The sequence below is a fragment of the Populus nigra genome, chromosome 14 (assembly GCF_951802175.1).
Source record: "Populus nigra chromosome 14, ddPopNigr1.1, whole genome shotgun sequence".
NCBI classification, from domain to species: Eukaryota; Viridiplantae; Streptophyta; class Magnoliopsida; order Malpighiales; family Salicaceae; genus Populus; species Populus nigra.
Window position 1 is genome coordinate 12128148 of NC_084865.1, and position 128732 is coordinate 12256879.

At 31.9% G+C, this 128732-nt stretch overlaps 10 protein-coding genes and 2 long non-coding RNA genes across 17 annotated transcripts; 5 read left to right on the forward strand and 7 right to left on the reverse strand.

Annotated features, from left to right (window-relative positions):
* Positions 1–5535: 5535 nt before the first annotated feature.
* On the forward strand, positions 5536–13258 carry LOC133672301 (uncharacterized). Its single transcript, XR_009834830.1, has 2 exons — positions 5536–6205; positions 12941–13258. It is a non-coding gene; the product is annotated as an uncharacterized LOC133672301 (long non-coding RNA).
* Positions 13259–20545: 7287 nt separating this feature from the next.
* On the forward strand, positions 20546–24513 carry LOC133672430 (autophagy-related protein 101). Of its 4 annotated transcripts, none has more exons than XM_062092840.1 (8): positions 20546–20719; positions 20832–20868; positions 21241–21326; positions 21715–21810; positions 22222–22384; positions 22486–22645; positions 23235–23296; positions 24074–24513. In XM_062092840.1, the coding sequence occupies exons 1-7, from the start codon at positions 20687–20689 to the stop codon at positions 23275–23277; spliced, it is 618 nt and encodes a 205-aa protein (XP_061948824.1). In that variant the 5' UTR covers positions 20546–20686; the 3' UTR covers positions 23278–23296; positions 24074–24513. The 4 variants fall into 4 exon arrangements, with proteins under 4 accessions (XP_061948824.1, XP_061948826.1, XP_061948827.1 ...); XM_062092842.1 differs by having other exon boundaries at positions 24134–24513; XM_062092843.1 differs by lacking the exon at positions 23235–23296 and having other exon boundaries at positions 20547–20719.
* Positions 24514–25909: 1396 nt separating this feature from the next.
* Positions 25910–27365, reverse strand: LOC133672780 (salicylic acid-binding protein 2-like). The gene is made up of 3 exons (XM_062093309.1): positions 26839–27365; positions 26580–26717; positions 25910–26400 (listed from the first exon to the last, which is right to left on the reverse strand). Exons 1-3 carry the CDS (start codon positions 27238–27240, stop codon positions 26119–26121), a joined length of 822 nt encoding a protein of 273 aa, XP_061949293.1. The 5' UTR covers positions 27241–27365; the 3' UTR covers positions 25910–26118.
* A 20395-nt stretch (positions 27366–47760) lies between these two features.
* LOC133672560 (salicylic acid-binding protein 2-like) lies at positions 47761–48975 on the reverse strand. The gene is made up of 3 exons (XM_062093006.1): positions 48524–48975; positions 48141–48248; positions 47761–48039 (listed from the first exon to the last, which is right to left on the reverse strand). Exons 1-3 carry the CDS (start codon positions 48896–48898, stop codon positions 47761–47763), a joined length of 762 nt encoding a protein of 253 aa, XP_061948990.1. The 5' UTR covers positions 48899–48975.
* Positions 48976–55137: 6162 nt separating this feature from the next.
* Positions 55138–56535, forward strand: LOC133672530 (salicylic acid-binding protein 2-like). The gene is made up of 3 exons (XM_062092963.1): positions 55138–55555; positions 55831–55941; positions 56043–56535. Exons 1-3 carry the CDS (start codon positions 55181–55183, stop codon positions 56319–56321), a joined length of 765 nt encoding a protein of 254 aa, XP_061948947.1. The 5' UTR covers positions 55138–55180; the 3' UTR covers positions 56322–56535.
* Positions 56536–64910: 8375 nt separating this feature from the next.
* Positions 64911–67818, reverse strand: LOC133672600 (methyl jasmonate esterase 1-like). Its single transcript, XM_062093058.1, has 3 exons — positions 67161–67818; positions 65490–65621; positions 64911–65398 (listed from the first exon to the last, which is right to left on the reverse strand). The coding sequence occupies exons 1-3, from the start codon at positions 67752–67754 to the stop codon at positions 65123–65125; spliced, it is 1002 nt and encodes a 333-aa protein (XP_061949042.1). The 5' UTR covers positions 67755–67818; the 3' UTR covers positions 64911–65122.
* Positions 65738–67154, reverse strand: LOC133672601 (uncharacterized). The gene is made up of 2 exons (XR_009834868.1): positions 66179–67154; positions 65738–66007 (listed from the first exon to the last, which is right to left on the reverse strand). It is a non-coding gene; the product is annotated as an uncharacterized LOC133672601 (long non-coding RNA).
* A 1110-nt stretch (positions 67819–68928) lies between the features above and the next one.
* On the reverse strand, positions 68929–71248 carry LOC133673543 (methyl jasmonate esterase 1-like). Its single transcript, XM_062094409.1, has 3 exons — positions 70713–71248; positions 69597–69728; positions 68929–69453 (listed from the first exon to the last, which is right to left on the reverse strand). The coding sequence occupies exons 1-3, from the start codon at positions 71073–71075 to the stop codon at positions 69169–69171; spliced, it is 780 nt and encodes a 259-aa protein (XP_061950393.1). The 5' UTR covers positions 71076–71248; the 3' UTR covers positions 68929–69168.
* Positions 71249–84188: 12940 nt separating this feature from the next.
* Positions 84189–88750, reverse strand: LOC133673460 (nuclear pore complex protein NUP58). 3 transcript variants are annotated; one of them, XM_062094285.1, is made up of 6 exons: positions 88268–88750; positions 87522–87636; positions 86417–86905; positions 85395–85905; positions 85083–85123; positions 84189–84808 (listed from the first exon to the last, which is right to left on the reverse strand). In XM_062094285.1, exons 1-6 carry the CDS (start codon positions 88567–88569, stop codon positions 84770–84772), a joined length of 1497 nt encoding a protein of 498 aa, XP_061950269.1. In that variant the 5' UTR covers positions 88570–88750; the 3' UTR covers positions 84189–84769. The 3 variants fall into 3 exon arrangements, with proteins under 3 accessions (XP_061950269.1, XP_061950267.1, XP_061950268.1); XM_062094283.1 differs by having other exon boundaries at positions 85377–85905; positions 88268–88749; XM_062094284.1 differs by having other exon boundaries at positions 85377–85905; positions 86417–86893; positions 88268–88747.
* Positions 88751–97199: 8449 nt separating this feature from the next.
* LOC133672930 (phenylcoumaran benzylic ether reductase POP1-like) lies at positions 97200–97917 on the forward strand. Its single transcript, XM_062093505.1, has 2 exons — positions 97200–97440; positions 97610–97917. Exons 1-2 carry the CDS (start codon positions 97252–97254, stop codon positions 97754–97756), a joined length of 336 nt encoding a protein of 111 aa, XP_061949489.1. The 5' UTR covers positions 97200–97251; the 3' UTR covers positions 97757–97917.
* On the forward strand, positions 97916–104145 carry LOC133672561 (phenylcoumaran benzylic ether reductase Pyrc5-like; the record flags this gene model as incomplete). The annotated part of the gene is made up of 3 exons (XM_062093007.1): positions 97916–98252; positions 103625–103828; positions 104026–104145. Coding segments are annotated over 3 exons (657 nt in total), but the record flags the coding sequence as incomplete, so codon positions are not given.
* A 4996-nt stretch (positions 104146–109141) lies between these two features.
* LOC133672951 (dof zinc finger protein DOF3.4) lies at positions 109142–110514 on the reverse strand. The gene has a single exon (XM_062093524.1). The coding sequence runs from the start codon at positions 110102–110104 to the stop codon at positions 109358–109360; it is 747 nt and encodes a 248-aa protein (XP_061949508.1). The 5' UTR covers positions 110105–110514; the 3' UTR covers positions 109142–109357.
* Positions 110515–128732: the final 18218 nt, after the last annotated feature.

The following is a 128732-nucleotide window of genomic DNA, read 5'->3' on the forward strand; positions in this document are numbered from 1 at the left end:
AGCCTCCCTAACAAGCATTCTGTTAGTATCCCAGTCTTGGTTTAATTTTTTTGAAGACTCGCCACATCAAGTAAGCAAACTTACTCATTTTTGTAGTAACCCATTTTTTATGTTAATTATTTGGCTCTTTTGTGTAGTATATGCAGTTTGTTTGTGTGTTTACTTGTTTTATAGTTTTTTTCTAGAGAAATTTGTTATATGAATGTATGATTTGCACATGTTAGAGTTTGTTTGAAATTTTGAAAAATTATATTTGTTTGTCATGGATGAAATTGAGTTTGATTTTGTAGTTTAGGTGTGTTATAATGAAAGAAATACAGTTTTATTTAATGGATATGTTTCATATTTTGTCAATCTTATTGTTACATTGAAAATTTCAGTAAATTTAAAGAAATTTGAATTTTTAAAGACAATTGATAATGATTAAAAGGTACTATTAAAATAGATTAAATTAGTTTGAACTGAACCAATGATAGCTAATTAGTTGGGTACTAATAATTTATTTAGTTCATATTATTAATTAATAAATGTTGTCATCAATATTCTATATAGGTTTCATATGGGTAATAAATGATCGTTCTTGGATATATCGAGTTTCACCCAAAGGGTTGCGCAGAATGAATAATTATAACATGGTTGAAGGTTTTATTAATTATGCACTATCTAATCCAAAGAATATTTTTAGATGTGGTATTTAGTGTCCATGTAAAATGTGTAAAAATAAAAAGTTCATTGATCCAAATGTTGTTATGAAGCACCTTTTATAAAAAGAGTTTATGGAAAAATACTTGTGTTAGTTAGTAAACAAATAATCCTATATTCCTTACGACATCATGATAGAAATGATGATTGACTTAACTTCTAGTTCTAGTAACGTGCATGGAGTTGTAAATGATAATTGTGATATCCCACATCAGAAGCGAGGGTCTAGAGCCAGGGCTCTATGAGTAGTGCTGGCCGCTGACCTGTTGTACGCGCTTTGAGGCGTCAGGCTCAGAAGTGGGCTCGCGTCACCAAGAACAAGACTGTCAGGGCGGTAAGGCCCAAAATAAACAATATACAGCAGGTTGGGCCAGGCTATTACATATGGTATCAGAGCCGAGGATGGCTCATCTTAAGGTTAGGGGATTATGATATCCCATATCGAAAGCGAGCGTCTAGACCCAGGGCTTTATGAGTAGTGTTGGCCGCTGACCTGTTGTACGCGTTTTGGGGCGTCAGGCTTAGAAGTGGGCTCGTGTCACCAAGAACAAGACTATGAGGGCGATAAGGCCCAAAATAAATAATATACAACAGGTTGGGCCAGGCTATTACATATGGTATCAGAGCCGAGGATGACTCATCTTAAGGTGGGGGGATTGTGGTATCCCATATCGGAAGCGAGCGTCTAGAGCCAGGGCTTTATGAGTAGTGCTGGTCGCTGACCTATTGTACGTGTTTTGGGGTGTCAGGCTTAGAAGTTGGCTCGCATCACCAAAAACAAAACCGTGAGGGCGGTAAGACCCAAAGTGGACAATATACAATAGGTTGGGCTAGGCTATTACAATAATAGTAATCCTTATAAGAGTATGTTGATGGATGCAATGTGAATGAATCAGGATTATGCGGGTAAATGCTCAAGTATAGATAAAGAACAAAACGCATACGTAATTAGGTTTTTTAAACTTTTAAAAGATTTTGATGAACCATTATGAGATGACTGCATAAATCACAATAAATTATTGATCGTTGTATAAGTGTTCACCATCAAGTTAGATCATGGGCTAAATGAGGCTGATTATGACAGCATTATTGAATAGACGATGAAAATTTTACCTAAAGAGATAAGATGAAATAGGACTTCTATGCTAATAAATCCATAATGAAAACTCTTGGTTTAGAATGATGATGATGATGATGATAATAATAATAATAATAATAATAATAATAATAATAATAATAATAATAATAATAATAATAAGACTGGCATTTTGGAAAAAAAACAAGCTGGGATGAAGATCAAGCTGCAATTATGAATGAATTGGGAGCTTAATTGTACTCTGTTATACTCAAGATTGAAAAGACAATGCAGATTCAAAATGAGTATGGATTATTCTTCCAAAAAAAATATAAAGGGCCTGGTATTGGTTCCATTCTCTACTAAAATAAAGCCTTGTTATTCAAATGACTTTGAAGATTAGGATGCTCTTATTCAGGTTTATGAAAGAATGTCATATGCAATATCCATATTCAAGAAGCTACTTTTAACTTTGCATTTTATTAATGTTAATTCCAATGGAAGTACATGGTCTAGGATTATCAAGGTTTGTTATAAGGATAAGAAACTATAAAATATTATCAATAAAAAAGTTTGTGTTTTGGTTGGCAATGATAGAGATACTACTTTCGGGCATGATGTATGGTTGTGAGGTTCTTGTCTTGCAGTCTAGTTCCCTAGACTCTTTAGTCTTTATAAGAACTAGATCTCTTATGTAGCTAATATAGGTATATGGGATGGCTTTTCATGAATATAGAATTTCATAAGGAGAGGGGCTTGATCTAAAAGGAAAAGAGACTGGGTCATTTGAGGATCTATTCAATATACTATCTTTGTGTGATACTAGATTGTAAATTTGATGATAAACTAATTTAGAAACCTAATTCTAATAGGAATTATTCTGTCAAATCCATGTATGTTATGTTATAATCTTCGAGACAGTCTAATCTATAAAATTTTTCAATGGTATATGAATGGCCATTATTGGCAAAATCAATACCATAGGAGTTTTGGTCAAGAGGGTTATTCTTGAAGTAAGAGAAGCTAATTGTCTTATATGTGTTGGCTATTGATGAATTTGTTCATCACCTTCTTATCCATTGTCATAATTACTAGCTTTTTTGGGCTAAAATTATTAATTGGCAGGGTTTATCTTAGTGTTGCCTTGTAAATATGTCAGACTTATTTCATCAATGAAAACACCTTATTTATAGGAAATTCTAAATGAAGGTATGATTTATGTTTTTCTTTGTAATCTCATTGTGTCTTTGTCGTTAGAAATGAATTCTCTTCAATAATAAATGGTCTAATTATAATACCATCTTTCTTCTAATATTAACTAAAATGTATAAGTAGATCAAAGCCTTTTTTTGGATTTTTCTTATTGTGCACTTGGTTTATTAATTTCTCGTGATGTGTTAGTTTGATGGTCAAATATCAAATGTTCTAGACATCTCATTTTATGGAATCCACCTAAACCATATATACTAAAGTGGAACGTTAATGCCTTTTTTATCGGCAAACTTAGACCTGCTAATATTGGAGGGGTTCTTCGTGATCACAAAAGCCTTGTAACAGGTTATTTCTCTGCTCCTGTAGGAATTAAGGATTCAAATGAGGTTAAATTGCTTGTTATAATTAAAGCTCTTGAATTATCTTCTTCGCGGGATGATTTCTTTGTGAGAAAATTCATCTTTGAATCTAATTTTGTTTTCATGATAAATTGGATGAATAAGCAATCAATTAGACCATAGAGATTTCATTAACTTTTCATCCTTGCTTTTCATTCCTTTTTATAGTTGGGCTCTTTATTTTTTATTATGTTTTGTATGAGGCTAATCATATGGCTGACAATTTTGTAAAACAATGTGTGAATAGATAATGTGACTTTTATGGCTTGAATTTAATTGTTGCTATGGATGTATATATATTATCATATCGATGTGATGCCTCCAATTTAGTATGTAAAGTTTTAGTGCTTAATACTACTTCTCTTTTATGTATCAGTTTTGGTGTTTTTAGTTTGGATATTTCTATGGTTTCTTGATATCACAGTTCTAGTGATTTTGATATTTGTTGAACTTTTATTATGTGTTTTTATGCTTTTATATATATATGAATTAGAAATAACATTTTCAAACTCTATAAATTACAAATTTTTAAATCAAGTCAATGCTCGATTTACTTGTATTTTACTCAATTTGGTCAGATTTTATTTGTTTTTATAAAATTAGACTAGATCTTTTATGAATATAATCCTTAACATTAACTCACATCGATTAGATGATAAAGGCAGTGTTTGTTTAAGAGGTTACGTCTACGTTTTAAACAAAATACAGATGCAACCTGTTTGGTAATTAAAAAAACATCGGTTACTATTCATGGGTCCTACAGAATGCTACGTTTGAAACGCAAGAAATAGGAAGCAGCTAGGAGCTGCTTCTTGCGCGGCAAAACGCTGAACCATGCTCTACTGTTCACTGAACAGTGGAGAGAGAAGCTTTTGAATCCTATGATGGTTATGCTTCCGTGGTAAGTCCAAATTAGTTGATGTCATTGTTTTCTTATGATATTTTTATATTAAATAAGTATGATAATGACAACGTCTTATTACTATTTTAGAAAAAATTATGATAGCCTTGGAAAAGAGATATATTTCTCGTATAAAATTTATTTAAAAAATTAATTTATTTTGTGTATTATTTATAAAAAAACATTTTTTAATTTTTAATTCATTTCCAAGAAAATACTTAGAGAATAAATAAATAAATAATTTTTAAAAGAAAAAGGTATTAATAATTAATTAGTTTTATTATATATATAAAAATAATCGATTTTAGATTATATGTGTGGACCTAACACTTTGATTTATGTTTTGAAATTAGGTGGTAATTATGAATAGGTTTTTGTGATATTTAGAATTTTTTTTTTTAATTAATTATTTTTTATATTTTTTTATCATTTTAATGGAACAATAAAAAACTATCGAATGTAGTGGTGCGCGTCAACCACCACATTATATTTATGAATTTGTTGCAAGTCATGGAAACTGTAGTTCTTGTCGGATGGAATTTATATATGATAGAATTGCAAATAATTTAATGGAATAATAAAAAATACTTTATATAAAGTATTTTTTATTTCATGATGTAATAGTAGTAGTTAAATGTATAATATTTCAATTAAAAACTATTAATATTAATATATATGTATTTTAGTTATTTTATAACCTCAATTTAAAAAGCATTCTTAATCAAATATATTATACTACTTTTTGTTCAACCTCAATTTTAACCACAGTTTTAACCAAACATATATTTTTCTAAACTAACCTCAACTAAAAATACTTTTTATAAAATAGTTTTTTTCAAACTACAACTATAACAGCTAACACAATAGTAAACCCACTCAAAATAATTGATTTGAATAAAATAGTCAAAGTTCAACAATGCATTATGTTCAAAACATAACATTGGTACTGTAGCCACCACTATTATCAATGCACGTACTAACAACGCATGAGAGGTCAAAAATATTCATATGAACTTGCACAGTGCTGTCTGATGGAACAGAATAGATTAGTTATCTACTAGGGGAAAAAAATGGGCACACCTGGTCCGTTAACCTAACATCTAGTACAGCTTGATTATCAAATGTGGACCCAAAGCACTATCTATAACCTTATTGCTAGTCCCTCTCCATGTTGTAGACCATGATTGCTAAGCATATATGTCCCCATCGTTTAATCAAATTTCCAATTAGGAACTTGCATGGCACGCTCTAGTTTTTTGGTTGTTTGTTTATATTCTCTAGGAATCCTCGGATCTTGTTTTTAAGCCCTTCGGTGACGATGTTTTTGTATTTTTGCAAGCTTTCTTTGCATTGAAAAGGAGAGGCATATATATGTGCTAGCTATGATGAAGGTTTTTACAATTCATTTCTGAATTTTGAGCATTTAATAGGATATTTTTAACAATTTCATAAAACTTCTGTCGCAAAAGTGGCAGTTTTTTTTTTAAGTATGGTTACAAAATCTATTTGATTTTTTTCTTGTGTGAAATTACAGAAATGTAGCCCATTTATGTAGAATTAATAATGCCCAGGAAGCATTGTGAGGGAAACTATTCAAATGGATGGTGGCTCTCAATGCTACATTCTCTAGCTAAGGCCTAAGGCCTGAGGCCCCCCCATGAGCAATTACAACAGGATTGGTCATCAAAAATGGGAATTTCAATGTAGGGTTGAACCTGACAAAAGCTAAGATGGACAGGATCCTTCCTGCAGAACAGATCAAATCATGTCTCTAGACAAAGTTGGCATGTGGGTTGTTTCTTATTGGAGAAAGTGGAACTTACAAAAGCTTAACTAGTCTTGACGATGAACTTCTTGGCTCAGAGAATTTCTTACTGACAACGTATATGTCAAGGATCTTCCCATGCTCAAATCAAGGTCAGTACTTAATCCAAATTTGAAGCTACCAAGATTAGATTTGGTTCCTTATGGGAGTTTGTATTTTAATGCATGCTTCAGCATTTAGTATAATAATCAATGCAAATCTCTCTCTCTGTATGTGTATTTTATAAGATTGAAGCTAGCTCAGTTTCCATGTGGTTTCAATTTTTAAACTTTCACAAGAATGCCCATGATCGTATCTTTGTCAAGGCACACATGAAAAATTCGGGGATCATGCACCTAGCTAGGTACAATCTATTTTAAAAGCAGCCAAATGGAGATCGGATCTCCTTGAAAGCCGAAGAAACGAGAATAGGTTCTTCCTTTTTGCCAAATAACAAATTAGGGTATAGGGTCATCATCAACCAAGATAGCTATTATACAATGTCAAGTTCCGACGAGTTTACACACTTTGAAATAACAACCATGATCCAACCCAACATAAAAAGCTACCCTTGAGTCCATTAGACATCGAACTAATAGCTTGACATAACTACAAGTATTTCAACCTGTTTTTTAGTTAAAGAGATATTAAATTGAAATTTTTTTATGTGTTTTTTTATGGTTTTAAGATGCTAATAACAAAGATTAAAAAAAATCTTTTAAAAACTATCATTTTAATTAAAAAATATTTTTACAAAAACAACCTACACCATATTAACAAACTTTGAACTATTATACCCACATCCTTGACTTAGACATTAGCATATGAGTCGATGCAGGGCTAATTCTGGATCACTCAAAGTAGAAGAGGTTGCAACTTAATTTCTGGGTTAGAAAATTAGCAAAAAAGAGCCTCGTTTTACAGGTCTGTGATCCGTTTGCGGTGCATGTATGTCCAAGAAATTCATGTCATAGTAGGTAGCTACATCAAATCAAGAATCGTAAGAATCTGGATTGGGACCCATCTGAGCAAACAAATTTGAAGACCAACAATCCCTGCTTTAATGAATTATTACATTAATTGTCCTATTACAGGAAGATTCTGCGACCGAAGTGGGATTGGTGTTAACATGGGAGTGGTTGTTTATAATATATATATTATTCCCCTCATGGAACACCACTTTATTCTGCTCTCATCCATCAATATCATTTAAAAAAGGGCATTTGTCAATTGTCATCTTCTTTGCTTGAAAACCATGTAACGTTTAATGGAATTTGAGGTTCTCTCGCTTTAATTTAGACATTCCACTCTCCTTTTGTTACAGTAAGGAATTTGACTGTTAATAATTAATTAATGTTTTACTTTGGATGTTTCCTCTTATTGTCAACGACAAAGAGATTAGGACTCCCATATTGGATGATTGGTCCCCCGTTGGTGATACTCTAATTATACCACTAGCTAGCGAGCATTGCTTGCCAAGCCTTCATGATATCCTTTGAAATTGCCGAATGCTTTTTAAACAAGATTTCACAAGGAGGTAGCCATATATGAAAGTCATTAGCTGTAAATATTGCTTTTCACTGAGACATTTGACTGGAGTTTAGTTTTTTTTTCCTATAAAAAATAGATGTTTTCCTAATTAGATGTTTTTAATTTTCAATATCCATGAAATTAAGTTTTGGTTAGACTTGAACTAACCCTTTTATATATGGATCAAAATATTGTCTAATTGAGCCGTTCTGGTTCGACCAATGCTTACCCAATTTAACTGGAAAATGGATGTTTAGGAGATCACTTTTACCCAACCCACTTCAGCCAATTATTTACCATAGGTAATTATAATTAGATTAGGTGAGTGATTTATAAGTATATGGCATAACCCTGGCCATCAATGAAAATCTAATAATTAGAGGATGTAAGTAATATGATGTAATGAGCATAATTCGTTAAAATTCAACTCGAACCATCCCTTTTCCATTCATCTTCGTTGCAATGATGCAAACCAAGGCCGCCCATCATGGCATGTTCCATTTTGAGATGCATTCTGAATTTAATATTTCATAAATAATTTCAAAAAATATAGATATTCCTATTTGTATGACTAATTATATTGATACAAGCACGTACATGATTTCTTTTTTAATGGAATATAAGTGTCGATTAAATAGCCTAAAGACTTGATAATATTTCAAGGAATTGAATCACTTGTTTATTAGGGGGAAAGGCCAAGGAAGAAGGGATGCTGCTCTATCTTAGAATTATCAATTGCTATCTTTTAATTTTAATTTATTTATCTTTTCTTTTCTTTTTTCTTGAGAGAGAGATAGGTAGACTTGATAATAAAACTTTGTTGTGCACAAACATAGATCCAAACTAATTGCTCTGTCAGCTAAGCCCACCCGATAACAAAATCCATATGCCATATTTTTCAACTTAGTGTTTTGGGCTCATGAAATCTAAAACCCAGAGATTACATGAGCCCAAAACAAACACAACCATTCATTCTTAAAAACCAAAAAACAAAGATCTGTGTTATTATTGTTGCCTTTTTTTTTTTTTGTCATTTATCATCAATGTTTTTTTTTAATCCTGTGTTATTATTGAATGGTGGTGCAAGCAATTTTAATTCAATACTTGTTATTGTATTAAAATCCAACAGTATATTATAAAATTATATTGCTGGCTTTGAATTATAGGAAACTTAATTATTCTATCACATACGGAAAAACAATTAAAGCTAATTAAGGTTATTTTTTTAGATGTGAAAAAAAAAAACGAAGATGTTCTAGTTTGGTGCATAACATTAAAAAATACAACAAGAGATTTTAGTTTTAATAAATGAAATAAAAGAGAAATTCTTAGATTATTAAATTTAATATTTCAATTTTGTATCATGTCCATGTGGGTTGATCGTAATCATTATGTAGAATTAGCAATTTTAAAAATATATTTTTTAAAATTTTAATCAATAGAAAATATCTTGGTGTCATTGTTATTAATCAGTTTATTATAATTTGTTTTTGTAATTTTTTAAATTATTGTTTTGCAACTTATTTTTTAAAATATTTATTTGGATCTTTATTTAAATGTATATCAATGTTATTACCCACACATTAAACACATCTCATATCCAAATTTAGTGAAATTATTTAAGAAATATAAAGTTATTTTTATTTTATTTATTAAGGGTAGAATAATATTTTTATTTTTTGTTCAGTTTAGCTTATATATAATCTCTTTGTATTTAGGTTAAACTTATTCTTTTAGATTATTATGATCATGCAGTATCAATGAACCTCCTTCTCTCTTATTTTAGTAGTTCTTTTTATTTTTTAGGATTGTTTAACATGGTTCCATTGAGCACTGGTTTTTTTTTTTTGAGTGATCATATAACTTCGAGAAGATATTTGTTCAGTTTCTACAATCTAGTATTTCATTTTCCTTTATTTTATGTTATGTTTTTTTTTTATTATGGCTACTGAAAGAGATTATTTGTTCAATTTGTGAGTGTGAAGTTGGATTGAAAGAATTATTTCTAATGAAGTTATGTGATAAGAAATTTTTTTAAAGGTAAAAAGATATCGGGATATATTAGTGAAACTTCTATGATACATAGGAAAATTGATGACAGTTTCTTTTAGTTTTTATTACTAGATCATTGTTTATGCTACGCTGCGGGTCAGATTAAATTTCTTTTGAAAGTTAAAAAAATATCTTGGTATTGTTGATGTGTTTTTTAGCTAAAAAAAAAGTTATACCATATAGGGATTGACTTATTATGACTTAGTTGACTTGACAGGTTCAAAGATAATCCAAACAACCAATAAAAATATATTTTAACTTAAAAAAATCAAGACAACATCATTGTTTTTAAATATTGAAATAAGAACATATTAGATCAACTCGAACCAACTCAGGTTAACTTACCAAATCCACTTTTTAGGTCATGAGACCCTGATAAACCTATAGAAAGCAAAATAAAAAAAAATATTAAACTCAATTCTTAATCAACTCAATGATGAATGATGAAATTAAAAATAAATTTAGTTAAAAAAAATGAGTTGAGTCAACCCTGGTTAACTTATCAAACTTAGGTCATGAGCCTATGATAACCCTATAGAAAGAAAATAATAATAAAAAAGGTATGAAGCTTAATTATCAATCAACTCAATGTTGAATGATAAAATTAAAAAACAAAACGACACAAAAAACCACCCGAGTCGTGAGACTGGGATAACCTCATAGAATGCATACTAAAACAAATTGTGAGGTCTAATCCCTAGTCAATCCACTATTGAAGAATGAGATTAAAAAAAATTAAGTAAAAAAATTGAGTCAACCGCCTAACTCACAACCTTGGTAATAAGATCATGGTAACCATATAAAAAGAAAAAACTAATATGAAAACCTATTCTCAATCAGCCTAATGTTGAATGACTAAATTGAAAAGGAAAATAAAAAAAAATAAAAAAATAACACGAGTCAACCCGGGTTAACTTGCCAAACTTGGGTTAAGAGATCAGGATAATTTCATAGAAATTAAATCGAAGAAAATTATAAAGTTTGAATGTTAATTAATTTAATGTTGAAGGATGAAATTGAAAATAAAATCAATTAAAAAAAACCAAGTCAACCTCTCTATCATGTTGAAGGATGAAACTTATGACTTGGATCATGAGACTAAGATAACTCCCTAGAAAGTAAATTGAAACAAATTATGAAGTACAATACCCAGTAATAAGTGCGAAATATACATATGTTTTTATTTCTTTTACACTGTGCTTTTTAAGATATTTTGAGCTTATTTGAGCTTATTGAAAGTTCTTTTATGAGTTTGGCATGCCTAGGATACTTTGTGAATTAATTGCTAAAATATAAGAATTTCTGCATTTTATGTTTCGGACCTTACTTCTTGTGACAGGTTTTTCAACGAGTTATAATTTCAAAATGTGAACATGGGCTGAATCAAAGTTAAATTACATATATCAAGCTTTTCATGAAGGTATTATGGGTTGAAATCTGAGTTCTTTTGGACGTCTAATTGGACCTAGAAAATCAAGCTGAAATCTTTCTTGCAGCAGGATTCTATAGTTTCACACTATAGATTCAAACGAGCATATCTTAAGGCTCAGACATTGAAATTATACCATTCAAAAGCCCAAAATCATCTACACATCAAGGACTACAACTTCTATGAAGGATGTAAGGTCAGATAAAAACTTTTTAAAGGTAAACATCCAAATGTGATATGAAGGATGAGATTGGTCTCCTGATCTGATAAGGGAACAAACGATGTCGAGCATTCCACTACGGCTAAGAATCTGACATAGAAACTATGGGCCTTAGGACCCAAGAAAAGTGTAGATCAAGCCTTTAACATGACATGAATGAAAGAATACAATTGGGATGGTGGGATATTGCAACAAACCAAGTAAAAAACAAAGTTTAAGTTGCAATAGAGTTGGAATTATAGCAAAGTTGTGACATTAGCAGAGTCTATTTTTAACACAAATTCTGAGAGATTTAACCAACCTTAAGGACCAGATAAAGAAGGAAGGAGTTAAGTAGTATAAGGACTTCTAATTAGCCTAAGAATTCTGAAAAAATTCGGCAGCCAATGGATAGAATAAATAGAGTAGAACACAATTGAATAGAAGCTTTACAACATTATTTTCTTCTCTATTTTTGTCAATTTTCTAGCAACTGTGAACTAATATTTAATTTCAGTTCAAGAGGTATATACACAATTTACATTAGCAAGTTGTGATAAGTAACATTATTATTATAATTCTTTCATATTCAAGTATTTATTTTTCTTTATTCAGAATTATGCTATTGATTGTTATTTAAGCTTATTGAATTGTTTTGAGATGGCATGTATGCTTTCTAGTTTATTTTAATTAATAATTATTGTTAGTGACTAGAGTAAGAAGCAAAAGAATTAATTTGATTGTTGCACCTCTTATCTTGATTTATTAGAGAAGAATAAACTAAGTTAAATTGTCAAGCTTTTGAATATTTGCTTAAAATAAATGCACAGACTTTATTCCTAAGATTACTGCCTAGTGAATGAGAATTGCTTTCAATGTTAAATTCTCATGATGGTAAGAAATTGATAAGAGAGCTTTGTCTAATTCAGTTACTTGTAATCTCATCGATTTTCCTTAGCTTTAAAGGATATCAAATTTATTTGCTTGACATGAAAGAATATTTATTTTACTTCAATGTTCAACAAATTTATAGGAATGGATATGTGGACCCTTAAACTGAGTAAATGACATATCAATTTATTATTTTTAGAATTATAATTTCTTTAATTTTTCATTCAAATAACCTATTCTTTTTTATTTCATTATATTGTAGGAAGATTAAACAAAATTTCTCTTGGCTTCGACCTGATTTTCACGATCATACTATAATTTATTTTGTTTGTGATAATTAAGTCAGAATTATATTTTGGAGGTTCCAATGATCGATAAAATTTTAGCGTTGTTGTCAGGGAAGTTTTATCTAATTTTCCTTTAATAGTTAAATGATTTATGCCTAGATCTTCACGTACATGTGCATTAGTATTCGAATGTGATATTGATAGAATAACTAAGGCAAATAAAAAGACCACAAGACAAGAATAACCTGTCAAGCTCATCAAATCTAAGTGCAAATTCCAAAAAATAACTCAAACTAGAAGTGCCAAAAAAAAAACATGGCAAAACAAAGGACATTAAGTGAGTTATCAACTTCCAACGTGAACATGTAGCCTTTATGCATTGAATTTCCAAATATTAATGTAACTTTTGAGTTAAAATCTGGTTTGATTCATTTACTACCTGCTTTATGTGACCATACAGGTGAGGACCCCCACAAGCACTTGAAGGAATTCCATGTGGTTTGCTCAACCATGAAGCCGCAAGGAGTAATAGAGAAAGAAATTAAACTAAGGGCTTTCTTATTCTCTTTGGCAGACAAGGCGAATGATTGACTTTATTACCTTCAATCTGGATCTATTACCACATGGAATGATCTAAAAAGGAAATTTTTGGAAAAGTTCTTTCTAACTTCAAGGGCAGGTACCCTCAGAAAAGAAATCATTGGAATTCGCCAAAATAATGGTAAGACATTGTACGAATATTGGGGATTGTTAATCAATTATAAGTGAGCTGCCCTCATCATCAATTTTTTTTATCAGTTATTGCTGCAATATTTTTTTGAGGGATTGTTACCTATAGACCATAGCATGATTGACACGACAAGTGAATGAACACTTGTAGAAAAGACTCCAGAAGAAGCACGAGAATTAATCTAAAAAATGGCAGCAAATTCACAACAATTTGGAGTCTGTCTTGATTCATCTAGAAGATTTAATGAGGTAATATATTCTAATATTGAGAAAAAACTTTCAGAACTAACATCTCTCATTAGACAAGTTGCTTTGGAATAGGTTAGACATGCCAAAGTCTGCAGTATCTACTCTTTCCTGGACCATCCTACTAATAGATGTCCTCAATTACAAGATGATGACATGCCTCAAGTTAATGTCATGGGTGGATTTAATAGCCAATAAAGAAAAGATGATATATTTTCTAATCAGTACACCCCCGAGTGGAACCACCACCCGAATCTGAAGTACAGTCAGCCCTCAAAGCAACAGCCTTTTTAGCCTTATATCCATCACAAATCAACTTTTTATCCTCAATATTCATCAAATGTAGATATGTTTTTAGAGGATATTGTATAATCCTTGGCCACTAATACACAAACTTTGGAAAACCAAGTATCACAGGTGGCTTTTTTAGTGCATAAAATAGAGGTCAATAAAGGAAGGTTACCTTCTCAAGCAAAAATTAATCTCAAGAAAAACGCAAGTTCAATGGCTCTTAGAAGTGGCAAATAAGTGCAAACCAAGACAACAACAGCTGGCATCCAATAGAGAAAAGCAAAATCGACTGAATTGGATTTTCCAGCCAAAGGCAAGTAAAAATTTTATCTTACTAAGTTCTAATATTTTAATTCATCCTTCTTTTCCTGGATGATTTGCAAATAGAAAAAGAATGAGATAGAGAACAAAATCTTTAAAACTTTTCAGAAAGTAAAGGTGAACATTCCATTGTTGGATGCAATTAAACAAATTCCATGATATGCCAAATATCTCAAAGAGTAATTAACCACAAAAAAGTTGAATATTGATGAGAAAATAAGGGTTGGAGAGAACGTATCCGCGATAATTCAAAGAAAATTGACTCAAAAGTGTAAGGATCAAGGTATGTTTACTATACCTTATGCGATTGGAAATCGTAAGTTAGAAAAGGCTATGCTTGATTTAGGAGCATTAATTAATGTCATGCCACTGTCAATTTACAAGGATTTGAATTTACAACCTTTAAAAGAAACAAATGTAATAATTCAATTAGTGGATAAGTCTAATTCTTACTCTGAAGGCGTTGTTAAGGATGTTCTAATTAGAGTAAATGAACTGATTTTTTCCATTGATTTTTACATTATTGACATGGATGATGAGTTTGCTTCAAATCCAACTCATATATGTTAGGCAGATCATTTATGAAAACAGCAAGAACTAAGATCGATGTGCGTAAGGGTACTTTATCATTTGAGTTTGATGGAGAAATAATAACATTTAATATTTTTGATGTTATGAAATATCTAGAAGACTCTGAATCTGTTTTTCATGTTGTTGTAATTGACCCTATTGTGCAAAATGATTATGAGCATAATTTCTTAAAAGATGAGTTGAACTTCGTATTATGACATAGCAAGATAGGTAGGGATGCAAGGTTGGAGAAGAATAAGAGCTTGAAAGAATTAATTATGTCTTTGCATTCACTACTTAAAATGTCAAACAGGTTGGTTAACTCTCCTTTACAACTATCAAAATTTTATGAAAGGGTTTTACCTTATGTTGAATAGGCTCCAAAACTAGAATTAAAGTCTTTCCCAAACATTTAAAGTATATGTACTTAATAGAGGATGAAACCTTGTCAGTGATTATTACAAATGATCTAAAGGCACTCTTAGAAGGCAACCCAAACGTGGTTTTACACCACGAACAATAAAAAAAAATTTTGTTTTGTTCATTTTATTGCTTTTTATTTCAATTTAGTATTGTTTATTTGATATTTTCTCAACCATATTTTCTTTACCAGACTATATTCCTTTAGGTAAAAATATGGAGCACACCAAAGGACATACCCAATGTTAAAGATAGACAACATTGTGTAAAAAGAAAAATCAAGATAGTTTTTCCTTCTTTTTTAAAAATGTTTAACTGCAAACATTGAGGATGATGTTTATATTAGGTGTGGGGGGAATTAATGTGCTTTAAAATTTTAGCATTTTTGGATGAAATTTATTTTAGGTGTTTTTCAATGATTGGAATGTTAATGTCTTTAACAAATTTTTAGTTTAGCTAAAAAAAATTATAACATGATTGAATGATGACCTAGTTTCTTAAAATTGTTTAGTTAAACTATTCTCTTTAGGAATTAAGTAACTGGATTTGGTGGACACAGAATTGTGAGACTTTGAACCTTAAAACCGAAACATCCATATTGATATTTTTTTCCTTGCATGTGTGATTTTCTTCCATTGTTATGTTTTTCTAGAACTTACTTTGATTCTTTTCGAAACCACACGTATACATGCATGCATGAATAAGATTAAGGTCTTTTTTTTTGTTAAGTGTCATATATAGCCTAGTACCCCACCTTTGGATTAATCTTCCCTTGAAAACCTGTTTGAGCCAATCGACTATTTCTTTGAATTATAAACCTGTACTACAAATTTTAAACCAAAAATGTCTTACCCAAGCTATAGAGCTAATGAAACATCATTCATCATTATTTAAACATAGGAATACATAAAATACGTTTGGAGGTGTTTAGTGGAGGCAATAGAAAAAGTTGTTATGTTGAATTTTTGAAGTTTTATAAATTTATAGAGAAAAGAAAAAAAAGAAAAAAAAACAACTTGTTCTAACTTCAGTGAAGGGTTAAAGATTTAAAAGGCGAAAAATCATTTCTTAGTTTGAATGTTATCAATGGATGACCACAAATTTTAATTACACTGACAATAATTTATTACTTAAGATGCACATGGCATGAATTCATCAAGAGGAAAACTGCAGGGGTGAAAATAAAAAAGCTTTCAAAACGTTGGAATCTTCCATTTGACATATTATTATGGATAATTGATTGATAAGTTGTTTAGCATACTAACATTTCGAGTTCAAATATGAGTTGAAAGAAAGACTATCAAAAATAAAATTTTCATCAATAAATTAATATAAGTTGCATTTTTAACATTAGATAAGATAGATAAGGAGAGAGATTGAGGTTTTGGTTTCGGTTTGTCATTTAGTATTTTACTCGCAATTTTTTAAAACTCCAAACTATAGTTGTTAGACTAAATGTAAGAAATTGTATGGATAATGGTTTAGGTTATTGGATAAACTTGCGAGTTTTGGTTATTAGGTTAATTATTTGTATTAAAATAATATAATTTTTTATATTTGTTTTTTTAATGTTAATTTAATTGGGTTTTCTCTGATCAACCAAATCAGTGAAAACTTAACCAAATTAATTAAATTTTATCAAGTTAATATCTTGTCTTGTTTAATTAAAATTTAACTTGTATTAATTTTTAAATAATGAATTTTCTGAATCAATAATGGACCAGATTTAATAATTATCCTTCAAACTCAAATCCATAAAACTTATATTAAAAATACTTTTATAGGTTCTTTTGAATTTAGGGAACAACATGAAAAAGAGACGGTCATATAACTTTGATGGGAATGAAAATGGAAATTTGGTTTTGACACTAGATCATTTTCTAATGCTATCCTTGGATTAATTTTTTAAAAATGTTTGTCATAACCCAATGTTTTACCTTCTTATTTTAATTATTTTATTTATTGAAAAAATAATGAAAGAAATGATGAAAAACAAGTAAAAATAAAATAAATGAAGAATGAATTAAAATTTGGGTTAAGGGTAACATGATTGGAAGTTTTTGGGTTTAATTAAACTTTGGAATTAATTTAATTAATCAAATCAAGGGTTTAATTGGAGAATTGATAAGTTTTGAGACTTAATTGAGCTTGGAATTAATTTAATTAATCAAATCAAGGGTTTAATTGGAGAATTAATAAGTTTTGAGACTTAATTGAGTTTGGAATTAATTGAATTAATAAAATCAGGGACTTAATTGAAGAATTACCAAAGTTTGGGGATAACTGGGGTCAAAATTACGCTAGATTAGAGTCCAAGGACTGTTTTGTAAAAAACACTGAAATGCTGAGGTCCAATTAAATTTTATCCACGGGCTTATTTACAAATATTTCAAAACTTCAAGGACCAGATCATAAATAGCAGTTGATGGGAAAACAGAGCCGTTTCTTAGACAAAATTGTTCACTGTCTTCTTCCTCCGTTTCATCAGTTTCTAGCCAACGCTTAAGTTTCAGCATTGAAGGCGCTTAAAGGGTCGGTTACAGGGCATTTAGGAGGCCGGCCGTTACCACCGATTTTGGCCTTATAAAAGGAGAGGGAGTCGCAGCCAACAAGGAGGAGGAATTGGACTGAAAAGGGGACAAAAAAACCAGAGAAAAAGGGCAGAACCGAGGGAAGAAGAAAGGCCATGAACGGCAGGGGGAAGAAAAACTGGGGCAAAGCTGGGGAATTGGACTGAAAAGGGGACGAAAAACAAGTAAGAAAAACCTAGAAAAAAAATAGAAAAAAGCTAAGAAAACGCAAGCCACACACAGCAAAAAAAACCAGACCCAAATTTCGAAAGGAGAAGCCAGCACCGTCCTCTGTTCTTCATCACAAGGAATGAGGAACCAGGGGAAAAATTAAAAATAAGAGCAGAACCGGGAAGCTGAAAGCAGAAACAGAACAAATACAAAAAGGGCAAAGAGACAGAGAAGAGAAGAAAAGAAAAACGAAGGGGCAACCATTTCGTTCCTGCAGAAAAAGAACAACCCAAAAGACAGTGGAGCCACACCGGGAAACAAAAGAAAACAGCCACCACGCCATCGTCTTCGTCGCCGTCCTCCGCTGCACAGGTAAGTTTCCATTCTCTGCATTCAATAAAACTTTCAAATGCAGTGCGAAGGTAATTTAATTACCTTCACACTATTCATGCACGTGTGAATTTACTTCACGCGTGCTTCTTCTTCTTTTGCCCAGCCGGGCCACTGGCTTGGACCAGTGGCCGGGCCAGGCTGGCTGAGCTGGACCCAGCCCAAAAAAATAAAAATAAAAATAAAAAAATAAAAAAGTAAAAAAAATAAAAAAAATTTGTATGCATAAAAAAAATAATGTAAATTTATTGGTTTATTCACTGACGACAGAGTCAGGAATAAAAATATCAGTTTAAATTTATATTATTTTTATTCGTTATATTTTATTTTATTTAGCTAGAAAAATAAAAAAAATATGTGCATGCGTAAAAATAAATTTATTTTTATTTATTTATTCACTGGCGCTAGAGTAAGGAATAAAAATTATTGATCTAATTTTTTTCGTAGCTACGAATTTTTACCAACGCCAGAGTTGGAATTATTCAAGCTTCAATATTCACTGGCGTCAGAGTCAGGAATATTATAAACAAATCATCATAGCATAAGCGAATAAATGTTTAGCAATTTAAGATAAAAATCAGCAATGCAGTCTGCCTTAGGCAGAACGTTTAAGGGGTGATAATATCTTTCTTTTTACGAAACCAATCCCGAGCCATAGAATTTCTGTTGACCAGTTAAGGTTCCTAGTGACCATAATACTAGGTGGCGACTCCTTGAACAAGACTTTTTTTCCTAAAAGAACAAGATACTAGAAATCTGCTCTTTTTCCATAAATCATGAGATTATTTTTTAAGGCCGTCGCGATGTTGGGTGTGACAACGTTAAAAATATTTAAACGTTGCTAACGTGTTTTCAAGAAAAAAATTAAACTATTTAGAAATTGATTTAATGTGATCCGGTCAACTTGACAAGTTTAAAGATAACCTAAACAACTAGAAAACACATAGTTTAACTGGAAAAACTTCAAGACAACATATTTTTTTTAAAAAAAATATTAAGATGACAATATATTTAATCAATTTGGATCAACCTAAGTTAACATGTAAAATCCACAATTCAGATCATGAGACTGTGATAACCTCATAGAAAACAAATCAAAAAATATTATAAAACTCAATTCTCATTCAATTCAATATTAAAAGATGAAATTGAAAAACAAATAAATTAAAAAAAAATTAAAAATTAACTCAAGTTAATCCGAGTTAACCTGTCAAATCTAAGTCATGAGATTAGGATAACCCAATACAAAGCAAATGAAAATAAGTTATGAAACTCAATTCCTAATCAATCCATTGTTGAAAAATAAAATTGAAAGAAAAAACTAATTAAAAGGATAAAGAAAGATTTAAGTCAACCGAGGTTAATCTGTCAAGCTCTTAACTTGGGCCATGAGATTGAAATAATCTTATAAAAAACAAACCGAAACAAATTATGAAAATTAATTATCAAATAACTCAATGTTAAGGATGAAATTAAAAAAAAATTAATTACAAAAAGAACAAAAAAAACTGAGTCAACCGAGTTAGACCGTATAAGTCATAATTCAATTCATGAAATTAAGATAACCTATAAAAAAACAAATCAAATAAATTATAAAGTTTAATTCCCAAATTTTATGTTAGAAAATGAAATCGAAAAAAAGAGTAAATTTAAAATTAAAAAAAGCATAAAAAAAAGAAAAAAGAAAAAAGGTACTGTTTGAATGAACTGTTCTTTCGTTATGTTTGAAATTCGAATGTGAGTTAACGGATTAGACCAAGGAACAACTTATAGTTTTGGTGTTTTGGTGTGTGTGTTAGTGTGTAACGATGGTTAAAAAATTTAGTTTTTTTAGAAAAAAAAATTAAAAATAAAAACCTATATAAGAGGTTAAATAAGTAATTTCAAATTCATTCTCCAATCAAAATTATAAAACAGATATAACTCGAGTTATTAAATAAAAAAATTAATTTGAATTAATCTGAATTAATTTGTTTTTTTTAAATAAATCAATTAAAACAATGTTATTTTATATTTTTTAAAAAATAAATTATAAGTTAATTTGATCATGAATTAAATCAAATTTTTTCATTGTCACTCAAATTTTTTTCTTTAATTTAAACGGTCAAAATTTAGTGCCTATTTTTTTCTATAATTATAACTGTGTTTTGCCACAACTATAAATTCAATTAGTTAATATAATAAACGTAAGGTTTTGCATAGTTCTTAATTAAAATTTTATTTTGAATATCAGTAGAGAAAAACTTAAAATTTATAATTCTTTTTAATTTTTTTAAATAATAATTATAAAAATAGTTACAATACCAAACACACACTAGCTTAAATTAATAAAAATAGGTTTTTTAAGATAAGTAATCCAATCATTAGAAGAAGATCATCTCCTTCAATAAAAAGCTTAATCTCACCGACCCGTCATTTACTTCCCCAATCTATTTACTTGAAAAAAAAAACTTCTCAATATTTGAGGTTCCACTTTAGCAAAATCATCAGCGATCATCATGAATTGTGAAGTCTGCCAACTCAAAGAACTGGTAATCAAAAACCACTGTCTAATCTCTTTTATCAGTGAAATTTTTGTGTTTTTGTTTCTGGTTTTTCTTGATTTTGAAGTTTGAATTAAATTAAATTTGTTTTGTTTTTCAGGAAGTTGAGCACTTTGAGATACGAGAAGTTCTACGTTGTGAGTAAATTTTAGAAACTGGGTTTTGTGTTTTGATCGAGTTTGAGGTTTCTGAGGGGTTAAAGTTTTTTTTTTATATACATATATGTTATTAGTTAGTGTCATGTTTTGCGTGTACTTTGTTTTAAGAGTTTTGAGTGTTTCTTATGTTGCTTGGAGAATTTGATGTTCGTGGATGAAGATTAGTGAGTTATTACTTGTACGGTTATGGGATAAAATGAAATTTTATTATTATTAATTTTGTATCATGTTTTGAGTGCATTCGTTTTGGGCAATTGATGTTATCTTGTCTCATTCTGGCTTTGTAAAGTGATAATGGTTATATTCATTGTGTGTTTTGTGTTCAAATTGATGAGGTGAAATTGATTGCAGGCATCTTACACACGATTGTGTTTCATAGAGCTTTGGGTCTGGTCCGGCCTAAAGACATTGATTTGGAACTTTTTGACATTACATATGTAAGTGATTCTACATTCTTTCATGTTATTGCTACAATTTCTCTTGGATGAAAACAATCTAGAGCTTCATGATGACGTTTGTGAAAACTTGAAACTTCATGTAAGAACTAGTGATGGGAGAGTACATTACTTATGAACTGTTTGTTGATGTTGCACTTTCACTATTTAAAATAAAGTGTGGACTCACCATGGGAAAAAAATGCAAATGAAAAAAATGTTCTGGCTTTTAAACGAAGCAAAAATGAATGTGTGCAGATTTCTTTCCCTGCAGAATTGCTGGTTGACTGGAGATCAACACTTCAACTTCTGATGTCTCTCTTTGAACTGGATGTTGTTGTTTATATCGTGCTGATTGTTTTTTGTTCCATCTTTTTTTCTTATCACTTAGGTACAATGTGGTGATGTAGAACTTGAGAAAAAGATAGAGGAGAAGATTGATCAATTCATAAGTTGGGTAGAGAAACACCCGAATAAGAAAAGTCAGGTAGGCAGTATGCTGCATTCTTGAAGTTGATCCAACCAAACTGTTTAATGGTACAGGGATTTATCTTATAGTTTTCTAAGACATTCCTTTCATTTCAGTGGACCAGGTCATTGTCTTCTTCTTTTTCTCATGTCTCCTAGTGTTAGTTAATATTTGAAGTTGTATTTTGTGTTTGGCTCATGCATTTCATCCTCTTTGTCATCATTAGGTAACTTGCAAGTGTCAGGCCACCAAAATTCTAGTGCTTATGCATACTAATCTCTGGATGCTTAACATACTTCATGTGCATAGTTTACACATGATTTCTGTTTCTAATATTATTCCTATAGCTTGCTCTTTCATTCACAAATTAGCGATTTTCATCTCTTATACACTTTCTATAGTTTGCTGACTTCTGGATTGACCATGCAGATATGCTTATCTTTCTATGAAACGAAAAACAAACATCCATCATGGTTCAACAAAACTGAACGCCTGTTTTGGGAACATTGGTATGTCAACTTGCATGTAACACAACATACTAAAGCACACTCTGGAAAGTCTCATCATTCAAAACCAATGGTTGACCTAGGAGGTAACATCACACTTATGTATCAACCAGATGAATTATCAATGCTTAACCCTCTAATTGCTGAAGTCTTCCCCCCCTGACTTTACTATGTTTCATCATTATAGAAACTGTATCCGAGGACAGGGGTGTTCGGAGGGAAGCACTTGAAGCATCTCTTCATGAGGTTTTATTCCAAATAATAAAATTTGTGAATGAGAAAAAAGATCATGTTCCCCCCATAAATGAAGACATTATCTGTTTTCCCTGTGAAATCACCATCCCAAGGTCAGTCCTAATTCTCCCCGTACACGTGATACAAAACAATATTTTCATAAAAAAGTTACTTGTCATGTGTGTTTCTAAGCTGCAGCATGTTGTATGCTTCTCTTTCTAGAACAGTTTACCTTTTTGTTCTTTGATTTTTTTTTCCTTTTAATCTCTCATTTTTCTGTAGCAGCTTTGTTGTGGATGATTTTTTTCAGCATTTGTTAACATTATATCTGTATAGCTGCATTCTGGTTCATGAAAGTTCTTTTTATGAAGTAGTTTTACCACTTATTTGTTTCATGAGATCTTTCCTTTCTTCAAACAGAACTGACAAAGCGATAATCATATGAAAGGAAACATTTTAGCATTCACATTTCTTAGATGAAATGAGAAAACTGAATGTGGAAGCTGTAAGAGTGAACAATCACACTTCATGAAAAAGGCATTCATCTAAATTCATTATAATCTGCAGATAATTGCTGATGTCACTGAAATGACTTCCATGTAGCTTCATGCTTACATGCCCATTCCTTGTGGCTTTTATATGCTATTGTTTTTTGGGCTCGCTGGATTGTTTTATTACTTAGATCAATAGTTGCTTCCACAGAAGAAAACGGTTTGTTCGCAGTGGGAGCAAGCAACCGCTCTAGAATATACCTCTTAAAATTGGTAAAACTCATTATTTGCACCCTGTTTTTTTGTCAATTAATCATAAAAGCCTCTTTATTATCATTTCAATCAATTAAACCCTTGTATTTTTTATTTCAGCCCATTAAGTATTATTTGCGAAATAAAAAATGATACTACTTGATAAGGAGGGTGGGAGTGAGTGATGATGTTAATGGGAATGAAAGGAAAGTTGATGATTACTCAAGTAGTGAAAAAGACTACTCAATTAGCTGAGAGAAATTTTCAATTATGGCAAATTGTACTCAATTAACTGAAATTGAGTGGCAGAGGTGCATTTTCTTATGTAATGGAGAGAATTAATGAACGAAAATAACATCAAGTGTGCTAAAGTGATTTACAGGTCTTATTAGCCAATAATGTGAACTACCTTTATTCTTGTTGTCGGTACCAATGCTTGAACCTTGGTCGAGTGGTGGGTAATATAACACCAACCACAAGACCCAGGAGCATTGGCAGTGAACCTCATTATCAGCCCTTATTCATGTAGTGCACAAATGCAAGTTAAATTAACAGGTCCAGTTGATTGGAACCGCTTACACCTGTGATGCCAGCTAAAACCAGTCTCCTGGCTTGGCAATGTTGATTTTACCTGATAAAGAAATCAAAGAAGTCTGTTACTGGCATTTTAACTAACAAGCTGCACTTATATTTACTCTAGCTGTAGTTGGCATCTACTAGGATTCATTGAATGCCCTTTGAGGCCTTGCCCTTGTCTTGATAATAAGATATTGTTGTGTCATCATTTCTCTTTGTTAGGAAATTTCTCTGAGGCTCATGATTAGACTGCTGAGTTAACATTATACTGCCATTACTCAGTTCATCGGATTCTCCTTTTGGGATGGATGTGTTCAAGAGGATGCTACAGACCGGGCATCCAACCATGCTCAGTTGATTATAATAGTTGGCCACCTGAACCGCTTCGTCGACTACTTGGAGGTTAAAAAGATTCTATTATGTTCGTGATATCTTGAATTGTGTACATATCAGGTGGGCGGCGACCTTGTGCAGACTTATGGGGCAACCAGGGTTTGATTCTCCCTCGGTGCTTGTTTAGATGCATCATCTTTCGTAATATTTGCCTTTGTTTTATCTCTCCTTTGCCCCTTTACCATTTCTCTCTTTACTCGACTTAAAGTGCAATATATGTACTCTGTTGATTCTAGTGCAATAATACTATGCGTATTATGTTTCCAGTATGCGATTTTTTTTTGTTAGGGTTGCAATTTTGCAATGCTTGCATGATTCGGCAATTTGACTCCAAGCAACCTGTCCAATTTGGATGCCATGTGAACTTCATTCTCAAGTTGCTTAAAACCTCTTGAGAAAATGGTATATTTTATGTGGGATTCACGCAGAAATTACCCATAACCTTGAATACGAGGGAATAGCCATATTAATAGGCCTCACGCCCCTCATTTACCGTAAATGTCTGACAGTTAAATTGAAAATTCAATGACAAGAAACTTGTGCTCCCTGCAGGCCTCGAGTCTTTGAATTTATCACTTGATATTATTAATTATAAGTTTTCGCCTGGCTCTTTTCTATTTTGTAGTGTCAACAATTCAATTACTCAGATTTTCTTCTTGTCCGAGACCCAAAGGCATCATTGAACTTCACTGTTCATTTTGAACATTTTGGTACGTCCACCACTTGATTCAACTGGGAACACTTAAGAACAATTATCATTTTGATTTAGCTATAGAACAAGATTGGTGAAGCGTTGCAGGCTAGATAAATTTTTTTCTAACATAAAATAAAGAATATTTATATTTTTTTTTAAGAAAAAAAACTCATTGTCACTCTATTATAAATATTTAAATTAAAACAAAAGTTCAATTAAAAATTTCAATTGTAGTTTAATGATAAATAATAAAATTTTAAAAAAATTCTCAATTTAAAACCCTCATCAAATCAAACAAAAACAAAAAAGAAAAAGATTGAGCATCAAATATGAAAGAAGAAAAAAATGAAAGGGTAAAATTAAATAAAAAGAAAAATATCAAAAGAATGAGAATATAATTTGATATATAAAAAAATAAAAGGAGAATATAAAAAAACAAGAAAATTTGATAAATGAATTAAAACAAAACTAATAAATATAAAAAAATCAAGGACAAAATCAAAAGAAAAGGAACTTGAAGAGCTAATATGAGAAAGTGGAGGGTTAGGCATTACTTTCTATGAGGAAAAAGAAAAGGAAACAAAAAAGATTCAACAAGTTGATGATGAATCAAATGATATGACAAAATTAATTTTTTGACACATGTCTCATGAAGACAACGAAGTCGGTGACACGCTGATACATGCAATGCACGCATTAAAAACTTTGAAAGTTTTTTTAATTTTTTCAAAAACATCTTCCTACCCTCCAAACCCAAGTATTATTAAATAAAAAAAAAAACCTTTTCAATTCGGATTTAGCCTCTAATGTGAAGTTTTAAAAAATTTGAATCTAAGAGTAATATCATAATTACACTGAAATAAAAAATATAAAATGCCAAAAAACCCTAAACTATAGTTAAGTAATTATTTGTTTTGAAGAATAATAAAGTTATTTAACTATGCAATAGATTAATGGAAAGACAGCAACCCTTCAACAATTAAAAAATAATAAATAAAACATTTTACATTAAAAATACACACGCAGTAGCATATCTTGTCTCTTTATTCTAGTGACCACGTGAGCAATCAATGCCACTCATTATTGTTGGAAATAACCTAATTTCCTTCTCTCTTTTTCAGTCTCAGATGGATACATGTATCTGCAAACCACTAATACTATGGGTGCTGATAAGGACAGCTTAAGCATGTTTATTTGCTATCTCTGAGAGACAATGGAAGAGTTCTTGTGGCTTGCTAAACATAACCATATGGTCTGCACCTTCAATTTCCATAACTTCTTCAACAGCACTGTTTTCAATCATCCAGAGTTGAAACTCTTCTGGTATCGCTAAATCTTCATCGCAGATAACATACACTCGTTTGACTGACCCATAGCCCGTCGTGGAGAAACTGTTTGCCTTTGACAAATCATACAGAAACAGTGATCCTGGCCTTACCATAGTCTTTGCTTGCTCAAGATCCTTGAAAAATACAAAAGCAAGGCATGTTTAGAAATCATGTAAAACCTGCAGCGCGCTTGCTCTACCAGGTTTGACTTGATCAAAAGGAGTAAAGAAGAGCGAAGACTACTTTAACTGTCATGTTAGAAAGTCCACAACTAATGTAACTGTGAATTTGAAGATATTGACAGGAAAGGTACCTCAGGTGGACTTAGCTGATAGAGCTTGGAGGATAAGAAGTTGGGTCCAAAAGACATCGTTGTGAGATGACTTTGAGAGCTGCTGTATGGTAAAAATTGAGTGTCCAACCAGGAATCCGCCGGGGTCCTCTCGTTATACTTTATAGATTCAGGGGAAAAAATTAGAGAAGAATTCAACTTGAGAAGCAATTGATATTTTCAAATAGCACTTCAAAGAATTATTAATTTTTTTTTTTTTTGCCAATATTTCTAGCAGTACCTGATCCAAGACAAATGATGGCTTGTGTGTGGTATCTGGCATGAAAGCTGATAAGAAAACAGCAACAGCAATCTTCTCTGGGAACTTTTCCATAGCAAGAGCCAAACTCAAACCTCCTAGGCTGTGCCCTACTAGAATAACCTTCTCCTTCGGTTGTAATGAGGCCAGAAACTCTAACAAAGGCTCCGTATATTCATCAAGTGTTTCTACATCTTGGATTGCCTTCATGTTGGCGCCTGAAGCAGCAAGGTCAAGCAACGTGACCCTGTTACTTGCTGAATCAAGCAGCGTTTTGAACTTTTGCCAGCACCAAGCCCCATGGCAAGCTCCATGTACTAGAACAAAATGCTTCTGATTCTTGGTCTCTACCATTGTTGTTTTGATGCCGGTAAGCACCTGCATTCCAGTATATAGGGTGGATAGATGCACTCTGTATTACTTATTCATCTTGGACCCCGCCTCACGGAGGAAGAGAAAGTTCACAGTTGGCGGCCAAAGAATTTCCAAGGAGATATTTAGAAGAGCCAAACAGATCAAAATTTATCTTTTTAAATACTATAAATATAATTTTTTATGTATATTTTAATAATAAAATATTTCTAAAATATTCTATTTTATTTTAATATATTTAATATACAAAGTTCACGTCCTAAACATAATCCAGCTCAATATTAAAAATTAAAATTAATAAAAAAAATTTGAATAAATTTACTAAACTCATAACATAAATCATAATAATAGTATAATCTTATAAAATATAAACTGAAAAAATATAAATTTTAAAAAATAAAAAAAAAACCTACTAAAAATATCCTAATACACAGTATTTTAGCATTTTACTGTATATATAGGAATGATATTTTTGTAAGAGAAATAATAAAATAGTATTTTATTTAAAACTCTTTTTAAAGCACATAAAAAATAAACATTAAAAAATTAAAATAATATTTTTTATTTTATTTTTAAATTTTCATTTAGCATGTGTCTTTAGTATTGCGGTTGTTATTGTGGTTGTGGTTTTAAAAAAATTATTTTATAAAAAGTACTTTTAGTTTGGAAAAATATATGTTTGGTTAAAACTGTGGTTGAAATTGAAGTTGAACAAAAAATAATTTAATGTGTTTGGTTAAAAAAATGTTTTTCGAATTGAAGTTATAAAATAATGAAAAAATATTTTTAATTTAAATATTGTAGATTTAACTACTATTATTACATCATAAAATAAATAATATTGATATCAAATATTTTTTATTATTCCATTAAACTATATACAATGTCATCACATACAAAATCTATTCAACAATGACTATATTTTTCATGGTTTCTTAAGCACGCAATAAGAAAAACTGAATTTTGTGTTACGTCATCAAACAATATCCTTCTAATTTTTTGAATAAAACACAATTAAAATAAAAATAAAAACTAATTTTTTTTTAACTGAGTCGGACCCGACAAGAACATAATTGGAATTGCAATCAAATTCCACAAATGCTACATCATCATGCGATATCCTTCTAATTTATGTAGTGTTATTAAATAATATTAATTACTAGTTTTTCGAGTAAAACTCATTATTAAAAAAAAATTACAATTTCATTACGTACAAAATTCATTCGATAAGAACTATAATTTTCATGATTTTTTTGAGAATGCAATAAAATTAGGTAAAATATTATCAGGAATAAAATTGAGATTATAATACGAGTAAATTTAATTTACCTTAAACTACTTTTTTAACAAACAAAAAAAATATTATTCATGTTCACATAAATAGTACAAGTAAAATCAATTAATTACACTAGTTTTTCAAAAAAACCCTAAATTTTTCATGTGATCAATGCGAGTAAATTATTTACTCGCACTGATTTTTCAAAGTTAAAAACAAGACGAGCAGCTGTTTATCTGAAACTTGCGGTGCCATACAGATATGGATGAACCTTACCCACAGCCTCCTCGTTACCAAACAAGCAAGAACTATGCCCAATACGTAGGGCTGGTAGATTAGGGAGGTGGAAAATGGTCAGATGAGTGGTTGAAAATCAAAAGGACCACATCCACGTGGCATTCGATTGTTTGATGTTATTTTTTAAATATATTATTTTACCAATATTTTTAAAAATCCATGCTAATAAACAAAAATAATGGGAAAAGAAAGCTCCCTATAAATCTATGTATCTCTAGGCTCTTCAGTCCCTACAATTATACCATTCGGCATGAGAAAAATATTGTGTATTTACTATAAACTTAGATTTTAATTGTAATATCAACAACACTGTGGGAATGATATTATAGTGATATGGTAGCGTTGTTTTTACTGTTTTTTAATTAAAAAATATTATTTTATCTATTTTTTATATTAGATTTATTTTAGTAGCCAGATTTAAATCTCTTTTAACATGTGTTAGGTTTGGCTTGGTAACCAGATCCAATACTATTAGGTTTACCTTGCCGAACTTAAATATTTTAAATTTTATTTTTTTATTTTTTAAATTTTATTTATTTTTTGGTTTATACAATAAAAGAAATAAATTAATGGATTTTTTTATTTAAAATTTAGTTAGGTTAATTTTTTTTTTTATCGTTGGATTTGCTGTCGGGACACAATAGCATTATTTAACTATATGATCTCGATATTGCAGTCCAGTTTTTTTGTCGTTTCAATTCCAATGAAACAAAAAATCAATAACGTGCAAATCTACACTTCTCTTATTTATGGGTAGATGAAATTGAAGGAATTACTAACCAATCTAAGATATAAGATATGTTTGTTTCTTAAAATTTATTTTGAAAAAAGTTATTTTTTAAAATTTTTTATATTTATTTATTATTAGAAAAGTTGATCAACGAAAAATACTTTCTAATTAAAAAAAAATTTGACTTGGTTTCTAGAAAGTATTTTCCTAAAAAATTTAGGTGGAAAACATTTTCTAGAAGTTGTGAAAAATTTAGAAATATCATATTATTTGCTGATTATATCAAAATTGGTCCTCAAAATTTTGATTGCTATATATATATATATATATATATATATATATATATTATTTTGAATATTTATTTTTCATTTTCACCTCTTAAAATTTAATTTTATATTAACTTTGGTCTTCATTTTTATAATTGTTATTTGCTTTTCCCTTATTATTTTTTTATTGAAATTTTTTATGTATCAAATTTGATCCTCATTCTTTTGATTGTTACTTATTTTATTTGAAATAATTTATGAAATGTTAATTATTATTATTTTAATTTCTTCATCTTTCATTTTTTTTTATTTTTTAGATTTGATCTCTATTATTTTAATTATTATTTATTTTATTTGAGATAATTTATGAAATTATTTTTTTTTCAATTTCATTCCCATTCAAATTTTTAATTTGTAAGATTTGTTTCTCGTTATTTTAATAAACTTGAGAAAAATAAAACAATAATAAGTTATTTTCCAGCTCATTTTTTATGATATAACCAAACACTGGAAAGTGTTTTATAACTTATTTTTCATTACACTATCAAACATCAGAAAATAATTTATTTTCCTGAAATTTACTTTTCAGAAAAAAAAACCACCAGTAAATAAATAGAATTTAAATTGATTCTGGTAGGATGTGATATTTGGTGAGACAGAGACGGTGGTGTTGGCAATAAAATGGGCCATGACAGAGCTAATGAAGAGTCCAGAGGATCAAAAAGAGTCCAGCAAGAGCTAGCAGACGTGGTGGGTATAGAGCGGCGCGTGGAGGAAAGTGATTTTGACAAACTAACATTCTTGTATGATGTCTCAAAGATACATTTCCATAGACAATAGACGACTTGTAATGTATGTATTTTTTTTTCTTTCAAAAAAGAAATAAAGACAGACCCACGGGCCTCTCTTAAACCCACATGAGTTTTTGTAATAGGTATATGATTTTTTTTATAGGTTATTTGAATATTTTGGTTTTTTATTAAATTTGTTTTTTAATTTTATTATTTAATATGATTTTTTTAAAAAAATTTTGGTATTTTTTTTCTTTTTTTAATCTTATCTTATTTTTTCTTTCATCATTTAATATAAGGTTTTATTTAGTATTGAGGTGATAATAAATGGTATTTCATATTATTTTTTATCATACAATAAAAAGCTTTTTCGCCCCTTTTTTTTGTGTTTTTGTTTTTTATTTTAATTTATTTTAATTTTATTATTTAATATAGGTTTAATTTTATTTCCTTTATGTTTCTTGGTCTCCTTTTTATATCTTTTATATTTTTTTTAAATTTCATCCTTGAATATGATATTTTTATTTAATTTTTTCCTTTAATATTAAGTTGATGATAAATTAAAATTTATATTTTTTTTATAATTTAATTAAAAAAATTGCTCTTTTTTTTATCTTTTCAATTTTTTTAAAATTCTATCCTCTAGTATGATTTTTTTAATTACTTTGGGTTTTTAGAGTTATTTTTTGTTTTTTTTAATTTCATTATTTAATAGAATTTTTTTAAAATTCTTGAGAAATGTGATGTTCCAATGAATCCTCGAATCAAATATAGTTTTTGTTGACATCTTCGATGCTTTGGCATGGCAAGAGAATTGAGAATCTTCCGTACCAAAAAACTTGTTTTCAAGTTTTTCAAATTTATACTTAGTTGGAAAAACATATATTAAAAGTTTTTCATAGTTTTTCGTTTACAATTTTTTTACTGTTTTCTAAATAAATAAAAGACAGGAACAATAATTTTTATTTTATTTTATATATAAACAATTTTTAACAATGTAAAAGATTATGTTTTTTTATATTTTCATATTTAATTACTGTCATAAATTTTATTTTTATTATAAGTCTAATATAATTTGTTTTAGTTGACAATATATATTTTTTTATGATAACTTTCAATTTAAATCAAATAAAATTAATATTCTATAATTAGGTTATCATAAAAAAAATATTAAGATAACCAATAAATTATAGATTTGATTTTTTTATGAAAATAGTTGCAATCGTGATGCATTTCTTATTTTTTTCATTTTCAGTGAAAAAATTCATCTTTATTCTCAATAAATGAACATTCTTTTCAATTTTTAATTGAAAAAAAACTAAAAAAAAACTAGAAATGAAAAAAGAAAATAATTTTATGTTAGGGATGAAACTAAATATTTGAAATTGAAAAAAAATTGTCTAAGAAGCATAGTTTTAAACCCGGTCTAGTTTGGCAGGTTGACTTGGGAGCCGCCCGATCAGGAACTGGAACCGGGCCTGGTTGAAGAAAAAACAGGAAAAAAAAAAACTCAATATGACCCGACTAACACAATAAAATCCGGTCAAAAATTCAGTTACAACCCATTAATTTTTTTTTGTTTTTTTTGCTAAAACAATCACAGTCGTTATATATATATATAGACACCAGCCGCAAGAACTGGATCTTGTTTCAAACAAGAAATAGATTGTGCCGTCCAATTCAATTGGGGGGCGGCAATCATGAAGTGTTGCCCATCTCATTTTTAATAAACAATTAATAGCCAGCCCACAGTCATGAAGTGTTACCCATCTCATTTTTAATAAACAATTAATAGCCAGCCCACAGTCATGAAGTGCTGCCCAGCTCATTTTTAATAAAAAAAAATTAATAGCCAGCCCCCAATCATGGTGAGCTGGGGAGTCCTCATGAATATAAATATCCAATGAGCTGGGCAGCACTCATGAATATAAATATTGGGTGTCATTCATTTGGGGGGATAGAAAGGGTCGGAATCAAGATTGTTTATTCTGTTGTGGTACATTTCGGTTTTGGATGTTGTTTTGGGATTGTCATTTTTATATATATTTTAAAATATTAATTATGTAATTTAAATTTTAAATACAAGTAAAAAAATTAAAGTTGAACTAATATGATCTAATTAATTTAACGAATTAAAAAACAACTTGGATGAGTACTAAAAAAATTAAAAAAATTAAAAAAATAATATATTAAATCAATTCAAATTATAAAATCATAACAACATTAAATAAAGCAAATGAAAAACACCTACCACCCAATTGACCTTATGTAAGAAATATAACAATATGTAAGGAGATTCCTCATAAATATTTAACCCGATCCAACGATCGAATTAAAAGATATAATTAATACTATAAAAACTAAAAATTATTTTTTATTTAAAAAACAAAAAATTAAATTATTCCCGGATAGAATTGGAATGAAATTGACAACCTTTTTCAGGCTATGAACTAAAAAACTAGGGAGAGTGATTAAAAGAAAATAAAATCCCATTCTCTGTGTCGCACGTGTGCGACGTCGCGGCGAAAACATCCACCCTTAAAATTTTATCTTATGTGGCAAATATAGGGAGACAAAGAATTCTTGTCTTTTATTAGTGGAAAAATAAAATGGGAGTCGCCACCTAATATTTTGGTCACTAGGAACCCTAACTGGTCTTAGAGATTGGTTACGGGGACTGGTTGCGTAAAGGGATGGTATTAGCACCCCAAATACGCACTACCTAATGTAAGCTGCATTGTTTTATTGTCTGATAAAATCTAAAGTCTGGTTGTTTTTTCTAGTTATTGGTCCGTCTATGGTTTAAGAAAAGTCCTCCTCGGTAAGGAGATCCTTATCTTATCGAGTAATTCTGATGTCAATCAAAGAATTTAATATCCGGAATACGTCTTACGTATAAGGTCATAACGCCAGATATTAAAAGAAAACAAAATAATTTTTTTGGAATTTTTGAAATATTGGCCTAGTTCTCGTGACTTTAATAAACTGGTTATTAAACCAAAATGCATGCTAATACATATTTTTGAAATTTTCTTTGTTATATGAAAATACAATATGATTTTTTTTTTATTATTTTTGAGAGACTTGGTCGTATGCATGAAAACAAAATATTTTTTTTATTTTTTGTGTTTTGACGAAAACCAGGTATTTTAATACCGTATTTGTATCTTTACAGTATAAAAATACAAACCAATATTAATATATAAAAATACAAACCGATATTAATTAAAATGCAGTAAAAAAAATTGCAGAAAATCACAGAATTTTTGAATTTTTGTTTTTGGGCTGGGCCCAGCCCGCCCCATGTGGCTGGGCTGGACCCAGCCAGTGACCCCGCCGGCTTTAGGATGCACAACTGAGTGCTTACTGTTCAAGTGAATTATAATTCACTTGAACAGTAAAAATGCAAAAGGAAATCGCATGCACAGAGATGAAAAACGCATACCTGGAAGTAGAAACGAAAGGGGTGAAGGCGTGCTGGCTGGTCTCTTCTGTGCTTTCGTCTGTTTCAGTTCTTCTCCTCTGTTCCTTGTTTTCTTTTCTCTGTTTCTCTTGTTTTTTTGCCTGATGTTCTGCCCCTGTTCTTCTCTTCTTCAGTTCGTATTTCTTTTCTCTCTCAGTTTAATTACTCCTGGTCTCCCTCTGTTATATCCTATTTTCTCCCCTGTGTCTGTCTCCTGCTCGTCGTCTCTTCCCCTGTCTTTCCCCTCTCTCGCTGTTTTTTTTCTTTCCTCTGTCATTCCCCTCTGGTTTCTTTCCTTCTTCCTCCCGGCTACTCTCTGTTTTTTTTTAATCTTTTTTTCACGTTCTCTCCTCCTCTGTTCTGTCTCTTTCCTTACCTCTCCCTCTGTTTCCTGCCCCTTTCCTTACCTCTCCTTTCTGTTTTTCCCCCCTGTTTTCTCCTCCCTTTTCAGTCTTCTTCTCCCGCTTTTATAAGCCAGAGGCGGTCTTGTGCTGGTAAGTGGTAACGGTCGCCTTGTAATCTGGAAACAACGGGATAGCAGCCATAAAACGTGCCCCAAGATTGGAGCAATCTGGCGCTTTTGCTGCAAAACGTATCTCTGTTTCTTTACTGCTGAAAACGGCTTCTTAAGGGAGACAACGATTAGTGCTTTTAGTGAAACGGCGCCGTTTCAAAATTCAAATGAATATTTGTGAGTCGTACTTGTATGTTTTTATAATTTTGTAATCAAACCCCCGGATGAATTGTAATTGGATCCCTTGATCTTAGTGTTTTTCTGGTTTGGTCCTTGATTTTGGATTGTTTCAATTAAGTTCCTAATTGACCATCAAACTTCGATAATTATGCAATTAAGCCCCTAATTTGACCAAATCAACTCTTCAAAATTACAATTGGACTCCAGAATTTTAATTTCTTCCAATAAAAGCCTAAATTGACTTAAAAAATCAATTTTCTTGCAATCAAACCCTCCATAAATTCAATTAAACCTTGGATAAAATTTAATTGAGTCTATAAACATCTGATTTTGGACTTTTCTTTCTCAAATTAAATTTTCCTTGTCCCTAGGGCTCTCATCAGTAAAAAATATACTGTCAAAATTTCAATTCTTGTATTTTTGAATCTCCTCAATCAATTTCTATTCTTTTTCAGCATTCCAACATCCTTTTCTCACTCCTATTATTTTTCGATTTTTTTGAATATTTTTTGATATATTTTTTTGTATTTTCTTATTTGTATTTTTTTTATTTTTTATAGGGAATCCAAAAATAGATAACAACACTCTGTGCATAGCAAAGGGAGAAGTTATATATATATATATATATATATATATATATATATATATATATATATATATAAACACCAATATTTATGAATAATTCTATGTAAAAATACCCAAGAAATTTATAATTAAATGATCTCAAGATTTTTTTTAAAAAGAATTGAATAGTATTTCGATAGGTTATACCTTTCAAGTCCCATCTCGAACATTCCCGGAGAGGCGAGTCAGCCATGATGGTAATAATTATAATTAAAATAAGATTAATTTTTGGATTCTATGTATCGGGGAATCCTGAAAAAACAAAAAATAGTTGGTAGAACAAGTGGAATTTTTGTAAGATAAATAAACACCGAGGATACTCTCAGGATCCCACTAGGAGTGCCGAGATCCTGAGAGTTGGTCGATTATAAAAAAATATATAATATAAAAATCTTGAGATTTTATATTGTAGATAATAAAAATAAATAAAAATTGGTTATTGATTACCGGTAAGCGTTCTTGGGAACGAGTGGATAGGGGTAAATTATACCTTCCCCTAACATAAGGGAACTCTCAAATCCTAATTCATATCTTAGGTATTTATTAAAATCAATAAAAATTAATATGGTGGCCAATCACACCTAAAAAATATGCAATCGGTGGAGACTCCCTATCTTTCTCACTTTTTCCTTACCTATAGTGATTCTGCCCGCCCCGCATGTCCTTGTAGGTATTAACAACTATATATCAACTATCGAACAAAACACCAGTATGACATATTTTTAAGTAATTGTAGGTAGAAAAAAAATCCTTCAATCAAGGTGATACCTATTAGTTTCATACAGTTATTTATATGAAATCAGAGGTGAAAAGAATGGTTGAGAACAATCATACAACTTGAACTCGACTATTCACGAGCTACTGCATCTCTTTTTGCTAGTCATCAATCCACACCTGCATTTCTAGAAAAAGCTCTATCTGACTTGGTTTCCATCAAAGAACTGTAGCCTGCAGTAAAAAAATATTGTTAGTTAAATATATTTATAAAAAAACAATAAAAAATGGATGTAATTAAAAAAAGAATCTTTTCATCTGTTTCATATGCGAAATGAATAGAATGGACTCGCTAGTGTGCGTTGTAACAGAATTGTGAACACACCAGTTCCAGTTCTCTATACTGGAGTGTGATCGTCGCATGAAATGTTCGGGCATCATGTGTTGAACACATTCCACCCAATGGATACAACGATTTGAAATCCTTCCAAACTGACACCTCCTTCAAACCTGAAAGCTCTTTAATTTTCTTTAGCATATTTTTTGTCTTTCTTTGTGCTTCGTACTAAAAATTACACAACCTATATAGTACAAATGAATTATATGTTAGTAAATAAAAAATAAAATTGAATAAAAGGATGGAAATGTTTTATCTTCATTCCAATCTTACCTAGTTGCAGTGTGATTCTCCCAAACCCTCCATGAAATAACATTGCTAGCTCTATCCCATTCAAATTTTTCCTTGTAGTTAAAATTTATAAAAGAAAATTTTCATTAGTATTAATAAAATTATTGAATTAAAATAAAAAAATATTTAAGTTAATACTAACCTTAAACCTTCCAAATCATGCATCAATCATAGGTTTCAATTTAGAATGTTTGGAAACCTGACTCTATAAAAATAATAGAATTTCCATCAATGATTTCATCGTCGATAATATGGTTCTGACAGCCTCATTGTTTGTAAACCAAAAATTACATTCGTTAACTGAAATTCATTTTTCAAATATTATTAACATGTTGTTGTGGAGGGAAAAAACAAACTTACATTGAAATGTCATTTTTTCACTAGGCCTGATACTTCCTAGTAAATGGATCCCACTGTGAAGGGACCCCCATCTTGACATAGTGACATCACACTCGTCGAGCCCGCGTCGAGTGTGGATGCCTATGTCGGAGATTCCTATCTGGTCGGCACCTAACAAGTCATGGTCAACAAAAGCGCTACTAGAAGAACTAGCACCGATCATGTCTGTACGACGCGCTATTAACTTTTCCTAAGCATTTACACAAATTAAAAGATTAAGATACCGTAAAATATTCATATTTAAAAAACAATTGGCAACACCTTCCCTATATACAAGGTTACCCAAAATCTTTAAACCTGCAAATACACAACTATTTAAATTTGATTGCCATAAACCATTTGATTTTATTCAATTTGTTTCCTTGTAATTGAGTGAAGAGTTCACTCAAGTTGTACTCAACCTAGTTTTTAGATTATTGTTTTTGAAATTTTCTTTTATTAATACATATATTTATTATAGAGTAAACTTTAATTGAAACTTTCAATTTAATAAAAAAATTCCAAAATACATGCCAAATTTTGGCAATGCCTTTACCATTAGAAAATAAAAAATTAATATTTAATTTTTTTCATCGGTGTCTCCATCTATAAAGTATAATTGAAATTTTCAATTGAATAAAAATTCTTAGAAACCTACCAACTATTACAGTCGGGGATACTATATGTAATGAATAGTGCAATTTAGAGGTGAAAGGCTCCAATGCTCTCTGGAATATGCTGACAGACTTAATTCATTGGTGATACCCTCTATATTGAACACAATAAATAGTGCAATTGAGAGGGAAACGATTTCATTGCTCTTTGGAATATATCGACAGACTTAATCCGTCGGTGATACCTTCTATATTGAACATAATAAACAGTGTAATTGAGAGATGAAAAGCTCAAATGCTTTTTGCAATGTACTGATGACCTTAATATGTTAGAATATCTATTGATATTTTGCAGTCTATCAGTATTTCTATCGGTGTACAACAATTTCTATTTCCAAATTGTATTTGTATTCATTATCTATATATCCTGCAAATATTTAAAATCACAGCAGCACACATAACACAATAACATGAGGTTTGTGTAGAATATTAAAATCACATAAAATTAATGTTTCTTTGCCATTTAATAATAAATTAATGTCATTTTTGATAATTTTGTCATCTTTATCATAATCTTTTATATTGATTTCATCGCTATCATAATCTTCATTGACTTTTGTATGTCCGCTAGTTCTTAAAACATTATTTACTCCTCAACGTCAAAGTCAACCAAAGTATTCTTGGCGACGTGAAAATTTGAATTTTCTTCTAAGTCATTAGATGAAGCAACTCGATATAGATCAACTAACTTTTCAAGTTAAAAGACATCATCTCCCACAATGAATTCATCATTGCTATCCTAAACAATATGGACACAACTCCTGGGTTTGGTTTTCACTACAGATAACCAATTGACTCTTGGACAATCCTTTTTAAAAGGGGTGTATGTGTAATAAACTTGCTGGCTTTGCTTGGCAAAAACAAAAACATCATCGACGTTGCAAAGTCTAGCCTTTGTACTAATTTTGACCAAACCATGATGGGGATCTACTCTGATTCCTCTATCAATGGTATCATATCAATAACATTTGAATAAAAAGACTTTTATTCTGCTCACTATGATATTGCAATTCAATGACCTCTTCTAACTTCCTATAGTAGTCAGCTTCATACTTATTAGAAATCGATCCCTTAACACATACCTCATTGTTATATGTCTTTCTACTTTAACTATACTCTTTAGTATGAAACACATGTTTATTAATGAAATACCTGTTATAGCACTTTACCTTTCTCTCAGGACCTAAACTTAATAAATTTAAAGTAACACTAACATTACCTCTAAATTGATAAACTTGGTATATTAATTACATCTCCATCATAATTAATGAGAAATGTGTAATGAAATTAAGTATCCCAAGAGATAAGAATAATTAAACAGTCCTTGCATGTGTTCTAAACCATTTGAAAAATAATTCAATTTATCAGTTTCTGATAGTATAAGAGATAAATTGTTCGAAAGTAATAATATGTGGTGTAAATACTTATTGAATAAAAGATCCCAGTTCATCGCAGTAAATAACACATAATTATTTGCTTGTCTGAATTCTATTTCTGTCAAATATTTTCTCATCACAACATTTTTGGGTATGGGTCATCTAGGATGAGAGAATATTGACAAATTCTCACTCAAAAACAATTCCTTACCGTCGTCATGCCTTGGAACACAATTGATTTTTATCCTCCAATGAGGCTCAAAATAGGACAAGATAAATATTGAGATCTCTTTAATAATATAAGTCTCTCATATCAAAGTTTCAACATGCTCCTTTTTCTTTTTACTTTTCTCTTAAGGTTGAACAAGTACTTGCATGAAATTAAATGAATATTTTTTTTTAAAAAAAAGACTATAATTTTAATTATGATGGATATGGAATCCTTAACCTCTCGAATGGATACATCCATATATATTGGACTAGGCCTCCAACTTTTTTCTTAAGCAGTAGATGTATAGGTAGATGCTCCTTTGAGTTGAAGAATGATAGATGGAATATCATTTTAAATTTACAGATTGTCTAAACGATATTCATTTCAAGCCTCTCTATATGTTGTGTTTGCAACTTATTGGATCATATATCTCTAAAGAAGTAACTGATCTTCATGAGTGCATGCATCTCATACTCCTTTTAGCAATAAATCTTGGTAAGCTAGTGAAATGAGTGTTTGCATAAACATGTGGCAGTCATGACTCTTTATTCCATACAATCTGCAATCCTCCAAATTCACCAACCTTGATATGTTCGAAGCATGTCCATTAGGAAAACATAGACTCTTAAGCCATTGGTAGACAAGTAATTGTGCATTCTTGTCTAAGGCAAAGCTAGCTTTGGACTTTGCGACCCGTGACCCATCATAAATTAACTCTATATTTTTACGATGACAAAAAAAAGATATATCCATTTTAGCCTTGATGTTGTCCTTTGTCTTCCTGATGTAATCATATTATTCGATAGTTTCACCCACATCTACCTAATGTTTTGTCCATGTTTTATATATAAAATGTCTTGATATTCTTTGTTTTATGTTTTGAAGGTACTTTTGGATGAAAGATGCAAAAAGAAGTAAATTGAAGGTAATTGGCAGATTTGATGTTCAGTTGATGTTTTGTGCAGAGCGTGAGTTCTAGAGATCGAAATGAAGTGATTCTAGTGGCACTAAAAAGATAACATCCATACCTTTCTAGAAATGTAATGCAAGAAAAATAAAAAGAGAAAGATCATGGAAATCACATCCTGCAAAGTCAAATCTCGCATTCTGCCAGTGTTGACCTTTGTCCATTCAAAATTTAATATCTAGAGCTACAGAAGTCCAATTGATGCAAACTCAATTTTCTTGGATTTCTAATTCAAAGACGTATCCACACTCCAAATATTAGACAAAAAAAATGTCATATGAGGGAGATATGATTTTCCAAAGATGACAACTGAATTCTGCCAGCAAATAGGTTTTGTGAAGAAACGAGTCCAAATTACATTCCGAAGTATCTTAACCGACATCCAAGTTTTTATATCAGCAATTTAGCTCCTCTAAGTCAGAGCTTGAAGATTTCATGCAAGGCTATTTCTTTTTAGAGAAAATAGTTATTGAAGTACTTGAATGTAAACTGCCAACTTAAGGAAGGATTATTTTGTAAAATAGAGACTAGGGTTTCTTAGCATATAAAAAGAAAGAGAGAAGGGGCAGCAGCCAGCAGAAAAGAAGGAGAGCAGAAGGAGGCAGCAGCCAGCAAAGAATAAACGCAAATTCTCTCCTCTTCAAACCCAAAAGTCATGCTCTTTTTATTCTTTAGAAGTAGTTGTTCAATAGTTATGCAAGGCTAAGCTCTTTTCTTGGTTGCAAGGACATAACAAACTTTCAGATTTCAAGAACCGTGAGATTTATTCTTCCTTTTATTCTCAGTTTATGTTATGAATGAGTATGATTGTTTTCCTATGCATATTTCCTATGATTGTTGTTGATGATTGCTAGAGCGGACTCTAAGTTATTGTTGTGAACAATCTATTGCTAAGTTTAATATCAAAATCGGAGTTGTGATATATGAACTTGTGAAGCAACTAAGCTTGATAATTGTGGTGGAACTACGTTATTGAACTTAGGGAGAACATTTGAACAAAGTGACACAAGCTGCGGACAACTTGTATGTTAATCTTGATGAAATTATCTATTTCTTAAAGCTACCATTAAATTGAATCATTAGTGCGGACACTTTGATTGTTTATTGGTTAGGATTAGTTATACAGTGGATCTATTAATTAATCAACGTTAAGAAAAGATAAAATTTCAGAACGTAAACTGCAATTTTCGTTTCAAGGATCGGTTCTAATTTCCGTTGGTGGATGTGTGCTTGCGACCAAGGTTTGTTTTCTTGATAAGTTTTGGTTTTAATTGATTTTGTTTGCTAGTTTAATTGCTGCCATAGTTTAGATAATCACAAACCAAATCCCCCCAATTGCATAACGTACAACATAAAAATCTGACTTGAAACTTCCTCGTGGGATTGACCCCTTGCTTACTCTATACTATCTTTTGTGTTTGAAGCTAGGGTAATTAATTTGTGCGACCGCGACATCGCAACACTTCCCTTTCACGTCCATAACCGTGTTGAAAATGTTTTCAAACATGTTTTTTTCCAATGTGCATGACATTAAGGTTATGACGAAGAAGATTGATTTTTCAATAAGGAAACTCCTAGAAAATACTTTACTTTACTCAATTGTGGGTCAAACTAAAACCAGGAAGCTTCTACTTATCGAATTGAAAACCTAACATAATGTCATCGTACTCTAACACTACTTCAAACAATTTTTCACCCTACGATAGCAGCGGTTCGACATCCCTTTCAACTCTACCAACAAAGAACTTTTTTTATATTTGTGATCTATTGGCAAGAACCACTAGTGGTAGTAAAAAAAATATATTTTATTGCCATTTGTTAACATGAAGGCCTTGTTATTTTCCATACAATATTAACATGCTATTTTTTCAAGTGTGTTCCAACCAGAAATCATTTCATAAGCAGGAAAATCATTGATAGTCCACATCAAAGTTGTCTTTATCTGAAAATTTTATTTCCTCGATACATCATATATCAAAACCCCGGATGACCATAACTGCTTCAACTCATCAATCAATGGATGAAGACAAACATTTATATCAATCAACAGACTATTAGGACCGAGTATGACCATAGATAAAAATATGAACTCCAGCCTCATATACATCCTAGATGGCAAGTTGGAAACTGTGAATATCATCGATAAATAAGAAGAAGGAGCAGTAAATAACCCAAATGGATTGAATCTGTTTGTACATAACCCAAAACGCCCTTTCCTTGATTCCACTGAAAACTGAGGATGCATCCTATTAAAATGTTTCTTGGCTTTACCATCGAAAGAGTGCGCCATCACTTTATCAACCACATCATGTAAATGATGTCATGACATGTGCTTAACAGTCCTTGGTGACATGAATAACCATTGCAGTCTAGGTGTGATTGAGAAGTATCTAAGTTTTTTTTTTCTATGTGCGATAAAAGTCCTTCCCCCACCAGTTTTGGATTTATAAAGAGCATGCCCATATGTTCTACACTTGGTCAACTCTGTATTTTTAAGGTAGTATAACATACAAAAGTATGGACACGTATTAATTGTCTGGTATCCTAGGCCAAGGGGTTTCATCATAGATTTAGTAGCGCACAAGTTCTCTTTTAGCCTATTCCCTTGAGGTAAAATGCTTTTTGCCCATTTGAAAGTTTTATCATAACCGACCTCACTCAACCTATGATCTAACTTGACGGTGAACACTTGTACAATAGACGATAATTTACTATAATTTGTGCATACATCCCATAATGGTTCATCAAAGTCTTTCAAAAAATCAAAAAACCTGGTGTTTGTATTAGTTTCTTCATCTATGATTGGATATTGACCAGCATAAGCCTAGAACTATATTACAATAATCCATCTTACGCAACCCTTCAGGTAAATCTTGATACATCTATGAACAATCATCCATTACTTATGTCATAACCCAATTCTGGGTTTTTTCAAAAAATTCATTTCTTTTTCAAAATAAAGATAAAAAAATAATAATAAAGGCTGACAACATGGAGAAAGTAGGCCAGGAAATCAAGTTGCAATTTTTGGAGGAAAATTCAAGACCTAATTGTGCCCCATTATGCCCCAAAATGGAAAAAAAAAATGCAAATTCAAGGATTATTAGACGAATTTGCATAAAAATTAAGTCCAATGACATAATTAAATTTTTAATAGGCTAATTTGATTTAGTCATGGGCCAAATTAAATTTTAATTATGTTTAAGAATTGATTTGGGTCTAATTGAAGGATTTAATTAAGTGCAAAGACTTAATTATACTTTTAAATGGGTCAAATTAATTTTATTTGGAGCTTAATTGGTGAAAAATTAAGTTTGGGGGCCTAATTTGGGCTTAATTGAGAAGTTTGGAATTTTAAAAGACCAAATTTAATTTTTACCAAGTTAATTGAATGAAATTAGGGGCCAAATTGCAAGAAAATTTAAGTTTTGGGGTCAATTAGGGGTTAAATTGACAAAATTCACAGCCAAGGACCAATATGCAAAAGGCGCCAAACTATAGGGATTTAATTGACAAAATTCGGGGGTCAAATTGAAGAAATTGAAAGTTTAATGGTCAATTAGGGATGAAATTGCATAAATCTGAGACCAAGGACCATATTGCAAAAGGCGCGTAAATCCGGGGTTGAAGTTGAAGTTACGCCAGGACCAAATTGCATTAAATCAAAAGTTTAGGGTCAATTAGAGATTCTATTGAAAGCAATTGAAAGCTGGAGGATTAAATTGAAAATCAGCGAAAATCCCTAATTTTAACCCAAAACGGCGCCATTTTTGCGTTAAAAAAAAAGAGAAGAGACCAGGCGACGCGTCGCCTGGTCACTGTTCAACATCTTCCTCGTGAAGCTGTCAGGGTAGCATTTTTGCTGGTGCATTTAATGCATCGTTTGTCCCCCCAAATTGACAACTCTTGCACCAAAATGGCCACCTGAAATCCCTTTATCCCCGAGTATTATCCATTCAGGCCTATAAACATCAAAACTGCTCCGATGACCGGCCTAAAGTGGCCACCTCGGGCAGCCTTGGACTGTCAAATTTGGTAGTTCGAGGTGCACACTTTGAACCGACGGCTTAGATTCTTCGAGTCAAATCAACGAGTTCAATTTTTTTCCTTGTGAAGACAAGATTACCCTCTTCCACCCCTATAAATAGGAGAAGATTTCATGTTCGGAGGGAGGAGAAAATCGGGTTCAAAATCGGTCAAAAAACCAGCCTCCCTGCCCCTATTTCTGTAGCTTTTTTTTCTCTCCCTCTCTCTCCACCGTTCCAGCCACCAACAGCTTCTCCACCACCAGCTGTACCACAGGTAGCTATCCCAAACACAAGCTGGCCACCCCCACATCTGAAATCGCCACCATTTCTTCCTCTTTCTCATTTCTTCATAAGTCTTCATCTTCTCCCTGTGGACGACTTCGACCATCGCTCCTCGTAGAAACGCCGCCAGAACCACCAGCTAAGCCTCTTGATCACGGTCGAGACTCCTGCTTCGAGTGAGCCGCTCCTCTGCCAATCTCCATTTTCTGTAATCATTTTGGTTGCATGCAGAACGTAAACCATTGTTCACGTTCTGCAAATAATTAACAGTGCCTTTGGGTCAGGCCAATGTTGGCCTAACCCCAAAAATATTATGGGTCGAGATCAGCCCAACCATTTTGGGCTGATATCAGCCCACTGTTTTCTGGGTTTATGCCTGGCCCAGTTATCTGGGCCGGCCCGACCCACTTGTTTTAATAATATTTAATTAATATATTATATTATATATTTCTTAAAAAAATTAAAAAAACAAAAAATTCCAAAACAATTTCAAAAATACTTTTAAAAAAATTGTGATTTTCTCAAATATTTTTCTACCAATTTTGTATAATATCGGATTGTATATTTATACTGCGAAATACAAATCCGGTATTAAAATACCTGATTTTCTCCGAAATAGTTCAAAAAAAATTCAAAACATTTAAAAAAAATCTCAAAAAACTTTTCAATCAAACTTCCCTTAAAAAAAAAACTAAAAAAAAATATATATTTTATTTTCATGCATACGGCCAAATCCTAAAAGTTTTCCAAGTATATTTTCATTAAAATATTGCATCTTTCTCATGTTTTGAAAATCCAAAAATGGATATCATAACCAGTTTATGATTATCTATTAGAATTTAGCCAAAATATCAAAAATCTTTTTCCAATTTTTTTAGGATCTAGATGTAAACTTTAATATTTGTAGGGTATAAAATTACACGATAAAATACACCCTCAAGTATTAAAGATACAATCTAGATGTAGACTTTCTCATGAAGAGAGATGTGCCTTGAGCCTTAGAAAAAACCAACAAATAGAAATCTGACTTAGAAAAAAACAATCAAACAACAATGCAACTTACTTTAGGTAGGGTGCGCTGGGGGTGATGCGTCTTCCCCTTGCACAACCAGTCTATTACCTAGATTCTCGTAGACCATAGGTTCCTAGTAACCATAATACTAGGTGGCGACTCCTAAACATTAATCATAAATGATTAAATCCAAAAACCCTTCCCAACACACAACACTTCACCTAGGAGGCACGACAAGAGCCTCCATCGTCACCGAACGACGTCGCGTCGCTCGCGCCCCCGTGACAACTTATGTCAAACTTGTAAAGAATAATGATGATAACATGTATTAATTAATTACGTAAACTAAATAAATAACATAATATTGGTTTACCTCAAACTTATTCAAAATATTTTAATAGTATAACTAATTCATTATCAATTATCTACATAAATTCAAATTTCTATACATGTACCGAAAATTTTAACTCAACAAAAAAATTAACAAAATATAAAATGGACCTGTTAAATAAGCCATTATTTAAGTCATCACAAAATACCCAAGTCACAAATTCAAAATAAATTTCATCAATTTACATACAAATATAATTTTACAAAGTCTCAAACAAACCCTAACATATACAAATCATACATTCATACAACAAATTTCTATGGGAGAAAGCTATAAAACAAGTAAACTCCCAAACAAAATATATATACTACAAAAATATGTAATAAAAATTAAAATTTTAAAATTGAGTTCAAATAAAAAATGGATATTTTTGCTTACTTGGAGTGGAGAATTCTCAATAAAATTTGAATCAGAACATGGATGCTGACAAAGTGCATGAGTGTTGGGGTGACTGAATTTGTAGTAGGAGGTTGATTTGTGTTGTTTGTCGTAGAGAAAAATAGAGGAAGAAGTAAAAATGGGGAAGGGAGAGAGGATGGTTGCTCGTCAAGTCATAAATTAAATATTACAGATGAATTTAATAGATGGATTTAAATCTGTCGTTAATTTTTCTGTAAAAATAACATATCATCGTACTTTTTTGGTTTTTTCTATTTTTTATCTCACTGTAATTCCCTTGGTATATGCAGAGGGAATATTTCTATCGATACTTACAAATAGATAATGCGATGGCATATTCAGTTGGAAAAATTCACCGCAATCTACCAATAAAAATATTCTGTCGGTGTGTCCGTTTGTATTTGCTAATTTTCTAGTAGTGATTTTTTTTTTAATTTTCAATTGCATTAATTTTGTTTCCAATGGGTGCAAATAAAAATTTGATTTTCCAAACTTAGGTTATTAATATGTTATTTTTCTAACATAATTCAAACCATTAAATTCAAAATCAAAACGTTTGATTTGGAATACAACCGATCATAATTTTAAAAGAGCATGATAAGATCCAATTGAGATAAAGGAACAAGTAATGGATACACAACTTCTTGAATAATGAAATTGCATTCATTACTCTATAAGAAAGTGAAAGGTGCATTTAATATAATAAATGAAAGGATTCTGGTGCATGAAGTTATTGGGATAATAAATATTTTTCTTAACTAATTTTATTTTATTTATTTTGATATCTATATGGTGGCTTGCACAAAAATTTTGTATTATGAATCCATGAAAGAAGAACCCATATAAGGGAGCCGTCGCTACGTATGGTAAGTGAAAAGTTTCAAGTTTGTTGTGCATGGATAATAACAACAGTGCAAGCTGCAGAGAACATAATATAACAAATCAAGCCAGACTAGAAATCAATCTTGTTTATTATTCATAACTGGAAAAGAATACAATAAATACAATACAAATACAAATACAAATAATGAAGACACATACAATAAATACAAATCAATCTTGTTTATTATTCGGTGCGCTTGCAATTCTAAGAATATTCCTGAGAGAAAATCTAAAAATGAAGCCAGCATCTATCTCTTCTTTATTTTATTTCAACAGCCATCCTATTACATATATATATATATATATATATATATATATAGGCAGCCTAGAACTAGATACAAATGTTGCACATTATTACATTTATAATTAGCGCAGCATTTAACAACAATCTATGCATGCTTGCGTGCAAACTCCAGAAGACATTGACAGAGTTCTTTAGGCCTAGAAACAATTGCCATATGATCTGCTGGAATCTCCATCACTTCCTTAACCTCGTTGTGTTCAATCATGAAGCGCTGCAATGACGGAACCACCAATAAATCTTGAGTACAAACAACATAATCTCGCACAACCGATCCAAATTTCTCCTTCGTGAACTTGTTTGCCTTGGCCAGACTTTCAAGAAACAATGATCCTGATCTCTGTAAAAGCGTTTGGAGACTGAGATCCTGCAAACAAGAAAAATATATCTTCACTACACTAGTTATCACAGTCAAACAGGTCAGTCCAAGATCGAAAATCAATTTGTAATCAGATTTATGAGCCGTACCTCAGGGGAGGCAAGGTTAAAAGCAGTGGACCTCATGAATGCCTCATCTCCCGTGGTTGACACTACACTCTGCCACCCGTCTGCCACGGCTGGGCTATTTTCAATAAACTAACAGAAGGAACAAAATGTATAAGGGTTAATTTAAAGTTAGAGATGATTGGTAAAAAAAATGCCTTCTACATTTGCATGTTTTCATGTGCATTAATGCTATGAATTTTCCTTGTTGAATTAAGCAAAAGGTTTTGCCCGCCATATCTCTGCTCAATGGGTTGTGTTGTTGGACCTTAAACAGAACAGACCCGGGCACTCTTGTTCATCATCTAAATTAAAAGCAATCAATTAAAGGGCCTTCATTAAATGCAAAATAAAATAAATTGCGCTACCTTCTCTAACATATACGATGGCCGGTGCTCGGTATCAGGCAAGAATGCTGTAACAAAAACAGCTAGAGAAATCTTCTCTGGGAACTTCTCCATAGCAAAAGCCACGTTTAAGCCACCTAGACTATGACCCACCAATACAACCTTTTCATTTTCAGCTAAGCTGGCCATGAACTCGATCAAGGGCTCATTATACTGATCAAAAGTAACAACTTCTTCCAGTGTTTTTGTGTTCACCCCTGATGCACTCATGTCAAGGGCTGTGACAGAGTGGCCAGCTGCCTCTAGCATTGTCCTCACCTTGTACCATGCCCAAGCTCCTGAAGCTATACCATGGATCAAAACAAAATGCGTTGTTTGATTGTTGCTATCTCCCATTTTTAATTATTTTTTTTGGTGATTGATAGTACTATAAAAAAGTAAAGGCTTTTGGTTTCGCTTGACAGGACGTAATATTTTCGTAATGCCTTGCTTGTGCTCAGTAATGTCGTTGCTTGGTGGTATATATAGAGAGTACCGTCTGTTGAAAAGTTGAAAGTGGGAAATGTCAAGTCACGTGTTTAATTATTTTTTTTTTATCAAGAACTCCTAGGCATTATTTTCTTTGACAAGTCAACTCATGCGTTCTATCTTTTATGGTATTAACATGCAATGGGGAGCAAGTGCATAAAATAATTTTGAAATTCAACTTTTAAATATATATATATTCATGATGTAAAGCAGCCAAGTCATGCTTTCTTCGTTGATGAACTTCAAATAATATGACCAAGAAGATAGCTTGTTCTTGGAGAAGTTAACTCGTCAAATACAAACCCAACTCTTTCTTCTATTTTGCTTCTGTAAATTCTTAGGAAAATTCTCATATACTCATGATGAAAAGCAGCCATGTTTTCGTCGTGGAAGAACTTCAAATTAATATGACCCTACATTGAACATGAGTAGTCGTTCCAAACAATTTTATGTATTTACAGGAAATCTATTTCGTTTTCGTAACAGGATCCGTGCAACAATTATCTTTTGAATTAGTTATTTCATAGATTGAAATAATGAAAAGTAAGAGATGTCCGAGTACTAATTACTGGATATGATCGCCACATAAGTTTAGCTAAATTTAAGATAACTAGGACATTTAAGACTAGTCAATGTAGAGTCTTTTAAGCAAATCCATAAGTATTTTACATGAAATAGACTTCATCAGGTACTATCCTAAAAACATCTATTTCAATATTTTAATCTTTTGTTCTTTCAAATGTTATATTGTTCTTTTTAATTCTCAACATATTTTATATGTTTTTAATTCTAATGTAAAGTACCATAATAAATGAAAGATATATTTTAATTATGTATCTTAAATTTTTAAATATAAATGATGTAATTGTTATCAATTGGATCTTTTAATTGTTGTAGAAGATTGGATCTCCTCAAATTATTTTAAAAAGGTTCTATATGAATAAGTTTCAAAACTTTAGGATGAACAAGAAAACAAAAACTTAGAGAGGAAACATTGATATGTAATCACAAGCTTAGGAGGGGCATTGAAACAATTAAACCTTAGAGGGAGAAACTGGATTAGTCTCAAATTGGATGAACAAGAAAACACAAACAATATGATTGGAAAAATAACCATACATATTGAAGGAAAAAGAAACAAGTTAGACGAGCGAGTTCTCAAATAAACAATAAAAGACATAACATGAGAAATCACTTGAATCAAAGATACAAATTTAGTGATAGAAATGATAAATTTAATTTGTGATTCTTTGGGCCAATCACCCTTTTTCTTCAACTTTTCGTGAAGCAGTAGCTATATCATCTACATTTTGATATTTTATTTTTCTCTTTAATGCTAACTTTGTATTGCTAATTGGTATCATGGATTTCTTGTGGACATTTGGGAACAAGAGGGTATGTATGATTAAGCAGAAGTTCAAGAGATTTGAAGGTTGGTTAGCATTAAATATACCCTCACAATTCTTACAGCATTTGAAATGTCATCAAGCAAAAGGTGGTGTGTATCAAGCAAAAGGTTGCTTTAAGTTCCGTCCACATGCATTTAGACTAGCGTTTCGTATTGCACTGAAATTAATAGAGAAACCCTGGCTGCCACGGCTTTTACAGGTTGCGGTTTTTGCTAGTTCCTTAAGTTCCGTGCTACACTGCCTGATGGCAATAATACCAAACAAATACCACACATCTCTTTATCTTGTGAATGAGATCTTTTTTCTCTTCTACTTCTTTTTGTTATTATGTTAATAAAATATATATTATATCCTAGCATTTTCTACTCTATGGATACATTTTAAAGATCCACTTACACTCCAATATCTTTATTTTTTTTAATAAGGCTAGTGTCATTGACCTAATGGTAGTCTAACGAAAAAAAGGAACTAATGTCTTTACACTATCGGATTTAATAGTTTTACCGACAAAACTTTCCATCGGTATTTACTCTCACAGTCCGTCGGTATGTATTTTACTGACAGGATCACATAAAAAAATGGTCCATCGAAAAAACCTCGCATGTAATTTATTGTTTGTCGATGGATTTACAGACAGACAAAGTGCGTCAAAAAAATAATTCCCGCTTCATTTTTCGGTAAATCCATTGGTAAATTTAACATATTACCAACATGAATACCATATGTAATTTCATCGGAGAGTTAATAGTAGCAGTGACATTACATTTGCAGTAATTCTTTTCCAACTCTTTGAAATATACTGACGGAAGTGTTCCATTGGTAACTCCATCAGTAATAATTTAAAATAGCTTTTTTAAAAAAATACATTAAACAGAAGTAGATAAGAAATTAAAATAATAATAATATTAAATATTTATTATAAATTTAAACATTTTTAGGTTCAAATACAATAAATCTAAAATAGAGACGACGGAGGAGGAGGAGGAGGAGTCTAGTTGTCGCCAGGACTGTAGAGCCAATAAGGAGGAATACATGGATCATTCATATGTGATCTCATCTCCATTGGTGTTACCTATTTTTGGGTCCCCATATAAAAAAGGAGAAAATACCAAAAAAAATAGAGAAGCCCAAAATGGTACCGTTTTGAACGACACTGTTCTTCTTCTTCCCCTAGACATGCAACAGGGGAAGAAGAAGGTTTTTGAATTTGTTTTTTTCCCGTACTCTCTCTCTCAACCAAACATTGACAAGTCCTACCCCTCATACACCCTGCCATCATGCTGAAGAAAAGAGAGGGAGCCATACCCTACAGAGGACGACCCATGCCACCCTACCCTGTGTCATGATGGGACAAGACAGGGTGACCCCCTCTACTCCTGCTTATAAATACGGGGAGGCAGTGGAGAACAAGAAAGAAAAGAGAACAAAGAGGGAGGTTTTGAGAGAGATCAAGATTTTAAGGGGAGTTTGTTTTGAGAACTAGGGACGAAACAAAACAGAGAGACATTATAGAGAGAAAGAAACATGGAGTTTGCATCTTTCTAGGTCTGTTATTGTAGAGCTCTTGGTTTCGTTGCCAACTTACCAGATTCTAGTGCCGACAAACATACAACTTACTCTGGTTCTCTAGTCGACCTGAATTTGGTTGTTGATCTCTCCTTTTATCTTCTCCAGTAGTATACAAATTCAGGTTCTCCTCCATCTTAACCTATAGTTTGTCAACATCTTATGGTACTTTGCCCATGGCTGCCAAAAACAAAACATCTGACGATGTCTGTAGCAATGTCTGTCAGCCCTCTCTCTCAAGTACTCTCTCCTCCTACTTATGAATCAATTACATTCTCTGATCTGAGGCTTGACATAGTGCTATGAAAGATAAAATTCAGGTATAGCGTTCTAACAAAACTTGGTTTTTGGTTCTTTTTCATCCTTTAATGAATATTGTTGGCAGTTATTGGGTGTCCAACATAAAGCATCGAGCGGATGACAACATTGAGCGTTATAAGGCTCACTTAGTTTCTATAGGCTTTACTTAGTAAGAAGGTATTGATTATTCTAATACCTTTAGTCTTGTCATTAAGCAAGCTACTATCAAGTTGGTTTTCTCCATTACAGTTTCGCATGGTTGGATGATTCATTTACTCGATATACATAATGTCTTCCTCAATGCAGTACTTGCCGAAGAGGTCTACATGCAACAACCTCTAGGTTTTGTTGACTCTACTATTTCTTCTAATTTGTGTCTGTTACATAAAGTCTTTATATGGTTTGAAGTAGACTCTGCGGGCATGGTACACTCGTCTGAGTAATTTTCTGCTTTTACGCTTCAAAGGTTGACACTTCATTATTTATCTTGTCTACGGGTACTAATATCTTTTACCTTCTGGTTTGTGTTGATGATATCCTGCTTACAGGTAGCAAATCTATTATGCTTCAAAGACTAATATAGTTGTTGAGTTCAGAATTTAAGCTTCGAGACTTAGGAGTTGTTCATTATTTTTTGGGAATTGAGGTTCAATCCACCAATATGGTTCTGATGATACAACAAAATAAGTATATTCTTGACATATTTACTCGAGCTCGTATGACCTCTTGCAAACCTGTTGATACTCCGATTTCTACCTCCAAATTTATAGTGATGCCTGATTGCTTATTTTCTTATCTTTAATGGTTTCTTCAAATCGATGGTGTTCTTCAATAACTGATCACTTTTACAAGACCAGACATTTGTTTTGCTATTAATAGAGTTTATCAATTTATGCATGCTTCTACAATTCTTATTGGGCTGCCGTTAAACACATTCTGCATTATGTTCAAGGTATGGTCTCTTATGGCTTACATATCACTCGTAGCTCCTTCTTTGCTTTACGTGGCTTTACAGATGTCGACTGAGCGAGTAGTATTGATGATCGCAAGTTTATGGGTGGTTATCTTGTCTTCTTTGGTCATACACCAATTTCATGGAAATCAAGCAAGCAACGCATGATTGCTCGTTCTTCTATCGATGCTAAGTATAAAGCCTTAGCAGGCGACATTGCTGAGGTTATCTGGCTTTAGTATTTATTGTCAGATCTGCATAGTACTCCTAGTTCTGCTTCTACCATTTGGTGTGATAATCTAGGTGCTACTTATTTGTCTGCAAATCCTATCTTTCATTCTCATACTAAACATGTTAAGGTTGATTATCATTTTGTATGTGATAGGGTTGCCAAGAAGGAGATTCACATTCATTTTATCTCTTCTTAGGATCAACTTGTAGATGTCTTTACTAAACCACTTCCTACTGCTTCTTATACTGCTTTTTGGTTCAAGCTTCTGGTTGATTTTCCACCCTCAACTTGAGGGGCGTATTATAGAATGTATATATCTAAGAAATATTATTTGATTAATCTAGTGTTGTAATCTCTACATTAACTATTGTATATTGCTCTACATAAATAAATAAAAAAGGTTGGCTAACTAATAGGTTAAGTCTCCTATTTCTCTTCAAATCAAAGTCTTTGTATTACTAAAAAAACCTTCCAATCTCATTTTTCTCTTTGTTTTGAATAATATTTTTTATTAGCATTAAAGATAGAAAAAGTTACCATTGAATAGTGAAAATGCAGAAAGTGGAGGCCCAGATGAAAAAGAAAACACAAAGTATGTGATTAGGAAAATAATTTACTTCTGGAAGGAACACATATAAGTTGGGCAAGTGAGTTTCCAAAGGAAAAGAAAGAGACAAGTACATGATGACCTATAAATAAAATTAAACTCTTGAAGGAATTAATAAATCTAATAAAAAAATTGAAAATTTTGAATCATCACATAAAGGAGAACCCAAACTTAGGCAGAAGTTTCAAGAAAACACCTCAACTGCGAAAACGATTCTTATTGCTGGCCATGAAACCAGATTCCTACTTTGCTGTTGTTGCATGCAGTGTGAGACTGATGGAAACTCAAGAGAAAAATAGGTTTATAAATTTTTTGAAAGGTGTTTGATATTTTATTTCTTATTGCTTGATGAAACGACTACCCATTGTTATAAAATCTAATTAAATATTTGAAGAGTAAAAGAACAAATAAAGAGTTTTGTTTGGATTTGAACGAAATAGTCTCTTTGCTTATTATTTGAAATTATGTTTGATTATTATTTTTGAACGGATCAAGTTATGAGAATGAAACAGATTTCCTGTAAATAAATATTATAAAGTTAATACGCTATATAGCCTTATATATATACATAAACTAGATAAAATGAGTATTTTATGTAGTTACGTGAGATGTTAATTTTCATAAGAATTTACAAAAGAAAGAGTTGCGTTTGTATTTGAGGAGTTAACTTCACCAAGAACAAGCTATCTTCTTGGTCATATTATTTGAAGTTCTTCAACGAAGAAAACATGACTTGGCTGCTTTACATCATGAATATATATATATTTAAAAGTTGAATTTCAAAATTATTTTATGCACTTGCTCCCCATTGCATGTTAATACCATAAAAGATAGAACGCATGAGTTGACTTGTCAAAGAAAATAATGCCTAGGAGTTCTTGATAATAAAAAAAAATAATTAAACACGTGACTTGACATTTCCCACTTTCAACTTTTCAACAGACGGTACTCTCTATATATACCACCAAGCAACGACATTACTGAGCACAAGCAAGGCATTACGAAAATATTACGTCCTGCCAAGCGAAACCAAAAGCCTTTACTTTTTTATAGTACTATCAATCACCAAAAAAAATAATTAAAAATGGGAGATAGCAACAATCAAGCAACGCATTTTGTTTTGATCCATGGTATAGCTTCAGGAGCTTGGGCATGGTACAAGGTGAGGACAATGCTAGAGGCAGCTGGCCACTCTGTCACAGCCCTTGACATGAGTGCATCAGGGGTGAACACAAAAACACTGGAAGAAGTTGTTACTTTTGATCAGTATAATGAGCCCTTGATCGAGTTCATGGCCAGCTTAGCTGAAAATGAAAAGGTTGTATTGGTGGGTCATAGTCTAGGTGGCTTAAACGTGGCTTTTGCTATGGAGAAGTTCCCAGAGAAGATTTCTCTAGCTGTTTTTGTTACAGCATTCTTGCCTGATACCGAGCACCGGCCATCGTATATGTTAGAGAAGGTAGCGCAATTTATTTTATTTTGCATTTAATGAAGGCCCTTTAATTGATTGCTTTTAATTTAGATGATGAACAAGAGTGCCCGGGTCTGTTCTGTTTAAGGTCCAACAACACAACCCATTGAGCAGAGATATGGCGGGCAAAACCTTTTGCTTAATTCAACAAGGAAAATTCATAGCATTAATGCACATGAAAACATGCAAATGTAGAAGGCATTTTTTTTACCAATCATCTCTAACTTTAAATTAACCCTTATACATTTTGTTCCTTCTGTTAGTTTATTGAAAATAGCCCAGCCGTGGCAGACGGGTGGCAGAGTGTAGTGTCTTCAACCACGGGAGATGAGGCATTCATGAGGTCCACTGCTTTTAACCTTGCCTCCCCTGAGGTACGGCTCATAAATCTGATTACAAATTGATTTTCGATCTTGGACTGACCTGTTTGACTGTGATAACTAGTGTAGTGAAGATATATTTTTCTTGTTTGCAGGATCTCAGTCTCCAAACGCTTTTACAGAGATCAGGATCATTGTTTCTTGAAAGTCTGGCCAAGGCAAACAAGTTCACGAAGGAGAAATTTGGATCGGTTGTGCGAGATTATGTTGTTTGTACTCAAGATTTATTGGTGGTTCCGTCATTGCAGCGCTTCATGATTGAACACAACGAGGTTAAGGAAGTGATGGAGATTCCAGCAGATCATATGGCAATTGTTTCTAGGCCTAAAGAACTCTGTCAATGTCTTCTGGAGTTTGCACGCAAGCATGCATAGATTGTTGTTAAATGCTGCGCTAATTATAAATGTAATAATGTGCAACATTTGTATCTAGTTCTAGGCTGCCTATATATATATATATATGTAATAGGATGGCTGTTGAAATAAAATAAAGAAGAGATAGATGCTGGCTTCATTTTTAGATTTTCTCTCAGGAATATTCTTAGAATTGCAAGCGCACCGAATAATAAACAAGATTGATTTGTATTTATTGTATGTGTCTTCATTATTTGTATTTGTATTTGTATTGTATTTATTGTATTCTTTTCCATTTATGAATAATAAACAAGATTGATTTCTAGTCTGGCTTGATTTGTTATATTATGTTCTCTGCAGCTTGCACTGTTGTTATCATCCATGCACAACAAACTTGAAACTTTTCACTTACCATACGTAGCGACGGCTTCTTTTTAGCTAAGATAATGAAAAAATATAATCGGGATCACATATGTAAAAATTTAAATTTTAGAGATCAAAATAAGTATTTTCGAATCTTTTTAGCTAAGAAAATGAAAAAAGACTAGTTTTTTTCTTATTAATTTTATTTTTTAATATTAAAAAAAATTATAACCTAAAATCTTATTTTGTAATATCAATACTTAATTTTAGCTGTTGAATTTTTTCATATGACTTGTTAGAATAAAATTGTAAAGAAATAAGGTTTAGGACCAGATTTGTTTATTTTAAAAAACACTGAAGACCTCATAACAAAGCATTATATCCTCTATTATAGAGTGAGAGGATGATTTTTTAGTTGATTATGTAATTGTAATGTGGCCGTGAGTGGTTTAGCTGTGGTTTTTACCGAATGTAAGGTTAATAAAACGTATAGATAGATGATCTTTATCTTGTAGTGAATTGCTATGCTTTTATATATTAATACAAATGTTGTACATATATTTTAATCAAAAACAAAAGTTTAGTTTTTTAATTAAACCAAATACCCAAAAAAATGTAATGTAGGAAAAAAAAGTATAGTTATAAGACATATTCACTGAAAATGTAAAATCATGTGAGAAGTAAAATTTAATTGTTTTATTTGGATTAAAAGAATATTATAAAAGAAAAACTAATCTAGCTGACCATCTTGTCTTGTGGATATCTTGGTTATTTGTGTAACAACCGTAATAGTTAGGTCAATTTATCCGTTTAACTTCCAAGTAAAGGGTAAATGAAACATAGATTTATTTATTTTTTACATTGGGTTCACCGAAATTTCTAACAAAATTGGCAGAGTCTCCCCAATATCGGGAGATCCCAAGTTATCGATAATTTACCTTGCATGCATTTATGATCACATCTCATCCACAATGGGTCCAATTCAACATTAAATTCATTCAAGAATATACTCATGACAAAACTTCATACTAAATCTTCATCTCATATCACATGCATAAATTAGTAATTAAAAGAATCATCCAAGCACCGAAATTCCATATATAAACACAACATAGTTTAGCTTTCTAAACATAAACTAGTACATTATAATATCCCCAAGTATATGTTAATACATTTAATATTCTAAACACAAAATAATACGAGTATACTGTTATATTCAGGTTATATATTTACTGCATAACAAAATTACATGGATTCAAAATTTTACCTCATAAATGAATCACTACTCATCAAATTATTATTTTTCATATCAGGAACATAATAAACATCATAAATGAATCACTACTCATCATTCTTAAACTCAACAATAATTTTACCTCTACCTTTGATTAGTGTTTGAGATAAATCACTAAAAGTGATGTTGCCATAGCTTTCTTAATCAAGCTCAATAAAACTTCATTTCACATATGTGATTTGACACACCTGTATCAAGATTCCAAGTGCTTTGATTGCATGATTCAAAATTTCCACAAGCTAGCAACAAAGCAGGCTCTTCATAGCAAAATTCACCTTTTTGTCTTCACCAATAATGTTGCAATGACAATTTAAAGCATAATGACCAAACTCTTTGCAATTGTAACATTTAATTTCTAATATGTCATACCTCCAACTTCATCGGCCTCAGCCTCTAGCACATCCTCTTAGAAAAGAATTTTGATTGTCATTGTGCCCTCCATGAGTTTCATGGCTTCTATATGACCTACAACCTCTTTATCTTCCTTTTCTATAAAAGATTCCACCTCTTTGAAAACCTTCTCTACTAGACTTAGTCTTGTCCTTTGAACTCAACTTTTCATGTAATGCTTGCTCTTTTGATCTTCTTTCTTCTTCTTTTTTCAATCTTCTACTCATGGGCTTGAAGAGAACCCGTAAGTTCTTCCACTGTCATCTATTCTAAATCTTTTGACTCTTCTATTACCACAACAACATGATCAAATTCTCAGTCTAAAAACTTCAAAACTTTCTCTATAACATCGTCAATGTTTTCTCTATTTAATTATTCTTATCTGATGAAGAACTAAAATTACTTTTGTAAAGTAATCGGAGATGGATTATGTGCTTTCCTTTTTTAACCTTTCACCTCTCAAAGCTTGCAACCATACCCTCTTCACTCTTTCTACACTACTATAGGATTATTATTTTTAGAATCTCTCATGCATCTTTTGAAGTTTTTGCTGGAGTACTCACCATCTCTAATGTAACTTTATCAAGCCCTTGATAAATCATAAATAAGGCTTTGTTATCTCTCTTCCTAGATTCTTTAAGAATCATCATTTCTGTAGTATCCAAGGTTGCTTTTGCTCTTATTCATTATGGTTCAGTATATTCATTGTAATGTTTTGAATATAAAGACATAGGAAAAGCCTACAGAGCCCTTAAAGGCTTAGATGTAGAAATAAATGAATAAAGGGTATAATAGTAATTGAATAAAGAGATGATAAATATAAATAGAAAGAAAAAAAAAGAGATCTGAATATTTTGAGAGAGCAAACTGTGAGAGAGAAGGGAGAAAGAAGAAGAAGAAAAGAAAAGAGGGAAATTAGAAGAAAAATAGAAAGGAGTTGAAGGAAATATGTTTAAAGGTAGGATTTAGGTTGTTAAATGTATAAATATGTGTTATTGAGCTTTTAATTTCAGTTTTGATGAATGTTAGGGTTTTGAAAATTTATGTTTTGGGTTTGATTGATGAATTGAATTGAATGTTATGGGGTTGATTGTTGTGGGTAATTGATTATTTAGTTGATTTTGAGAGATTGAATTGAAAGATGATGATTTTGAGTTATGATTTTGTTTGAATGGTGAATTTGTGTTAGAAATAAGGAAAGAACAGTGGGTTTTCTGTTGAAATTCTGGGTTGGAGGTTGAAGATGACAAAAATTCAATTTGGTCCCTCAATTTGTGAAAATTACAGTTTAGTCCCCAAACTTTGAAAATTTACAGATTGGTCCCTGGAGTATATTCCGAGATTCTGGACAGAATAAAAGATGAATTATGGGCAGAATTCCTGTATAGTTATGAAATTTTAACACTTTCAATTTAGTCCTTCAATTTGACAAAAATTACAATTTGACCTTAAAAATTTGGTAAAATTCCAGAATGGTCCCTGGAGCATAATGAGATATTCTGGACAGAAATGAGGATTAATTATGGTCATAATTTCAGTATAGTCATGGATTTATGACAATTTTAGTTTGGTCCTCCAATTTGACAAAGTTATAATTTGACCCTTAAAAATATGATAAACTATAGATTAGTCCCCAGATGTATATTAAATTTTTCAGATTGATTTGATGAATAATTGAGGGTTATTTAGTCAATTATTATCAATTTTATTATTTGTTTTATTATGGATTAGATTTCGGGAAAACCGTTAAATTATGGGTTTTTGAGAAAATTGACTAGTTAGTTCAAAAACATATAGGGTTATGGAATACACCCTTAGATAAGTATATTAAATAGGTTATATATTATTTTGAGTCATTCTTGAATATGTCTCCTTTATATTTAGATAATCCTGATATTCTACCGGCGGGATGCCATTAGGATTTCCTTCGGTATCTGCTTTTGACTTCTGTTTGCTTCGAGTCAGGTGAGTAGATAATTTTTCATATGCATGAGAAATATTATAAATATTTGATTTGTTAATATGAATTGGATCATGCTTCTTGATAATATATATGTTGATTATTATCCTTGTTTTGATAAAGCATGATCAATTGTTGAATCTAAATTCTTGATATGAACCAGTATATATTTTGAATTGAATTCTGAATTGATAACTCCTCATTTGATTGATGTCATGAGTTAAGCCTTGAGATATGAATATGTCTGTCTGATTATAATTATGAACCTATGGTATGCTAGTCAGAATACCTATGCTAACAAGATAGTGTTAATCTTTGTGCACATCGTATCTGAACTCTAGTTGGTCGGGGGAGTCACCAACCTGTGTGGACTGATCATCCCACAATACGAAGCCTCATGCTCATTGCATTTTGATTTTCTGACGAGTTTTACCATATGATATTCTTGTTATGACCTGTTTGAGAAGCCTTCCTATAAGAACCTAGAGCCATAATTTTATATATACTCTCATTGTTGTATTACCTCGTGTGTGTATATTGAACGTTATCTACTCACTGAGTTGTTGAACTCACCATCTCATTATTTACCTTTTCAGGTTTATAACTTGATAGCAGGTCACTTTTGTTGAACCTTCAGAACCTGCTCTTTTGGTTGTAAATTTGTACATTTTCCTTTATGTGTAGTTAGTGCTCCAAAACTATGAAATTTTATTAACTCTTGTATTAAGTCAATCGAATTATATTATAAAGTTAAATTTTGTTATTAATGCAGCGTTGAACTCTGATTGAATTAGAAGAAGTTTATATGTAAGTTTGGGTTCGCATAGGTATGGAACCTTGGAGGGGAACCTTGTCTATGTGCCGGTCATGGATCCGGGTTTCGGGTCGTGACATTCATCTTCATTTAGTTCTCACAAATCTAAAGAGCTTAAATTGTATACACCATAGGTTATAATTTTGTTTTGTGAGACGAGGAATTTGAGATTGAAACTGTTGGTTGTTGTTGCTGCTGGAAACAATTACATATACCTACTCTCATACCAAATTTGTTGGAGTTTTGTACGAAGAAAATAGCAGAACACTCAGAACTCTATGTTTATTAATGGCTTGCTTAAAACAATGCAGAATACTTAGTATTTATAGGCTTTAATGAAAAATTGTAGTTGTGACCCTTACAAATCTAAAAAATGTTGAACTAAATACTAGTTTGACTGAGTTTCTAATCCCGCTGTTTCTAATCTCACTGTTCCTAAATGTCATGATACAAGTTTAATGCTCAACACCGAATACATGTGTTTGCATGGGCTACGAGTTCATAAAGTGCAAGCCCTTTAAAATCCCATGAGGTCTGCAAATCTGATCACAAATTATCAATCTTGTACTTGTTTTCTTTGTGATAACTGATTAATATGTTGTTCTTGTTTGCATATTTTGCAAGATCTCTCTTCAGATGCTTTTAAATAGACCAGGATCAATGTTTGTAGAAGCTCTGTACAAGGCTAAGAGGTTCACTGATGAGATTTGTTGTAACCCAATTTTGGATCCACCAAGATTTTCTCGAATGTTATTTTATTTCTATTATTATTTATAAAAATCCAAAAAAATTAAGAAAAAGGAAAATTTAAAAATATATTTTTCTCGAGTCAACCGCATCTTTCCATCAAAACCGAGTCCACCAGGTCAATACAGGTCAAACCATGTCGACCAGGGTAAAAAATGAGTTTTGGGCCGTTTCGAGTCAAAACCGTCATTTTTTACCAAAACCGAGTCCACCGGGTCAATACGGGTCAAACCATATCGACCAGAATAAAAATGAGTTTCAGGCTGTTTCGGGTCAAAACCGTCATGTTTTACCAAAACCGAGTTCACCGGGTCAATACGGGTCAAACTATGACGACCAGGATAAAAAATGAGTTTCATGCCGTTTTGGGTCAAAACTGTTATTTTTTTAGTCAAAACCCGGTCCACCGGTTTTATATCCATTGAAAGATTTTTTATGTTTCAACATAATTTTCGGTAATTAAAATTGATTTTTAGCGGTTGAGTCGGGCTTTTTCTAATACTGATTTGAGTTTTTAATTTTATCTATATAAATATATATTATTATACATAATAAAAAAATAAAATAAAATAAAAATTTTTGTCAAACGGGCAGTTGCGCCGGAAGCAAACGGTGATAAAAAAATAAGATTTGTGGAAATTTGAGATTTGTATGTCCCCTGTCATTGGCTATAAATAGCCAGTGACATTACGCCAGGGGGAGGTAGGATATTGATTTAAAAAAAAAACAATATGGAAAATACCAAATATATCCTAACCGTTAGATCTAATAGTATTTAGATCTGAACCGTTGATTTAATAGGATACAATAGGGCTTACCACACCAGATTAAAACCCAAACACATCTCAGCCCTTGAAATAATCTAAGCTTTGATCCCGTTGCGCCACGTCACCGGGTGTACCGCGATTTCGGTGCACCGCGTCGCACTCGATCCCACCTCTGTTCATCCTGACCGTCCGATCAACCTGCAGAGCGGGCCAATCACAGCCGCAAGATCTTTCCATCAGAGATCCAACGGATCACAGGCCTCAGCTGCACCGGTGTACCGTGCTTGCGTTCTCACCGTAGCATAACCCAGGGTATCTCTCTCCTCTCGTCGGCGACTCCCTCTCTCTCCTCCAATCTCCCATCTTCGGCCATCTAAAGCTTCCAAACCACCACAGAAAGGTCGCTATCCTCACATAAAGCAAAACCCCGGCCAGTTTCAGCGTTGTCTCCGCCCTATTTGGCCGGAAAAGGGCCGCGATCATCGGCTGCCACCGAAGTTTCAAGTCGTCGATTCTCACTCATCAGCCATCAACGACCGTCACGACCACCACCATCAGAATCCTCGCCCTTATATATACCAGAAGCAACCATTTGTTGGCCGGAAATCTCGCCAGAAAATTTCGCCGCCTCCAACAGTAGCCGCGAGTGAGCCACACGCGCTGCCAGTGGCATTTTTGTAATTTTCAGAGAAATTCAAGGGTATTTCAGTATTTTACCTATACGGTGGCACTCATGTAATTTTTTGGAGTTCCTACTGTTATTTTTAATATTTTTTTTTATATATAAATGCTTGTAAATTTTCTTGCATGTTGTAAAAGATACAAAAACCAAAGTCGACACGTCTCTTTTTTTTTTTAAAGGACCGATGTCAAAAATATAAATACCAAATATGGATTATGTCCATTATTTCTTTTGGTAACCCAGACGTAACTCTCCTTTTTAGGGTTAAAACGTCATATTTTAGACAAGTCTTCTAATTTTTAGGGACTGATGTCATTTTTAACGCGTCTCCTATTTTTAGGGGCTGACGTTAACCATTTTAAAAAAAACAAGTTACCAATAAACCCAAAATATAATGGATTATATCCATTATTTCTTTTGGTAAAATAGACGTAACTCTCCTTTTTAGGGACAAACGTCAATATTTTAGACGAGTTTCCTAATTTTTAGGGACTGATGTCATTTTTAACGTGTCTCCTATTTTTAGGGACCGACGTTAATCATTTAAAAAAGAATTACAAAAAAGCCCAAAATATAATCGCATTTGAATCAAACAAAAAACACACAAGTAAGGGTAACCTTTCTATTGAAAGGATGTTTTAAGGGTGGAGTCTACCTTTCCTTAATCATAACTAACCCCGTACCCGAATTTCTGGGACCAGTGTCTAATTTGGGATTTCTAGTTCCCTCAAATTACTAGATGGCGACTCCAATAAAATATTTGTTTTCCTCCAATTGAGAAAAAACCTTTTTTGTTAAATAAACAAAAAAGAGGGAGCCGTCGCCCGACGTCGTGTATCAACAAGATTATGGATCGATTCCGCGAGTACATATAGTTTGTACTGTGGATTTAATGATGTCTACATCATTTCAGCACTTCATGGCAGAACACATTAAGGTTAAGCGATGGAGATTCCAGCAGAACACATGGCAGTTTTTCTACGCCTAAGAACTCAGCAATCTATACTGGAGTTGGCACGTAAACACGCTTGGACTGACATATACAGTTTATGACGTATCATTAACCAGTGTTCTTCATATGTATGTGATGGTGTGCAATGCATCTTGGCTGCACATGCTTAGGATTTGTCTTTTGAATGTTAGAGGAATTGACTTTTCTCGCTATTAAAGAAAAAAAAGGAGAAATACATGTAGATACCAGTGCACTGCATAGATGATTTTCATCTTCACCATTTGGGTTTGTTGGTTAATATTTAAAATGATATCAGTTTCTGTTTATGCTTATTGATTTCCAGTACTTTACCTCATTAATCTTCTGAGCACTGGTTACACTTTTGTCATCATTATTCAGAGGAATTCGAAGCCTTTCACTTTCCCTATGTGAATTGTAAAGGATCTATTCTCTGATTAGACTTGCCAGCTCCTCAATCACATCCCTTTATTATGATTATCAAACAGAGTTGCTTCCTTGCATAATATGTTCGCTTCTGCCTATGGCAGTTCAGCAGAACTAGAACGGAATTTATTTATCAGAACAAGTCTCGAAAACCCAAAAATAATGTCTCATGTTATATGTATGCTGATGACTGCTACTGATATAAACTAGAAGAAGTTGCATTGCACTTTAAGCAACATAGAAGAGATGAACACCAAGAAACATGGTCAGATTTAATGCATCAAATGAATTAAGAAAATCGAAGGTGCTTCCAAGTAATTCTAATTAAAACCCAAAGTATGTTGCTGCCTATTTCTTCTCTCCTCTGTTGTGCATTACTTCCAATCTGCAATGAGTTCACAGAAAATATTTACAAGTATTTATCGCCAATCTCCAGGAGACAAGAGCAGAGCTCTTGTGGTTTAGAAAACATGGCCATGTGATCAGAACCAGAGATGACCATCACTTCATCCACGGGATTGTTTTCAATCATCCATGTTTGCCTAGGATCTTTTTCTTGGTCACATACTATGTAAATTCGACGAACAGATCCATATTTCTCCTTGGTGACAATTACAGCCTTTTCAGTTTCTAAACTACTGTAGATAGGGAAAGGTCTAACCAACAATGTAGCTAGCGTCAAATCCTGGATGAATATTTAATGATTAGAAATGATAATTATCCTAATCAGATTTACTTGCACTATTTTTCCTGACAAGTGAAAAGGGAGGTCTTACCTCAGGTGGGGAAAGGTGGTAGAACCTGGAGGCCATGTAGTTGGGACCAAGGACTACGGCAGTTGGAGGGTTGTCAGGGCCATTACCAAACACATATTGTGTATCCATGTAGGACACTGATGTTTGAGAAGACTGCATGTTTTTGCAAAGTAGGTATCATTAGTTAGTTCATTCACTAGATACAAATGCTAATAACTCAATAGTGAAATACAAAGCAAAGAAAAAAACACGGAAAGGTAAGAAACCTCTTCTCAAGTAAATCTCTATTCAGCATTCTATAATTGCCCTATAACCATAATCAACAGGTAACTTGACATTAGATCGTGCTCCTTAAACTCCTCTGTTCAGAAAGAAGCCTGCTAAAATTTTATTCAAGGCAATAGCAACTAAAATTGATAATAAACAGCATATTGGACTAATCACAAGCTTTTGAATCCACCTATAGGGCAGGTGCAGGAGACAATCCTGTTGTTAACCAGGAACAACAATATCAGCAATCTTCCTGCCTTAGACAAAATCTGACAAGTTAAAGTAAATGAAGTTAGGCAAACCCCTATTTAGTCTATTAGCAAAATTTGGCAAATGACAACACATTTATACTGCAGCCAGTAAAATGGCTAAATCCCACATCTTAGAAGACTGTTTCTTTTGGAATAGATGTTATCACTACTATCGTGGAAGTAGCTTACATAGAGAAACGGATAGAATGGTTAATCTCCTCCACATGGATTGCAATACCATGTTGACCTCAACAATCCCAGATGCGAGAGTAGAGGCAGCCTCTTGATCTACATGGATATGGTGGAGATTTATGGTTTCGGATAAAACTCTCTGAGTTTGCAGGAACCTTATAGGTAGAGGAGTTTATTGATTGGTTAAATAAAGTAGAGAGGATTTTCAATTATAAAGAAATCATAGAGCAGATGAGGGTGATGCTAATCACCATCGATTGAAGGGGCGAGCTTCTGCTAGGTGGGAGTAATAAAAGATGTCATGGAAAAGCCAAGAAATACACAAGATTAATGATTGGAAGAAGATAAAGAAAAAGATGAAGGCGTACTCTTTTATTTTCAAGTACACTGAGACTTTGTACTAACGACTCTATTCATTGAGATAAAATTGGAGGATTGTTAATCAATACACTGAAAATTTATACTAAATGATGGCTAATAATGATATGTCAGAAATAAAATTACAGTAGTCCATCTAGAGCATCATTCCCATTTTGAAATTGCAATGTAGAAATAGATTCTCCAGTCCCTTTTCCCAGTTCCCCTTACACTAGTTTAAGCAATAAAAAAAGAGACACTAGCAACTATAGCTCCATCTATTACTGTAATCTGGGAAATAATAAACAAACCACAAGCATAAACAAGCCACACTAGCAACATTTTTTTAAGTTTTATACTTTAGCAAACATTATGATCCTAGAAAACCTAAATTTACCTATGTGGGAAATATTCATAATCAAGCCCAACTGCCTGCCCACGAAGCTTATCTACATTTATACCATCTGAATTACTAAACCAAATGATACAAGCAGTGCATTTGAAATCAACTGATGATTAAGCCACCTAGTTAATGGTGCCTACAGAATTAGACTATCAGGCAAGAACATAATATTGACTTGCTATTTCTTTGAAGGGGAGGTGGGGGCAGAGCAAACAGTACCTTTTCTGCTATTGCTTTGAAGCTTAAGTCAGGACCAGGCATAACAGCTGCAGCAAAAACAGCAGCTGAAATTTTCTCTGGAAACCTTTCCATAGCAACAGAAATGCATATCCCACTCATGCTGTGTCCCACTAGAACCACCCTCTCCTCAGTTGGCAAAGACTCCATGAATTCCATCAAGGGCTCAAAATAGTCCTCAAATGAATGGAGCTCATGAACTTGCTTTGGATGTACCCCTGATGCAGCCATGTCCAAAGCTGTAACATTATGACCTGCAGATTTTAGCTGAGCTGTTACTTTATACCAGCACCATGCTCCATGGCAGGCTCCATGGACTAACACAAAATGCCTCTGTGTTTTAAAATTACTAGGCAGTTTTGCGCAAGCTATAGGAGACACTCCTGTGGAAAGAAGTTTCTGTGATGGGGTAGCGGGTTTTGGGAACAAGAAAAGTCTATCTTGTCTGTTGCATATTTCCAGAGGAAACAAGATTGGTTTCACTGAAGGAGACAGAGAATTGAAGAGCATTTCTATTCTTGATTTTGATCCTGACTTTGGTGAGAGAGAGAAACAGGGCAGGTTAATGCCAGCCATTTTAATCCTTTCAATAACTATCCCCTTCTTTTCCTTTCTTTTCTGTTTTTTTTTTTTTAGATGGAAAGCATGCTTATCAAGTAGCATCAAAGTGATAGAATGTATGCGATCAGCCTTGCATGATTTTAACACCATTTTATTTAGATATATTTTAAAATAAATTCAATGTAGTTTTCAATAAATATCTTTTTATAAAAACTGAATTTAAAGCTTTACAGTAGAATGAAACAGATGGGAAAAACAAAGCTTAAATCTATAATTATCTTTTTATAGAGATTTTGGAATCCAAATTAATATATAATTAATTTTGATAATTATTATAATAAATTATCTCTATTACCAGCCTTATTTTCCTATAAAACACAATTAAACCTAATAATTTTGACTTTAAATTTAACTCATTTATGCTCATTAAATCTGCCCAATTGGTGAAGAAAAATATTAAATAACTGTTTTGACGTTTTATTCATGATTAAACCCGTGAGCAGGCTCAAACATGAGCTGAACAAGGGCCGCTCTTCTTCTAGTTGTTCTGGATCGAGAGACCAGTTGGCTCTTCCTGCGGTCAGGCATAAATTAGTAATTCCTCCAATCTCCTTAAACCCGAAAGGCTGGGCTGACTTCATCGCCCGGTCAGTCCTCGAACCTTGATTCATCTAGTTTTCTCAGTCACGGGTTGGAAATCGGCTTTAAGCGAAAGTCCCGGTCTTTCTAAATGATTAAACCCACAACATCAAGAAAAGAGACTTAATTTCTTTTATATCATCTTATATAACTTTTCCACAAAATATATCTTCTCAACTAAAATACGATTTTTTTAAGCAATCCTTTTAAGATTTTCTTAATTAAAAAAATATTTAATTTTTAATAAATGAAAATTGGTTTCATCTTTTTCATGATATATATATATATATATATATATATATATATCACATTTCATTAGTAATCTTAATTCATTGAATAAAATATTTTCTAACTTCTCTATAAACCTATATATATATAATTTAATTCACTATTTTTTAACATACTAATATATAATATTAAATATTTTTTAAGGATTATGTTTGATAAATCATCCATATAACACGTGGTCCATTGACCAGTAATTATATATAATAAGAAGAAAGATTATACATAAATTTTAAAAGATATAACTCAACTAATCAAGCTCTAGTTTACTCTCTAAAAATTACCAATTCAAGTCTTATAAATCTCAGAATCATTAAAGATTTACATGATCGTTAATTTAAAGGTATGTAGGATTTGTGGGATTAGTCGAAGTACACGAAAGCTAATTTGAACACTCACATTCATGAAAAAGAAAAACAAAAAAAAAACCTCTTATATACTTGGAGGTCCTCTGATCGTCTGCACATAGTAGCGGGTTCCGACAAGCAAGTGGCAATTGACAATATCAGGAGTATTTCCTGGCAACCTCCAAGAGGCAAGAGCACATCTCTTGAGGTTTAGAAAACATGATCATGTGATCAGAACCAGGCACAACTTTTACTTCATCCGGTGGATTTTTTTCAATCATCCATCTCTGTATAGCTTCCTTTATTATCTTGTCTTGGTCACACACGATATAAACTCGGGGAACCGATCCGTACTTCTCCTTCGTAACCCAGACTTCTTCTTGAGTCGCCTCGTCACTAAACAAAGGGTGAGGTCGCAGCAACAGCTTCGCTAGCGTAAGATCCTGCAGGTCAAGTTTTCAAAGAAAAAGAAAACGAGGCAAGCAAGATCAGCAGGAGAGAAGAAGATTCAATCAAGTTTAGAGAAATCACGGTGTGCTAAAACATATCTAATAAATCATGCATGAAGAGAAAAACTCTTTAACACCTTGGCAGGGGAGAGCTGGTACAGCTGGATTGACAAGCAGTCGGGCCCAAGCAGTATGGACGTTGGAGGATTGTTGGGCCCATTATCAAACATATATTGTGAATCCATGAAGGAACCCGCTTGTCTGGCATTCTGATAATATATTTCCGAAGTAAATATCACCGTTTTACACAGAGAGAAAGCTTAAAAGAGTGATGCGATTCCCACTCCATAGCTATCCTTGAACTTCAATTTAAGAGAGCAATATGAGATGGAACATAAGAATTAATGAAGATTAACATAATCACTTCATAAAGTTCTGAAGTTATTTACAATACGCAGGATCATTGCTGTAATGAGTATACCAAAATGCAACTGCAAGGAGAGGGACAGCAAGAACAGGCCATTGAGCTTACGGTTACGCGAGTTGGCTCATCTTAGGCAATGAGAATTTAACAAATAGGTTGCTTTCAAGGAAAAGCAAGTATTTCTCCGAGAAGAAAAATCTTCAGCGTCCATAATTGAATTTGGAAGAGGTTGAAATTTAGACCCATTAGACACTATATCATCGTTGACCCATGAAGCACATTTGGCATTAACCCACATGATCATGGATTGGAGTAGCCCTAGAGCCTGGCCATGTTCCATCGTTGATGCTTGGCCATTAATGGTGCCTATGCTAGACAATGTTGAAACGAAGCTCAGATCAAGCTCAATTTTTTGTGGGATCTAAGTTCATCGCTAGTCTAAACAAAGTAAGAGATTTAGGCAAACAGGATGAAATCTGTTCCCTCACAATCGCATTCTCAGCCTCTCAAACAATCAGCTAGAATCAAATACAAGTAAATCTAATTTGCTGGCTAGTAATTAAAGAAAAGCTACCGTCTTATGGAGATCCAGTGTAGCCTGCATAATAGATCTGAAATAGCACAAGCCAGGGGAAGAATAACAGCCCTATAGCTAATTAAGACGTCGAGAAATCATAGAGTATAAATATCATGCTACTTTCCATCTCTTCTCCATTAAAAAAAAAAAAAGCTCCTTCTCTGGAAGCTTTTAGTTTTTAGTTTTTTCTGTGTATGTGTGTGAAGAGAGAAAAAGGGGGGGGGGGGGGGGGACACAGCGAGCAAATGATACCTCTTCCTTTGCAGCTGTGAAGCTCAGATCAGGACCTGGCATGATACATGCTGCGAAGACTGCACAAGAAATTTTCTCAGGGAACCTTTCCATTGCAACAGAATTACAGAGCCCACCCATACTGTGACCCACTAGAATCACCCTTTCTTCTGGTGGCAAAGATGTCATGAATTCCATCAATGGCTCGAAATAGTCTGAGATCGCATGGAGCTCTTCTACCTGCTTTGGATGGACCCCTGAAGCGGCCATATCCAGAGCTGTAACTTTGTGACCAGCTGATGTAAGCAAAGTTGCCACCTTATACCAACACCATGCTCCATGACAGGCTCCATGGACTAGCACAAAATGCTTCTGCCTCTCCATCTCCTATCCCTTGTGTCTGTTTTCCCGTCCTGCTGGCTATATTATAATTTGAATGGAGAACAAGTTGGATGGCAGAGCTTAGTTCGAAGGTGTTTGGTATTGTGGTTGGAACTGTGTTTTGTTTCAATCATAATTTTTAATTGTTTGATAAGTATTCGAAACACAGATTTTGAAGATGGATTCCATTAAAAATTAAGTTTGTACCGCCAGTTTTATGAAGCAGAAAATTACTGCTTTTCAATTCACTTTTGCCCGTCTGCTACCAAGAAAAAGAAAAACTCAAGGGCCCATCCAATTTCTTGTTTGCTTCCTTCCTTCTCAGCTCGAGTAGGAGTATTTCATTGGCAATCATTATCATCCGCACACTGCCACGTGGATGAATTAATCTTAAGTTACTGTTTTGTAAATGTGAATATTTTTTTTTAATTACTTGCACTGTTCACGTCACGTGAACATGAATAATAATTTTTATTTTTTTTAAAATTAGTTTAAGATAGATTAAATTTACTTGTATTGTAATCTCGATTTTATTCCTGATAATATTTTATCTAATTTTATTGCACGCTCAAAAAATCATGGAAACTGTAGTTCTTGTCGGATGAATTTTATATGTAATGGAATTGTAGATAATTTAATGAAATAATAAAAAATATTTTATATAAAGTATGATTTATTTCATGATATAATAGCAATAATTAAATTTATAATATTTAAATTAAAAACTATAAATATTAATATATATATATATATATATATATATTTAAATTATTTTATAACCTCAATTTTAAAAGCATTTTTAATCAAACACATTAAATTATTTTTTATTCAACCTTAATTTCAACCACAATTTTAATTAAATATATATTTTTTAAAACCAATCTCAACTAAAAATATTTTTTATAAAATAATTTTTTTAAAATTAGCAGATACTGCAATACCAAACCACACATTTTCTTCCCGAGGAGCTGTTATTGTTAAAAAAATATTCTCCACTTTCACGTCACATTGAAAATTCAACAATGGCATCTTAACTGGACCCACATTTGTCATTTTGCCGTCTCTTGATAGCATCACAAGTTGTAATCTTCCTCAGATAAAACAGCAGGCGGCCACGTGTAGAAAGAGAGAGATAAGGGGGTTCTTTTGGTCCTTGCTGCGGAGACCAAACTTCAGTCTGCAATCAACTTTTGCATGTATTCACTATTCAGCTTCATAGCCAAAAAAGATGAATGATACATGTTCTAGTGTTAAAATCAAATGGATGAAATCTTTTTATTATTATTATTATTAATATGAATGTTCAGGTACATATCTCAACTAACCTTACGAGCCCTGAAATTAACGATCATAAAAACCTCTAGTGATCATCATATTAGCAATCACATGACTCGAACTTGAGACCACAAAGAGAGTAAACCCTTTAATCTCAAACTTTTATCACTGAGCCAATTACTAAATGGTTAAGTTGATGAAATCTTCAAAAGAATGGTCACGGTGCAAGAGCAGAGTGAAGCCAATTTCAAATGTGCTGCGAAACCAAAAAGAAATCTTTATATCCTCTACTACTCGTCAAAAAGACAACTCTTAAGTCCTACAATCTCAAACCAGATTAACTAAAAATATTGGAAATTTGTTGTAACTAAATAAATTATGAGGAAATAAAAAATTAAAAAAAAAACTCTTAGTTTTCTCACTTAAAACTCTTATTTTTTTTAGATTTATATCATGATTTATAATAACTAATCAATGATTGATAATGGTGGGAATGAATTATTATTAATTCTTCAACCTTTTAACTTTCAATATTTACTATAAAAAAGAGAGTGAAAGAAAAGTTTAAACTAAGAAGTTTTTAGACTTTTACACACTCTTCCTCGCCTCGTAATTTAGTGTTTTATTCTCATTTTATACTTTTCTTTCCTCCTAAATCTAGTACTTAGTTTCATTTTATTGAGAGATATTTAAGTTTCATATTATTTGGTTCAAAAACTTTGGTTAAGAAGTACATCTAAATCAAGGTGGTATTGTTGAAATCTTGGAAGACATATTACATACATTCTAATTGTACAAGTGAGGAGCAATAAAGCTTTAAGAACAAATGATTCATCCTTGACAACAATAAAATATTCATTATTTTAAAGTGTTTCAACAAGTAAGTACCTTCTTATTTTAATTTAAGCATTTTTTATCTTGAGTTTATAAATTTAAACATGTATAAACTCTAATCTTTCCTAGGAAATCTTTTGTTTAGCATATCTTTATGATGATAAATTATCAATCTATGTTAATTATTTTTTAACTACAATCTTATTATGATAAACTAAGCATGTTTGTTAACATATTTATAAGCTTTATATATATATATATATATATATATATATATATATATATAGTTTATCATGTAGGAAAAAATAATATTAATCATATGGATTTATTTCATTACTATATGTTTTAATTTATAACATGTTGGTTTACTTGTAGCTTTATGTTTTTTTTCTTTATTTAATTTTAGAAGTTTGTTATATATCTTTATTTTAAGATTATAATTTACCTTCTAAAATTGTAATCATGTCATTTATTTAAATCTCTTTGAGTTGTTGCATGATATATATTTTATGAAATAAGCTTTTATAAACCATTTTTATATCTTTGTTTAGTTTATACATGTTACTTGCAAACTTGTTGGTATAATCATATATTTTGTCTTTCTTGTTTAAATATAATGTTTTGACATAATGCATGTTTAATTTAAACTAAAATAAAAAAAAATATTTATTTTTATCTTATATAATTTAAATATTTTTATTTATCGAGTTGCTTTATTTCAAGTTTTGTATTATTTTACTTGCTTTTTATGGAGTTGAAATATTTATTTATAAATATTATTGTCTATTGTTTTTATAATTTATATCATGTTTTCAACTTGAGAATTGGTTTTTCCAACCAATATTGCATCGACAAGTACTGCCTCAATAGCGAGGATTCCACTATCACTTTGTGTAATGCATAATGAAAAACCTAAAAAGTTCAATGGATTGAACTTTCAATGGTGACAACATAAAATATTGATTTATGTGCCCACCTCAAACTTGGTTAAGTTGTTGTATGAAAAATATTAAAGTTGTGAAATAATGAATTTAATTGCATTATTATGGTACCTTTGGACATATGAAATCATAGTGATTTCATGTCTTAAAAAAATTACATTTTGAATAGATTAAATAATACACAATAGTTCAATTAAGAGTATAGAAGGACTTTGAAAAGTTTTTAACAAAAAGCTCAAGGTTGAAGTTGTCGTTATGAAAAGGTTTAAAGCCAGTAAATTTTTAAATATAAGAATGACATCAAAGTTATCTTACTAGATTTGTTCATGTATACAACATTATATGTATATGTTACTATTTACATATACGAAAAAGTTAGTGTTGTGAATAGATACGATCTAGTAAGTTTTATCTAAGGAGATTAGATTTAAAATGGGACCATTTGTGAACCCTACAATCTTTCATTGAAACTTATTCATACGATACTATTTTTATATACGGTATAGTTTATTAATGAAATAGTGATAATTGAACAAATCACAATGAACAAAATAAGGCTTAACAAAGCTACCCATGAAAATAAATGATTATTAAAGCCAATATCAATAAGGTTGATTACCTCGATAATGAAGTTTTAGAAATGAACATATTTGTTATTTTTAAAGTCAAGTTGATTATACAATTTTGAGAAGTGATGGGTTGAAACTCGTGTTACAGGACATGTATGTGCTTAGAAGAGTATGTTTCTATTTACAAAGAAGTGGATGGAGAAAACCTATACATGGAGAACTCATCAACCTCCAAGATACTGCTTTTAAAAAGTTCATACTGCATATGATATTTGGAAAGCTTCTTACCTTTAACAATATATTGCATGAGAATATGAAGAACTTAGTGTCTGACTCATTGTTGAGTAAAAATAGTTTTAAGATGGTGTTTAAAAGTGATAAAATTATACTCTCTAAGAGTTATATATTTATAAATAAAGGTTATCATTATGTTAGCCACTTTAAAATGAATATAATGACTATTGTAATCATTTGATGAGAATAATAATAAGATTAAATCTTTTTCTTATTTTCTTGATTCTTGTGATGCGTGGCATGACAAGTTAAGTCATAATTCTACGCAAAGCTTAATAAAATCATGAATTATTACGTAGCATGTTTTTTGGAAGAATCATAAGTTTGAATTTTATGTATAATCAAAATTCACAAAACCATATTTTTAAATAATTGAAAAAAGTAGTGAACCTCTAGATTTAATTCACTTAAATATTGGTGATTTAAAGTTTGTGCAAACTAGAGGTGGAAAAAAATATTATATTCTTTTATAGGTATAAGGTATTGTTATATCTATTTGCTTAAGAGTAAGGATGAAGCTCTTGAAATGTTTAAACATTACAAAAATAAAGTTGAACATCAACTTAACAATAAATTAAAGTAATAAAAAGTGATAAAGGTGGAGAATATGAAGCACTATTTGGTGAATTTTGTTTTCAAGATGATAATATCCTCCAAACTATTGCTTTTTATTTACTATAATAAAATGGCATTGCGAAACATAAGAACCAAACATTAAACGAAATGATGAAAGTCATATTGATAAGTTCAAAATCACCTCAGAACTTATAGGAAGAGACAATTTTAACTGTCAATTATATACTTAACAAAATACCCCATAAAAAGTTAGATAAGATACCATATGAATTATAGAAAGGTAGAAGACCTTCCTATAAATCTCTCAAAGTGTGGGGGTGTCTTATAAAGGTAGCAATAATTGATTATAAAAAGGTCAACATATGATCTAAAACTGTGGATTGTGTATTTATCAAATATGCATATAATAGTAGTGCATATTGATTTATTGTACACAAGTCAAGTATTGAGGATATTCATCCTAATACTATTATGGAATTAAAAAATGCTATATTCTTTGAGAAAATGTTTCCATATAAAGGAACACGAGAAAATCATTCACTTAAAAGAATGATTGAGGCTAGCTCAAATAATCATTATCGATTAGAAGATGATGAAGTTGATCTTAGAGAAAATAAAAAAGCAAAAATGACTAAAACATTTGGTCTTGATTTTTTAACATACTTATTAGAAAATAAACCTTAAACCTACTCCAATGTAATATCATGTTTGAAAGCTTTTTATTGGAAGGAGACAATCAATAGTGAAATTGAATCCATTATGAATAGTTATATATAAGAACTAGTGGATCTTCCTCTCATAAGTAAATCATTAAGCCATAAGTGAATCTTTAATAGAAAGGTGAAAATTGATGGTATTATTGATAGATATAACCTGAGGGGTTTACATGAAATAACCTGAGGGGTTTGTTATCAATGGACAAAAAAAGAAAGTTTGTAAACCTGTCAAATTATTTTATGATTTGAAACAAACACCTAAACAATGATATGAAAAATTTAACAAGGTTATGTTGTCAAATAAATTTAAAATCAACAAAGTTGATAAATGTGTTCATGTGAAAAGCAAAAATAAATGTTATGTCATTGTATATCTCTATATAGAAGATATTCTTATATTTGGATAGTAATGATCACATGATCAAGTCTACTAAAAAAAATATTGACTAAACAAGTTTGACATGAAAGAATTGAGTGTTGTATATATCATACTAGGAACAAATATTTCTAGAATATTTGATGGATTGATATTGTCTCAATCTTATTATGTTGAGAAAGTTCTCGATGAATTTTTTAAAGGTGACAATAGCATTATGAAAATACCAATGGACATAAGTGTCTATTTATCCAAAAATAAAGTAAATGGAATAGACCAATTAGAATATATTCATAGATAATTAGGAGCTTAATGTATGTTATGAATTGCAAAAGATAAAAGAGTTTAATGATGGTAATCATACCTAGTTGATTGGAGATCTCAAGATCTAGGTTCAAATGAAAAACTAAGTCATATAATATTTTCGGTAGTACTAGGAAATTATTATTTCCAACTTATTCCTATGTTGAAATAAGTGTTAGCTGCGGCGTGATAAAAGTTAAGTTGTGTTCTTAATGATTTTTATTTCTTGGTATACCAAATAGAGTATAGCATAATATTTTTAATGAAAGATCACCTATATGAGTAAGAAATGTGTTGTTTCTTTGAGAATTTTGATAAATGTTAAATTCTTTAAAGTACTCTTGAATCTAAGAATTGTTCAAGGCCAAAATGAATACAATAGTGAGAACCAAATGAAATCTCTAAGTATAAAACTATATGAGTACTATTGTCTTGGTTTATATAAAAGGCTAAATAGTTAAAGATATCATGTTTACTATTTAACCGAATAAATCCAATAGTATTTCATTAAGGAATGTTCAAAGCCGAAAGTTACCTATCCTGATATAGTAATCTACTAAATCAATATCTCTCAACAAATTTTTTAGTCGTTTTCAAATTTACAAGATAATTTACATTCATGTGGGGGATTGTTGAAAATTTGTTTTAAATAAACAAATTATGGATGAATGAGAAATTAATCTTAACAAACTCTTTGTTTTTCCACTCAAGTAACTCTTTGTTTTTCTAGATTTAATTTTTTATTTATGGTGACTAATCAATGGTTGATAATGATGGGAATTATTTCTTATCAATTTTTTTTTTTTTAACTTCTAAAATTCAATATAAAAAAAGGGGTAAAGGAAGAGTTTAAACAAATAATTTTTCAGATTTTTACACTCTTTCTCACCTCGTGTTTTAATGTTTTATTTTTATTTTATACTTTGATTTTCCTCTCAAATCTATAGATTAGGTTATATTGTTAAGAGATATTTAAGTTTCATATTCCTTAGTTCAAAGACCTTGGTTTAGAAGAGAATCTAAACTAAAGTGGTGGTGTTGGAGTCTTAAAAGGCATATTGCATACATCCTAATTGCATAAATGAAAAGCAATAAACCTTAAAGGATTCATCATTGACAACAACAAAAGATTCATTATTTTAAAGTGCTTTAACAAATAAGTACCCTTCTTATTTTAATTTAAGTTTTTTTTATTGAGTTTATATATTTAAACATGTATAAACTCTAGTCTTTCCTAAGATATCTTTTGTTTAACATGCCTTTATGATGATAAACTACCAATCCATGCTAATTATTTTTTAACTACAATCTTTTTATGATAAACTAAGCATATTTGCATATTAATCTAATATATTTATAAACTTTGTTATACAAGAAATATCAAAGAATAAGCATATTCAATCACATAAGAGCACACGGGGGATTTACTAGTTTGACAACTAATTAGACCTACTTCACAAGCAAGATGATCAAAGAAATTCACTTTGAGAACATAGGAAATTACAATGTGCCACATGGAATTGATTCTCACCCAAGATCCCAAAGTAACTAAAAACTCATTATTTATCTCTTCTTTCTAGCCACTAAAAGTGTAGATAATAGAAGCACTTACAAATAAGTCTTAACCCTAAAATTTGATAATTTTAGGCTTTTATATATAGACTAGGCATATATGTATTTATTTTCTCACCTGGGCCCATAATTTAAGACAAACCCAACAAATCTCCATATTAGCTTGAATTGTGCCAACTTTTGAAACTTGAACTCTTGTTTGATTGCTTCTACCAAGCATCTTTCAAGTACTACACAAACCAATCAAGTCCAAGTAATGCTTGAACTTGTTGTAAAGATAGGTTTCATCTATATATCTGTAGGGTTTTCAACTGTAGAAATTTTCTATATTAACAACCTATGACATGATATCTAAAATGAAGTGATACCTAACATCAATATATTTGGTCCTTTCATGGAACATCTAGTTCTTGGTCAGATGATTAGCATTCTAGCTATCACAATGTATGACAATCAACTCATGTGACAATTCAATATTATCAACCAAACCTCTTAGCTATAAAGATTCTTTCATCGCCTCTATTAATCATATACTTAGCCTCTATTATAGATAAGACAAAAGTGATTTGTAAAATTACTTTCCAACTAATGGCACACCCCAAGAGAACAAAAATATAACCTATTAGTGATCTTCTCCTATCCAAATTAGTAGCATATTCTAAATTTTCATAGCCCTCAACATTATTTCTAATGCTACTACCTATGTCATATACAAGCCAATATCTTTAGTACCTCTAAGATAATATGCATTTCATGGCCTATAGTTAACTTTACCAAGATTTCTCATAAATTTGTTGACCACACTAACAACATGTGAAATGTCTGAATGGGTGTAAAACATAGCATACATAATGCTTTCAATTGCATTAACATATGAAACATTTAACATATGCTCTTTCTCCTTTATAATTTCTGATAACAAGAATGAATATAAGCTTAAATAAATTGCAACTGAGTACTCACTAGCTTGCAGTCTTACATATCAAAACATTAAAGTACCTTCTCAAGATACTTCCTCTATGATAAGTATAACTTGCTACGTATCTCCATACCTAAAATCTTATTATTTGCACCCAAATTCTTCATCTCAAACTCACTACTTAACTGATTCTTTAAACTATTGATCTTAGAGATGTTATTGGAGGAAATCAACATGTCATCAACATACAATAATAAGTACACAATTAAGTCATCTAAGAGCTTTCTGAAATACGCACAACTATCATAGTCACTCCTAAAGTAACCATGTTCAAGAATAAAAGTACCAAACATTTTATATCATTGTCTTAGTGACTACTTCAAGCCATACAATGACTTCTTCAATAAGCATAAATGGTCCTCATTACCTTGAGTAATGAAACCTTTAGCTAATACATATAGATCATCTTCTTAAACTCACGAAGTAGAAAAGTTATTTTGACTTTTAGCTACTTAAGCTCGAAGTCAAATAAAACAATCATAGCAAGCAATACCCAGATGAAACTATGCTTCATAACTGGATAGAACACTTCAGTAAAGTCAACACCTTTTCTTTGTATAAAACCCTTAGCAAAAAGATGTGTTTGACACCTTGGATCCTCAACCTCTAGGATGCCATCTTTTCTCTTGTAAACCCATTTATAGCCAATAATATTTTGGCCTTATAGTGGTTTAACAAGCTCTCATGTCCGGTTCTTATAAAGAGAATCAATCTCATCATCATATTAAACATCCACTAAGAAGATTCTTTATAAGAAATTACCTTTTTATAAGAGCAAGGCAATGAGTTTTTATATTGAAACACTTCAAGGAAAGAAAGTAAATTTTCTCATCTGTCAAATACTACAGTAGATTCTTAGCTCTAGATTGCGGGCTAATTTTTGGATGGAAAACATATGAATTAAACAATTTCTATATTAGGATAATTATTGCCTATTGAGTTAAGTTTTCAATGCTTCTTGAATCGCCTTAATAAAATGTTAGACAAGAGATATATTATGAATATACTAAAGCTTGCGTATAGAACTTTCAAATTCAAGATCTTGGTTGAAATGTTGTTCTACAGTGTCTTTAACTAGTCTGTTTTCCTTAAAATTTACTAGTTTTAGCTCCCTCTTTGAAATAAGATCATATAAAACACAATTAAAATTTTCCACCAAATAGATTAGCAATCAAAAAAGAAAAAATATATTTAAAACTTCAAGGTTTACTTACGTATTAGCATATAGTCATGAAAAATCAGATTAAAAATATTCTTTTATGCACTTAATCACACCTCCCAACTAGCTTATTTCTAGTTTGAAGCAATTCAAGCAACAACAACAATAAGTCTTTTTTACTCATCCACATAAGTTGAATTGTCGTCGTAGCATATAATCTAACCAAAGTCATCAGTTTGTTAATACCCGGTAGTGATGCAAAGTTAACAATACTTAAAAGGTATTTTATTGCTCTATTTATTTATTTATTTTGGCTCAAATACCATAGTAAAAGGTAACCTGTTCTCATGCATTTTCATGACCCATAGCCCTTTTGTCGAGTCTTTTTTTTTTAATGAAGGCTTTCACGATGTCACTCTTTAAAAGGCATCTTATTGCTCTATTTTATTTTATTTTATTTTTATGTAAAATACCCTGGTGAAATGTAGTATTTTCCATTAGTTTTTCTTTCTTTCTTTTTAAGGCCAATAGTATATGGTTCATTAGGTATCACTATCAAATGTTACACTTTATACCAGAACAACTTAGGCACTAAAGTATTGATGAGTTCATGAATTCTACTTATATTTAATTATCACTAACTTGCATCACATCACCAAAGTTTAAAACACCAATGAATTAAATTCAAAATTTTATGCAAAAATAACAATCTACCACTATGAATGGATTAGTTCAATCACTTCATATAACAAATATTCAAATGTTCATGTTTAACTCCCTCAACTAAAATCTAACCTAATTCCCTCTACATTCAGCAACGAATAGGGAGTTGTGTTGTTGCTATATTTGTTCCAAAAAAGAGAAGTCGAACTTAAAATAAAATGAAATGGTGGACTAAAGGAAAACTTAAAGGTTGAATAATAAAAAAAAACAAAAATAAATGACTAGAATGCTTGGGTTGCCTCTCAAGAAGTGCTTAGTTATAGTCGGTAACTTGACTGCTCTCTTTGTCTAGGTTTGATCAAAAATCAAGAATATCGTTTATCTTGTTAAGAAGCCCACCACTCGTTTAAGGTTTCAGTTGTTAACCATTCATCATAAAAGTTACTTCTCAAACTTTAATTGCAATATCACACTAAATAAAAATTATCTTGCAATATGTGGTTACTTTAGTTGCAAAGAAAGTTTTAGAAAACTGTCAAAAGAAACCACTTGAAAAGGTAAGTGTGTTACAAGAAGAGTTTCAAAATATTTTTTTTTCTTTTTTAGCTACTTGATTCCTTATTTTCTATGTATGACATCCAACACATCATAGTACCCTTATGTTGTACTACCCTCTAAAACCCTAAGAAAGATGGTTTTTAGAGGATGTGTGTTGATTGTTTAATAAAATCACTATTAAGTACTATTTCCTAATATCTAAGTTGAATGACATGTTAGATATTATGGTAAGAGTCCTAATTTTCTCCAGGATTGATATAAAAAATGGTTACTATCAAATTAAAATTTGTCCTAGGAATGAGTGAAAACTACATTTAAGATTAATAATGGGTTATATGAGCAACAGATCATGCATTTTGGTCTTTTTAATAGCTTATGTACTTTTATAGTTACCCAATTATTTCATGAAAAAAGCTTTTGGAGGTATATTTTGATGATATCCTTATTTATAGCAAGAGCAAAGAGTAATATTTGAATCAAACCTAGTCTAATCTAAAAAACTTGCAACTTGTTAAATCATAGATCAGAATTCAATCTAGAAACTTAAATGTCATCCAATTTAATTTTGAAAAATGAAATCGTTGAAATAACTATTAATAAAAAACTTCCAAAAGAAAATGAACAACAAAAAAAGAATGAGGTTAAAATCTGACAAGAAAAAAACCCAATGAAGATGAAATATAAAAAAAACTATTGTCCCAAACAAAAAAATTGCAATTAAAATAATTAGGACCAAACCTGAAAGATTAAAATATCATAGAGGGTGAAATTAAAAATCATTTGTAAATAAAATAAATTATTTATAGATTAAAACATGGTACGAGTGAAATAGAAAAAAAATTGTTGAGGGCTAACCCAATAGAACCAAACTAAAAACAAATAAGAAAACAAAAGTTAAAAAAAAAAAGAATTAAATCGGAAAACAATAACAAAAAAAATGATAAAAAAGATAAAAAATAAGAAAACATCAATTTATAAAAAAAGAGAAAAAAAAAAGGCAAACCTCTTAAACCTGGTCGAATCGCGTGAAAGTTTTTACCTAGATTAAATCAAGAAACATAATTCTCAACCATTTTAATTTCGAGAATGATATTGGTAGAAAAATATTAATTAAAAAACCTGTAAAAACAATGAAAAAAAATAAGAAAAAAATTGATAGAAAAAAACCCATGGATGATACAATTTAATGAAATTAACATAAAATAAATAATCTCAAATAAATAAATAAATATTGGCAAGATATATGCATAATTCTCAGGTCCAATTTTGGCCTTACAATATATGCTGACTAGTTTTGCAAGATTGGACATATCTTTCAATCCATACATTGGATAGAGTTAAAAGTTTACAGAGAAATATTAGACATATGAAAATATATTGTGATAAATTTTCAAGTCAAATGGAGTTCGGGAACATAATATTTCAGATGGTCAAAGTTAGTAAACGAATCTTGTCAAATATGTCAAACTAGACCTTCATGTACTGTTTGGGACATATCTAAAGCTACCAGTGGAATTTTGCTACGATTAAAGTTGGGTTGGAAACTAGACATCTGAAGCTTTCCAACCATATATCGTAGGTCCAGTAATTCATCCAAACGAGAGAGAACGACATGTTTAAAATCAGGACTTAAATTCGCCAAAATATATGCAAAAATTGGAAATTCAGGCTGCATGGAAGAATTTTAACATGAAAACTTTTTTTCATTATTCTATTTTATTTATTTAATTAATTTTGAATAATTATTTTTAATTTAAATTTTTTCTAGCTCATTAAACATTATTTAAAGGTTTATTACATTATTAAATTTATATTAGTTAATTACTAGTTTAGGCTCATTAGCTTGTAACCCGAAAGGGATCCATTATGACTTATTATGATGGAAACAACCAAGTTGTCATCAGATTCATGTGTACTTCCTACCATTCAGTAATTTCTCTGTATTAAAAAGTTTTGTTCTAAAACATTTTATCTCTTCATATCATTAATTTATTGATTCATACCATCTATCTCTCTCTTATTTTATTTTATTTTATTTATTTAATTTAATTCATTGATTGATTATAATATTATTAACTCACTTTATTAAATTTTAATGTAATTTAATTTCATGATTAGAATTATCAATATATAATTAGCCAAAAAAATTACTTTTAATTTTACTATCCAAGTTTATATTATATTTTTCGTTTCTTGTCGAAATGTGACAAATAACATTTCTGAGAACCTTGCTCTCTCCTATTCACAATCTGCCCTAAACTTTTGGTAAGAGGGAGACAAAACACACAGATGAACTGTTCGTACGAAAAAATGAAGAGACCATCTTTTCAGCCACACAAATAGTGTTTGGAGAAAACAGTGCTCCAAGTAATAGAAATAAATACATGACTGTCCACCAATAAACAAATCAGGTGAATACTAACAGTAAATGCGCATCAAGCTTGCTGGCAAACAAAATCCAGCGTATTGTTTTGACAACGTAGATATGACAGCTACAAAAGGAGTTTATTTGACATGTTTGAATGATGCCTTGACATGTAACCGCCATTTTTTCACACTGATATATCCAAATACATCCTACCTAAAATTTATACAACGTTACAGGAAAATGGTGCAGCATCTTGTGCAGCATTAAGGACATACACGAATAGAACGGATAGTGGATGCTGCCTCCCATGCACATGAAAAGAAAAGAAATTTCTAAGACTCAATAAGTAGGTGATTTGTAACACTCCTGAGCAAAAGCCGGGAGAAAGACAACATATAGAGCAGTGAAACATGTTCTTAAAATGAAATTTAAGGATCCTTGTTAAATTCAGGCAATCATCAGGGCAGCCAGCATACAAGTTGACATCAGATTTCATCATCCAATGCCATGGAGATTAGCGACGGACAGTTCGATATTTTGGTCTTGATGGTTTCTGTAAGACAGAAGCAAAGGAACATGGAATTGAGATTTAGTAGATAGACAGTGGAAACATAGACATTAAGTGGGTGACATTAGACATTATGGCTTCAAAAATAACAATGACTGAGGGATTTTTAAATCCCATGTTTGTTGCTCTTGCAGCCATTCTAAAATAAGAACAATGTCTAAATGAGGATTGAGAACACATCATGGATATTGGTACCAAATTAACTGAATTTGTTCCATATTAATAATAATAAAACTTCAGAAGGAAAATATATACTCACAGATGCAGGTCCGAAGCTAGCGCCAGATCCTGCCACCGTACCTAGCAGAAAAATTAAAGATTTTTTTCAGAAACAACTCTTTACTCACTGAAATTTAAGCTCTTTCGTTTATGTTGGCAATGATTTGCACATACTGTAGAAAACATTTATGAAATAATAGAGGTTGCACAACTTTAAACTTCCTTAAAGTTATTAAGTACATTGTACGACAATCCACCTATGGATGTTTTAAGGACCCAGTTGAACACAAACTAGAAAAGAAGGCAACTGAAAGTGGTGTTGAAAATACTGAACCTCCAGCAGAAATAGTACCGAAAGCTGGAGCGGTACTGCCAAACAAAGAGGGAGTTGAAGCAGAGCCAAGAGCTGGTGCTGATGAAGAAGCGCCAAAAGCTTGAGTAGCACTGCCAAATAAAGAGGGAGTTGCAGCTGACCCAAACAAAGTGGATACTGGAGCAGAGGTTGTCGGTGTTGCGAACAAAGAAGATGACATGGAGGAAGATGGCACAGAAGGTGTGTTAAAAAGAGAGAAAGCATTTCCTGAAGGTGCTGGTGCTGGTGCTGTTGCTGTTGCTGTAGATGCCTGGGGAGCAGTTGATGCTGAAGAAGTTGCCGAGCTTGCAAACAAACCAGCACCTTGTGTGGAAGGCTGTGAATTTGCAGGCAAATGCAAAGTTGGATGCGCCCTTTTAGCAGCAGCTTCTTTTCTTGCTCTTTCACGTCGATCAGCCTCAAGGAATGGATCATTCCCATCCCCTCGACGACGCTGGTCAACAAGATAGGCTGTTTTCATGGATTCGATGTACTGATGAATGCTCTCCACCTAAAGGACATTAAAAGAAACAATTGAAATATGTTCTAACCTTTAGCGCGTGCGCACATGCTTACACTTTTAAGGAAAGCCCACATGTATGTAGAATCAAATCTGAACCTTGACTATGTGAGAATTCTTACAAAAGCAATATAAGCAGCCTGTATCATCAATAAACTAGCATGGTATAGTTTTTATGTGCATGTATCATGGATTGAAACACTACAATACTTCACTCAGGAAAAAATAATAAAAAGGGAGCATCCCAGATTTGTGAAAACTTTTAACTGAATTCGAATAAAAAAAATAAATCATAAACCCAACTGTTGGCTGTCAGATAAGAATATATTTTCATGGGTCCATCCTTGTTAACATGGAAATGAGAGAATTCTTAGATCACATGTCCATCCGCCTAGAAATATATTATATGTAGAAAAATATGGGCTGTCATAAGATAATCCAGCACAAGGCAATGACATATAACAAGATATTGAGGGTTGCAACCATATCTATCTTTATTTACCTTAGCAGCCACATGAACAAAAAAATCATGCACATTTGACATGACTTTTGGCAGAGACTGCAATAATGAGGATCCAGGGTGGGAAGAGTTCCTCTCAGAATCTAAGAGGAGCAGTTGCTCTAATTCTTCAATCCACTGGCTGCATTCACCCAAATACTTTTCAAATCTAGCAACTGTCTGCTGTAAAAAGGGAGACGGTTTCTTCGGAAGGCCACTGTAAAAATCAAACACTGGAACTATAGAGGAAGATGTTGGTTGACTAGTGGAACCAGGTATTCCTGTTGTTCCAGGAGGCTGGGATGGTGCTGTGGCATTTGAAGCAACACCTCCTGCATTAGAATGAAGGAATCTAGGATGTAGCATCATGAAAGAACGAACAGCCATCTCTGTGTTCCGTAACATGTCTTTAACATTAGTCATAAGTTCTTGTAAAAGAGCTTTCTGTCTCTCCATAGAAGTACTGATTCCCCCAAGTTCCTGCAAATATGCCTTAAAGTATTCATTATCATCCCATGAGCAAAACTAAAGATAAAGGAAGTCGCAATATTAGCTACAAAAGGTGACTAACTAGCAAACATGACTGGATATAGGAAAATCTTTCATCCCTGAAGAAAAAAAATATCTTGAAAATAAGGAGACTAAATCTTTATCTTGTGGTCACATATTATGCATTAGCAGCCTAAAACTTTATGTTCTCCCTGAATACTCCAACAATTAACATTTCCATAGATATTTCAACCCCAGACAGCACATTCAAGTTCATACAACACATCTGTTTAAAAAGATGCAACATACATGTCATAGAGAATCATCCGAGAGATGGACTGGACAAACCATTCTCTGCCACTAGCAGACTATAATTTCTATATTACTAAACCTCATAAGTGGTTTGAGTTACATTAGGAAAATAACATGCTGTCAGGCATCAACCAGGTTTCTGCCCCAGTAACTCTTTAGGAATCTACAAGTCCCTATCAATGTGCAATCCAAATAACATCAGTAAAGTAACTAAAAGAAAGATTTTTACACACACAAACAATGCCGTTCACTTATTTTGATGCACCAAACAACAATAATTCGCAACACAAAAACAGAAGTAAACAACCTGAATAATTTGGCTCGCATCAAGCTCAAATCCTTCATTGGAAACTGAAGAGTCATAAAGGCGACTACACTGATCTAGCCTCTTACTCTCATCCCTATACTCCAATATCCGCTCCCTGCATAAAAAAATGCACTTGAGCACCTCAAAAACCACATAGTAGGTAACAAATATCACATAAAGTTCTACATTTCAACACAAACTCAACCATTTACCAAACAAGAAAAGAAATTCATTGCCACTGGTTTAACCCAAAGAACCATCAAAATAATTCAACTGCATAATCCTCAATTTAACCCTTTGTGGGTCAGTATTGAAACGTGAATCTTTTTGAAGGCCCAAATTCTGATATTGTTCAGCAGCTAAACAAACCCCAACTCCCTTTATTGCTAATTATAGGATAACTAAACCAAACTGTCAAACCTTAAGCACTTCTTACCTCAACAAAACATTGAAATCAAAGAACTTCAACTTTCATCAAACATAGCAAAGCATTATATATGTTGCCAGAAAATAAGATATATATATATATATATATATATATCTTATTTTCTGGCAACATATTAAACAAAATAAACAGAACACATACCTCAAAAGGCCCTACAATGTATGTGTACTTTTTAGGCAATTATAAATCTTAGTAGCCAATAAAAATATATTTCAATGCTATTTCTTTTCTTTTTGTTTTCACATTTTCTCAGCAACCAAAAACCAAAACATAAAACTCAGAATTAACAAAGAAAACATACTCAATCTGAAGCAAAGTTTTCTGGGAATCTGGGTGAAGATCTTCCCATTTAGTACTATAACTTGCAGGAGCCTTGTCATTAGTAAAAAGATACAATTGCTGCTGTTGCTGCTGTTGGTGCTGTTGAAATTGTTGTTGTTGCTGCTGTTGCTGAAACTGCTGCTGTTGTTGCTGAAACTGCTGCTGTGGCTGTTGTTGCTGCTGCTGCTGTGGAAAAAGAGGGCTGCTTTGTTGAAAAGGCTGAGGCTGAGGCTGAAACAGAGATGGGGTTTGCTGTGGTGGAGTTGAAAAAGAAAATGCCATCTGGGTTTTTGATTTTGATGTCAAAGTTTGTGTCTTTGATTGTGATTTTGTTGTATTCTTGGTATTAGAAAGGTTTTTGGTGAAAAACCCTAATTTGAAAACCCTGGAGAGGGAAATTGGGGTAAAGAAAATCGCGAGAAAGACCCGCCTCGCTGTCTGTTGATTGTTTGGGAAATTTATTTAAAAGGAGTGGTACAGTACCAGTGGGCATTCAGGGTATTTTTTAGAAAATATTTTCAGTAGTTTTCCGATCAGATTTTTGCTAATAAATATTTGGGATTTAAAGTGAGTCTTCGTGGTGGTGGAGTTGAACTGTATTTTATTTTAGTTATAATTTTAAAAATATTTAATTAATTAATATGTATTATAATTTTATATGGGTTTTATTGAAAATTCTCAATTAAAATTTTAATTAAAAAAATATAATTTATAGTTATTATGATGAGAAAAAATTGTAATTTATAAAAAAAAATTTAAGTATTTCTTTAAACTGCTACTGAAAAAATTACATAAATTAAACTAATATTTATTATGTGTTTGATATTGTAGTATAGAATATTTTTTAATTAAAATAATATTTTTTTGTTTTTAACATTAGTACATTAAAATTATTTAATAATACCTAAAAATATCTTAATTTAATATTTTTTAAAGTAAAAATATTAAATTATAATATAAAAAAGATTAAGGCTGTCATAGGATATTTTTAGTTTTTTTTTTTACACAAAACTAATTAATTGGCTTGATTTGAATAACAAATTGTAGACTCCTTGCTGCATTTTGGCTAGATTTAAAAATATGTATAATGATGAAGTTTAATAAATTGTAAAACAAAATTTAAATTAAAGTAAATGGTGGATCTAATTTTTTAAAGAAAAGAGAGCGAAAATGAATGATAAATTAAAAATAAGAGATTAAAAGAGAGCATAAATCCCAAGATTGTCCTTTCCAATTTATTACTCTACCCTTTCACGGTGAACATTTAATTTCAGTCCTCAATAGTTTGAAACTTTGCAATCAAACTCTCAATTGGTCTTAATTCTTTAAAATCCTCTTAATTATGACCTTACACTTTGATGTTTGGTTTTGCAATTCCTTAATTTTGTACTTAATTGACACTTCAAACTTTAATTCTTGCAATTTCACCCCTAATTAAATCAATTAGACCCTTTCATCTTGGTCCCTAGGCTTTTAATTCTTGCAATTTTGATTCTAATTAACTTCTAAACTTTGATTTTCTTTAATTAAATCCCTAATTGCATTAATTAAGTCATACCAAAGTTAATTGGTTCTCGAACTCCAATTTGGGTAAAATTAAATTCCAAACTTGATTTTTATTCCAATTAAATCTTTGATTAAGCTAATTAGACATATCAAAAGTTCAATTAAATCCCTAAACTTCCAAGTTTTATAGATTCATTCCGATTTTCAATATTTTTCTACAACTAAGCCCCAATCTTCAATGTTTTTCTTTAGTTAGGCCTTTTATTGGTACAACTGAATTCTCAAACTTCTCTATTTTGTTCACTTTGGTCCTATAACTTTCAATTTGTGTAACCAAATCTAATTCAGTCTTTTTTCTTTAGTATGACCCCAAATTATTTGTTCACCAGGTGTTTTGACTAGGTGTGACTCAAAAGCCTATTTGTTCATGACCCTGTGTGTGTGTGTGTGTGTGTGTGTGTGTGTGTGTGTGTGTGTGTGTGTGTGTGTGTGTGTGTGTGAGAGAGAGAGAGAGAGAGAGAGAGAGAGAGAGAGAGAATTTTTGTAGGATTTTTAAATATTTCTTGAAAAAAAATATTTTATAAATAAAAAATAAGAAATTTTTTGGGAGCCAAAATTGAGTTGTGATAATTTTAACAATATTGTAACAGAAAACCTAAAAAAGCAAAGTGAGAAAAAAGATTGCTTTCAATGGCAAATGCATGAAGAAAATAATTAAACAAGGGTAACTCGAAAGAAGTAAACAAAGCCTGCATCCCTCCTCGTTCAAACAAATCGCAAGTAATGATCCAAATGTAATAGAGAACTCAAACAAACTTGAGTATAAAAGAAAATAGTTTAAATTGGTTGTCGCACGTGTGCAGTGTCGAGACAATCATCTTCTTGGATCGGGAATGGTTAAGAATGGTATGGGTGGAAAAGAAAAGGAATTCTTGTCCTTTATCAGTAGAAAAAAGGAATGAGAGTCGCCACCTAGTATTTTGATCACTAGGAACCCTAACTAGTCTTAGAGTTTGAGAAAAGGGACTAATTGTGTAAATGAAAGATATTAGCACCTCTAATACGTCTTACCTGAGGTAAGTTGTATTGTTTATATGTCTAATATAAATTAAGGTATTGTTATGTTTTTTAATCGTTGGTCTGTCTAAAGTTTAAGAAAAGTTCTCATAAGTAAGGATATCTTTATCTTATCAAGTTAAGAACTTAATTGTTGTGATGCCAAAACAAAAATAAAAGAAACTATCTTTTTATTTAATATCAGGAATACATCTTACGTGTAAGTTCATAATCCCGGATACTAACAGAAAAAAAATAATAATTTTTTTGGTATTTTTTAAATATGACTTATAATAATTTTTAATCGTTGGTATTTTTTAAATATTTTTTTTAAAAATAATAATTTTTTTGGTATTTGGTAAGTTCATAATCCCAGTTATCATGACTTTAATAAACTGGTTATTAAATCCAAAAATGCATGCAAATACATATTATTATTTTTTAAATTTTGTATGGAAATACGATGTAATTTTTTATATTTTTGAGAGATTTAGTTGTATGCACACCTATAAAAACATATTTTTTGTATTTTTTTTTGAAATGAGAATTTTTAGAGAATGTTTTTTGAATTTCTTGAAATTTTAGTGAAAAATGAGTACTTTGATATTGGATCAGTTTCTTACAGTATAAGTCCATAACCCCAATATGAAGTGAAAAAATTAAGGAAAACATGCAAAGGGCCCACAAATAAATTCAAAATGGACCATGAATTTTTTTGGAATTTTCTGAGGGTTTTTAAGGGCCTGTTTGGCTGGATCTTAAGGTAAAGGCAAGTTTAAAACTAAGGGAAAGATATAAGGGTGTGTTTGCCAAACACATCCTTAACCTAGGGGTTGGGTTGATTAGGCCTAAAGCCCAAACTTGGCCCAGTTGGTTAGGTCGGCTGAAGGCCCATCAAAAAAAATTTTATAAAGAGGTAAGGATGGACCCAGCCTAGCTGTATAGGATAAGTTGAAGGTCCCGCCCAAAACCACCAAACTGATTACTAGGTTGAACCTGGTAACCAAGTTAGTTATTTGGCTTGCTGCTGAACATGAATTAATTCACATTCTGCATGCAAGTGAGGCGAAGAAAAAGACGTATAGAAAAGAGAAGAAGGTTACCTGGAATGAAGAGTCGTTGGTCATTGATGCTAGTGGTGGCTTATGGTGGCATTGCCTATAATGACGATTAGGAGAAAGAATCGTTGTTGTCAGTGAAAGTAAACTAGTATTGGTGGTCATTGAGGGGTCTTTGATGTAGCCAAAATAATGAGGGAGAGAGGTTGGTTTTATAGCTAGAGGGAGGGCACTCTTCTTCTCTAGGCAGAGCCAAAACGTTCTCTTTGCCTTTTTCTTTTTTTCTCTCTCTCATTTTTTTTTCTCTTTGCCTTTTTCTTTTTTCTTTTTGTTTTTTCATCCTCTTTTCCGCATCTTGGTGAAGTGGTATTTATAGGGGCAAAGAGGAGCTGGACCACCCTATTCTTGTCCCAAACGCACGCCAAAGAATAGGCTGGCTTGGCAACCACTTTGCAACTACTCTAGGGGCGCCCAAAGGACCTGTTTCTTTACTCATTTCGGGCATAATGGCAGGCCATGAAATGGACATGTGTTATGTCGTGGTGTGGGGGGACGTGGAGGGGAGAAATTAAGAAAGACCAAAAAGATGGTGTAAATGAGGGGGGGCCTCTTTTGATATAATTCATGCTAATGTGTGTTAATTTAATTTCATACAATGTTAGGGTTTTGAACTAGAGATTAGGTTAATTAAATATAATTTGAGTTGATAATTAGGTTATTTTGTAAAATAATCAATAGTTTTTAGGTTGTCGTTGATTGTGAATTAATAAAATAATAATATTAGCATATATGAATTTTATCACTAATTTTGTTATGTTAATGAAATTTGATGAATGTAGGTGTTCACGGATTAATTTCATGAATTTAGGTTTTAGCCGATTATATTACCATTATGGTTTTGTTGATAAATTATGCGCTTTGATTAACCCTAAAATATTAATAAATTAGAATTGTATTTTGTTGTATTGTTTGATAAAATGTCTGGTAATTTAGGAATATTATGTTTTCATGGTGGTATCATTGTTAATACCGACATTGATATCACTTATAATGGAGGGAGCCATAAATTCCTAACTGCTACATTAGACATATCCCTTAACAACTTATCTAGAATGTTATATGATCAACTTGGCTAGAATATGTTTGAAATAGAAATTAAAATTACTTGGAGGATGTTGCAAACCAGGGTCAGTCAAACTTGTTATATCGGTGTACCAGTACATGATAAAAATATAAATTCAATGTTTGGGTTTATGAGGATTAATGAGATTAATATGCAAGAGATCTACTTGCATAGTAGACCTAGACAAAGAAACTCTTCTAGTATGGAATTGACTTGCGTTCTAAATAACTCTTAGAGAACCACACAAGCATTGCAAGTAGCTAGTCCATCTAGGTTAGGTGGTAATGTAAGGAAATAAATATTGGTGCGTGAAATTGTTAATATGAAACCTTACTTGGGTATAACATCTACTTCATATTATTATGGATAATCTGAACTAAGTTATGATGAAGATAATTGTCACATTGATAGAGTGAGGTTAAGGAGGAAGATGGAGATGTTGAGTTAATTGAGCTTGTTATTCAATACATGACTCATTCTACTCCTGAGTTTGAGGTTGTGAATGCATATGACCAATACAGATACAATGATTGGGCTAATAGTTGTAGGCATTCGGGCTTATTAGTTGATGAATTGGAGGTTAGAAAAAAAATTATGAGACAAGTTTGAACATATCAATGAAGTAAAGCGGTGTCATATAAAGAATTCATTCTTGAATGAGGGATATCACTATAGATATAATCTATGGGAAATTGAAAAATTAAAAGAGTCACGCACATATCATAACCCTTTTATTTTGCAACACCATCATCAGATTGACTTAGATCTAATTGCTGAGGTGATATTGACAATTATGAAGAGGGATTTAAGTATGAGTGTTACAATGATTTAAGGTACTCTGAAGAGGGATTATGAACATGAAGTCTCTTATTAGAAGGCATGGATGGCTAAAAAAAAATATTGGAATTGTTATTTGATACAAACGAAGAGTCATTTCAAAACTTACCTAGAATGCTACTAGCCATTAGAGATTTAAATTTAATATCAATTGTTATTTGGGATCATAAAATGGTTGATGACAATAAAGTAACATTCGAGAGAGCTTTTTTTTCATTTGATGCTTTAATTGATGGGTTTCAATATTGTCATCCTCTAATTAGTATTAACGATACTCACCTTTATGGTAAGTACAAGGCAAAGTTGTTGGTTGCTGCTGCTTATAATATGCATAATAAAGTTTATCCATTGCGTTTTAATATTGTCAAAGAAGAGACAAATAATAATTGGATTTGATTTTTAGATTTGCTGCATTGATATGTGATTGGAGATTATACTAGATTGTGTATAATATCTGGTAGAAATGTGGCAATTACAGCTTTTATAACACATATTTTTCTCGAGTGTATTGGATATTATCAATATTGTTCATGATATTTTATGGGTAACTTTAACACTAAGTTAAAAAATGTTGTCTTGAAAAATATATTGCATGGGATGTGTACAAATCCTTCTAAATAAGAGTTTGACATTTTATATAAGGATTGGTAGAGACTGATGATGCGATCAGAGTATGGTTAACAATTGAACCTAAATAAAAATAGGGATTATCATATGATTCTGATGATTATCGTTATGACAATATGACCATGAATTTTTGAGAGGTTTTTAATAATGTTTTACAAATTATATGTGGCTTATCTATATGTATCGACTATAATGCATATAATTTCTTTAATGTGTAATAAATATTTTGAAGATTTTTTTAGTCATGATGTATTGTAGCCTCCAAAGGTCCTAGCTGAAATACTTGCTAATACAACAACTTGTAGATCACACTTGATATCTCTATTTGATCTTAGAGGCAAGATATTTTAGTTTAAGACACCTCTAACAACTGGTGTTCCAAGAGAAGTACGGGAAACAATTAGCATCAATGAAGCAATTTGTGCTTGTGGCAAATGACAACTATATCATCAACCTTGTTCACACCTAATTGCATGCTGCACTTTATGAAATATAGACTATATGTAATTTGTTGATAATTTCTACTCCAACTTGTTATAGAAAATGCATACAGTCCTTGTTTTTAACCCTTGCCCAATATATCATTATGGCTTGCATATACCGTTCTAGATGTGTATGGATATCCAACTAGATGGTGAATAGATAAAGGTCAAAGGAAATCCACTCGTCTACATAATGAGATGGATGCTAGAGAGAGGCACTTATTGAAGAGATGTGGCATATGCGGTCAAAGGAATTATAACAGAAAAACTTGTGAAACTAGACAATATATGTTATTTCTTTTTGTTTATATATTTGTTTTAAATTATTTAAACTTCAAGTATTTTTTTTTAATCCAAATATATGGATGTTCAATTGTATTGCAAAGAATAACAATTTATTGATATAAGAACTCGAGGGAGACATGATTCAGACTAGAGGAGGTTTTATTGCTTCTAGGAGTGCTGATAGGCAAGACCACCTGGTTATTGAGGCAAGTCCTGATGTTAGAGGTTGTTGAGGCAGGTCCTGATGTTAGATCGGTTTTATATATATAAGATCAACATCGTTCTGATGATATTTGGAATGGAGAGGTCAAATATTTAGATTAGTAGCATTTTTAAATAACTATTTAAATTAAGCATGGTAAATTATTAAAATTTTAACGATTTTATATATAAGATCAATATCATTCTGATGATATTTGGAGTGGAGAGGTCATATCTTTATATTAATAGCATTTTTAAATAACTATTTAAATTAAACATTATAAATTATTAAAATTTGAATGATTTTAATTGTTTAAATAACTGAATTGCTTGATTTTTAGGGTGGTGATCCTATAACACCTTGACAACATACCTTGATGAAGTTGCATAAACGTGTCTGTCTATTTGTTATCAACGCTAATTTTTATTAGATTAGTTAGCTGCATGACATACATCTTGATCACATATTGATTGCAACTTTGGCTTAGCGATGAAGGCACAAGACACACTTTTCATTTACATGTAGGTGAGATGATACCCACAATCCAAGATATTGTCATGTTGATCGGTCTTCCGATAAATAGAACCCTGTGATAAGACATGGAGGATCGATTAATTGAGATACTTTACGTGATCATTTATTAGGACTAGTGCGTCCCGTAAGTGTTTATAGGAGCAATTGCATCAAATTAACATGGTTAGATATAAATTTTAAAACTGCTTCAACATATGCGATATTGGACCAGTTAATTATGTATGCTCACGCTTATACATGCAATCTTGTTTTTCCTTTCTTTTTATCTCTTCTATCTCTTGTTTATTTAATAATTTTTTATGGATCTCACTATTTTAACTATTTTGAACAGCAACAAGCTATAAATATTCTGTTTCTGAATCATGATACCGATTCTTCTTTCAACGCTGTTATTTAACCAATATTTAAAAAGAAATGGTAATAAGCAAAAATAGCTGATTACCACTTGCAAAATTTGAAGCCGATCGCACTCGGCTGAACTCTAATAACAGGCAATTCCATAGGGTGAACAAAGGTTGATGACAAAAACCCAATCTGCAGAAGCAAACCATATTCAGAATTAACCACTAGAATCGTCGATCAAAATTAACAACTCAAAAATCACGCGAGAGCAAAGACATTAACAACCCAAGGGCTATAGGATCAGGAGATCATAACCACCAAAGGAATAGACGTCAAATAAAATTTCTCAGCTGCAAACGTTACAGTGCAGCCATAACCTTCCTAAAGCAAGTGTGAAACAGCCAACCACAAATTGCGAAGAACCAGCCACCAATCCAACGCTGCTCAGCCAAACCAGAGCAAGAAGTAACCAACAGAGACTTTTAATCCATAGTGCAATTCTCTCTGCGTGAACAGCAGATGCAACATCATGGCACTTAGGCCATTATGTTTAAATTACCATTACGATTACCATATAATCACCAATGGATTTTTCCTGTTCTGACCGTCGACATACTGTTGCTATGTGGGGGCTTTTGCCAGCCAAAGCAAACAGGAAAGTCATCAAAATAAAAAGCTCATCATCAAAACAAAAGAATAGAAAGAATAGCTTTTGCTTTGAAAATTGACTTTATTATAATATATATATATATATATATAGACTACCATGATGTAACATTCCAGTTCACCTCGCCAGGTTTTACCCTCAGAATCATCATCACATGCGTCACAATATCCCTCTATAAATAAGCGACTCAATCTCTTTTACTCCTTTAAGCGTCAATTGTTCTCTTTAGCCACAAAGTTTAAGCAATGGCAGATAAAAGCAAGATTCTACTCATTGGAGGCACAGGATACATAGGAAAATTCATTGTAGAAGCAAGTATCAAGGAAGGCCACCCAACTTTTGTTCTTGTCAGAGAGTCCACTCTCTCTCTCTCTAGCCCTGCAAAATCCATTGTCATTAACAACTTCAATAATCTTGGTGTCAATTTCCTAATTGTAAGTGTTCCGTTACAAACTAAAATCATATTAAGATTCTGTACGAACTGATGTAGCAAATGTTAAGTGGTGAAACGTTAGTTACTCTCACATTGGTGTGTAAGAATATTTTGTATGATTTGTTTATTCGTATGGTGGTATTTATTTATGTTTGTTTTTTGTTTTGTAGGGAGACTTGTTGGATCATGAGAGTTTGGTGAAGGCAATAAAGCAAGTGGATGTTGTGATATCTTCCATTGCTCATGATCAGGTAGATAATCAAGTCAACATCATTGCTGCCATTAAAGAATCTGGAAATATCAAGGTAGGTAGTTAAATTTGTTTGAGTGGATGAATTGGCATGTTTTCACTCTGGCCTCATACCGGACCCAGGTTTTATGTCCTTGTAATTCCAAAAGAAATGAAAAGAAAATTGCTTGGTATATTCAAATTTATTTATTCTTGAATGAATCAGGGTAGCTAATGAGAATTGTTTTTATTGCGGAGATTTATCCCATCAGAGTTTACAAATGATGTGGATAGAGCGCATATTGTTGAACCAGCAACAGGATTGGCTGCTTCAAAGGCTAAAATTCGACGAGCTATTGAGGCTGAAGGAATTCCTTACACAAGTGTGGCATCTAATTCTTTCGCTGGTTTCTTTCTTCCAGCTTTGAACCAACGTAGTTCTGGGGGTTTGGGGTCGTTTCTCCAATCACATGTTCAGGCTTCAAGCATTAGGAGCACTGCCGTAACAACAACTTCGAACCAACCTGGAGCTACTGCTTCCCATGGAGATAGACTTGTCATTTTAGGTGATGGAAATGTAAAAGGTAATAGCATCCTTTTGTATTCAATTACAGTGTTTTACTAAAGGATTCTTCTTGCTTTAGTGTCGTCCATATGGAATTAATTAAACCCTTGGAGACTAACCTACCGACTCTGGGTTGTTTCCTGCACTGTGGTTTAGTTGATAGTCTAAACATTTAGCAACTTTTCAAAGTATATGGTGTTGAAGTTTTTAATCTTGTGTTTGATTGTGTTTATTTGATGATTTGTAGGTTGATTGTTGATTTGGGTAGTAGGAGAAAAAGGTTTGCACAGAAGGTTGAAGAATGGAGAGAGTTGCAGAAAAAGGTAATTCTTGTATATATTTTCCACACACAACATGCTTGACAAAATGCCCCTTATAAACTGATTTGGGGAGAACACACGTATTGTGTGATCTTTTACAGCCTTTAACAGCTAGGCCTACAGAAAAGCATTTAATTACTTTTTTCTTTTCTTAGTTAGTTACAAATAACTGAAATGCAACTAACTAAACATTACATAACAACTTTCTTCAGCTTCTTCTTTTCCTCCTTCTTTACTATCAACTTTTCCCTTCAATCTTCTGCATTTGCTTATTTGTAAATCCAGCTCAGCAACTTAATTACCAACAGCCTCTCCTAAGTTGCTGACTGGTTTAACCCCAAGAGTCAGTCTTAGATAGTTGAATCTGTCTTTAGGTAGAGCCTTGGTGAATATATCAGCCAACTGGTCCTCACCCCTACAGAATTGCATGTTGATCAACCCTTCTTTCAAAGATTCCCTGATAAAGTGATATCTCCTGTTTATGTGTCTTGTTTTCTGATGGAAAACAGGATTTTTGGCCATCGATATTGCTGACATGTTGTCACAATACAATGGAGTTGCCTCAGCCTGCATCTCTCCAAAATCTTCAAGCACAAACCTAAGCCAAATGGCTTGTGCCGTGGCTTCAGAAGCTGAGACATACTCAGCTTCTGCTGTTGACAGAGCCACTGTGCTCTGTTTTACAGAAGCCCAAGAGAACACACCACTTCCAAAGCTAAAAGCATAGCCTGAGGTACTCCTGCTATCATCCTCACTGCCCCCCCAATCAGCATCACAATAACCGATTAGAGTAGCTGATTTGCCTCTTGTGTACTCAATCCCATAGTCTAGGGTACCTTGAACATATCTCAATACCCTTCTAGCAATCCCCATATGTTTCTTTGTAGGGCAACTCATGAATCTTGATAGTAAGCTTGCTGAATACATTAGGTCTGGCCTTGTTGCTGTCAAATACAGCAAGCTTCCCACTATCCTTCTATACAACCCTTCATCTGCAGGTTCACTGCCATCTTGCTTCTTTAATTTTTCACCCACGGTTAGAGGAATTGCAACTGGATTGCAGTCCTCAAGTCCGAACTTAGTAAGTAGAGACTTAGCATACTTACTTTGGTGAATAAAAACTCCTTGATTGGTCTGCAATACACCAATCCCTAGAAAGTGATGAAGAAGCCCTAGGTCTGACATTTCATACCTCTGCATCATCTCCCTCTTAAACTCAGTCATCATCCTTTCACTACTTCCAGTATACACTATATCATCAACATATATTGAGATAATGATCTGGCCTCCTTCACTATCACTTCTGGTGTACAAAGTTGCTTCACTTGCACTCCTTTTAAATTTGCAACTTGTAAGATAAGCATCGATTTCACTATACCAGGCTCTAGGGGCTTGTTTAAGTCCATATAGAGCCTTGTATAGTTTATACACCTTGTGGCTGGACCCCTTCACTTCAAACCCCTCGGGTTGCTCCACATACACCTCCTCGTCAGGCATTCCATTTAGAAATGCTGACTTAACATCTAGTTGGAATAATTTCCAACCCTTTTGAGCTGCCAACGCAATGAGAGTCCTTATAGTATCCAACCTTGCTACTGGAGCAAAAGTCTCATTGTAATCCACCCCTGGTTTTTGAGCATATCCCTTGGCTACAAGTCTAGCCTTATGCTTGTGTATGGACCCATCAAGATTGAGCTTTGTCTTGAAGACCCATTTCACACCTATCACAGGCGCATCAGAAGGTCTGTCAATCAGCTCCCAGGTATGATTCTTCTCTATCATCTCTAATTCAGTTCTCATTGCATCCTGCCAGTCTTTACTCTTTGCTGCTTCTTGATAATTTTCTGGTTCAATGAAGCTCATGTGACATCTATTATAAATGTCTTCAATGCTCCTTAACTTCACTGGAGTTGAACTAGGTGATGATCCTTGACTGATATTCTCAACTGATTCTGTCACTGAACCATTTGCAGGTGAGCTTAACTGATCAATGCCATCATAATTCTGTGCAGCATCTACATTTGTTTCTTCTACTTCACTCTCTTCTTTGTTGCATTCAAACCTTAGTTGCTGTGTGACTGATTCCATGTGATTTTCAGTCCAATTCCAGAACCTGCTCTCATAAAAAACAACACTTCTTGACAGCACTATCTTCTTTGAATCCAGAATATACACCCGATATCCTTTCTCACAACTTCCATAACCCATAAACACTCCCTTCTCTGCCTTACTGTCCAGTTTCTGTCTTAGTGCTGCTGGAATGAGTGTGTAACATACACACCCAAACACCCTTAAGTGTTTAATTCCAGGCTTCCTTCCCGTGAAGGCTTCAAATGGTGTCTTACCCTCCACAGCTGATGTAACACACCTATTTTGAAGATACACAGCAGTATTCACTGCCTCTCCCCAGAATTCAGTGGGTATTCCTTTCTCAATCAACATTGATCTTGCCATTTCTCCTATGGTCCTATTTCTCCTCTCAGCCACTCCATTCTGCTGAGGAGAATAGGCTACTGTGAGCTGCCTCTCCACACCCAGACTTGCACAATAATTCTGAAATTCATAGGAGGTATATTCTCCTCCTCTATCACTTCTCAATTTTTTTAGAGAGTAGCCACTTTGTGTCTCAACAAGTATTTTAAATTTCTTGAAAACACTTAATGTGTCAGATTTATTTCGGAGGAAATATACCCAACACATTCTAGAGTAGTCATCAATAAAGGTAAGAAAGTACCTATTCCCACCAATTGATTCTGCCTGCATTGGTCCACAGAGGTCAGTATGCACAAGTTCCAGTGGATGTTTGGCTCTCCATGCTTCCCCTTGATCAAATTTCTCTCGGTGATGCTTCCCTTTTACACAGCCTTCACACACATTCCTTGAATCTGCTATCACAGGTAAGCCATACACAATCTCTTCCTGTTTCATCTTCTTCATACTTGCAAAATTTAAATGGCCAAACCTTCTATGCCATGTCCAAGAATCTTCATTAACTGATGCTTTCATAGCTGCAGGAGTTAAAGATTCCAGTGCAAGGGGAAAACATCTATTCCCCTTCATTATTACTTTTGCAAGCACATTCTCTAGTTTCTCATCATCAAATATTACTGCCTTGTTGCCCCCAAACAAGATGTAGTAACCATGTTCCATCATTTGACCTACACTAAGTAGATTCTCATCCAAACCTGGGACTAGCAGCACCTCATTTATGTATCTTCTGCCCTTTTTGGTTTCAACAACTAATGTTCCTTTTCCAGTGGATTGAACCAAATCTCCTGAACCCATTTTCACCTTGCAAGTGATACTTCTATCAATATCAATTAAATTATCCTCTTGAGAGGTCATATGATTACTACATGCACTATCAATGAACCACACATCTTCATTCTTTATGCTGGCAGCATGACATGCATAAAACATAGTGCTTGTGCACACATCTTCCTCCTTTGCACTATTAGCTAGCTGCTTGTTGTTGTCACAGTCTTTGGAATAATGTCCAAACCGACTGCATTTCCCACACTTAGGCTTCCCCTTATATCTACATATTCCGAAATGAAATTTTTGACATACAGAACATTGAGGCTTTGTGTTTGTTTGATTACCTCCACCTCTGTGCTGTGAACTGCTGCTGCTACTTACAGTTCTGTTATTCCAGTTTGTGTTGTGACTGAAATTGTGATGATTATTCACATTTCTTCCTTGAGACCAGCCCACATGCCTTTGATCATGTCCCTGCCATCTTGGACTAGATCTCCCCTGCATAGCCTTGTTTGCAGCATGATTATAGCCCATTTTGAGACTACTAAATGCCTTTTCAGTCCTTGTAACCTTATCTTGTTCATCATGCAGGTCTTCCCTCTTGTCAAATACTTTGACAGAGGCTATAACTTCTTCCACCTTCAGCACATCAAGGTCCCTTGTCTCTTCAATGATAGAGACAATGGACTTGTATCTCCTATTTAAACTCATTAGGAGCTTCTGCACAATCCTAATCTCAGGTACATCTTCTCCTAGAGATTTCAGACTGTTTATAGCTTCAAAAAACTTAGAAAGATAGTGTTCTAAGCCTTCTCCTTCTGACATTCTCATGTATTCAAACTCTGCCCTCACAGCTTGCAATTTCACAGACCTCACTTTCTTATCACCTCTATACTCTCTTTTCAGCACATTCCATGCTCCTTGTGCAGTATTCTCATTCCTTATTCTAGGAAAAAGTTCATCAGTCAAGGCTCCTTGGATGAGGCTCAATGCCTTGGCATTTCTTATTTTGTTTTCTCTGAAAACAACTTCTTCAACTATGCTGCTCTTAGTTTCACCATCTTTGCTCTCGGTTTCATCATTCTTCTTATCTTCTTTCTCATATTCTTCTTCTTTCACACTTGAACTTGATTTCATGCCAAACTCAACTACATCCCATAGATCAAATGCTATGAGGATTGTCTCCATCTTTACTGCCCAAAAGTCATAGTTCACACCGTTGAACTGAGGTGTTCGTAAATCTCCACTGGACACCATCTTTTCTGGAATTTTGTGTTTTCAGTCCCTTGTTGATCAAGTTACTGCTCTGATACCATGTTGAAGTTTTTAATCTTGTGTTTGATTGTGTTTATTTGATGATTTGTAGGTTGATTGTTGATTTGGGTAGTAGGAGAAAAAGGTTTGCACAGAAGGTTGAAGAATGGAGAGAGTTGCAGAAAAAGGTAATTCTTGTATATATTTTCCACACACAACATGCTTGACAAAATGCCCCTTATAAACTGATTTGGGGAGAACACACGTATTGTGTGATCTTTTACAGCCTTTAACAGCTAGGCCTACAGAAAAGCATTTAATTACTTTTTTCTTTTCTTAGTTAGTTACAAATAACTGAAATGTAACTAACTAAACATTACATAACAACTTTCTTCAGCTTCTTCTTTTCCTCCTTCTTTACTGTCAACTTTTCCCTTCAATCTTCTGCATTTGCTTATTTGTAAATCCAGCTCAGCAACTTAATTACCAACATATGGTGGATTGCAACATGCAGGTCCATGCTTAACAAAATCTTACAGTTTCATCTGTTGATCTACAGTGGTTTTCAACAAGGAAGAGGACATTGCCACATACACTATCAAAGCAGTGGATGATCCAAGAACAGTGAACAAAATCCTCTACATTAAACCCCCAGCCAACATTATCTCATCCAATGAACTTGTTTCTTTGTGGGAGAAGAAGATAGGGAAAACAATTGAAAGGGTCTATGTTCCAGAGGAGCAAATTTTAAAGAATATTCAAGGTATGAATATCATCTCATTGACTTGGAATGTAAAATGTCATACCCTGGCAGAGCAAAATCTATTCATTTCAATAGCATCCTTCAGCGCTCTGTCAGCTTGAGTTGGATAATTTTTAGAAATACTGTTGTTCTTAGTTTCAGTTGTTCAAAGTTAACATTGTGAAGACACCTTGACATTGATTCTCCTCTCTTTGCAGAAACTTTAGACTTTCTACGCAAACTGACTTTAGCAATTTGCCACTCTTGGTTTGTGAATGGAGATCAGACAAACTCTTGGTTTATTATAAATGAAATTAAAATAAATCAACATTAATTAATTGTGGAAATATTTTAATTATATATTAATATCATTTTTTTATACCATCAAATAAAATATAGTAATCAATAATTGAAAGGTGAGAACTGAAAAGGAAAGGGAGCTTGAGAAATCTATTTTGATTGAGTAGTTAATTAATTTTAACCATTGATTAAAAAAACCATAAAATATGTTAAATTATTAACAATTAAATCCTTGTTATTTAGATTCTTGCTTCTTCTATATGTTAATTCTAGTTAGTGGTGATATTTGATTCTAAAGAATAAAACCAATTTTATATTCAATGTTATCGTCATCAAATATTTTAAAACTAATTAACAAACCTCAATTATTGTAAAAATAAATTGGCAATTAATAAAAAATGAAAAGAGAGAACAACCTTTATTATATCATATTAATTAGATTATTAACTATCAATTATAAAACTTATATTTTTATTAAAAAAATCACAATTAATCATTAATTAATCTTTTATAAGTTTAATGAAGAATAATTATTTTTACCACACCATGATCATTTTTTATACTAATGTTTTTTTTTAAAAAGTCAAAATCATAGGAATTAATCATTAATTCTTGGGATGTCGTATGAAAAATAATAAAAACTAATCATTAAAAATTTGGTGAAAATTTATATTGAAAACAAAATTGAAAAATAAAAGTAAAGGAAAGAAAACAAAAGGAAAAACGAAAAACAACAAAGAAGAAAGAAGAAAAATGGGTCGGGGGATCACTAGGCCTCCACCATGGGATTGAATGCACCGGAGGATTGCAGTGTTACCGCCCTCATCTTCTGTAAACCATTTTCTCACCGGAAAAAATAGGGTTTACATCTAAGCCCCCATCCCACTCCATCTAATTTTTACTCTATTTTCATTTTAAAACACAATATAATCATCCTAAAGACATGCATATAAGAATCTATTTTAAATTACACATCTGTTTAGAAATATGATAAAAGTTATTTTTTAGAGTATTTTTTACTTGAAAATATATCAAAATAATATATTTTATATTTTTTAAATTTATTTTTAATATCAATCCATGAAAACAATTAAAAAATACTTAAAAAATTAATTTAAAAAAACAAAAAAAAAAACAACTATAAAAACACAGTTCACTCATGATGCCTAAACACAACGTTCAAAAACCACACCTAGAAAGAAAAAAATTGAACGTCGTTTTTTTTCTCTCCCTTCTTTCTTCTCTCTCTATGTTTAAAGACGTTGAAACCCACGTTAAACTAAAAAAAAAAACATTGAAACATGAATGATTTTATATAAAAGCATGAACTATGTCTACACAGGCACCCTGACCTAAGTCCAAAGGTGAAAAAACACAAGTTATTTAAAAACATTCACTTAAAAATTAGATAAAATATATTTTATTTTGTTATGTTGTAAATAAAATTGATAGTTGTATCAAAGGAAATCAATTCAATTATGAAGCAAAAATATATTTTTTTATATGAGTTTTCCTTTTCTTATTCATGTTTATTTTTATTTTAACAAAAATAATTTTTTTATTAGTAAAATGTTTTTTGAACATATAAAAACTAAGGGGACGTAGTTAAAATAAATATTCATAAAAAATCCAATCATTTGAATTAAGAGGAAAAAAAATATATCTCTTAAATCAAAACTCCTTTTCCTTATTCATGATTTTTTTTACAAAATCTTTTTTTTATAAAAATCTTTTTTAAAAATAAAAACTTATCATGATCTAAAAAATAAATTTCAACAAAAAATAAATTAAAAAAAATCATGACTTGATAATTCAAGCACAATAAAAGGAAACAAAATAAAAGAATAAATAATCTAAGAAAATAATGAAAAAATGTCGGCATGACTAAGGAATGCATCACAGTGGACACTGGAACCGGTGGGACTTTAGAGCTTCTTCAAGGCCTATCATGGCAGGAAGTAAATACTGATATAAAATCGTATTAGCGAGAATATAATCATCTCCTACATCAATGCATCGGGAGTTTAAACAATAAATGATAAAATAATAATAACAAAACACTAAAGAATTAGGTTATTTAAGAATTAAATTTTATAATTTATTTTGATTTATTTTTTATAGAGCTGTCAAGATCTTATAACTTGAGTTAAAAATTTAACATGTTAACCTAAGTCAATTTAATATATTACAATCTTAATATTTTAAAACAAATAACATCCAATATATCATTGTATTAAAATTTAAAAAAATATTTCATGCACTATACATTATATTTTAAGTTTATAATTACAAAAGTTGATAGAAAACACATTGAAAACAAAATTACAGTACAAAATATTGATACGACCTGCAACACATGGTAGGCTGAACTAGTACAAAGCACTAAAACACTAAAACACTAACATTGGAAAATAGTGTTTTACGTGCCCTATAGCACCTCTTATAATTCACTAACTTCCGCAATGAATTTTTTTTGTCCCAAAATAATTACTTCACTCTTATAGGGTCAAATTGAAGGCTGAGTGAGATTAAATGACAAGGAATTAAAGTAAAAAAAGTGGAGAGAATGGGTAGCATTATCAAAGTTTGAGTGCAATATTCATTATAGTCCCCAAATTTTTAAATTTTAAAAAAAGTGGAGAGAATGGGCCCTTCAAATTTTAAGATTTAAGAACAAAGTCAATTTAGATCCCTGGTGTGAGAGATGAGAGAAAGAATTGCTAAATTTCAAGGGCAAAGAAAGAAAATTATTGTTGATATTGATTCCACCATCAAAATAATCAATTTTGATGTCAACGAGTTCTATTCAGTTAAGAAAGTTTCACTTGAGCTTTTTTTCGCCTTAAAATAACCAAAAATAAACTGATCTTAGCTCTTGAAGATTTTTTATTTTGGTGGATTTCAATTCTTTGTTTGTTAAGTAAATATGGAATGCTCATGCATAAAAGTCTATCAAGCAATAAGTATTAATAAAAAATCTAAACTTGCCTAAAATATATAGAAATATATAATCTAAATATTCCTAAAATATTTATCTATAATAATCAGATAAACATAATATTCTCTCAGCAAACTAAAATAAGAAAATATCAAATGAACAGAAAATAATCAATCTCAATATATGTGTGTATTTAATATGATCAATATAGTATTATCTTACGAAACAATATAAGAAAAATCCTATAAAAAAAACTAATAAATACTAAATTCTGATATAGATACATAAAATTATAATTTTTCAAAATATATACTTTTTATTCGTTGACTTTAAATTAATTATTTTACATTTGTTTTTGTGTTTTTCCCAGATTTATGATTATTAGAATTTATTTTGATTTGACATAAAAAACACAAAAAAACATAAAATAATTAATTTAAAGTCTACGAATAAAAAAACATATTAATTGTAGAAAAAAGCATGCAAAAAAAATATCAAAATAAATAGTACATTTATAAACTGTCATGAATAAAACACACACAAAAACATAAAACATCAAATTTTGATTGAATAAATTCATAAATTAATTGAAAAAAAAAAACGTTATGCTCACTGATGAGGTACCAAAAAAATTAAGTAACTTGGAAGCAAAGCTTAAATGTTGAATGAGTTGTTAATTTTTTTAATTCTAACAATTTCATTCATTCTCCTTAACTAATATGGCTAGTGTCTAGTAAGTCAAGATTACTAGAACTTACAAAAGTATATTTTTAAAGAGAGAAAGTGCAGTGATATTTTAGAAAAATAGATCATAAAAATATGTATATTAAAAATATTAAGAAAGAAGAGATGTGAACCTTTTACCTAGATGTTTCAATGGATATTTATAATCTCTAAACCTTATTCTTTTGCTAGAGTGGAGGGGTTAGAGAGTTATTTCATCCTTATAAATTAATTTTATATCATAAACTGTGTTCTACTTATTTTATCCAGTTAAGAGATAGAAATATGATAGATCATGAAAGACTTTAATACATCTAATTGTGTTAGTGGAGATTAGATTTGTTTAATTAAGTCTATTTGTTGATAAATAATCACTTCAAAATTTATATAAAAATTTATAGAGGTGTGACATTAGATTTGAGCATTATCTTTGAATTCATGGGTGTAGTGGATCTGGCCACACGTTAAGCCTAGATGAATATGGAGTGCCCGACCATGCTTGAATGCGATGGTAAAAAATCCTCGAGCTTGACATCCTTAAAGACACATATCAGGCCCACCCTATTGACCTGGCAGCTTGTCAGGCCAAGCTTCTAAACTTGGCAACACCTACCATGAAATATTATATAATCATAAAAGAGATTGTCAATTAAGAATGATAATTTCATTTAAATTCAAATAATATAATTGTTTTCGATAATTATTTTCCTTGACAAACAAAAAGTAAAGTATAGATATTGTCCAACCTCCTCAAATTTAATATATATATACACACACATATATTACATAAAACACAGTAAATAAAATATAAATATATAATTTTTTTTTGTTCATTGAATAATGCCTAGGTGTGGATGGATAATTCATGAGCGGGTTATAGGCCTGGAAATAGCTTAACTCTCGTAATCTTATTGAAACTATAATGCCTAGGTGTGGATAGCATAACTTTTAGTGGGCCTTCGAAGTAATAAATAATAAAATTAAAAAAAAGGGGGGGCTTTGACTCTGAAACTCCAAATTCATTAGTTTAACAATTAATTTGAACAACATCATAATACTTTTTTTTTTTTTTCTTGACTTAGCCTTTAATACTCCCAAAAGTCTAAAATATGAGGTAAAAGTAGGTGAAAATCCCAATACTCCCATCAAGACTTTTATTATTAGTATTTTTGAATTGTATGGTATATTAATATAAAAAATATATTATTTTAATTTATTTTCAAACAAAAGAATTTCAAAATCACTCGTGAATCTCATCAGGAATCATTGAACTTGGAAGAGGCGGGCAAATCAGTGTCGTCAAAGGAACTCAAGAAGGCCATGTAATGCAATCATCGTAAGTACATGTAAAACAACCAAGAGGAGAGGGCACATAAAGTCACCAAATCACATCTCATAGAGTCAAACTCCAAAAAAAGACAAAAACCAAAAAAAAAAAGGTCACAGTAATTTTAATTTTCTTTCTAATTTCAACCCTAATTTGCTCTCTCAACACTTGAATACTACATAGTAACTAAACCCTGCAATCCTTAATTAGGACCAAAATCCAAAAGAAAAAACAAGAAACACCGAATTAACATACTGCTACATCATTTAAGACCATTCCCAGGAGTTGAAATAGCAAGATCAGGCCAAGAAAAGCAATCCCCGCCGACAAACCCATTTTCCTGACCATTCTCAAACTGCCATGTGTTGCCCAGTCCAGCTGTGACGGCAGCCCCACCATTACCACCTACGGAAGCGCCAACATCTCCCATTCCCGGAAAAGGCCACAGCCCTCTTCCAAGAGCGAAGTTCACATCTTCAATCCCAGGCCCAATTCCAAGCCCAAACCCATTAAGAGCCAAGAACCCAGCTGGGCCTTGAGTATTCAACAAAGAAGTAAAACTCCCACCCAGACCACCACCGTTACCCTTCCCATCACCACCACCAAAGTGGACGGACAAACCCTGATTGGCTGTGAGTGGGAGCAGCACTGGGGTAGCAGGCAGTGGTAAGCCATCAATATTAGTGCCTGTCATAGGACCAACGAAGGAGGCAGGAGAAGTAGCTGACGTACGTGACCTTTTAGCATTTTTCCGAGTGCCACCACCAACAGGAATGTCCCGGAGGGTGCCACCGTGAGTCCAGTAACGGCGGCAAGACTTACAGAAGTGACGAGGCTGGGAGAAGTTGTAGTTGTTGTAGTAACAAAACTTAGTATTCGTTGAGTCACAACGTGGACATGGCAAGTGCTCTTGTTCTTGAGGTGGTGCTCCTCCTGGCTTAGTTAAAGTTGCAGCTGTCGATTGTTGTGCTCTCCTTGCTGCTTCGCTGCTTGATAATTCTGCCGGCATTTTGGCTTTTGGGGGCAAAGAGAGTGTTGGAGGAGTGAGTATTGGTTATGTTTTGTCGTGTTTGAAGACAGAAAGAAGAGTGATTTTCTGTGAATGCGCGTGTAGTTTGTGAGGATGTGAAATGTGGGTGGCAAGGGGGTAATAGAGGGGAATTTATGTAGAGATAGATGGGAGAGGGAGAATCTGAAAAATTCTGAGGGTATGTGGAGAGGGTGCGGTGCAAGGCAGGGAAGAGAGAGAGAGAGAGAGAGAGAGCAGCAGCAGCAGCAGCAGCTTCAGCAGCTTTTACAGTGTTCTGTTATAGGGGTAGCCAGGCACGACATATTCAGTCGGCTCCAGAAACGGGTTTCTTACTGGGGTCAGCTAGTCAGCTCTAGCAGCTTAGGTATGCGGCTTCTGTGCTTAGCTATCTATCTCTCTCTCTCTCTCTCTCTCTGCTTGAAACAAGACAATATTCCTACTACTGCTACTGTTTTTGTTAGTTGTAAAACTCGTTAGTCTTGAAATACTACACAATTGGGATTACTCTACTGTCTGCCTAATCTTTTCTTGGTTTACGGGGTGACTGACGGATTTCATCTCCAGTTTTCGGATATACTATAAGAGTACAGAATTTACAAGCTTTTGGTTAAGTGATAAAAATTGTTTTTTTTTTAAATATGATTTTACTTATAAATATATTTTTTAAAAATTTATTTTTATATCTGTAAATTAAAATAATTTAAAAACATAAAAAAAATTAATTTTTGCAGGAACTAATTCAACTTCAATCTCAAACACCCTCTTTATGTGTTGTTAATTGCTTTGTATTAAAATTATGTTTATTGATGTTTTTATGGTTTATATACACATTAAAATTATTAAAAAACACGTAAAAAATATTAATTTGATTTTTTAAATAAAAAATATTTTAAAAAATAAATTAAACCATGTTAACAAACACATATTTGACACATACTTGTCACAATAATGTTGTCTCATAAATGAAGATTGTGTGCTATTAAATTATAGTTTTTTTATTAAAAAAAACATATATATAGAGAGAGAATTGTGCTAATTAATTGAATTGGTACACTAAGGTACCGATTCTTTTGTTTAATCTACAATGATGTTGTTTCTTTGGTGGTGGGGGAAGGGATGTGATGAGTTAGGTAGAAGCATTGGCATTATTAATCTAGTAGGGCCCTTTAATTCTTGATTGATTTAAATTTGCTAGCAGAAAAAAGGCTGAGATTGGAAAATTAGAAGAAAAAACAAAAAGAAAATAGAATGTGTCAACAAACAGAAGCCTAGATCTTGACAAGGATAGAAGAATTGGATTCAAACCAAGGTATAGCTAGCTACCCACCAAATTCCAATAATTCAAGCATTTCTTGCTCTTAAGGATCAATAATACAAGCATTATTAGAGAAACATAGCTTCTTTTTTCTCCTCATTAGGTTGTCCTTACACCTTAATGCAATTATAAGTAATATCATTATATATGTATAGGTACCTAACAAATTAATTATTTCAAGTAAAACAGGCAATTCCGTTGCCCTTAAGATTGCATGCAATAATTAACATCATGTATTACTTTATAATAAATCACATGCAACATTTTTTTTTGTCTTTTTAGTGTGGTAATTGTTGTTTTTCAAAGTATTTTTTACTCAGAAATATATTAAATTAATATTCTTATTTATTTTTTCAAAAATTATTCTTAATATTAGTAAATTAAAACAATCCAAAAATATATAAAAAACTTATATTTTTTAAAAAAATTAAATTAAAATTTTTCACGATTGCAAATCCCAAACTACCCTTTAACATGCATGCAAGGAAATCCGACAATGCTTACAAATACATCATACAATATACACATAGAACAAATGCAATCATTTGAAATAGATTTCACAAGTAAGATCTTTGTCAACTTCTGATTAAAAAAAAAAACAAACAAACCAATATCTTTGTCAACTTTTTTCTTCCATGGTCAGAGCTAGAATGTTTCGAACCCAATTTTTAAGCAAAGAAAACCAAACCCAACAACAACATAGTAATACTACAAGTTCATGCAACACATTTCCCACCCAAACGCACAGATTTTGTGGTGGGCTACACACGATTCCAAACATGATCCCCACTCTAAATCTATGATTAGTAAAAAGTTGGATAGACAATATCATAGGATGGCTCCTTGGCTAATGGTGGCTCCTTGGCTAATGGACAGACGACTCAGACTAGAGAGAGAGCCAAGAAAATTCAAGAAGCTATAAGCGTGAGAATAGAGGACAGGAGTTTTGAGAGATTGAGAGGGACTTTTGATGAGATAGAAGTAGAAGGAGGAGGGTGGTGGTGGTGGTGGTGGTGGGACAGACCCGACAGAATCATAGATGTCGGGCAGCGTGGGATACAATAATTGGGTCTTCCCTCTGATTTCGGACGCGTCATGTCCGCATCAGATTCCCTTCCTCCGTACCAGTAAAACTAGCCTATGCCTAGCTCTCCTGCCCTCCTCTCTCTCTTATTACTGCTAACATCAATCTCTCACCGGATTTCACGCTCACTGTTCTCGTTACCAAACAACACTGTTTCCTTCTTTGGACACACATTATCCCTTACCACGCATCATCACCCTTTGATTGTCATCAGCTCATGGGGTGTGTGATGACTCCAAATCTGATGTGTGGTGTTAATCAATGTCAAATTAAGCCACATTTTGTAGTCAAAGATTGAGATGCTGCTGTTGTTTCTGCGGTGGAATTTTTTAGTTTTGATTTATATTGAAAAAAAAAGTTTTTTTATATGTTGATTTAAAAAATAAAAAAATATTTTTTTGATATATTTTTTTAAAAAATTAATTTTAAAAAATAATCACTACCAAAATATCAAACAAACTTTAAATAGAATAAGATATGTTTTTTTCAAAGTTGCATGATAAAAAAAATCAAAATAATACAGTTGAGAACTTATTTTAAAAATAGATTAGTTTAAAGGATCATAGTTTAAATACTTGCAATTTTAAATTTGTATGTAAATTTAAATATATATGGATAAAAAATTTATTATAATTTATAAAATAAGAATTTGACAAAACATGAATAATTCAGTTTAATATATATCTTATGTATTAAATCAAATTCTTAACCCATCTAACTTAAATATTCTACAATAATAATCTAAAAATTCAAAATTTAAGTAAAATCAAGTGTTATGTGACAAAATAAAAAAAAGTAAGAAATTGAATATATTGCCGCACAACACTATTTGTATAATAAAAAAACTTTCAACTTTTGGATTATTGTTTTAGAATATTTAAGTTACATTGGTTAAGAATTTGATTTAATCTACTTAATTATCCACGTTGTCAAATTCTTATCAAATTAATTAGAATGAGTTTTCGTCCATATATATAGTTGAATTAATCTGATTTTATTAACTAATTTTGTTGAATATAAGTTATTGAGTTGATTTTTTAGCAAAAGTTTATGATACAGATGAAGGTTTGTTACAAGTCAAGACTCTTAAAGATCAAGGACATTGATCATAACCACGAGGAAAACACCTAAAATATTTAATTTTTAATTATTAAAGTCTTCACTTTTCAAAAAGCTATTATAACACTTTATTGGAAGAAACTAAAAAACCCTAATGATGTTAAATAGGAAAAATAAACTAACAAAACTATTCTTTTTAAATAGAAAAAAATTAAAAGGTGCAGTAATATTGAATAGAAAAACAACAAAATCAACTTTTAAAAAAATTTATTTATTTTTCTAAAAAACGATCATAACTTGAGTGGCTAAAAAATTACCTCAAATAACTAAAGTTATAGATCAAATAACTAATATACATTGTGTTACTTTGAAAAACAAAAAAAAAAACTCTAAGATACTGTTATTTCATGCATGTTAACCACCAACAAATTGATATATTAACATAATCCAACATGCATTTCAATGGATTGGGATTTGAATTGATGAAGGTATATTATAAAGCCTGCCAAGTTCTTGCTAATTCCCACTAATGTGAACATATTCAAGGGGCAAGAAACTCTCTTGTCTTTGACAATATAGAGTTTTATTTTTTTAGATGACTTGTTTCTTTTATTTGTTTTTTAAAAATAACCGGTTTGAGTTTCATAAACTTCAGAGTTATTGAAGATTTATATAATTGTTAATTTTAGAACCTATAAAATTAGTTAAGATACATGCAAACTAATCCGAATATTCACATTAATTAAAAAAAAATATCAAACAATACTTGTTGGACGACGAGGCCATTGATCACACAGAACAATTTCCATAATTCACTGTGTTTCTTTCTATTTCACCTCCAAACAAAAGATGTTCACAAATCTTAATCTGTCAACTAACACCTTTATGTAGTCTTCAGGTCATGGGATAGGGTCTTTGTAGTGTTTTCACTCTGAGTCTGTGTAAGGTGAAAACGTTGTAGCCATTGTCTTATTGGCTACCCTATTCCTACCTCCTAGCTAGACCTTCTATTTTCTTTAATAAAATGGAATTAAAAAAATGACATGTATTTCACTCACCCATGATGTAAGTCATTCACATGGGATAAATATGTACAGGGATAATTTAATGCCGTTATTTTTTATTTATTTTTTATTTATGGTGAAGCATATATGGTCATTTACGTTAGGGTTTGATAATTCAAAATGTCATCTCAGTCGATTACAAAGTATTGATGAGGAAAACTTGGTGACGAAACAAAAAGAAGATCAGTTTTTTGGGTCCCTGTAAGATGAACAAAAGAGTTAGTAGAAGCATGGTTACAAATTTGACCACACATCAAAGAAAGACCAGCATGGATTATATATATATAAAAGACCAAAAGAAGGAATTCACTTGAATTTCCACCACAAGGATATCTTAGCACTTTTATAGCTCCTTCATTGAACAGGAAACAGAGGCCATGGCTCACCAATTCCGGTTTCAAAACTTGTGAGACGCGCCATGAACCAAGGATGGGGCTGGCTGCCTGGCTGAGCTAAGCTTTTCATAGTCATGCTAGTTTGTGGTCAAAAAGCAAGTCCCTAGAGAAGGGTAAGATCGATGATGTGGGGGGGTGGGGTCCCAAACTATGAAGAGACACCTGTCAGCAAAGGACTTGAGGTGTCGGTAGATGGAGGTGGGTCATGGCCATCGGAGTGGTGGTTTTGATTATCTCTCTCTCTTAACCCAGTGGCACGCGAGGGCTGAGAAGCCATCTAAATGTCTCCTTGGCACGATCATATGTCGCTTTCAGTAAAACATTGTTGAGATGATCAGCCTCAGACTCGGCCTCCCTTCGTAGCTAGCACCATGTAGTGTAGAAGTTCAGTACTGTGTTATTCGGTCGCCCATAATAACTGACAATCTGTCCTTTCCTCCTCCATCATCCTCCCTGTTCTTTTCTTCAGATTGAAACTCTGTTCCCTCCTTTTCTTTTTGGCATTTTCTTGGTGCATTATGATTCCATCACATGGATTTAGTTGGGATGGATTTCTTAGTCCCAGGCTTTTTATCTTCCATCAAACGTGAATGTCATTATTGAATTGGTTAATATCGATTCCTTCGTGTATAAGACAGTGTTTTCGGTGGTAGGTACAGCGTTATTCTCGCTCCTAGTATCAATCAATATCTCATTTCATTTCATGCGTCCATTGTTATAAAACTGGCAAGCTAAGACTATAGACTATAGACCGGTCGGAGTAAATAAAAAATAAAACAAACTAAGTTGATTAGATTAATATAGACTCAACTAGAACTTAATCATTAATACATTGATTTTTTTTTAATCAAAATAATATTATTTTAATTTTTTTAATAAATCAACTCATAACCTAATCAACCTCAATCGACCCCTTAATTTATGATCCAAACCTTGCTCCAAATTCAACTCACCTTAAAACCAGCATGCATAGCATTAGTATATGCAAGCAAAAGAAGAAAACAACCCATGCCTTTTAAATTCTAATGTCTAGAAGCAAATGTCTTTTTCAAATAATAACCTAAAAGAAATTATAAAGAGGAACTTTTTTTCTTTTATATAAATTATAGTGAGGAACTAAGTATGACAATGGAGGGATTAGTTGTTAGGAATATTGGTGAGACTAAAGAGTGCGAAGATGACCTAAAAAACAAAAGAAGTTGGAATCGCTTATGATTGAGTTGGAATTGTTTTTTAGGCCTAATGAATTGATAATGGAACAAGAAAAACTAATATTTGCTATATTTAAACTTTAATTAATAAAATCAAGAAAAACTTTCAGGCATAGTTTGAAAAGGAGGAAGGGGGTGATGGCTATTAAGGTGGATCTAGAAAAAGCCTATTATAGGCTTTGATGGGATTTCATTAGAAACACTCTCATATTAGCAGGAATTTCAAGAAGCATAGTGGGAATCATTATGAAGTGCATTGAAACTACCTATTTAAGTGTCTTGGAATAAAAGTCCTTTAGAAAAATTCCTTCTTGCTAGAGAATCCGTCAAAGGGGACCCTGTTGCGATGTCGCGGTCGCACAAATTAATTACCCTAGCTTCAAATACAACACACAAGATAGTATAGAGCAAGCAAGGGGTCGATCCCACAAGGAAGTTTCAAGTCAGATTTTTATGTTGTACGTTATGTAATTGGGGGGATTTGGTTTGTGATTATCTAAACTATAACAGCAATTAAACTAGCAAACACGATCAATTAAAACCGAAACTTATCAAGAAAAACAAACCTTGGTCGCAAGCACACATCCACCAACAGAAATTAGAACCGATCCTTGAAACGAAAATTGCAATTTATGTTCTGAAATTTTATCTTTTCTTAACATTGATTAATTAACGGATCCGTCGTATAACTAATCCTAACCAATAAACAATCAAAGTGTCCACACTAATGATTCAATTTAATGGTAGCTTTAAGAACTAGATAATTTCATCAAGATTAACATACAAGCTGTCCGCAGCTTGTATCACTTTGTTCAAATGTTCTCCCTAAGTTCAATAATGTAGTTCCGACACAATTATCAAGCTTAGTTGCTTCACAAGTTCATATATCACAACTCCGGTTTTGATATTAAACTTAGCAATAGATTGTTCACAACAATAACTTAGAGTCCGCTCTAGCAATCATCAACAACAATCATAGAAAATATGCATAGGAAAACAATCATACTCATTCATAACATAAACTGAAAATAGAAGGAAGAATAAATCTCACGGTTCTTGAAATCCGAAGGTTTGTTGTGTCCTTGCAACCAAGAAAAGAGCTTAGCCTTGCATAACTATTGAACAACTACTTCTAAAGAATGAAAAGAGCATGATTTTTGGGTTTGTAGAGGAGAGAATTTGTGTTTATTCTCTGCTGGCTGCTGCCTCCTTCTGCTCTCCCTCTTTTCTGCTGGCTGCTGCCTCCTTCTCTCTTTCTTTTTATATGCTAAGAAACCCTAGTCTCTATTTTACAAAATAGTCCTCCCTTGAGTTGGCAGTTTACATTTAAGTACTTCAATATCTATTTTTCCTAAAAGGAGAAATAGCCTTGCATGAAATCTTCAAGCTCTGAATTAGAGGAGCTAAATTGCTGATATAAAAACTTGGATGTCGGTTTAGATGCTTCGGAACGTAATTTGGACTCGTTTCTTCACGAAACCTGTTTGCTGGCAGAATTCAGTTGTCATCTTTGGAAACTCATATCTCCCTCATATGACATCTTTTTTGGCTGAAATTTTGAGCGTGGATAGGTCTTTGAATTAGGAATCCAAGAAAATTTAGTTTGCATCAATCGGACTTCTGTAGCTCCAGATATTAAATTTTGAATGGCCAAAGGTCAACACTGGCAGAATGCGAGATTTGACTTTGCAGGATGTGATTTCCATGATCTTTCTCCTTTTATTTTTCTTGCATTACATTTCCAGAAAGGTATGGATGTTAGCTTTTTAGTGCCACTGGAATCACTTCATTTCAATCTCTAGAACTCACGCTCTGCACAAAACATCGACTGAACATCAAATCTGTCAATTACCTCCAATTTACTCCTTTTTGCATCTTTCATCCAAAAATGCCTTCAAAACATAAAACAAAGAATATCAAGGCATTTTATATATAAAACATGGACAAAACATTAGGTAGATGTGAGTGAAACTATCGAATAATATGGTTACATCAGACCCCTTATCTTTTTATATCCTTGTGCTATATTTGTAACGCTTGTCACAATTGATTCATAGAGAAGTTAGTCTGGGTAATTGGAAACCATTCCAGGTTAGTAGAGAAGGTAAAAAAATTTCCCATTTATGCTTTGCAGATGATATGTTATTGTTTGCGGAAGCAAATGAGGGGCAATTGCAAGGTTATCAAAAACACATTTTTGACACAATATGGAAAATGCAAAATAAACTCGAATCATAAAATCATAAAAAAAAATTTTCAAAGTGTAGTAATGGTTGCTTTTAAAAGTGGATGAAGAAAAGTTAAGAGAATTCGGTTATTAGTAAAATTTTACAAAATCTTTGATCTGCATTACTCTCCTTACAACAAACTCTACCTTCCTGTAATTCTTATCAATATACATGGATTTTATTATTATTATTTTGCCTAAACATGAACAACATTTACTAGTATACATAAATTTTTTCCCAATTACACCTAATTATAAGCCAAAAAATATAATAAGAAAAATAAAAAAAACAAGAATCTTACTTCTGCAACAAAAGGCTATAATTTACCCAATTGCTTGTTTAGCCATTTCACTAGTAAGATGCAACCAGAGTACAAATTAGCAGTGAACCACATCCTAACTATGCAACGATGTAAAAGGTGATTTTTTTTTCTTGATACATGATATGTTGTCCTTTAGCTTCACAAAAATATACTACAAGTTCTAAAATGACAACACAACATGAAATTAGAATTCAAACTCAATTTAAAATACAGGAGTACCTAATTAGACAAGATTACAAACATGTTCAAAAGCAGGAAAAGATATCCAATTAGGAAAATTATCACCACATATTTTCTTCAAATCATCTTTGTTGAGTTCTGAGAAGTTTTATATCAAGAGCCTACAAACAAAAATTCAAGTTCACATTTAACTTTTCAAATTCAATGCACCTCACAGTATTTTCAAGCAACTTCTACGGAATAAATAATAAAGAGAAAGAAAGGAAAATGGCAGGTATCTCAATCAAAATTAACAAACCTTAGCAACTCTTTTGGTGCTTTGGTACTGCATCATGTGTTTCCATCCAGGCATCCAGCCATCAACTCGATTCCAAAGATGATCCCCAAAAATATCCTTGAAATCAGCCCCATTTCCCTCGATTCCAAGCACAACTAAACCTAATCCACCAAAAAGAAAAAAGAAAACACAACGACAAACAAATTAGAAAGAAAATAAAATCAAATAGCGATGCATTACATTTATGAATTGCTATTGTTATTATATGGAGAGGCTAAAGAGAGGAATTTGCAGTGGAGAAAATAGGTATCAGAGAAACAGAGGTAGAATCAGTTATGATTGCTTTACACTAGGATAGTACTACTGATACTGCGATGCCCCTGAGAGTTTGTTTGTTTTCTCTTTCTTGAAAGTAACGGTTCCTTTCTTTCTTGAGTAGGAGATGCGAGCATTTAATATTACTCCACAAGAAAAAGAAAAACTAATAAAAGAGCAGAGGGAGGGCCAGGTATGGCAGAGGAAGGAGAGCGAGATCATTGCTGCCTGCCGCTGTTGATGAGAGGAAGTCGTGAGTCATTGATCTCAAAGATTTTCTCTTCAGAGATAAAGAATTTAGGGTAAAACATGGATGAGTGACAACTGGCATGTCGTTATTGGTTTGAAGAAAACATATATTGCACTATTGTAATGCCGTATATGTTTTCTGCTGAAATTGTTAAAACGATTATGAAATCATGTTTTTACGTGATTTCATCCGATTTTAACGATTTCACCCAATTTTAACGATTTCATCCAATTTCACCCATTTTCGAGTTTTTAAGGCGATTTGGCACGTTAAACATATATTGACTCGTAAAATCATATGATTTAATTTACAAGTCAAATTGTGATTTTAACAACCTTATGGAAATGGATAAAGTTCTAGAGTGTCATAATTTGTTATTTTCAACCTTAGGACAACAGGCAAGTGTTGAAAAGACCAAAAAAATTTTCTCTGAAGGTGTTCCTTATTCTACTATTAGAACCCTTAGTTATAAATGTGGGTTTGGTATTACTCATAACTTGGGTAAGTATCTAGGAGTTCCTTTTCTTCATCAGTGCATTACCAAGCAAATATATGGTTATATTATAGAGAATTTGCATTAGATACTGGTGACATAGAAATCTAATCAGTTGTCTCTTACTGGTAGAATCACTTTATGCAAGTAAGTTCTGGCTACGGTTCCTTTATATCCTACACAATCCACTTTACTGCCTAAATTAGTTTACTCTGAAATTGAAAAAGTTTGTTGTGGATTTATTTAGGGGGTCAACTTGGAGGCTAAAAGAACTCATCTTATTAATTGAAAATCTCTTTGCCAACTGAAAGATGAGGGAGGTTTGGGTTTGAGAGGAATACATTCGATGAATCAAGCTTTCATAATGAAATTGGGATGAGGTATCATTAATGACACTAATAGTCTATGGACTTCAGTTCTGCGCAGTAAGTATGTCAAAACTAATGTTAACATTCCTCAAATACAAGCTAAGCAAAGAGACTCTCCACTTTGGAAAGCCATTTGCAAGGAATGGTTTCATGTGATTAAAGGTATTTCATGGGCTATTGGTAATGAAGAAAATGTCAAGTTCTAGCAAGATGAGTGGTTGGATGAGTTCGGCTTTCTAGTTAGATATGTGGCTTAAGATTTATCTGAGGAGCTGCTCAACATGTCTGTGGTAGAAATGGTTTCCAGCAACAATCAGTGGAGATGAAATGTTTTTCCGCATCTTTTGCCGATACATATTATGATGACTCTTGCAAGTTATGCCCCTCCAAGTACGAAATTGAATGAGGATCAGCTCTTTTAGAACCTTTCCATTAACAGTGAGTTCACTATTAAGTCAGCTTATTTCTCTTAACAACTCTTATGATAACATGACTCATATGAAGCCTTTATGGCGTCTTGTTTGTATAAGGAGAGGTCCTGAAAGAATTAGAACTTTCATTTGGCTTGTTATCCATAACAGAGCAATGAACAATGAGATTAGATATAAAAGACATATGAATGGGTCCCCTAATTGTCATTGTGGCAGTGGTGATATATAGATCATTTTACATGTGTTACAGGACTGCAAATTGGCTTGAGATGTGTGGCCAAAAATTATAAATCCATGTGATATTGTTAGTTTTTTTTCCATGGATATGCTTGTGTGGCTGCTATCAAATTTTTATAGTAAAGTTAAAACTAAAGAAGGTTAGTGTTTATATGTCTTATTTGGAGTCACTGTGTGGTTCCTTTAGAAATACAGAATTGCTGCATCTTTAAGGAAACCCCAAGAGTGGTGGACCATCTTTTAATGGCCATTTGGTGCTTGACTATAGATATAATAAGAGCTGAGTTGAATAAGAAGCCTAGTACTTCGATCTTTAACAAGATGGATGTTATGGGATGGAAGTACCCACCTTCAAATTGGATGAAATTAAATGTGGATGGATATAGTAAGGGCAACCCTGGTTATGCAGTTGCGAGAGGATTAATTAGAGACTGCATTGGTTCTTAAATTAAAGGTTTTGTTATAAACATAGGGATTTGTACTTCAATTTATGCTAGGCTGGGTTAAGGGTTGTGATTACAGGGCTAGAGTTGGCTTGGTCATTAGGCTTGCGCAAAATTATTTTAGAATCTGATTTTGTGGTAGTGGTGGGTCTGATCATGAAACAATTTTGTGAAAGTTGATGCTAACTTTGCCTTAATTAGCAAAGCTAGAGAAGCTCTAAGTAGAGATTGGAAAGTTCAAGTGCAACATACTTATAGAGAGGCGAATGTTGTTGCTGATTGGCTCGCTAACTTTGGTCTTTCCAGACATTTATTTTTTAGGGATTATTCGACTATTAATGACCCTTCAGAGCGTTTGTATTAGTTTTTATATTATAACTTGATTGGAACTGTGTTTCTTAGTTCACTTTAGTTTTGGGCTTTAGCCTCGATTTTTACCAAAAAAAAGATCAAGATTAAGAGAGAAATAATATTTTATGTATTTTATGTTTGAGTTTAAATATATTTATGCATATGCTTGATTTTAGTCCATAAAAAATAAAAGCAAACATGTAATTAATTATTTATTACACCAAACAAAATCTAAACAGAAGAGTATATAATTGAAAGAATGAAAAATTAAATTGAAAGAGTGCTCACGCAACATATATTAGTCAAACTTTCCTTCTCTTTTTATATGCATTAATGTGATTTTAGACCTTAAGTTTCATTTATTCAAATTTAATTAAAAATTTATACATGAAAATTATAAAATTAAGTGATGAATTATTTGATGTGTTTATGTTAGTTCAAAATAATAAAGAATCAAACTTATGAGGTATGTTGAATAATTATGATTAACTTTGAAATTGAGATATATTTAGTCAACAATTAATTACTTTCTATACTAAAATATTTGGAGTTTTTGCTTCACTACTTGTATGAACAATGAAGCTTCTGACTTTGTTTTTTTGTTTTAAATTTTTTTCTTTAATTTAATTTATTTATAGCAAAATTAGATGGAATCAATTTTGAAATTATGGTCAAATTATCAAATTAAAAAAAAAAAGATGACTAAAATTTAAAACTCAAAGAAAAATATATGCCTTGATAATTTTAATTTAGATTCAAAAATTTATTTTTCAATCCCTGACTTTGAAAGAAAAGAAAGAAAGTTGCCTGAAAACAACAAAGAGAGAAAAAGCAATCGGTTTGACCATTTTTTGACAATTAACTTATTGTTTTTTGTGTTAACATATTTCTTTTAATGAGAAGAGTTCGATGATGGTGAGGTTTTCCTGTAAACATGTCTGTAAAAGAAGATTAAGTTCTATTTTGATTTTTTTTTATTCAGATCATTTTTCTTTTCTTTAGTTGATTTTAAGGTTGGGAAGTGATCTAGAAAGATTTTTATGGCATGGGTTCAAAAATGGATTTTTAGCCTATAAAACCACTTCTCGGATCTTCCGACCACCTTTCTAGCAACAACAAATGACGTGTTGGCTATATTGTTTTTAAAAAAGCAAGGGCGGATGACATGTCATCCACTAAAAAAAAACGTTCATGCGTGTTTAGCCACCTAAGCTCGTGCACCTAAGTTTTGTTTTTCAATTTCATTCATCAATTTTGGATTTTTATTAATTTTCTTTTTTTTTATTCAATTTTGTCCTTCAATATTTGGTTGATTTTTAATTGCTTTTCATAATTTGTTTTAGTTTTTTTTTTTATGAGATTGTTGTGGTCTCAAATAAACATCACTGTATTTGGCTAGTGTCCTATTTTGCAAGTGTTTGTTTTCGAAATTATATAATTAAGTATAGAATAATTAAAAAAAATATTAAGCCTAATAGAGGCCATGACTTGGATCATGGATTTAGCGGGTTAAGTTGTGAAGCCTAGGTCTCCCTAGTATATCACCGTCTTAATAATTTTATTTTTGTTAAATTCCATTTTAAATATTTTAAAATCAAATCATGTTTTTACCAATTATCCAAGTTGTATTTTGACTTGGCAAATCTACCAGATCATGTTGGAACAACTACTACACGTTAATTTGAAACTCAAGGTAGACAAGAAGTTAATGAAGGAATTTTTAAGTTTGACTCGTTAGACCAGGTTTATAAATGACAATGCTAAAGAATTACTCTTAGTCTAGATATTTTACATTCAATTTTTTTTATCCCACTCACAATGTAGTTCGAATAGTTTGCTAGTATAAACTAAAAAAAAATGATGAATTATTGATTATTAAATACATGTTATTAAAACTATTTTTTCTTCTAAATGATAATACATTGGTAGTGATAATATTTAAAAAAAAAACATTTTAGTGTTATATCAACTCCATTTTAGCGTTATTGTTATAAAGTTTTTGAATGTTATGTATTTTATGTTGATTAATTATTATTTATCAAACCTTTATTATTGTAAAACTTTTGGAGATTAATCATGATTTTTAAAGGTTTTCTATATAATTCCTATTTTATACAATTATAATTACTATGACAATATTGTTTTTGTAAGTTTATATGACTAACTATAAAGGTAACAAAACACTAAAAGTAACAAAACACTAAAAGATATGGTGTTTTTATTGTGTACTACCTTATAAAACATTATTTATTTCAATAAAGTGTTTTTTTAAGTTATATTTTTTTTCAATTTCAATTTAATCATTTAATATTTATAAAAAGATGTGGTGTTTTTATTGTGCATCATCTCATAAAACATTATTTCTTTTAATATCGTTTTTTAATTTATGTTTTTATTTTTAATTTCAATTTTATCTTTCAAAATTTGATTTGTTAAGGATTGGACTTCATGATTTATTTTAGTTTTCACTATATGAGGTTAGCCTAGCATTATGACTTAGATCACAGATTTGACGGGTTAACCTGATTTTTTTTATTTTTAATTTTATTATTCATCATTTGCCTTGTTAGGTATTGAGTTTTATGATTTGTTTTGATTTGCTTTATATGATTTTATCCTAACCTCATGGTCTGAGGCCCAGGTTTAGCAAGTTGACCTGTTTTTGTTTCTTTCAATTTCAACATTTAACATTTGTTTTGTTGAAGAGTGAGTTTAATGATTTATTTTGATTTAACTGTCATGACTTGGATTACAGATTTGGCAAGTTAGGCTAGTTGACATAACTTTTTTTTTTATTTTTTCAATTGAATTTTTCAATTTCATTATTCAATATTTTATTAATTGGAAATTAAGCTTCCTGATTTATTTTGGTTTTATTTCTATAAAGTTATCTCAATCTCATGACCCGAGCCAAATTTGGTGGATTAATCCGAGTTTACTCGATTTATTTTTTAGTTCTTTTTTAAAATTGAATTTTTTTTTCAATTTTATCCCTCAATATTGAGTTGATTGATAATTATGCTTCATAATTTATTTCATTTTTTTATATGGGGTTATCTCAGACTCATGACCTAAATTTTGAGGTTGGTAAGTTGACTTAGGTTGACTTGGATTATTTTTTTTAGTTCGCTTTCTGTGAGTTTATTCAGTCTTAAGACTCATGTCATTGGTTTGATTGGTTAACCCTGATTGACTCAAATTACTTTTTATTTTTTTATTGATTTTTTTGAATTTCATCTTTTAATATTGGGTTGATTGAGAACTAATTTTCATAATTTGTTTTAATCTACTTTCTATGAGGTTATTTCAATATCATGACCTGAGTCGTGAATTTGGTAGGTTAACTCGGGTTGACTCAGGTCATTTTTTTCAATTGATTTTTTTTAATTTCATCATTCAATATTGAATTGATTAAGAATTAAGCTTCGTAACTTTATTTGAATTGTTTTTTAGAGTTATCATGATTTCATGACCAATGTTATAGATTTGGCAAGTTAAATTTAGGTCGATCTAATATATTGTCATTTTAATATTTAAAGAAAAAAGATATTGTCTTGAATTTTTTTAATCAAAGTATATTTTTACTAATAATTTAAATTATCTTTTGACACATCAAGTTAATCAAGTTACATAGGCTCTATTCCCACACCACTTAATTTTTTCATGCTAAAAGAACATTGATAAGGCCTAAACATTTTTTATGTTCAAAAAACATTTGATGCAACTTACAACGTAACACGAGCCAATGATATAATAATCACTAATTCTCTATAATGTGTGAATTAAAAAATAAATTTTGAGACAATAAAAAAATGAAATAAAAGTGTGAAAAATAGAAAAGAACAAATTGGAAAAAAAAAAAAAAAGAAGGCGTACAAAGATCTAAATGCATGGGTTTGGAGACAATCAAGTTTGAACGCTTGGGCTGAAGAGACATGGCTCCAAAATTACAAAAAGTCAGGCAAGGCGTCGTTTGTAAGGGAGGAGGCGCCGTGAACACAAACTTGAAGAAATCATGTTGTCACGCTCATCGATTTGCTTACTATTTTGCTTCATTTTGGTCCAAAATAAATGAATTTTTTTAATACTCTGTTTATATCGAAATTATCCTTCAATTGACGTTGAGTTATTGGATTAAATTGCTAAGATTCTATTTGCTGGGACCGAATTGTGGTTCGAAGAACAACAAGGACTAAACTAGATTTATTAAACCAAATATGTTGGCTAATTAATTACAATATGGTCTTATTATATAAAGTCTCTGTATATTATATAATGTCTTTGGTGTGGTCCTTTCGTAAGTGTTAGAGTGGGTGGAGGCGCACTTGAGGGTCTAACTCAGTGGTCAACCGTGTGACTTGTTTCGTTCCCGTCCCGAGTTCGATTCTCTATGTGCACGCTTGTCACCCCCGCGGTGCCTTACCTACTCATTGGGCTTGCGGGATGTTCAGTGGGCCATGGAGAATAGTCGTAGTGCGCGCAAGCTGGCCCGGACACCCCACGATAATAAAAAAAAAAAAGTGGGTGGAGGCAAACAAAATTAGACCAATAAATGACTGGCGTGTGTCCAATCCTGATTAAAATATAGAAAAATAATAAGCTAATTTTAAAATAACGAAGGATGTATAGCTTTCGTTGGACAGAGACCAATACTTATTGTGAATAACTTAGTAACAACATACACCATAGTGTTGAATCCTTACTAAAATGTTGAAAGGGTGACCCTACAATTCTATCTTCCAATTTATATTGATTTTTTTTTAATTTTATTTTTTTAATATTTTATTAATTTTAAATTAGTTGTTATAATTTATTTTAGTTTATTTTATATGAAGTTATTGTAATTTCAACTAAATGTTTTAGTATTTGATTAGTGATTAATTTTATAAATATATATTTTTATTATCCTATTGTTAAATAAAAAATAGTTTTAAAAAATAAAAGTTTTAAACCTTATGGAGTCGATGATCCAGATTGTGGGTTTGTCGAATTAAACTATGAAATATGGACCAATCAAATATGTCATTGTCTCAATATTATATAAAAAAGATCATCTTGAGTGTTTTTTTAAGTCAAACCATGTTTTTACCAATCATTCAAATTGTTTTTGAACCCGTCAAGTCGATTGAGTCATATAGAAACAACTTCCATTCAGATTAATTTTAAACTCAGACTAAACAAGGAGTCGGGTCAAGAAGTTTTTAGATTGACTTACTGGATTGAGTTTAATAACAATATTAAATAATTTATTTTAAAAAAATACTATTAAATTATCACAATTTTAAATAAATATATTTGTATTATTTAAATGTTTGAGAATAATGTATTACGATGACATCATATTTTATTTATTTATTTTACAATTCTATAAGGTGGTTCAACAAAAACTAAATAAATAGTGCAACTTTATTTGTTTTTATATATATTACATTGTTGTCATCAGAATACCTTTATTATTATTATTATTTTAATGTGTGGATTTTTTTAAAAAAAAATTAATCAAGTAATTTTTTTTTATTAAATCTCATCAAGATATATTGATGTTGACATAGCACGAGATATATTGATGTTGACATAGCACGAGATATAATGATGCGTTTCTCCATGTAGTGTGAAATTTTCACATTATTTCTATTTAATATTAAAATAAAATAAAATAAAAAATTTAAAAATTTAAAAATGAAAAATTAATTTTGAAAAAATCTAAAGAAACTTTCTTTTTGGATAATCATCTAGAATATATTGAAAATGTCATAAAACCAATAGCCAAAGTGAAATACAAGGATATGAAAAAAAAAATAGACTTAGAAAAAAAAGGAAAAAAAATTGTACTACAATAAATAACAAAGAGACTACCTAAAATTTCTTATTACACCACAATTTGATTCCATCAGAAGATCTTAAGAAGTTTGAATCCAAAGTATGCAACCAAATAACAACCCGATGAAGGATGGTTAAGAAACAATCAAACAAGCTTATAGTTCCCTCCTCAAAAACAATTTTGTTCCTCAACAACTAAATACTCCAAGTAGTACTACTGGAAATTAGTCTCCAAGCTAATCTTTGGAATTCGCCTTGCATAATTTTGGGCCACTACAGAAGCAGCGAATCTAGTGTGCTCGATAAACAACATTGGATACCCCACCAATTCAAAACTTTCATCCAAACACTTCTAGAAAAGTTACAATGTATAAAAAGGTGCTATGAGGTTCCAAATTTGAGCTGCATAAGACACACGAAGCTTGTGTGGCAGGCAAAACATTCCAGTGATGGAGAAAAGCTCTTGTACTAACTTTGTCCTAGACTGTCAACCAAAGAAACACCTGAACTTTCAGAGAGGCCCCTTTAATCCAAACATTGGCTTCAAAAACTCTATCATTCGCAGAGAAGATATTATTAATTAGGGTGCAACAGAACTTAACTGAGAAGCTTTCATCAGAATTACATGGCCATATGAGTTTGTCATCTTTTCCTTGCCAAATTATAATTGGCTCCAGCATTGAGAGCAAATGATGATATTGCTGCTCTTCATAAGATAAGAGGTTCCTGCGCCAAACCAAATTCCACCACTAATGATCATTCAC

What these genes read in the sequence shown, in the direction of transcription:
- LOC133672930 (XM_062093505.1), top strand. Translation starts at nt 97,252, where the DNA reads ATGGCAGATAAAAGCAAGATTCTACTCATTGGAGGCACAGGATACATA. An exon ending in TTGGTGTCAATTTCCTAATT is followed by an intron (nt 97,441 to 97,609) that starts GTAAGTGTTCCG and finishes TTTGTTTTGTAG; the next exon opens with GGAGACTTGTTGGATCATGA.
- LOC133672530 (XM_062092963.1), top strand. Translation starts at nt 55,181, where the DNA reads ATGGGAGATAGCAACAATCAAGCAACGCATTTTGTTTTGATCCATGGT. An exon ending in CATCGTATATGTTAGAGAAG is followed by an intron (nt 55,556 to 55,830) that starts GTAGCGCAATTT and finishes TCCTTCTGTTAG; the next exon opens with TTTATTGAAAATAGCCCAGC. An exon ending in TTAACCTTGCCTCCCCTGAG is followed by an intron (nt 55,942 to 56,042) that starts GTACGGCTCATA and finishes TCTTGTTTGCAG; the next exon opens with GATCTCAGTCTCCAAACGCT.
- LOC133672600 (XM_062093058.1), bottom strand. Translation starts at nt 67,754, where the DNA reads ATGGCTGGCATTAACCTGCCCTGTTTCTCTCTCTCACCAAAGTCAGGA. An exon ending in TCAAAGCAATAGCAGAAAAG is followed by an intron (nt 65,622 to 67,160) that starts GTACTGTTTGCT and finishes AAAAACATGCAG; the next exon opens with TCTTCTCAAACATCAGTGTC. An exon ending in ACCACCTTTCCCCACCTGAG is followed by an intron (nt 65,399 to 65,489) that starts GTAAGACCTCCC and finishes ATATTCATCCAG; the next exon opens with GATTTGACGCTAGCTACATT.
- LOC133672951 (XM_062093524.1), bottom strand. Translation starts at nt 110,104, where the DNA reads ATGCCGGCAGAATTATCAAGCAGCGAAGCAGCAAGGAGAGCACAACAA.
- LOC133672430 (XM_062092839.1), top strand. Translation starts at nt 20,687, where the DNA reads ATGAATTGTGAAGTCTGCCAACTCAAAGAACTG. An exon ending in ACCCGAATAAGAAAAGTCAG is followed by an intron (nt 21,811 to 22,221) that starts GTAGGCAGTATG and finishes TTGACCATGCAG; the next exon opens with ATATGCTTATCTTTCTATGA. An exon ending in TGTGAAATCACCATCCCAAG is followed by an intron (nt 22,646 to 24,133) that starts GTCAGTCCTAAT and finishes GCCATTACTCAG; the next exon opens with TTCATCGGATTCTCCTTTTG.
- LOC133672560 (XM_062093006.1), bottom strand. Translation starts at nt 48,898, where the DNA reads ATGGGAGATAGCAACAATCAAACAACGCATTTTGTTTTGATCCATGGT. An exon ending in CATCGTATATGTTAGAGAAG is followed by an intron (nt 48,249 to 48,523) that starts GTAGCGCAATTT and finishes TCCTTCTGTTAG; the next exon opens with TTTATTGAAAATAGCCCAGC. An exon ending in TTAACCTTGCCTCCCCTGAG is followed by an intron (nt 48,040 to 48,140) that starts GTACGGCTCATA and finishes TCTTGTTTGCAG; the next exon opens with GATCTCAGTCTCCAAACGCT.
- LOC133672780 (XM_062093309.1), bottom strand. Translation starts at nt 27,240, where the DNA reads ATGCAGGTGCTTACCGGCATCAAAACAACAATGGTAGAGACCAAGAAT. An exon ending in CATCATTTGTCTTGGATCAG is followed by an intron (nt 26,718 to 26,838) that starts GTACTGCTAGAA and finishes GAATCTATAAAG; the next exon opens with TATAACGAGAGGACCCCGGC. An exon ending in ATCAGCTAAGTCCACCTGAG is followed by an intron (nt 26,401 to 26,579) that starts GTACCTTTCCTG and finishes GTATTTTTCAAG; the next exon opens with GATCTTGAGCAAGCAAAGAC.
- LOC133673543 (XM_062094409.1), bottom strand. Translation starts at nt 71,075, where the DNA reads ATGGAGAGGCAGAAGCATTTTGTGCTAGTCCATGGAGCCTGTCATGGA. An exon ending in TCACAGCTGCAAAGGAAGAG is followed by an intron (nt 69,729 to 70,712) that starts GTATCATTTGCT and finishes ATATATTATCAG; the next exon opens with AATGCCAGACAAGCGGGTTC. An exon ending in ACCAGCTCTCCCCTGCCAAG is followed by an intron (nt 69,454 to 69,596) that starts GTGTTAAAGAGT and finishes CTTGACCTGCAG; the next exon opens with GATCTTACGCTAGCGAAGCT.
- LOC133673460 (XM_062094283.1), bottom strand. Translation starts at nt 88,569, where the DNA reads ATGGCATTTTCTTTTTCAACTCCACCACAGCAAACCCCATCTCTGTTT. An exon ending in AAAACTTTGCTTCAGATTGA is followed by an intron (nt 87,637 to 88,267) that starts GTATGTTTTCTT and finishes TTTTTTATGCAG; the next exon opens with GGAGCGGATATTGGAGTATA. An exon ending in CTAGCTTCGGACCTGCATCT is followed by an intron (nt 84,809 to 85,082) that starts GTGAGTATATAT and finishes TCTGTCTTACAG; the next exon opens with AAACCATCAAGACCAAAATA.